General features: G+C 38.3%; 2 protein-coding genes across 8 annotated transcripts; both read left to right on the forward strand.

Annotated features, from left to right (window-relative positions):
* Nucleotides 1–541: 541 nt before the first annotated feature.
* atp2b4 (ATPase plasma membrane Ca2+ transporting 4) lies at nucleotides 542–120,984 on the forward strand. 6 transcript variants are annotated; one of them, XM_053674228.1, is made up of 22 exons: nucleotides 542–1,325; nucleotides 46,159–46,608; nucleotides 63,910–64,107; nucleotides 66,690–66,947; nucleotides 73,076–73,201; nucleotides 75,000–75,125; nucleotides 76,844–76,879; nucleotides 79,260–79,430; nucleotides 79,997–80,211; nucleotides 82,244–82,486; nucleotides 88,574–88,818; nucleotides 89,079–89,310; nucleotides 91,272–91,451; nucleotides 93,742–93,829; nucleotides 94,341–94,447; nucleotides 95,561–95,752; nucleotides 96,544–96,757; nucleotides 100,269–100,480; nucleotides 103,276–103,383; nucleotides 105,568–105,750; nucleotides 109,063–109,152; nucleotides 117,318–120,984. In XM_053674228.1, the coding sequence occupies exons 2-22, from the start codon at nucleotides 46,413–46,415 to the stop codon at nucleotides 117,579–117,581; spliced, it is 3,684 nt and encodes a 1,227-aa protein (XP_053530203.1). In that variant the 5' UTR covers nucleotides 542–1,325; nucleotides 46,159–46,412; the 3' UTR covers nucleotides 117,582–120,984. The 6 variants fall into 6 exon arrangements, with proteins under 6 accessions (XP_053530203.1, XP_047005444.1, XP_053530202.1 ...); XM_047149488.2 differs by having other exon boundaries at nucleotides 109,063–109,243; nucleotides 117,318–117,457; XM_017450368.3 differs by lacking the exon at nucleotides 109,063–109,152 and adding an exon at nucleotides 3,585–3,722 and having other exon boundaries at nucleotides 543–1,325.
* Nucleotides 120,985–127,925: 6,941 nt separating this feature from the next.
* Nucleotides 127,926–137,985, forward strand: mdm4 (MDM4 regulator of p53). 2 transcript variants are annotated; one of them, XM_017450720.3, is made up of 11 exons: nucleotides 127,926–128,084; nucleotides 128,609–128,693; nucleotides 128,782–128,856; nucleotides 130,185–130,318; nucleotides 130,772–130,821; nucleotides 131,256–131,320; nucleotides 133,039–133,138; nucleotides 134,758–134,918; nucleotides 135,336–135,524; nucleotides 135,617–135,685; nucleotides 136,037–137,985. In XM_017450720.3, exons 2-11 carry the CDS (start codon nucleotides 128,619–128,621, stop codon nucleotides 136,538–136,540), a joined length of 1,422 nt encoding a protein of 473 aa, XP_017306209.1. In that variant the 5' UTR covers nucleotides 127,926–128,084; nucleotides 128,609–128,618; the 3' UTR covers nucleotides 136,541–137,985. The 2 variants fall into 2 exon arrangements, with proteins under 2 accessions (XP_017306209.1, XP_017306210.1); XM_017450721.3 differs by having other exon boundaries at nucleotides 135,351–135,524.
* Nucleotides 137,986–138,672: the final 687 nt, after the last annotated feature.

The raw sequence follows: 138,672 nt of genomic DNA on the forward strand, positions 1-138,672 counted from the left end.
CAACTTTATTCCAGAACAACTACCCACTTCACCATTTTACAATTGGTTAGTGTTTGCTACAAATAGTTACCATATTGTACACCACTAGAGTTACAGTATATCTTAGTAAAACCATACCTACTTTAATTTTTATAAAGATGAAGATTACTTTAAAACAAAGAAGTTTGGTTAGCTTTATTTCCACCAAATTAATTGAGGCATGAAACAGAATTAGTTCACTTTTTCTAATGTGCTGGGAGTACATGAGAAACTAGAGCCGCCTCTGTAAATCTGCTTTGTTTAATGCTGCGTGAACATAAAGTAAACACGAATGTGTTTATTTGTGTCGCTTTTTTCAGGTCCTTTTTTGGTTCGACTTGCCTGTTGCTCTCCTAACTCCAAATCTCCGCCACCTTAAAATACAGGGCCATCTTAAAACTGACTCCAGATCGGTTTTTTAAAAAATCGGTGAACAGACGTTCAATGGTCAATACTCTGATCCTGGATCAGTTGTGTTTAATATGCAGGGCCCGATTCCCAAAACTAGTCCCTCCTTCTAACTCGCGCTTCCTCCCCCATCTCTCTCGGATCCCAGCACTGTCATTCACTCAGCTTTCAGTTTAACACCAAAAAGAACAACAGCCGAGCTTGTCTTTCTTCCTCACACTTTTCGCACCCTTTTGGTCGAAGGAGGTCCAAAACGAAGCGCCCACACAAGGCAAAGCGAATTATTTGCCAGGAAAGAAGTCGAAACTGTTGCGTTAGTGCTGAGCGTTAGCCTGCGCTGCTTACATTTCCTCTTCTCCTTCAGCTGCTGGATTGACGAAGAAGAAGCGTCCATAGCTTTCGACTTCATCGCTCGCGTGTGGGTGTTTGAGAGCGTCAATGTAGGACGTTTTCTGTTTTGTTTTGAGCTCGAGCTTTATGTGTGTAAACGCCTAGCTTGTTGACCGGTGGACTGAAGTTTAGTTTCCAGCGCACGCGCCCGAGTAGCTGCCACAGTGCTGCGTTGTGAGCGCGTGTTGCGCGTTGTAACATTACACGAAGACTCGTTTTTTTATTATCACTATCATTTTATTTACACGCTTACCTATTGCATGAGGTGCTTTTAGAGCAAAGCGGACTGCTTGTGTGTTCCTCGCGCCACCACCGTGCGGACAGAAGAGGCACATTACGCCTCTCGTGCACACTCGAGGAGGAGGAAAAGACTGCGAATTTTGACGGGATTTTAAAAAAGTCCGAGCCACTTTCATGTACTGAAAACACCTAGAGGAAGGTCAGGCCCAGGAGTGCTGCTTTAATTCTGCGGTTGCCCCCAACGAAACAAACACCCAGGCTATAAAAAGGTTGGTACATTTCGTTTTTTCCGTGTCTTTGTTAGTCCACAGGTGTGAGTGTTTACTGTGCGCGCGCGTGTGTGTTCATGCTGCATCTTCATGCACTATTCGTGTTGTTTTGTTTATTTCTAAATTATGATCTTCTAATGAAACTGTTTTCAAACATACTGGGCACGTTGTTTTCCTGTCAATCATATCCATCTTGTTTGTTGTGTTGAACTCGTAGGAACTATTGGTTGGTGATTTTGATTTTGATTTTTTTTTTTTGGCGCTGTATGTTCTTGTCTTCTTCAGAAGACAGATTGGATGCGGAAGTAGCCAAGTCATGGAGCTTCCATAACATCTGAGACCTTCCCTAATTTATCACACACTGACACACGCGGTGTTGTTTTCGTAATGCGTAAAAAGCAATTCCGTGCGTTATTTCACGCGCACGTCGCATCGTGTGATGAAAACAGCACGCGAGCTAAAGTGTTTTTGCGGAGAATATAATGCTCGCGAGTGCGCGTGCACGCCAAATCACTGTAATTAGCCACCGGTGGCTTTAATTAACCAGGCGACTCAGAAGGCCGGGTTTAAAACGCAGGGACGAACGGGAGATTTGTATTATTTTTTTCCGCTGCTTTAGGACTAAAAGGCTCAGCTAATTAATCAGGGCACGCAGTCGGCGGCGCTCGAGCCGTGTGACGTCATGGCGCTAGTGCGCTAAAGGGGGAAACCCTGCGGTTTGTTCTTCAGCAAGGAAGAGACCTAGACTGAACCCCAGGCGTCTCCTTACTGGACACATGGTGCATTACCTAGCGTGCTAAAGCTATTACTTGACACCCGACGCAGTGCACTTTTGTATGCAGTGTGGAGTATGTGAATGCACTGGGAATCGCGCCAGGACGAGGGTTATCACTCCTCCTCGGCATAACCCTATCCCATTTTATATTGTAAACTCTGTTGTAGTATAAACGCTACACATATTGTGATCTCTGATCATTTGTGCCATTTTGAAGTGCGTCAAAATTGCAGTTTCACATCCTTTTGTCCCTTTATGGACACCAGTACGATCTATAAAAAGAGCCTAAAATATGCCATCACACCTGAGCATCACGCCCAATATGTGGTTCTTCTGAAAGGATTGGAAGCACACAAACGTCTAGAAAGTCTTTCTATAATCTAGCATTAAGGTTTCCCATCACGAACTAAGATGCAGGGCTCCAGGAAAAAAAATTAAATAAATACAATTTAGGAGCCATTGGCGCCAAATCAAATTTTCAGGAGCCAAAATATAGTGATGTCATATGATATATGATAATATTGTTAAACTGCTACCTCACATTGCCTTTTCTTTCCCCTCTGTGCTCTCTGCCTTTGCTGACTCTGCCTCCCATAGTTTACACAATGTATTCTTTACATACACAATATTTGCAATGTTCAGTATATCATATTGTATCATATTACCTGCATCATTATCATATGTCTTTGATACATCCATACCATTCTTCATCAATAGAATTTGAGAGCTAAACTTTGTGAATGGTATTTCTTCCACTGCAATCATGTAGGCTGTATTGAATTTTATTTTCAATCCCCTCATCTATTTTTCTGCGACTTTATCACTAGCACGTTGCACTGCTTTCACAATTGGGGTGGCACGAGGGACAGACCTAGCAATGACACAATCCCTGGCGTTCTTATGGTTTTTTACTGTCACCATGCTTCTTCACGGTTTCTTTTTTTAAAATGACTCGAACCGGTAATGAACTCTGTTTTACCAGCAACATCTTGTCCTGCTTTAGCACAAAAGGTGCAGTACATTTTCCCATTGTCATAACGTAATCAGGCGAACTCTTGCAGCCAAGCTGATTTTAAACGGTCTTGTCGGGAAGGGAGTTGCAGGGACGGGAGAAGACGGCTCAACTCGCTGTGCTTGGTTATCATCATCTGTAAAAGATTGCACACCGATTGAAATGGGCTGGGATGACTCAAATGTCACTTGAGAACTTTCACTGGTCGAGTTGGTCTCAACATTGTCGGCATCCGATGTAGAGGGGGCAGGGAATGAGGAAAAAGTCTGATATTTTTCGTTTGCGCATTTTTGTTTTCTTGTCAGCTGGCTAACGTTAGTTAACTGTGCAGTTAGCTAGCCTACATATAACATAAAATTCAAATTCCAATGGACTAAACCACATCAAACTAAACACCTGTAATAAAGTTAACACTTCCAACTTTTTAACCCGATAAACCTGACGTTAAACCTGTTTCTGTTCATCTATACAGCCAATGCTTCAGCCACTGCAGGACAAAAGTGCAGAGTTTATTTTATTGGAAACCATAGAGGAGTGCACGTGATGGGGCAGGTAGACGCATGCGCAAGAGAAGATGAGAGTTCAGTAGCCTAACACAACCAGACGTATGGTAATTTCTATTTAATTTGTTTTAAAATTTTGTTTGTGGGTAACGTTGTCCACTGGCGACTGGCAAAAAAAACATGGTCGCAAAATTAAAAAGTTAGTCGCATTGGCGACCATTTTAGTCGCCATCTGGAGCCCTGAGATGCCTAAACATGTTACAGTATGACAATTGCACAAAGTGAGATTCATGAAGACATGGCTTGCCAAGGTTTGTGTGAAAATCTCGAATGGTCCGCACAGAACCATGACCTCAACCCCACTGAAAATCTCTGGGATGAATTGAGATAATGGCTGTGGACCAGGCATCAGTGCCCAACCTCTTGTGTTCTTGTGGCTGAATGAGCGCACTTCCCCACAGCCATGGTCCAAAATGTAATGGAAAGCCTTCCCAGAAGAGTGGAGGCTGTTACAGCAGCAAAGGGGGAACAACTCATCATTACGTGTTTTAGATTGGGCTGGTAAATACTCAGTAGTGCACATACTTTTGGTTAGACAGTGTGTATGTTCTGCCCCTGCTTTAATATAGCAGCAAACATAGTTTGATGGCACATTTTTTATTTTTATTTCGCTGTGTGTCTTCCTGCACACTATACCCATTTCCAACTATTCATTGGTGGAGAGGAAATGGTTAGATATTATTCATTTTGAAGAGGGTGGAATATGTGAAATTTGGCAGTTATATTGCAGGCACTTTTCTACCAATCTGGGGCTGTCCAGTGCTGGGTCAGACTGATTGAGAACATGATTCTGTCTTTATAGACCACCTGGGCTTCTCCATCAGTAGGAGTTATTAATATAATTTTTTATCAAATAGTGTAATATTTAGAATTATAAGTCTACTGTTGCTTTCTGGTGATGACCCTGTGACTCCTCAGCACTATCGGCACTGATGGTCGACCTTGGCAGGGTCGTTAGGTATGGCATAACTCCACAACCCACGGTATTTCATCATCTAAGATATCGTCCTAGTTGAATTTGACAGGATTGGGTGAGGGCAGTGGTATGAAATCCTCCACAGTTGAAAAAGGCTCTTAAACATTTTTCTATTCTCCATGTTTAGCTAGTTGATGTCAAATGAGTGACAAGTTTATCAGCAGGCGGTGTGGCGTATCCCAAACGCTGTTGGCTTGAGTGAAAATCGGTCAAGCACATCTTGCAAAAAGGAATATGTGAACATACAGGATCATATCATGGTTCTCATGCCATTTCATAGAGTCTTTAAGGCACCACAATACCATGGATGGTTATAAATTCATTTAATGCCATTTTCAGTAGAAAATCTATCATAAAATCAAAAATGATCACTATTTTGAGAAATGTCTCTGTAATATTCTTCTAAATAGATGATATGAATGCACATTCCAGGAAAACGGGTCATAGAGAAACAGATTTTTGTTCTAAACAATGAAAAAACACTTCTTTTTTTTTTTTTTTGTTCTTTTTTTTTTTTTTTGAAAAAGCAGTTAAACATAAATGGAATAATACTATTTTTGTGCTAGCAAGTGTGGTTTATAAAAGAAACTGACATCTTAATGAAACATAACTTGATATTTAGAGCACATAAATTTTTCAGGGATATTTGACATGATTGTACCAAGTGGGCAGAGGTGTGATTTTCTTAATATAGTTTAAGATTAGGCATGTTCTACATGCAATATATCCTTCCGATCAAAGAATGACAGTTCAGCTGATTAGATACTTATGTTTCATATGACATGGCAACAGAAGCTTGCAGAGAGTCGGCAATCAGTATGTCGATATCAGGTATATTATACTATAACTTGTTTCATAATATAATTTTGTTTAAATTATGGAAAAGAGGTTTTTGGGATTTCATTTTTAAACTACAAACATTTTCTCACATCATAAGCTTCCAGTGGGGTCGAATATATTAAATTAATGCATGTCCAGGTTTCCATGAGTAAGCCTGTCTAGTTTGTGAGCAGCTGGCTCAGAGCAGTCAGGCCATGGGTCACATTACATTCCCTTACACCGTGAAACAAATCTCCTCAGTAAATGGCGTGAGTTGTGTGGTCTGTACTAAAATGAATTGCAGGATCCCTTTTCCTGGCTGGTTGTTTATCATTACACACTCACAGATTCGTCTTGTGCAAGACCCTGCTTTTTTAGCATATTTACTCTTTATTGCAGCCAGGTTTGTCGACAGAGTGTACATAATTTCAGTAGTTGCATTAATGGTTGTATGAGAGGACATTGCAAGATATTTATAGGTACATTTTTGTGTGTTTGTTTGCTTTTGCCAGGTATTAATTATAATGATTGGGACCATACAAATCTTTTCCTGTGAGCTAATCAAAAGGAGCGAATTAACTGAATTCTGTCCAATGCGTCATCTAGCCAGTGATTATATATTTTTTTAAATATAGAAGTGTTATTATATTAGCTAGTTTCAGTTCCTTTTTGCTTTTAACGGTTATTCATTGTAAATATTCCAGTTTCAGCAATTGATTAAAGTAAATACTGATATAAAAGACACAGAGATGCAGAAATGTGTGTGTGTGTGTGTGTATATATATATATATATATATATATACACACACACTTTTATATTTTATATTTTATATTTTATAATATAAAAATAAAGTAACTTTTTTTGGTTAAGGAAATTCTGTAGTTCAGAGAAGTGACAACCCACTCAGAGCTTCCATTACAGAATGGAATTTTACATCACAAGACACTCATGCACAATCATCAGACACGTGTTGTTAAAATCGGACCTTTTCTGTTTTGAAAGCAGAATAATTGGGAACTTTCATGCCAGTTTTTGCATGCGCAGACATGCTCATCTGACTTCTGTTAGGGAAAAAGATTGTGTTGAACAGCAATCATTCTGTGCATGCTCAGTCATCTGAGTGATTAATAAAAGGAGTCTGAGAGTAAGTCTACTGTTTATGGCTGCAATTATTGTGAATTTACTGAATCAGCTACCACTTTGACTAATCAGTTAATTGGGTCATGAAACTAAGATGACAAAACCAACAAACAAAAAAACATGTGTGAACAACATTGTGTTTTATTATATTGAGCAAAGTTCTTGTAATTAGAACCTTCATGCTATGAACTGTATGTATGTAAAAGGTTTAACTTTATTTTTATATAAACCTTCAAAATAATCTAGCAAGTTCCAAAATGTCTCCAAATGATCTCTGTCCCTGTCTTTGTTAGACATGAAACCGTAGAATAGTTGGGATAAATTTCTAAAATACAATAAAAAATCAAATCTGTGATTTTTGAACCATACAGGTTCAAGAGAATGACCATTTCCAGTTTGGGAACTGGAAATGAGTTTGTAAATTATATTGCTTATTAAACTAAACAAACTAATGCAGGTCTAGTTTTTATTCCCAGTCATTATTCATTCATTTATCTTCAGTAAGTGCTTTATCCTGGTCTTGGTGGATCCAAAGACTGTCCCGGGAATGCTGGGTGTTGGACCTCAGCTGGGACGCCAGTAAATCTCAGAGCATAGTCATAGTTGGCTTTGATATTAAGTATGAATTCAAAAAAGCAAACAGCATATCAAAAAGTTATTTGTGCATAATTTCCGTGTCTGTTCTCCCCATGTCCACATTGGTTTCCTCTGTGTTCTCAATCTTCTGCCTCCCAAAAACATGCCAGTAGGTGGATTGGTTAAGATAAATTGCCTGTAGGTGTGAATGAACATATAAACGTGTGTGCAAGGTGCCCTGCAGTGTACTGGCGTCACATTTAGGGTGTATTCCTGCCAAAAGTGTACATGGGATAAGCTCCAGATCTACCACAACCCTGACCAGCATAAAGCAGTTGCTGAAACAAGTTAGTGGTTCAGTTTACTTTACTTTCATTCCCATAACACACCCATGGGAACACAATTCCACATTGTAGGGCATTGCCTTCCTGCACAATTCAAATAATTTGCCAATTAAACAAAGTCAAATAATTTGAGTAAGCAATACATTTGTAATACGGTAATACCTTGTTGGCAGCTAGTGTGTTCTACTATCTTAATTCCTGATCAGTGCTTGACGTGTCAAAATGACATCATCATGATTGTGTCTGTGTGCTATATTTCCTTGTGGTTGTCTCACAGTGTTGGGTACATAAAGATTTGTAACCACACATAATTGAGGACAGCCCAGAGGATGATCTGAATATTTTAGAGTTGGTGGCATGTGCAGAGAAGAATGTGTGACATGTTATCTAAGTAGTATGCCGACATGCAAAAATATTTCAAATCATGTGCATCATTGAAGGCTTCTCCTTTGCTCCCATCCATTTTGTAGCAATGTCTTTTGTCAATGACTGTTTTCCCCTTAGAGGTAGTAACATGCACAACAAGTTCTGCTAGTGCAGGATCCGCACCTTATGCAAACATTTTCTGATTTAAAAAAAAAAAAAGTAGATAAAGTAGGGAATTATCATTGAGCTACTTAAATGACTATAAAATGCTTTCTTTAAATATTGCAGGCACTCTATCCCCCTGGCCCAAGGTATATACTGAAATGATTAACTGACTTGGTGTTAGCAGTAAGCCCTGTTTCTGTTTCCCCCAGATTAAATAGTGGACATGAAAGGCTATAGCTAGATTAAGAACATTATTGTGTACAGTTTTACAAAAACTAATGTACAGATTTCACGAGTGTCATGGTTTTGTTCCTTGTTCTGAATAGGCTGTTGCCAGCTAGCATGTTAGGGAGCTTGGGGCTTGAATTTTTGGTGAGCATTATTGATCATTCTCAGCACATCAGCTACGGGCACATGGTAGCGATTAGTGAGTGCTGGTGGTGGTATGGCTGTAACAGTATTTTTTTTTTTTTTTTTTTAACACCTCAACCTCACCTAACTAAATAACGTTGTCAAGTTGATGGTAAGTAATTGTGTTCGTATGATGTGAAATATATGGCAGGTTTACCTAATAAATCCTTTAGGATAAAAGTTTAGTGTGAAGTTGTACTGTGAACAACCATAAATATTAGATTTCAGTATTCAGATGGCTCACGTAGCTTTCTAAAGGGTTATTTTTCATGTAGTGATATGGAAATATAAACCTTTGACTTATATCAATGTCTGTCTGATTTGAATTTAAATTTTGGATTCCATTTGTTTATAAAATAAACAAATTATGCAGGTTGAATCCATGATTCCCCCCTCATAGTGATTTCTTGATATGTAACCAATAGACCACGTAATGTGATGTATAATGTGATCATGCTACATTAGTGTGTACGTTGCATACTCGGAAATGGAACATGGTTTGACTAATACATCATCAACATTGCCATAATTATCAGCCAAGCCTAATGTACATCCAAAAAGTGGTGATTTCTAGCAATTTGCTGAGATGGCTCCCATTATTTCATATCATTAGTTTCTAGGAGTGGAATGTGATTAATGAAGCGCGTCATTAAAAGGGGGGGAAAAAATCACCATGAACTACTCCCATGTCAGTATTTTTCATCAATGTGTGATCTTCAATTATGCAAAAATTTTATATATATAAATTCTGAGTTGACCTTTTTTAATTGCATTTCGTTGACATATTGGTCTATTTTCTCTTTGCCAAATGGTTTCCTACATTACCCACAAAAGCACCCAAAATAAGGTTCCAAAACTTCACCGTTCATTCTAATAACGTCATCAGTTCCATTGTGCTTGTGACTTCGTTGCTCACTACCTAACTGTGCGTCGTATAACTGCATTGCATTCTGGAACCTCAGTCCATCAGTTTGCTGTCTATTCCACGTCTGCACAGGGTTTCTCATTAATATGACATTGGATGTCTCTGGAAAATGTTGCGTGAGAAATGAAGGACTTGGTCTTGGTGTTAGGAGCTAACAGTTAAACCTGACCGTGATGATAATATGAATAATAAGAATAGCTGTAATAAGAAGTGTTTGCTCTTGTTTTTAGGAAACCTGACTGTAAATACATCAACCAAGAAATTGGCACCTGAATCACGAAACGCATCACACAATATTATTGTGTATTTTGTGTATTTCAGGGTGGAGTTTTCCTACAAATTGCACTCAGTAGGTGCATTCTCATTTTCTCATTCTCAACGTTTGTATAAAAAACAATCTATTGGTCATACTTTCAATGTTTAATAGATCTGCAGTAAAAAAAAAATGTTTGCAGTAAGAATTTTTGTTTGTTCCACTGAGATATTAAGCTTATGGTGTAAACTAGGTCTGCAGCTTCTGTTAAATCAAAAAGCCTCTTCCAGCATGTGTGTGCATTAGTGTTGTACACTTTACATAATCCTGTGGGTGCGGATGTTGTGTGTGTACAAAGCATAACCAAGAAATTTTCTTTCTTAGTGCGAGCTCAAGCCGAGCACTACGGTTTATTGTCGAACATATTAAACTGCGTTCACTCGGCTAGCAACTGTTCTCTCTAATTAAGGGAGAGTGCTGTCTTCTGCTCCCTCCCCACCCAAAGTAAATGGAGTCCAGGAATGAGGAGGCTTGAGCCGTGTGAGCACGACTCTGTGCTGTGCCTGCAATCCATAAATGGTTCTGTGTCACACACAGAATGCGACCAGACGCATTTACGAGACTGCGCCGAATTTAATATTTCGTGGACCTTGAGGTGGCTAGAATACACATGGAGTGAAGTGGTTGAGAGATGCTTTTCAGCAGACTACATCAGAAGAAATGCAAATTATAGTTGTAATGGCTACATGCAAATTTTTGGTGTTCCTGTTGTTGGGACCTTTGGGGTCCCCCCCGAAGCATTTTCTTGGAGAAAACCTTGGAAAATGTGATCTCTTACACATTAGTAACTTAAACTTAATGTCCTGTAATCTTCCACAAAGCAGTTCAGAGAAGCGCATTCCCCACACGCTTATATTGGCACGTCAGCAGGTGTGTCGCACGCGTTTCGTCACCTCTGCCCTTTTGTGCATTCCAGTTTGCTGTTAGTGCGAATATTAGCACCTTTTGAAGAGGCCAACAGTTGTTTCCAAGTCAAGGATGACTGTGTAATGATTAATGAGTTCAGCTGATTCTCGGCGCACTCTCCTGCCTATTCTCTAATAATGCAACATGTTAGCTTATGCTAATTGAGCTCTGCAAAGAGTCCGGAGAGTGTAACGAGCTGAGAATGACCACACCTGGAGATAATCTCAACGTACGGAAATGCATTTGTAAGAAATTGTGTACTTTTTGTTCACTTTTGTGCTTTGTAACACATGGTGCATTTTCATTCGGGTGGAAAGGATCATTTGGAGGATTTTTGAGAGCATGGGGTCCACTGAGATGATGACAGCGACCTGCCTGTGACAGATGCTTCCACTCGTTGGTCTGAATTTATTATTTATGTGTTCCTTACACAGCAAGCTTTGACACTCATGCTGTTATCAGGTGTGTACGGGACAAATGGACTACGTTCTCCTCCTTTTCCATTACCCGTATTAGGGATGGAACCAGTATTGAGAATGAACACAGGTTTTATTTTGCCTATTGTCTGTAGTGTGCTCTAGTAGCCTGACCTAAACACTGCTTTACTAAGCTCCAAAATAAAAACCAAATTTCTGTATACTGCAAAATTAATATGCTTTTATTTATAGATCCTGTACTCCATATAGCTCACACAGACCATGCGCTGTGCACAGGGCAGCATATCTCTGCCTTTTGTTTTTATTCATCAATATTAAATAAGAATCTTCGCAGGAAGTCAGATAGGCATTATAGTGGAATACTTTGACAGCACTGCTTCCCAGCACCGTGGTGGAGTCTGCTTGTGTGTTGGCGAATTTTTCTGATCTTTCTGGAATGTAACAAATGAAAAAACTAAAGCAGGTCTGATTGAATATTATTAGGTTGTCAACTGGAAAGATGTTTTGAATGAAAAATTATTTATTTTTCCGGCAGGACTTTTTAAAATTATTATTATTTTTTTAAGGATAAGATGCCCATTTAATTGCGTCATGAGGTCTGAAATGGATCTTTTAAAAAAAATAAAAAAAAATCTTATCTACGCTTAAATTTTTTTGCATGAATTTAAAATCTCAGAATGACGTGTATTTGTAAGGATTGTGTGTTTTTATGTATGCAAGTACATAAGTGTGTGTGTGTGTTTGTGGGTGTATATGTGGGATCCCCTTGAGCCTTTAGGACAAGCTTCCAAGTCTTGCTTTGAATGTAATCAGAGCATAGCACATTGGCGTCTACTGAGAGGGTGGATAAGGGCGGGGTGAAAGTCACCCACTCACTGAGCCGAAATGTACTAAACACGGCAGTCTGCAGTGGCACAGGACTGATAATGTTTATAGACGCATGTCTTTAGAAAAATAATAACGGTAAAGATATTTTTGTAAAACACTTTCTGGTACGTGGAATGCATCTCGCAATAATTAATGTAGCATTTAAAGAAAGCACATCTGTAAAATAGTAGGATTTCATTATTTGTAAAAAGTGATTGTGCTAACTGAAATAAGTGAGTAAAAGCAAATTTAAAGTTAAAGAAAGGTTGTTAAAATAGTGATCAATAGAAAATTAGTTGTAACAAAACAGTGACACCTAAAATTTAAAGAAATGCCACACTTGGGTGGTTGGCAGCATGAGTGAAATTTACATCATGATACTTTAAGGCATTTCTATGATTCACAGTATATTTCATGACATTTAGACTTGCTTACAAGTTCCCATACGTAGTGAGTTATTTAAAACCGAAAAGCTGGGACACTGGAAAAAAAGCCTGTGCAAACGTTAATGTTCTACAATTTTTAAGTATTAAATTCTAATCAGCTGCTTCCAATTGGAGTAATTATTATAAACTATACTGACTACACTTGGAATATCTCAGGAAACTATATTTGTGACCTAAACCACTTAGGAATGTGCTGTTATAGGAAAATAGACTAGGTGCGGTGCTGTGGCTCGAGGTGGATTTATTTTCCTGTAACAGCACATGCTGATGTATTTTATTCCTCTTACACTACAGCAGTTTGCTAAGTTTTTTTTTTTTTTCAATTAAAGAATAACACGTTATGCTTTTTATCTCTTTGTTGTTACATTTAATGTTCCTTTTATCACTTGCGTTACAGCAGCTACAAACGTTTGTTTCCTCACTTCATTTCCTGAAGTTAAGGAAATGCAGCAACTCCTCTTTACTGAGAAACTGCCTGTGTTGGAAAGGTTAGTTACAGTTGTATCTGTTTAACTGTTGTGTCCCAAATGACGTACTATACACTATGCACTTAGACTATTCACTATGTACTCTACCATCTAGTGTATGAATTTTGAAGGGTAGTATCGTCTCTAATAGAACACTAAAGTTTTTTTTTACTAAACGGAAATATAAGCCTTTTCCCAGGCGATGTCACATGACGTCAAACGCATGTAATGCGACTCCTCTAACCTTGGCAGAATACCCAAAGTCAATGAAAACGAATTTCGCCATGTCACACTTTTTAAAAAAATGTTTTATTTACTATTTTATTTTGAGCAAATTTGAGCCAGTGTCAGCTCCTGGTAGCCCCTCCCCTCTTCCACTACGTAAGCAAAGCTACGATCGTGTACCAACATTCCACACTTTGTTTTATCGGTTGAATAAATGCATCATATGGGTACTTGAAGTGCACATCTTTGTTGGAATTTTCAGTGTGAGCACATTACTCTCACTATTTATTCTTGCAAAATGGCATAGAATACACATTTTGAATGCACTTTCTAACTGTTAGTGCTGATACTGGAGATAAATACTTCAAAATACCCGGGGTGGTGTCATGCAGCCCGATGCGAGTTACTGTTACTATACAAGTCCTTGTGTAAGTCGTTGCTATAGAAATGATAATGTCTTAGAACGAGTGCATTAATATAAACCGCATGATTTGCCTACTGTCAGAGTCATGCTGTTATAGAAAAGAAATCATAATTTTCTGACACTTCATATTTGAGAATTTAACACCGCTGTGGTCATTTGCCTCTTGCTATAATCTGCTCTTTTCTGACGGATCCGAGCCTTCTATTGGTTAAGGTTAGGATTTGAGGAAGACAACCTTCATAAAAGGACATGTTCTAGCCAGAGCTGCATGGGAACTTGATTTGAGTCATCATGCTGCTTGTCAGGCCCACGCAGCAATTACGCTTACATAATGATCACTGCTGCTCTCCAGCTGTTAGATGTTTGAGTCAATCGGCAGGTCCAATTTTTGATCTACAGGCGGAAGGGGTGAAGCAATGAAGGTGATCCTGAATGGGAAAGATTGCACAGAGCGGTTTTGCTCATCACATCAAGTAGAGCCAGTTCGCTTTGCAAGAGTAGTTTGGAGAATGAGAGTTGAGAGAGGGGAGGAATGTTGGAGGCAAGAAATCTTTCACTGAGAGCTTTTCAATCCTCTATGGAGAGCACTTGCTTGGAGAGGGCTTAGAGCTCATCATTCCCACACATGTGATGGGAAGGCTGAAGACTGCACTACTCAGCAATGGATGTCCCATTTAGTCAAGGAGTTCTCTTCAGATTTTCCTGCAATATCATTGCAGCATTTGTTTAAATGTAAAGTACTACAAATAATAGTTTTTTTTTTTTTTTAATTTCACAAATGCTATTTTTTAAATGAAGAATTACTCAATACACAGTGAATGAACAGTGAGTTCATTCAACAACAAAAAAACGCTTCTCAAAGAATTATTCTAATGGATTAAAATCATTTCACCTAATAATTCTCATGTACATTTGTGCTACAAATGTCAATCTTTGTTCTGTTGTGCATGTTGTTTGAGCCATTCACATACTCTATAGGCACTGATGTATTTTATTGAAAAGCTTTTGTTTATAAATGTTTTATTTTGTAGAATTTAAAATTGATTTTAGCATTAGCAGCAATTCCAAACCTTGCATCAAGAAAATGAATACATCACCAAACCTACTTCATTTAATTTATTAGCAATGTAAACATTATGGAACATTAATTTTTTAAAAATATAATAAATAAAATTTGTTGCTCTACTTCAGCCTGTATTGCAATGACATTTAAAGTTAATCTTTGGTTATTGTTTTTCATTAAAAATGGATTGATACTCCTTGGGGAGATTAAACTAAGGAGGGGAAAAAAAAGAAGGCATTTCTTTCTGCATTTTTAGCTTTGTTCATTAGAACATAAGCACTAATTGGAGTTTTCATGACTTCCAGAGGATAACTAGTCATTGTGAAGTTAATGCGCAAATTAAAACTAAAGCTAAGATCTCTGACTGTGGAAAAACATTGGAAACACACCCTCAACGTGGAATTCCTTCTCGGAAAGTCGGGTTCAGTCCCCTCAGCCCAAAGTTCAGCATGTGATGTCAAATCAAAATGGCTGCTCACGGCAACACCAGTAAACAAAATGGCACTTCTTAAATGTAAAATTTATTTAGAGTAATATTGTATGTATGATAATCTATATAATACTACTTTTTCCCCCCCTGTAGATCAACCAGAATACATATCAGCTTATTAAATCTATTGACTATACAGTTTGCTGAGGAGGTGAATATTTTGATGAGGTAAATATACATAACTCTTCAGTTAGCCTGCTAGAGTTCAAAAATGATTTAATTCCAACATCTCTCTTTTGAGTTAAATCCAGCGTAGTACTGAGTTTAATGTAGTATTCAAAACCTAAGTCCAATTCTACTCCGAACTTTCTTTCGTGAAAACTAGGCATCTCCTTAGTGGAGTAAGATTGGAGGAAGACTACTCTGTGTTCAGATAACTGAACTTTTTCTTTCTTTTTTTTTTTTTTTTTTTTTAAGGTTTATATTAATTTTACAGGTGCATTTTTGGGATTATTTTGCTAGAGCTACAGTTTGCAAGACGCATTTAATGTCTAATTCTCAAACATGATATTTACATTGTGTCTCTGTCCCCCACATGAGCTTAACAGTTTTTCCTTATATGGCATGCTTTCACATTAAATTTCTCACTCATTCTCCAGCTCTGGCTGGTAAAGACAACCAGAGCAAACAAAAAAAAAAACCCTCTTTTTGAAGCTTCACTGCTGTGGCATTGTTTTATTTTCCACGTGTCTTATAATGCTTTACATACTCCCTTAGTGATTAAAAAGACAACAGTGTGCTGTTTCTTACACGCCCTTTCCATATACAACCACTATGATTAATATGCTAGCACACATACACAGCCCCAAAAAGAATATACTGCCTCAATGAATAAGAGTTTCACTACTGGACACATCTTCTCACACAGCAGTAATTACAAATGCTGTAGGAGTAGATCGCTACAGGTATTTAGCCATTTTTGGTAGCATATGTGGACATGGCAACTAGCATATTCGAACAAAACAAAAAAACAACCAAGATGCCAAGTAGATCTCCATTTCAGAGGACGTGCTACTTTGCAACATTTTGGCTTAAAATATGTACACATGAGCAACAAATTAAAGAGAATATCTGTCCTCGAAGAGGGAAGAGTCATTGCAAATCAATACAAAGTTCTTATGTCTGATCACCTCTATCCTGTTATGAAACATTTAAATCCTGATGGGAATGGACTCTTCCAGGATGACCTCCCCCATCCACAGGGCACAAGGGCTCACTGAATTTTCTGATGAGTATGTAAGTGATATAAATCGTATGGGGTGACCTTCAGTCACCAGATCTCAAAACAGTTCAGTGCCTACAGGAGATTTTGTAGTGTCATGTTTGACAGTTCTCTCCACCACCATCATCATAATACATTCTGAGGCAATATTGTTTGAAAGAATGCTGTTCGTTTCCCCAGTACAGTTCCAGAGACTTGTAGAATCAATGCCATGGTCCAATGAAGCTGTTCATGGTTGCTCATGGTGGCCCAACACCTTACTAATGTGTGTTGATTCATACTTTAATTTGTCTACAATGTTTATCTTACTGGCTAGAGCGATTTGGAATGTATACTTAATTGGCCAAGAGCACAGATAAATCTTGTTTGTCTTTCTGTGTGGTATTCTTTTGCAAAAGCATAGTGTTTGTTTGTTTGTTTGTTTGTTTGTTTGTTTGTTTGTTTGTTTGTTTGTTTGTTTATTTATTTATTTATTTTACGTTTATTTATTTATTTTTTATTCTGCGACAGCATTTGTTTGTGAGAAGATAAGAAATTCCAAAGCCACGGCAGGTGGCTGTGTTAGTTTAGGGCGGTGGCCATCTGAGACCATGAGTCATGTGAATATTGATTTGCTCTGCGCATCCAGAGAGAGTCATTTCAAACAGGATGATGGAAAGGCATCTCAGAAATAAATGGGATGAGCACAAAGTATATCTGTGCCATCGTCTGTGGTCCTAATACATAAGAATCTGGTGACTTATATTTTTCCTACTTGGCTGAATAATAATTTTAACATTCATTATAATATTGAAAATATCAGTAAAATGTAATTATTTTTGTATACAGTTTCCTTCGATGATATTTGAACAACAAGGCCAAAGGGTGGCTGTGAATCAGGTGGTAGAGCGGGTTGTCCACTAATCGTAGTGTTGGCGGTTCAGTTCCCGGCCCACATGACTCCACATGCCAATGTGTCCTTGGGCATGACACTGAACCCCAAGTTGCTCTCAATGGCAAGCTAACACCTTGCATGGCGCTATATGCTACCATTGGGTGTGTGTGTGTGAGAACGGGTGAATGAAAAACAGTGTATAGCGCTTTGTTGAACCACTAAGGTTAAAAAAAAAAAAGCGCTATACAATCGAAATTGTATTGGCTATGCCCAATGCTTGTTCTCTGATCGATTTTCCCTCTTTTCTCATCTTCAAACAATTAAACAAATAACAATTATTGTGATGGTACATGGTAGACAGTAAAATGTAAAAGATACTGTGGCACATAAAGGATTAAGATGAAAGAACAGATTAAGTTTAATTTGAAATGGTTCAGCTGCTGATCAATTGTTGTAGTTTGAAGTATTAATCAATAGATATCCACTTAGAGTTTAGCTATAAAAGGCCCTCGGAGATGGTCAGAGAGTCATGTGGGACCTGCACATATTGATCAGCTATAGTGCAATCAACATACAAACTGATGGGCTGAACCAATTTCCCTACAAGGTTTCCTAACAACCCCAAGCCCCTCCCCACCCCGGCGATAGATAGATAGATAAATAAATAAATAAATAAATATAAAATATATTATGTGAGATATATATAATATATATTAATTATTAGGGATGTAACAGCTAATCGATATAACTGATAATTAAAATGATTGACAAGGAATTTCATTATGGATTAGTTGGGTTTGTGATGTCACTGTGGATAACCCTGTCAGTGACTTCACTTCACAATGATGAAAAACGCATTTTGATGAATAAAACACATCTGAGAAACAGCAGAGGTCACAGCGTAAGCCGCTGTGGGAAAATTTCACGATCCAGGTCATCCAAAACATGAGTGCTTTATATTAAGCTCTCCAAAAAAACTCGTAAGTATATTAACGTGGCTTGTCATGTCAGATGCTGCGACAGATGCGTGTACTGTTTGTGTTCCAGACATGTTTCAGACATTCCAGACAATCCACCTTCTCCATCCTGCACTGGTGCAGTATGATTAGGTGGTGCCAAACACCGATGTGTTGAGCGATGCCTTGAATTAGCTCAACTTAATCAGCCTCTTGCGCTGAGCAGAGATGCAATCTGCTTCCTTGAGCTGAGGGATGAAAGCCAGCAGGTGCCTTTGTGTGGAACTGATAGAGATGTGATTGAAAAGGTGGAGTTTAAGGGATTAGACATTGTGTCTGATACTGTCATATTGCTATTTAAGAATCCTGCAAAATTGAGTTAGCTTTTAATTACAGCTAATTTGGTCCTGCTTTTTTATCCTGAGCTTTGCTTATATCGCTTGCCGATGACTGCTTTTCCGCTGAATTGTACAGAAAACGGGTTTCGGCTCATTTTTTTTGTGGTAGTTAAAAGCCGCAGGGTGGAAATTTTAGTGGCTTCCTCATAATTAATGCTTTAAGTGCACTTTAAAAAAGCTGTGTAGCTTTCTGTTCTTCAAATCATCAGACCTATCTGACTAACTTTTTCCTTTCACATTTATTTCTCTTGTTTTCTGCCCACCAGTCTTGGCCAGTTGTGATCGTCTGTAACTTGAATGTGCCAGGCAGAAGCACGGTGCTAATTTAGCTGCTGGGAATGCCAATGCCTATTGGGAAACTCTTGGGTGCTATGCCTCCTGTTGGGGGCTATGCCTCCTGCACTCAATTCCTGGGCCTCATTTCCTGGGCTGCATTGTCAGTGAGGGTTGTGTGTACTCATCCAACGTATTCTGCCTCAGTTGGCTGAGGTGTTTGTCTGCATTCCAATCACATTTCAGGGATTGATGGCTGATTTGACTCTGGCTTCTCTGTGGATCCCATAAACCCCCCCCTTATGCTTCTAATATAAAACTTTGCACTCGGATACTCCGCACTCAGCTCTGCCTTGTCATCTGTTAGAAGATCTGAGCAAAAAACAAATGCATCAGACTTTAAAACACATTCCCTTTATATTACTCATAAACGGCACAAAGACAGTAGGCCCGGCCTTTTAGCTGATGCATTTTCCCTTCGGCAGGGTGTGGTGCTTACACATTGTTTGAGTGGTTGTGCTCATAGAAGACATTTTCCCCACAGGCCTCACGCTTAGAAATGCTTAGGATGTTATTTTTCTGCCTTCCAACAACTGAATTGGATTCAGCAGCTCCCCAAGCTGATATTTGTTTTGACACAGCCAATAAGGTATGGATTTTACACTTATCAGACCACATGGAAGTGCATCTTTTTCAGTTCTATTCACGAACATGGTTAGAGTGCTGCACCCATCTTTCTAAACATAACCTGCTGTTATCACACTGTCTTTGCACTGTTTTGCGGAAGTTACACCCAAAACTGTTCCTTTGTCACATGTGGAAATAACCATATCCTTTTTTTTTTTTTTCTTTTCCATTTCACACTCCTTGTACATTCTTGAGAGTAAGTCAAGTAGGTTGAAAATGTACATCACACCCAGACTCATTTTATAAGCCTGCACTTTCCCCACGAGTTGCTACAGATAAGAGCTCAGAGTCAGGGAGAGAGGCCATAAGCAAGACAGCAGCATGTGACTGCAGCTCAGTGCCAGAAAACAGTGCAAGAAGGGCTCTTTGTTGGAGACTCCCTCTCGCTGCTTTTTCCACTTCTGAATTAAGGCCAGCTGCAAATGTGGTTCTGCATGTGACATAACCACCGAGGGTAAATTGAGCTACAATATGCATAACACCAGAGAAGAATCGCTGCATTGAATACCACGAGTTGACTGAGAACTGTTTTAGAGAAATTCTGTTAGCCTGTTAGGTTAAAAGAGCACTGTTATGGTTCCCAAATGCTTTATGTTCCAAAAGCTTAAGTGGTTAAGTTTGTTTTCGCCACATCTGCAAGTGCCTTGTGACACTTGAGGAAAGAAGAAACATTTCAGCAACAGTCACCTGAATCCTAGTCAAACGTTTCCTTTTAGGCCGGCTGCGCCATAGCAAAGTTTCCACCGAGTTTGTGGAATTGTATCATGCTGTAATTCCACCACATATTAACATTTTTCTGTTCCTTACCCTACATTTATTTCCAGTGCAATAAAATGCCTCAATGCTAAGCTGTATTTATATTAGTAGAATGCTGAGGAAGAGCAGTCACTATTCCCTGGCAGGATCCCTTGTATGACTGAAGAAACAGTTGCTTTACCGCTTCCTGTGACTTACTTGAAGTATTAATGACACCAGAAGGGCCTGGTCATGATCATAAGGGTTCTACTCTTGATGTTGTCACACATGCCACAGACTTTTTCTTTTTTTCTCTCTCTCTCTCTCTCTCCAGGCGTCCAGACTGCAGTCCCTGTCAGTCAGATCTTTTTTTTGGCACACATTGAAATGAGACGTTCACCATTTCCTTTGAAGCCAGCTTTTAAATATAATGTTTGCAGAAGAACATTTTAATGCTTGGGACCAAATCTGTCCTCATTTGACTTAATTCTGTAGGTGATGATGTAACAGCTGAGATAGTGAGGATAACACATTTCTTGATTTTCTGCTTTGCACCATCAGAGCTGTTTAACACTTTTTTTTTCAACTAACACGTTGTGTGTCTCTCTGTATGGATATGTCGGGTTGTGGTAGGGAAAGGAGCACTACCATTAGGGTTGGAAGGAATAGTTCGGCATCTTTGGATGCTCTCTTTCTCTCTTTGGAGCCACCTGACCATTCTGCTGGTGTTGTGAAATTTGGTTTGAAAAGCTACAGTTGCCGTCTAATAAGCTGTTGTATAAAAGGCAGAGTTGGAGCTCCAGTTGCCCTTCAGCTCAAGGCTGTAACCCATGGACCCCTGTATGTTTGGACTGTCTGTTTTCCTCCAAATACCCTCAAGTAGACTGATGATAACAGAGGATGACATTTACGAAAGTTAGCATTGCAATATCCATTGTGGCTCTGGGTGATGGTAATTCAGATAAGGCAGCCAAAGCAACACTTTAGGACAAAGGGACAGAGAATAAGTGAGCTAAGCAATGCGAGTCTGGCTGACAATGTGAATTTGCATGGGCTCGTCTGACTGTTGTTAGGTTGCTGATAGAAGCTGAGACTACCTGAATAAATGTGCTGGACTAAGCTGCCAGTGTGAAATGTGAGGACCAGAGTTTTTAGCTTGTTAATAGATGGTAACATAAATATTTTACATAGTATTTGTTAGTGATGAACAAATAGTTTAGCAATAATTAGTAATCAAGTACTGAATATTTAAAATAAGCAGTGTAATATGCATGCCAAATTTAACATTTAATAGCATGACTACAGCATAATTTAATAAACATAATTATTTTATCCCCAAGTGATTAAATTAGACTGTAATGATGCACTGTATATGCGCTATATAATTCTATATTTTTTGTATGTATAGTAACTTACAGGCTTTTCAATTGAATTTGTTAAATTTGTTCATTTGCACCCTAGTATTTGTGTATTGTTTACTTGTATAAACGTAAGTAGTGAACTATATGCTTAACACATGGTTGAAGTTCTGCTGTTGCAAAAACACATCTATTAGACATGCTTTAATATCGCCTCCTGTATTCTTGCTTTTATTTTGTTCTATTTGGACATTATTGAGTGCAAAACTTTTCAGATATTCTCCCAAGGTTCATCAAGATGAAACTGATGGGACACTACATAATGTATTGGTACACTTTGTGTAAAGTATTGGTGTACATTATGTTAAAAGTATGATGACACTTTACATATTGGGGCACTTTGAGTAGAGAATTTGAACACTTTTTGTACATTTGGGCCATTAAAAGAAAGGTCTTTGTGAAATATTGGGACATGTTTGTGTAAAAATGTATTGGGGCACTTTGCCTAACAGATTTGGACACTGAGTAGAGTATTAGGACACATTGCATAAAGTTCTGGAACGATGTACGCAAAGTGTTGGGACACTTTTTGCATAATATATTTGGACACTTCTATACCAGATCAGGTGAAGACCTATATCCTTTGACCCAATTTTAAATCTCTACACATGTCTCTCTCTCATTGAATGAACATGGTGTCCTTCTGTGTCATTAGATGATTACATCTTTAGAGATTCCTTCTCTTTAGAAGCTTAAGAAAGACGGAGTTGCCTATCTGGGCTGAGTAAGGCAATAAAATGTCTTGATATACAAATATTTGCCAAAAGCAAGGCATGTTTGTATTGACTGACGCAACCTTCGAAGTCTGAGATTTGTTTACATAAAGTTCATTTTAGAAGAAGGCTTGGCTCTCTGCTGTGGTAATCACAGCTCTAATTTACTGATTAACTTGACCAGTTAATCAAAGATCCCACATCCCACGGTGAGTGGCTCCACTGCTCATTATCTCAATGCACTAATTGAAAATGCTGGACTCGTGAATATGCTCCCATACATCAGTGCAGATTGCTTTAAAGCTTCAGGAGGTGCCACACATGTGAGCATGGAGGATGCTTAGAAGAGTGAAAGACACTGGAATTTGGCTAATGTGCTACATTTTAGCATGTTTGTTGACTGGTGGGATTTGGAAGTGTCGGTCATTGCGATGGCCTTTTATTTGTGCTTTCCATTGAGTAATTAAAATTAAAGTTGGGTCTTGAATTGATGGTGTTTGTGGAATCCATACACCATGTCTGTTTTGCTGCTGGTTTGTGCCTTTATGTTGGTTTCTGGCCTTCCGGCTTTGTTTAATGAATCTAGATGTTAGACTGGATCACTTTTTTCTCCATGTGCTGGTTACCTATGTATATAATTATAACAATTGCTGGGTTTATTAACATTCATGCACCTATAGTTCAATATAACTAACTATCTAAGCTCATGTTCAGAGTTATAGTTAGTCTCATCTCTGCATGACAGTTTCTACATGGAATTTAAGGATGTGTGTGTGTGTGTGTGTGTGTGTGTGTGTGTGTATTACACACACCATCGGTGTTCTGCCTCTTTCTTGAGTGTACTCTGTCATTTAGCAGCCTACAGCATAGAGTAGTTTCTAAATGGAGTGACGACCCACACAGGCTTTTGGATGTGTCTGGGCACAAGGGAGGAGGGACAGAAATGGGGAGGAATGAAAGATCTAACTGGCGAGTGGAAAGTTTTCCAGTGTCGTCCCCCCCGACATGTTTCCTATATCCAGGCAGTCGGAGTGAGTCGTGTTACAGCAGTGTAACAGAAAAGGGGAGAATAAGCCTGTTAGTTAAAAATGAATGGTTCGTAGTGGTATTTCTCACTGTGCTTCACTTTGTCTAGGTCGGAATGCAATCTGGCAACATAAAAAAACAGTGGAATGCTTGGAATTGGGCTCTTGCATGCCTATTAGGTGAGGCTGCACTTGGTGAGAATACACACACATGCACATACACACTCATTCAAAGTTTTGTAGAACAGAATATGCCAAAACAGTGTACCATCATCTTTGACTACCTCAAACTAGTTTTTGAAGATGGCTACATTCCTGACTGAAACCTGGAAGCATTCCGGACCCTTCTGTTCTGACGGGGGGAAAAAATGTTTTTGCCCCAGAACATGGCCGCTTTTGCAACTGACTGTCAGGGTGGAAAGATTTAATGGTCTGTGAAGATTAAAAGACATGATGTGCTAATGGATCTAAAAACATTTTCATCTAAAAATTCTCTTTTTAATGCAACTCTAATCTGAGGCAGCGACGCCATTAAAGCTAGAGAGAAGTGAGCATTAATGCAGGGATTCCCCATAATATACCCACCAATGCTTTATTAATAGCCCATGGCTTGCCTCGGGATATCCCCCACTTCCTGCTAACTGCACAACAGCAGAAGCGCTCAGCTTCCCCCATCTAGCCTCTCAAGCAAGGTCGACGTTGCCCTTTAAAACATTTCACTGACTGAATTGATTTAGTAGATTTCAGCTCCAGCTCTTTGTTATAATTGTAGGGCTTTTTTATTATTTATTTATTTATATTTATATTTTATATTAAAAAATGTAATGGCCAGGTATTGTATTAGGGTTTCTAGAGTAACTGGTTTGGAGTTAAATTGAATAAACTAGCAGCTACTATGAAAGCTGAAATTTTTTTTTATAGTTTTGTACTTTTAGTAGTAGTAATTTCTGATGCAAGAACATAGATTATAAAATTATTAACCATCCTTAATTTCATAAGCTCAAGTTCCTGCTTACACAATTGCTCTTTGACTATATAGTTATAGAAGTGAAATGATTTATAATTACATGATCTGCTGTCACCCAGATGAGGAGGGGTTCCCAATTGAGTCTGTTTCCTTTCAAAGTTTCTTCCTCTTGTTGTCTCAGGGAGTTTTTCCTTGCCACAGTCACCTCTGGCTTGCTCATTAGGGAACATTGTTCATTTTTAATAAGTGCTATACAATTAAATTTGAATTGAATTAACTTTTGACTGATGTATTTTGTGACATTTTTGGAATAGAATAGATGCATAAAAACGTCCCATCTTCTTCCTACTGATGCTTTATATCTGTATCTTTTAGAAATATAGCCACCCTTCAAAATAGAACACATGCTTTTTTCAAGACATGTGAAGCCAGTCAAGCATGAATTGTTGCCCATTCTGCGTCACTTGGCAGCACAACAAATTCGAAAGAAATTGCTGTCTGCCCTTTTCCGCATACATGAGCTCAAAGATTCCCACGATTGGCTAGTGTCGCTGTGATTGACAGTTGAGAGAGTATGTCATCTTTCCCACTCAGAGACTGCTCTCTTGACTCCTGGCCACAGATGGGTGTGACCTCAAGGGAGCTGGACCGTATTCAAATTTTTTCATCCCATAAAATACCACTCCCCTCTAGTCCCGAAGAAATTTTCCTACTTCTGCAGTTAGTATTTTTGTGTACACTTGCCAGAGCAGCCATATCCCAAAATATGAACAAATTAGTAGTGATGTCCCTGTCCAGCAGAAAGCAGTTGCTGAAGATGAATGAACACTGTAAACAACTCACAAGCAGACTCGCAGCTCCCACAAGCTTCATATCTGACTGATGTCTGCATGAGAGTAATAACGGCTATTTGTTACAAAAGCAAAATTTGGGTGGTTGGATTTCGATAATTACAATGAATGTACAGTCATACAGAAAAAAAATACAAAATGTTTTGGAGGTTGTGCATAGCAGTGTGATAAATGGGAGTCTTATGATAAGCAGAAGATGGGTTGCAATCACAAGCAGTTATTAGAAACCTCAGGTTTTTGTAGGTAGACTGTTACTACAGTACATCTAGATCATGTAGGGTGTCTTGAGAGTTACAGAAACCGTAGCAGGATATGTGCATCAGGATATTGCAGTGAAATCATTTTGGGCAGCAGCCGATCATGGACAACATGATTACATGACAACATTTGTTATTGTATTAATGCAGGAACATTTTACTGTTGGCCTTTTAGATTGTACTGTTTTTGTGCAGTAATGTTATAAGATGTGTGTTTGCATCGCTGGTTTCATTTGTGTTCTTGGACTGATTTTTCCATTACGGTCTTCTGATCCCTTCCTTACCATACCACCCGAGTCTAAAATTGACATTGGATGAGCTTGAGATGGCTCTTTTCAACTATGGTTGAAATCTTAACCAGTGGTGTGATGGTGCGGAAAAAGAGCTCGATTGCTATTGACTAGGTGCCTGATAGCCTGCTATCAGAGTCTGCAGTAAGGCTTGGAGATGAGACATGTTTCAGGCTTGCATGCCCTGTATTGTGAGAGCATTCCACAGAGTGATTCGTAAGAGTGCATTTAGTTATGGGCAGTGCTCTCAGAAGGATAATTGGAAAATTATAATCAGGTTTTTTAGCAATCAAGTCTCACAATGCATCTCTAATTTATTGTAGATGCAAACCTACACCTGACTGTGACATTCCTGCAGTGGAAAATATTCCATTAAGGAGTCATTGAAAATGGCAGAGTCCAGACACACTCAGACAGTACTCAGGAAGAGCTGAGAAATGGCTGTCTTCTCTTTTTGCCTTTCAGAGATTAGTCTGCCTTCACACCCACTTTGCTTGTCATTACATGTCAAGGCAACAAATTGAACCAGTGGCACGTTGTGCTGAGATTCTCTCATCTTTGGTGTCTGAAATATTTATCGCAGTGCACTAGGACTGAAACAAATAATTGCTGAACTAACATTGATCAGAATAGAAAGAAATGTTTATTTTGGATGTCTTGGCTAGGTCACTTGATCAAGAGCTATAAAACATTCAAAATATGCCTGAGGCAGTGATAGTCTGAGAAATGTTTTGAACTCTGGAAGTCTTCTGAAGTTGATTTGCTTGTGTGAATGGCTATTAGCTTATAACTTCATAATAAGTATTTAATCCGAACTGTAGTAAGAGCGAAAGGTATTTTGGACTACTGACAACTACTGAGTTTTCTTGAACGTTATGCATGTGCTTGTGTGAAAATGATCCCAGTGCGTTTGAAGTAGAAGTTCTTTCATTTATTTTCTTTATACTGTTACGGGTAGGTCATGGTTGCAGATAGCGGATTAATTTTTAATTTCTTTTGAACTTTACATAAGACAAAGGCAGAAGGTTTTCTTCTTTTTTAAAAGTTTATCAAGAAATAATAGAGCTGCTGTTATAGAAAATAAAACTCTTTCTGACCAATCAGATTTGAGAATTCCATAGCACTGTGCTGTAATGAACATTAACATAGCTTTATCGTTTTGAGGGTTTTCAGAAGCTGAATGTCATTATTATAGGATAACAGGCCTTCAGTTCTCTGAAGCCCTTACCTTCGGCAGAGGATATTCCTTGTAGTCATTTGTGTTTTATCGGGATTTTAAGCTGGGACAATGAATGACGGCCTTAATATTTTCTTTGACCTATATTATATGTTAATGTATCAATCTGTCGTGAAGGATGTCTCACTTTGGTTCATCACTCAGTGGGATAAAACAATGCTGTGAAGTCTGGTATTGCATTTTTTTGGTGCTGAAAAAAGTAGTCCTGGCAATATTTTCATACAAAGTTTCTTCCCTGACTACCTGTGATGCAACATAAATACCTGGTTACTGATTTCAGTATTTCAACTGGCTTTCTGTCTGGAACAAGAGGTTTTCTTCAAAAAGTCCTGTACTGTAATTTCATTTTGACTGATCCATGGCAACCTGAATAATGACAAATTACACCTTCTGATTCTATCAACTGCTAGTTTCATGATGCTCTGTATAAGAGTTCTGTCTTGTTTCCATGATCAAACCACGATTTGACTATCATTATCATCTTCCCCACGGGCCATTGCATTGATTAATTAGCAGGGAGATAAAAATAATTCAGAGAGACTTAAGTTGCTGGTTGATGAGCCGAACTCAGCTCGAGAGCAAGTGCGAAATAATCTCATGTAGACTTGTCCTACAAAGAACCTGATGTATACATTTATTACAACCTTTTTTAATTGAGACTGCCTGAAGGGACCGTTGATAGGGCTCTGTAAATAGGGGATAAGGATGATTTATTCTTGGCGTGACTCAGAAGTGGAGTGGACTGGAGGGAAGGATGTGGAATAGATTAATTTTATTTTATTAATTGATAAGATCTGAAGCTTGGAGAATGGCTCTATCATGATAGTGGCCAGCCCTTGCAATTTATATCTAATTCATCATGTCCCTCAGTGCTTGATTTTTCACCTTTTAGATTGCAATTATCTTTGAGTTTGGTCTTGTGTCCTACATTCTTGCTTCTTTATTACTAGAAGGCTGCACGTGGAGAATGACATTTATATCAGCGTGATATATTAATGTTTCTATAGTTGCGAATGCAATGCTTAATTACACAATTTTAGATGAATGGCAAACATCAAATGAAATGTGCATGGGTCTAGAGTCTGGTCTGATGCCAAAATTGAATCATAAACTCAGTGTACATAACCATAACATTGCTCGTACCTGTTCTGGTTAGTATGAGCTAGGGATCAAACAGTTACCGGTTTCATGATGAATCACGATAAAATTCCCCAACGGTTAGTACTACTGTGTCACAATTAATCATCACTAAAACCGTGCACGATTATCATGATTTGTAAAACGCGCTGTAACCACACACCCAACATGAGTGATGCAGGCGCAGCATGTAGCATTGTTTTTTTGAGTGTGAAAACGGACGTTACAATTAATAACTGAACGCGTCTGCTCAATTCAGCATGAGCCAGATGAGTCGCAGGACAGATCAGCAGGAGTCAGATTTCATTCATCACATGACGAAAGTGAGGCGAGCTGACTCACAAAATGATGACAGAAGATTTGGTTTAATATAAGTGAGTTTGTCATTGTACTGTGTTGTTGTTTTTGTTGTGGTTTTTCATTAAGAATAATAATGAATCCACCATTAAAACAATTGTAGTCGTAAGGCTGTCCAAGGAAGGATGTATGGGATATGAGATTAGAAATGAGATTCCACAGTGAAAAACTGGACAGTAGATGTACAAAATGGGCTATGAAGTAGCCTCTAAGGGAAAGTAGGCAATGTACAAACTGGTACTAAGGTATTGTGTTCACCATTTTATGAAGTAGCACTTTTTTCTCTTTAAAAAAACAACAACAAAAAACAGTGACACAGTTTGAAACTTGAGCTGACCATCACAGAGTGCTGAACTTCGAGTGCCTTCTGTCAAATACTTAAACATTTTCCTGCTTTCTCCCCAGAGGCACTGTCCCATCATTAAGGCCTGTTTGTCCCCTCTTCAACCTAGAACTCCTGAGGGAGCTAGCTGTTCAGCTTCTATTATAACAATGGCACTTGAGGAAAAATAGGCACAGTAGCACCTTGTTTGCTGTTGTCTCAGACTGTATAAGCCAAGCCCTAATGCCCTCGTGTCATAGTCAAGGGTAATGCATTAGCTCTGGAGAGGTTCTTCTCAACCGCATTGTTTTCTCATAATGATTGCTCATTCCTCTGGCTGTACAGGAGCATGATAAGGCAGAGGAGTGGAGCAATAGCATAGAGAACACCATGGTGCATGTTGAGTAATGTCAGCTGTCTATAATTATTCCCTCTCTAATGTTCTCTCACCAGCTGGACTCCCTGCACTGAAGAATGCATTAGCTTTGAGAACACACCGCTAGCTTGTAGATCTGCAGATGCTGTTCAGTTCCTTAGTAAAAGTTAAGAATTCCCCAAAACCCTGCACTGATACGGTCATTGGGCGTTGTGTGTAAATGTTTTCATAAAGCTCCTGCCAAAAATTTCAGTAATGCAGATTTTCTTTAAATCGCATGCATGTGTTGAATTGCCAGTCAGTGGGAAATTACCAAGCGTGTTCATGGCACAGCTGATTTACATTCAGTGACGCACATAAAGACTGAAAACTGAGCACCTCGTACGTGTGGCACATGCTAAATTCTCCAGAAATGCAGCTCAGCCATTGCAGCAAATTAGCTAACACAGACCCATTTGTCAGTAATGTGAAGTGACAAGAGTTTAACAAAAAGTTCACTAAATGTTTGTGTGCATTTGAAATAAGTAAGCTATTTAAACCTGACAACATACTTGTGTGTAAAACTGCAAACTCATGCCGCACGAGGTTCAGCTTATTAAATATCCTTATACTTAAATTTACCCAACCCAGAAGATTTTGTAAGATGCAGATGTTTTTCCAAACTAGCTGTTTTTTTAATAGCATGTTCTAAAGCTCTATTTACAAATAAAATAATATAATGTATCCAGCTTGTTAAATTAGGCTTATTGTGAATTTATGGTCACTATAGCACTGCAGCCCTCCTGCAGGACAGATGACGTTAAGGCTCTTGGCACTCTTGGTTGATTCTGAAAAACAAGTGTGCTTTATGGCTTCTGGGACGAGCGCCTTGGGACCTTTTTTCATAGTGATGGTTTACTCTAGAGTGGTAGCATTCTGCTGTACTCTTTTTTTTTTTTTTTTAAAAAAGAGTAATTTGAGACCTTCAATTTTGTAATTTCCTATGTTCAGGTACTGAATGAGCTCAACATGTTATTTATAGGGAGGAAAAGAAAATGGAAATCAAGGTCGGCTCTGGTACTGCTGCTTTTGCTTTTCAGCATCACTTCTTATTCACACCTTTTTTCTTCAATGCCTTTCTAGTCACTTTTTTTTCTAACTCTCAACACTACACTTACCTTTTTTTTTTTTTTTACTATACCAAGGCCATAAAACTTACGCTGTCTTTTTCCTCAGCCCCCTCCCTTCCTTTTTCCTCTCATTCTTTTCCTTTTAACCTCCCCATTCTGTTTCCTAGATTTTTTTCCCCCCTGCCAGTCACGTGACTGGAGGGTGTGGGCTTTGCATTCTAGGCCACTATGAATGATTCAGTAATCCAGCATGAGCCAGGGATTGCACACACACACACACACACACACACACACACACACACACACACACACACACACACACACACACACACACACACACACACACACACACACACACACACATATATATATATATATATATATATATATATATATATATATATATATATATATACATATACATATACATATACATCAACTGTAAATACTTAGTCATAGAGACCTGCCAACCTTCACTTATTTTGTGTAATATCTTCACATTTTAACATCAGAGTACACTGGTATGTGTTCTCGCTCAAAAATATGCCAAATAAGTTTAAAAGTGATACTGAATGAAAATATAACGTTCAAAGCAAAATATTGCTGAACTTTATTACAAAAATAAACAGTACTGGCTGTACCATGAAAATGTACTCTACTTTAAAAAAATATATTAAATTAATGTTTATATATATTGGCTATTAATAAATATGAAAAAAATAAAAGATGTACATCCAAACTGAACCAAAAAGTAACATTCCAAATAACAAATAAAAAGACATCCAACATGAATTTAAAAAAACAACAACAACAAAAAAAAAACACTTCAAATAATACAACAAAATTTGTAGATTTAAATTCTGCCTTTAGAGGTCGCGCTCATACTGTATAATGACAGCGGACCCTTCTCAGCTGCTCCCGCAATGGATGCAACTGGGAACGATCAGTTTGGATAAGCAAAAGTTCCAGCAATCAGTTATCGGTGAAAATTAGTTTGAACAACAGTGAAAATCTCAGCCATGTGGAAGCATTTTGCGCTTTCCATGAGGGAAATTAAATAAGAGATTTGTAAAAGGACTGTATTGAAAATGTATTGTGTTGAGCTATGGTTGGACAACACATTATCCCTCTTCAGACTAGGTAGGTCTGCAGTTATTTTTTTAAAGTCTAGCTGTATAGTGGTCTGACACCGGACAGAATATTCTGTGAAAACCAGGATCAACAACATATAAGTTATACACAAATCCTCTGTGTAAACGGTCAAGTCTGCTCAGGGTGCAGCTGTTTTTCGAAATCACATTAATTTCAGTTTCACAGGAGTTGTGCTTTGGTCTGGACAGTCACTGGTTAGGTTAGTCTAATCTAATAATGGAAGTATGGGAAGGCTCCAGTTCTGTAATTGTCGTGCAGACTAGTGCAAACTAGAAGTGAGCCCTACGCACAAACACCTGGCTCAGTGCACTGTGACTCATTATGGAGGTATTACACAATCACTCAATGTCTCAGGGAGTTTCTCCTTTCCATGGCAAGCATGGGCGTTTGTGTAGGTGGGGTTGGTGCAGGGAGAGCAGCCGGGCTGCGGGCTCTGCATTCTGCCGCTTTAGTATGCAAGGCAGGTGTGGCTGCAGTCAGAAGGAGGCAGGGCGCAGGACGCCGCCCACACACACACACACACACACACACACACACTCTGCATATTGCACTATGGGCCAAGATGCATGACTCCTACTTACAAATCTGTCTGTTTCTCATCTTTCTTTCATCTTTTATTCCCTTGTTGCTCCCTCACTGTTCTCTCCTGTCTTTTTTCTCCTCTTTGTTACACACTTACACACTGCGTCTTCTCATTGTAGCTGCCACCCTGCTGAAAAAACATAGAGCATCCAGTCCTCTGCTTTGATCTAAACCCTCTTTTCTCTTTGCCATCCCTTTTTTGTTTTGTGCATGTTTGTCATCCTATTTGCTCGCTCTCTTGGTTTTCTGTTCCCTTGTCCGAGGCTCAGATGACTGGTGAATGCTAGACAACAGGTATGGGCTGTGATTCGCTGATTCCAAAAGCTCAGAACCTTAGAAAAAATAAACAACAATAAAAAAATTAAAAAAAAACCTGTCCAATACGTTACAGAACCTTGTGGCCTTCCCATATGTTAAAAAAACAAACAAACAAACAAACAAACAAACAAAAAAAAACAACGTACTAATCACTAGTTGTTTGCAAGACGACAGGGTTTGTTTTTCCTCTGTTTGCCACAGGGAATTCTTGATGGTCTGTTGCGCATCTGTGTTGCCTGAGCACTGGCTTGATACTCAAGCACTCCTTTTCTATGGATTTTACCACACACATTAGGGCTGCACGATTATGGACAAAATGATCATCATCATGATTATTTGGATCAATATTGAGATCACGATTATTTATCACAATTATTCAATGATTTTAGGGACAACATATTCTTATTGCACTTTCACATTTAAATAGAGGCCGCTGCTTCCACCTTCATGTTGTGTGCTACGTTCCTGCTAATGTACAAATCCTTGCATCAGATTAGACTGATCCTTAAAGTGCATCATCTCGTAGAAGCAAAATATCAATAAAATTGTACCCAAAATATAGGATAAGTATAAATAAAAATGACATCAACCAAATGAAAATGTGCATCAAATATAACAATATGCAACCAAATGAAAACAATTCAGGCGTATGCAGAATAGGCAATAACATTGTTTACAGGAGGACAGCCGCAGCCAAATCGCCCAATAGAGCGGTGACGCAGGGATGACGCCATTTTTGTACTGGAACCAGGAAGTTAGCATCACACCTGTTCCCTCGACAAAAATCCAATAGGATTTTCACATAGGCTTTTGGATTATTGCAAAAAAAAACAAAAGCTCTGTGATCAACAAAAGTTGACACTTCTAACAAGTTTTGTCCATCAAGATCATTTTCACAAATGAACACGACTTTTATGAAGTTTGAAGTCTAAATACAATATCCAGAAATAAACAGCTAACCGTATGCTATAAACTACACCACAGTCGCTCAACTTCAATGTTACCATCGCCAAGCTTCCGAGAACTTTTCCAAACTTTATTTAAAACATAATACGTATTTTCATAATACGTATTTACTCTGTGGATGAATCTTCATTTTTTTTTGTGGGGGGGTATTGCGCACAGCACACCTGAACCAGTTTATTTGCAAAGACTTTTCCTGTTCGGCTTGATGTCGTTTAATGTCCCCAACAATGTCTGTAGTCTCATTTAGAAACTTGTCATGATTTCCCCTCGCGCAAGTGCTTGAGCTCGTAGCGTGCTCTGAAACCCAAAGCGAAGCTGGCAGCGTGAGCACTAAAATGCTAACTTATTTCCAGGTTTTGGCATTACAAAATGACGCCATCTCTGCACCACTCTATGGTGATTGGCTGTAAGTTTAGGAAGCGCTTGATTTGAAGTGCAGCGGAGTTTTCTATGAGCGGAGGACGAACTTTAAACGTCAGTATCACAGTTGATATTCATGTAATCGTGGGCAGCCAAAATCGTAAAGGAGATCAATATTCGATTAATTGTGCAGCCCTAACACACACACACACACACACACACACACACACACACACACACCTGGCCTGAACCGCATTTGATAGAGGCCTTTCAGGGTCAATTCAATAGATGTCGAGCGCTGGCATCAATTATTGGAAGTGCATCAGCTCGTTTGATTTTTTTCTCTTTTTAAAAAAAAATTATTTAAATTTTTTTTTTTTTTTTTTTTTTACTGGTGCTTCCCTCTGTAAAAAATCACGGAAACATCAGGGACTATCTTGCATGATGGTGTAACGACCAGCTCAGGTTTAAAGTGAAATGTGATGCAGAACAACAAGCTTGATTTATGATATTTAAATACACTGGACATTTATTTATTTATTTTTTTGCACCACCTGCGTAGCGTCGCTGGGTATTTAGACACTTTCCCCTTTTTAGCGGTGCTGTTAGAGCCTGAAACATTTAAAGTCACCGATGTAGACGGATGAGTCATCTTGTAAAAGGAGAAAGAGCAAGACTGAGAGTGAAAAAGGAAGGGAGTGAGATGAAGGGAGGGAGAGGGAGCAGTAAGGCCTTTCTTTTGTGCCGCCCCAGCGATGTGGAGGTGGATCCAGAGCCTTAAGACCCACCATGGCATTGCCAGTGCATGGCTGCAGAGGAAACACATGGGCCGATGATTTACATCTACTGCCTACGAGCTCCAGCTCATGCTCTTTAATCTGAGAGCAGTGCCTCCTCTCGCTCATTCTCTTATTTTTACTCCCCCGTCCCTCATTCTGCCCCCACACTTCATTCTGTCTCGTTCAGTTCACGTTGCATTATTGGCATGACTGTTTCTTGTACAGTATTATATACTTGTTCTATCTGGATTAAGTCAACAAATATGTATAACATGTAAGCTACAGAAAGCCAATAACACCAATAGTATAATTTTTTTATTATTTATTTTACTTCTGTCTATCTTCATGCTTGGAACTAAGGAGTAGGAAAAAAATTGATTAGATGTATCTTGAATCTGCATAAATGCAATGATCTCCATAATCAGATTTTTTTTTTTCAAGCAACAAAGCAGTTCAAATACAATATGAAGCAAATCATATAGATAATAGATACTAAAAATATATTTTTAGCCATCACTCCAGACCAACTGGGTGGTGAAATTTAAAGGCACAGCCCAGCAAGTGTGCTATGTGTACATTACAAACTAGCTACGCTAGCTAGCCGATTTGAAGATGGCGAAACTCAGAGCTCCAATTTGAGAGTGACTATGCAACATTTGTGGCTTTTGTGAATTCAAAGGGCAAAAAAACTGGTCATGCAAGCCAGTTGCAAGCTCTCAGATACCAAGATGTATTATTTAATACAACACACCTCTGAAATCACAACACATGTTTCCACCCAGGCATGGAAGAAAAACCGATTTGAAAAACCGTTGCTGTTCCTGCTCAACAGAGAACCCTGGAGCAAGTGGCAAAAACATCCACTTAATCCAGAAACGGCAAAAGAAAATAAGACTGGGCGAGCTCAGCAGTCTTTTAAGATCATTACATGTCACTCTGTACAAGGAGATCGCAGTATTGCGATGGCCGGATTCTCTGACAGGCTATGAGCTAGACCTGTGATTAAAGAAAGTTTCTGCTTACGTTATCAATCAGCGCAGTCTGGGCTCAAGCAGAAAACAGTATCGTGTAAACAAACATTCTTCAATGTTAGCTTGAGGTATTTTTTTTTTTTTTTTTTTTAAATTATTACTTATTTATTTTCCCTGTTTGTTAGCAAGTTGCAACTCCCGTATCTGTAGCTATTCCATGCATTTTGCGTTCTCCTATGATGTCCTCCTCTTGGTGGATTTTAGACAAGCTTTATAGCACTGAGATTTGAGTCAGAAATTTCTGACACTGCCAAAACACGTCTGTGGTATTTGGTTGTAGTGGCTGTAAATCAGCAGCCAGTGAGCACGACACGATATGTTGATATGTCAATAACTCTCGAACAAAGAGTTCTTTTACTGTGAATCTTTTTCTAATCTTATCATGGCACCCAGAATCGAAATCCCATTGAATCATATGGAGCCTAAGCATTCCCACTCTTCCACAAACACCCCTTTCTCTCTCTTTGTCAGTCCACTGACCTTCACTTCACACAAACACCAACACCTGCAACTCCCCTCCACCTCCCTCCTGATACTCAACCTGCATTCAAGATCTGTGAAGAAGAGGTGTGCCATGTTTTTCGGAAACAAAAGACTAGGAAAGCTTCAGGCTCCGATGACGTCTCACCCGCGTGTCTCAGACTCTGTGCTAACCAGCTGGCCCCAATCTTCACACAAATCTTCAATAGATTACTGGAGCAGTGTGTAGTCCCATGCTCCTTCAAATGCTCAATAATCACCCCTGTCCCAAATATCCTAAAAACCACAGGATTTGACAATTGTAGACCTGTTGCCCTGACGTCTGTGGTCATGAAATCATTTGAGAGACTGGTGTCGACCCACCTGAAGGACATCACTGGACCCTTTCTAGATCCCCTTCAATTTGCTTATTGAGCAAACAGGTCTATGGAGGATGCAGTTAACATATGATTGCATCATATTCTGCAACATCTGGACAGACCTGGAACATATGCAGTGATTTTTTTTTTGTGGACTTCAGTTCAGCATTCAACACAATCTTCCCAGCTATACTCCAGACCAAGCTACACCAGCTGTCTGTTCCCATATCCATCTGTCAATGGATTACCAGCTTTCTGATCCAGTCAGTAGCTTGTGAGACTGGGGAAATTCACTTCCAGCACCTGTATAATCAGCACTGTTGTCCCCCAGAGATGCTCTCCCCCCACTTTCCTCCCAGCACTGGTGCCCCCCCCACTACTCTTCTTCCACTACACTAATGACTGCATCACCAAGGACCCCATCTGTCAAGCTCCTGAAGTTTGCAGACCACACCACTTTCATCAGCCTTGTCCGAGGTGATGATGAGTCTGCATATAGAAGGGAGGTTAAACAGCTGACTGTCTAGTGCAGTCAAAACAACCTTGAGCTGAACATGCTCAAAACGGTGGAGATGATTGTGGACTTTAGGAGGAACACCACAACACTGACTCCACTCACCATTCTAAACAGTACTGTGGCAGCAGTGAAGTTATTCAGGTTCCTGAGCACTGCCATGTCACAGGACCTGAAGTGGGAGACCCACATTGACTCCATTGTGAAAAAGGCCCAGCAGAGATTGTACTTCCTCGCCAGTTGAGGAAGTTCAACCTGGAACAGATGCTGTTGATGCATTTCTACTCAGCAGTCATTGAGTCTGTCCTCTGCACTTCAGTCACTGTCTGGTTTGGTTCAACTATGAAATCAGATATCAGAAGACTACAAAGGACAGTTCAGACTGCTGAAAGGATTGTTGGTTGCCCCCTGCCCTCCCTTCTAGAAGTGTACACTTCCAGAATGACGAAGAAGGCTGGAAAAATCACTCTGGATCCCACTCACCCTGCCCACTACCTTTTTGAACTGTTGCCTTCTGGCCGATGATTCAGAGCTCTGAGCACCAAAACCATCAAATTCAGGAACAGTTCCCCCAAGGCTATCCATCTCATGAACCGTTAAATTGCCCCATTGAGCAGTAATTATGTGCAATACACAGTTTAGTCTTTTTTATACTTATCCAACTTCCTCTGCCATTACATTACAATCCCTTGCACTATATATAACAGATTTATATCGGATTTGCACTACGTTACATATACACTTTATTGTCTGTTCTGCTGTTCTTGTTTATTATTATTATTATTATTATTATTATTATTTTATTAAAAAAATTTTGTCGGTCTTGTTGCTGTTTTGTACTGTTGTGCACTGAAAGCTCCTGTCATCAAGGCAAATTCCTTGTATGTGTAAGTATACTTGGCAATAAAGCTGATTCTGATTTCTCTCATTCCTAGGGCTGGGCAATATATCTATAATATTAATATCATCAATGGTTATGCAATACACCTTTTTGAAATATTGTTGGTATGGTGATGTGTTGATTTTTTATTTATTTTATTTATTTATTTATTTTTTTAATATTACAAATTAAATGGTACTGAATGGATGCCGTTGATTGCCATTGACAAAAAAAAACTTAATCTTTGTTTTTGTAGGCATTAAAGAAAAGTTTCGTCAAACTCAGTTGAACTGTTTTTTATTTGTTACTACTGTTTTGCGAACAGTTTGTTTGCTATATTATATATTGTGATGCACATTGTGCATTGTAGAAATTATCGTGATGATATTTTTCTCATATCGCCCAGACCTACTTATTCCCACTTCCATCATTACACATCAAGCGCACAGTAATCTAAGTAGCGCACAGTAATCTAAGTAATGCACACTGTCCACATACATCTGTCACTGCTGAGGGTGAAAACGACTCTTGAGGAGGAACTTTATCATGCAGCAAGACAACGATCCAAAACACACTGCCACCTCAACAAAGGACTTTATCAGGAGGTTTTAGATGGGCCAAAGTCAATCACGAGACCTTAACACATTTGAGAATTATTTCACTCCTGAAGAGGAGACTGAAGGGAGAAACCCACCGAAACAGACAACAACTGAAAGAGGCTGCGGTACAAGTCTGGAAAAGCATCATAAAAGGAAAAAAAAACAACAGTTTAGTGCCGCCTCAACATGGGTGCCATCTTTTGTTACACAGCATGTAACATTGTTTTGTGAGGGTGAAAATGGACAATACAGTTAAAAACAGAACGCGTCTACTCAATTCAGCATGAACCAAATAAGTCAGAGTCGCAGCAGAGATCAGCAGGAGTCAGATTTCATTTATCACGTGACGAAAGTGAGGCGAGCTGACTGACAAAATGATGGTGGAAGATTTGGTTTAATATAAGTGAGTTTGTCCTTGTACTGTTTTGTTGTTGTTGTGTTTTTCATTAAGAATAATAATGAACCCACCATTAAAACAATTGCCACCTCCAAATTGCAGCTAATTTGAAAGTGAAATCCGCACGGGCATTCATAAGAGATTTAAAAGCGGGAAATGCGCCAAAGAAGCGCCAAAGCCCCCTTTCACAGCAACTATTCTGGCAAGCTCTGCATGCAGGGTTACCATCTTCTATTAAGTTTCCCTCAGCATTTTCATAAAACCCAAAATACGACCACACTTCGGATTTGGTCCTCTTGGAAGGCTGGAAATTCTCCAGAGAGCCGTCATTGTCTTCTGCCGTATTGTCTAACTGAACTAAATGATCGCAGCAAGCTTAGTGACAACCGTCCATCTCTTTATAGTCAAATATAAAACCTGTTCAAATGATTTCAGTGCATCAGTACTTTTTGTACATTTTCAGCACATTTTAACAATACCTTGATGATATTGAAAACCGTGGTAGTTTTGGTCACGATATTAATGTTATAAATGTGATATTAAATTTTCATCCCGTTACATCTCTAGTCAGGCCGTATTCCAAATGCCTTTCCTGTTCACTGAACATGGACCCTATTAAGGATGTAAAATAATGGTGTTCTAGAACCTAATGTAGTGCCCTATATAACTAAGTTAGATTCAGCCACGACAGGAGTGACTTTAGTAAATGCCTGTTTGGAAATCGGTAACAAGCGAGATGTAGAAATCTAAGACAGAATCCTTTGTAGTAATTTTATCTGTAAAGAGATAAATGATACACAATTTTCAATTAATAGAATATTACCGTAAGCAAAGTTTAAATGACACGCATATATTCAGGCACAATAAGAACCACTCGTTAAGGAGAATCCATACAATACTGTACATCAGAAGGAAGTTTAGTATTGACTCTGCTTGCTTGGAACCTCGACTGAGGTGGTACTAAAAATAATGTACCAGGTAGCCAGTACTATCTCAGAAAGCCCCCAAAAAGCAAGTCAAGTCAAGCCTTACCATGCAGTGGAAAAGTGGCTTATATGTTTGAGTGTGCAGATGAGGATGTGAGACAGCTGGACAGAGAAAAGGACTAAAGTGCTGCTGCATCGCTTTCTTTAGGTAAAGCTGAAGCAAGGGCTATATGTCCTACTTGAGTCGAACGGCATTGTGGGTAATGGAGGAAACCATTAACCAAAGTGAAAATACCATCATATTGATGAAAGAAGTTTAAACTACAAAAGTCAAGAAATAATTTCATTGCAAAATGAATCTTGGATACCATTTTAAGATCATATTAATTAGCTATTAAGATTAATAGTCATTCAGGGTGGATTTTTCCTTTTTTCCTAAGCGATTGATGCTGATGGTTCAGGTGCACTATGACACTGCAATAAAAGGTCAGGTTTGATTACAGAGCGCCTTTAAATTGCATTTTAGTATGATCATATTTGTATCATATTTACCCATGTCTTGGGCAGTTTTTTTTTTTTAAATACGTGTTCCACTTTCTGAAAATGAATGATTTTTATTAAGCTTATGATATAAACTTTGACAAGACGTATTCAAATGAAAAGATAAAGAAATTCAGTTTTAACAAGTGCAGTGAATCCAGAACATTGCTATTGCTTTTTAATCGCTGCTCAGAGTATGATGTCAGGTTTGCGGAGGCTCAGCAGCTCAGATTGACACATGAATATGCATGAAGAACTTTACGTGGGCAGCTCAGGCACTTCCCTCCTTCCACTCCTCATCTGCCCTCAGAGCACCAGCTCTGACTCTCTGTGTGGGCTTTCCAGCATTGCTTTAATGCACGACTGGTGCCAAAAGTTCACAGACAAGCACGCAACTTGTTCCCCATGCATAAATAATACATCGTTAATTGAGAACATTGAAGCCGACTAAAGGCACCGAATCAAACAAATGTGTAATTAGAAAATTGACATATAAATGTTGTGTATGTTGATGGAGGATTTTTCACATTCACACATCAACATTTTTTAAAACTGGAAATATGCATGTTAGGCTTAACTTTGACTAAGCAAAATGCAACCTCCAACAACAAAAATGTAGCATGTTGTTAGCACATACAAGCACTTGTTTGCTTGTATTCATGGAATGAACAGTTGGTCTCACTGATTATTGATTTTTCTATATATATTTTTATTTACACAGAGAAGGGACATGCTAATCCAGGGAGACAGGTTTTTTTTTTTTTTTTTTTATTGCTTGGATTCTAGCTGCCTGTGGTGTTTGATTAGGTCCTGTAGGTTTGGGACCTGTAACACCCACACATTTAGTCTTTTTAGTGACCGAGACTCCAGTTTCATAAGCTGATGCCATCCAGTTTGGAAAGTCTCCATGGTTCCTCATAAGATTTTATCACCTTTTTGCACAGCATGCTTGTTCTCATCCTGACAACTTTCTTTGTAATTTCTTACACCTCATTCTTGTCACCTGTCTCCTCCTATTTTTTTATTGCTTACTTTTTTTTATTGCTTCTATTAAAGTGTCATATTATAACACAGATGGGGTGTGGACATCAAGTCACAGCAAGATGCCACTCCAGACCTCCAGGCCAAATGATTTCCCCCACTTTGCACTGTATAATTTGCCTCAACTTACTTAAATCACTTTTATTATATATAATATAACACACTCACATACTTCTAAAAGGTGCCATTATTTTCCATTTATAAAATGAACATTGAACCCTGAATCTCATCATACAGAATTCACACATGATGCTTAAAGGTGACATTCATTCATGCTGTAATTCAACTTGATTTACTGATAAAGATGATATAAACAAAATAGTCTGACTCAATTATTGTGAAATTCCTACTGAAATATGAACCTACACATTACGGGTTGCACAGTCTCGTTGACTAGTCTAACTTTGTTAATCAGACTAGATGAAGCCAATTCTGCACACAACTTTACATGTTGGGGAAATGTATTATTTTGAATTTTCTCTTGCTTTAATGACCAGTTAACACTTTCTTCATATCATTTTGTATGAAATGGAGAGGTGTGCACGAGATCTCAATCCCCAACTCTGTTCACTTCCAAAGGAGTTCCTCCCACAGTTAATATTTGTTGTCCATTAATGTTACATAAAATCCATTGTGCCCAGTGCTCTGTGAAAGAGCGCTTTAAGTTGCGGGTTGCATATCACTATCCAATCTCACACCTCTAGATTAGAGTCAGATCAGCGCTGCATGCTAGCTCAAAGACACCAATCCTGATGATTTAGTATTGGGTCTACTGAAGCCTGAGTAGAAAAACCGTGGTTGAAAAAACAGTAGTCTACACTGCTATAGACATCACAGCCTCCATCCATCATTAAGCTATAAGGAGCTTCTGTGTCTCGATTATTTTGAACATTTATTGCAATGATTTGTTTACAGTGTAGCCTAAAAAAGCATTGAAGCTGGGAATTTAATTTGTGCATTATGGTGTGTTCTTTGCTGCACAATAAAACAACCTAATAATAGCAAAAATGTCCTGAACCTTTTTTTTTGTTGTTGTTGTTTTGCTTTAACTATGAACAAAAGATGATTAATCTTCTACTTTTTTAGTTACTGTTCAACTAGTAAAAATTAGTCCTGCAACTATTACTACTTTTGCTCACCCTGGGCCATCCATTTATTCTTGCACAAAAGCACCTGGGAAGTTCTGCTAGAACCTGGTCTGTTTTTCCCTTTTCCTCTGGCAGCTTGTGACATTTTATATGGACAATGCTATTTTGTTCGTGGTATCTGACATTTTCATTACCCACGATTTACACACATCTGTTACATCAGAGTAATGTGTGAGTTAAACCCAATCTGATGTCCTCTGGCTGGCTCCATGCATCACGTACACACAAACACACCCATTTGTTTTAATTTGCAGGGAGATATATTGAGCTGTAACGATAGCTTCTTCAAAAAACCTTGATGGTGGTGTATTCCTTGTGTTTTGATGTCATGGGTCATACAGAGGTCAGCGAATGCAATTTTGTTGGTAGTTCATCATCGTTTATACTGGACCGTTATGGATTCAGGTCATCCCCCTGTGCTGCACTATTTTATTGTTGGTCCTAAATTAGTTCTAAAGAAATAACACACAAATATAATGCATTTTAGAGGCATTCTAACATTTTACACGAAGCATCCAATATATTAGCACATGAAGGGGCCAGATCTTAAGCGATAAGAATAGAAATACCCCCCCACCCTTTTTTTTGTGTCTTGTTCTAAAATTCAGTCTATGAACATTGCTGGGTTGTTAAAATATACTCATAATACAGTTGTTTGGCAGCCTGTGATGCCACTTTTTCCATTTTCAATACAGCACTGCTCTAGGTATCTGAGATTGAGACTGAAGTGATACTAAGTAATCCATCTCTGCAAGTTTCTTTTGCCACGTTAAAATAATTTTTGAGACTTGCTCCAGCATGCCTTAAGACACTTTGTGTCCTGTGCAAGATGTGTGTTATGTCAGTCAACACACATTCATGGTATAAAATACACAAGTAGAAAATCTCATACCAAACGATTGTTCATTCATGTTTCATATCCAGCCCTCTCTAAAGATTGTGTGGTGTCCTGTCTGATGACTGTTGAGGTGAGTTGGTAGAGATTTTTGTACTGTATAAATAGGTTTGGGAATTGATGTCAGGTTGTGCTGTATTAGGGGATCGTTCAGCTATTTTGAAAGCGTTAGTTCCTAATTTACAGCCTAAAAAACATTCACACAATGAGTGCTCAGAGATTTATTGTTTTATTGTGGTTTTTAGGACCTCATGCTTAAACTTCCAGAGGGATACCAATAATAAAGTGAAGTAAATTAGTCTTATGGAGTGGTTATGTGTATATGCTGATGATCTACCTCCTCTTACATTTCCAGACATCTTTTCTTGTCTGGTGGATGGTAAACACATTTGTCACTCGAAGCCCATGTAGAGTTTATGCATGAATTGGTTACAGGACCTGCAGGATTACTAGAAGAATGTAATAACACAGTCGTTGAAAACACTGTATGCAGGTCATGTTACAGGTACATGTCCTTTTTGTTATCCTAGTCCAAACCCATTTCCTGCTAATAAAACAATGAAATTAAAAATTACTCTTGCTGGGCATGTATTAAATACAACATTCTGTTATGAGTATTTGTTCCTTTTATTAGTGATTTGCTATAAAATCTTAGACATCAAATTATGCATGCAGAGCATTAGAGACGTTAATGATGGGGGGGGGGGGGGGGGGGCTAACTAGGTGTTTATAACGGCATACATGCAGAATGCTTAACTACACTGTAAGAAAAAAACTTATTAAACAGTGTTTTTACATGGAGAACTACTGGTGAAAATTCTATCAATCAAAATGCATTTTGGTTGCTAGGTAGATTTCACACAACCTAACCAAATATCACAGTCTGTATGAAATCGGGTATTCCCGTAATATCCACCTAAAGCTGGAAAATGTCAGTATACTATACAGAGCAACATTCTTCTGAAATGCGTAATATGTCATTTTTACAGTCTGTTATAGAATTTTTAAACCATAGCCATCATGGGTATACCATAATGGCCCACTTAATGAAAAGTTGTCAACTGGCTAGGCTTGCTGTCTAACAAGATGACTGATAAACTCTGCCAAAATGGCAAGATGATTACATCACATTCCCAAGCAAGATGTGATGAGCAAAGTAATGAAGTCCTGAGTTGAGCTTTAACTCACACAAGATTACTGTCTACTCCTCCACCATAACCCTGCTATTTAGACTAGTATTTAAGATTATTTGTACAAGTGTTCATCTCGGATGAGAATCGATGCTTAGCACCAGAGTTAGCTATGTTGCATTTGCAGTCCCTGGGTAGGTAAATAGCAATAAAACTACTAGATGTCCAAAAAGTACACAACAACCCGAATTCCAACCCTAAGAATGTCTAACCTTGACATCACTAGCCCCAGCAAACCACCATAAATACAGAGCGTGCACGTGTGCGCACACACACACAGTCATTCACAAAGGAAGTAAAATCATAGGATATAAATATTATTGATAAATGGATAGGAGGGGATACATATGATTATTATGTCAAATATATGGTTTAATACATGATTGATTATTTAAAGTCCTTTTTTTTTAAACTTCTAATCATAATGAGGATATGTGCAACATCATCAGTGTGTTTATTATCGCCACTTTGTAGTATATAACTTCATGACGGTTAACATAGGAATTGATTTTTGGATTTTGCTCATTGGTCAATATGGTCACATTCTGATTCCTTCTTCAGATAGTGTGCTATCTGCATTCTTCTGCATACACGAGCTCAGAGATGCCCATGATGGTCTAGTGTCACTGTGATTGACAGGAGAGACAGAGTATGCAATCCCTCCCACCCAGAGAGCATGACCAGTTTTGCTTTCTACAATCCCAGCCATGAATGGTTGTGTTATCTTTGGGAATGGAATGGTCGCATGATCTCCAGACTAAAAGGCGAATGCTTTTCTGTTGTACTCCTCTAAAGAACTACATAGGAATTTTTAATAGCTTGATACAGGCCTGAAAATGTTAACACCTCAAAAGAAAGTTCATTGTTAGAAAATGCTTACCATTGTTTATTTATTTATTTTCATTAATCCCAAGTGAGAACTTTCATCATTCCCAGCTGGTTTTTAATCATTCCCCAGCTGCTAATTTAGTAGTATTTAAGTATTTTTTTAATTATTATTATTTTTTTATTTAAGTGGACCCGAATGGAGCTGGACCGCTATCTCACATGAACACAGAGCTTTTATCTCGACCACTAGCAGAACTCATATTGCCAGCTTAATTGAAGACCAAAACCCTACGTACCCTCGCTCTGTCTTTCTCTTATTCTTCTTTCTTTGTCTTATTCTCATTCTCATTTTTTTTGGCTCACTTCACTCACTCAAATGCACCCCACGCATGCAAAACAAACTGGGTTGAGTGGTGGTGAAAACAGTGAAGCAAACGACTCTTTCTACATGCCACAACTGAAGATTACAAAGAGATTCATCATTTATGTATGACCAGAGCAAAATACAACTTAAAATGCCATGGAACATGCAAGTGTTTTTTTTTGTTTGTTTGTTTTTTGGTCAAAACCCCCCCCCCCCCCCCCCCCCCCCCCCCCACACACACACACACACACACACAACGCAGGCTTTCTGAAATCTTTTTTTTGTTCTATGATGGAAAATCATTTATTCTTTATAAAAGAAATTCTGAGTGATAGAACTTTGTGAAAGAGACTCGATGTTGAAATGCTGTAGGTTTTTATTTTATAATGGATTTTGTCAGTTCAAGAAACAACCTCATTCTGGGGCTCAATGGTGTCAGCGTTTCCTTTTAAATCACTTGCATACTTTTCATTACACTTTTGGCAAGGAGGGCATTGTTGACTTGCTTCACAGTCCAATTTTGTTTCCTCAAATGTTTTTTTATTTATATATATTTTTTTTTTTGGCAGATACTCTAAGCTGAAGTGAACCTGCATTTAAAAGATGTGGTAACATGCTCGCCGTGGACAGACGTTCTCTTCAGAGATCCTTCCTCTAATGGTTCTCTTCCATTGTCCTGCAAGACGTCAGCAGTGTTCTTCCTTCAGAACTTGAAAACTCGTCAGAAAGCTGCCAATTGTTTAAAGCATTCCTGTTAAGTGAAGTCTTACATTTTTCAACTGGTCTACTCAAAGTGTCAGAACGCCAGCCAGAGACAGAAAACATGGCTAACAACACTGCAGACCACCCACCTGGGAACTCTGTGGCTGAAGGCAATCATGATGGGGACTTTGGCTGCACGTTGATGGATCTCCGGGAACTAATGGAGCTCAGGAGCGCAGAGGCGGTCAACAAGATCAGAGACTCTTATGGAGATGTGCAGGGGATCTGTCACAGGCTGAAAACTTCTCCTATTGAAGGTGAGATTATGCACACACACACAACTACATTTAAGCAAGTAATTGGAAGTAGATAAAGGAATTTTTCCATCCAAATATTGTGCAAATTTAAATGGAAATTCCAAAATGGAGACTCTTGCGTGAATATTCCGAAGAATATGCAATACCCATACTCTTTAAAAGTCTATAACTACTAAGAATATGAATGCAGATGAAGCCCCAGAAGCAACAGTGCACTCATGTCACATTACAAAATCTGCATGATGCATTTCATTTTATTGCAGTTGCAGCTCTCTCCTGAAGCTATGTTTCAGTCAGTGGTTCAGTAAATACAACGTCCTGACATATCTGTATTGACAGTTAAATGTAAACATATATCAAAAAAGGGATTGCATAAAGTTTGTTAATCCAATTAGAGTTTCACTCCTAAACTCGGGAGGCAGTTAGGACCGATGCCAGAACATGCGCTGTTACATTAGAGCTACAGGCTGAAATATTGAGCTGACATTCAGTAAAGCTTTTGCTGTGCGTCTAATGTTTCTGTTATTTATTTCACTATATTACATCTCTCAAACACACACACATACACTCTACCGCCGACAGGAGCAAAGTTTCATTGCTGTGGAAAAATGATACTAATATCCTATAATATGGATACATTTCCTTTGTTTTGGCCTTTGGGCCCAACTGAAACTGCATTTTTGACCTGTTTTTTTTTTTTTTAAACCCTAGATGTCTAGCAACAGATACATTTAACATGTGTTGTAAGTGTGGATCGGTGAAGGGGGGGGTATTTGAAAATAATATTAATTCTGATTGTTTTGTAATGCATCTGCACCAAATGTAGAACAGAGAGCGAGCTAATTTACCTCCTGCAGGTGCCATTTTGGTCACTCTTTTACAACTGGACAGAGCTGTATACAGCAGAAATGCCACATTCCTACGTGAACGGGGAAGTAGTTTTATGACCAACCTCTGTATGTTCAATGCCATATCTCTGTATGCTCAATCTTTGTTGCCATAGATCATACAAAAAACAGTGCATAGGTGGCATGTGTTCATACCCAGTACCCTGAATTTGGTCACCTGCCAATTCACACCCCCCAGCCTGCTCTGTTATGTTAACATTTTTGGAATAATTAGTTTCCATAATTTGGCATTAGCCATTAGCTTTCTTTGTATTATTACCTTCATTTGTTGCTGGGTGGTACCCTCTTTTATACCTTTTTTGTACCTAGAATATACACTGTATGTGGGCCTTCCCCAAACTTTTCATGCAAAGTTGGAGGCACATGATTATCTGGAATGTATTTGTATGCTCTAGCATTACAGTTTCCCTTTATTGGGACTAAGAAACCTAGTCCAAGCATGTTCCAGCATGACAAGAGGTCCATAAAGACATGGTTTGTCAAGGTTGGTTTGGAAGCACTCAAGTGACCTGCACACAGCCCTGACCTCAACCCCACTGAACACTGTGAATTGGAGCACGGACGTCACGGCAGTGCTCCTTTCCCGACATCAGTGCTTAACCTTACTCATGCTATTATGGCTGAATGGGCTGAAATCCCCACAGCTACATTCCAACATGTAGTGAACAGCCTTCCCAGATGAGTGGAAGCTGTTATAGTAACGGGGGGGCAACTCCATATTAATGCCCTGCTTTTGGAAGAGGATGTTCAACAAGCATACATGGGTGTCATGATCAGGTGTCCACACACTTTTGGCCATATAGTGTGTCTTCATTTCCAGGTGAAAGTTAGATTTAAGGTACAAAGGTCTACCCTTGAGGGTACCACCTGAGCAACAAGGAAAGGTATAGTTTAGTACGGTAAAGCAAACTTTAATGATATTTAATTAGATTTTTTCACCTATAGAATTGTCATACTAGATTTCTTATGTGAAAATTCAGAATTTACATAAAAACAAATTGATGGAATCCACATGCGCCAACACAAGTAGTAATCCCCTGCTCAAGCAAGTGGCAGCTGGGGCATCTTCTGCATCGGTCCCCAATGCTAATGGGTAGATACTTATAGAAAGGAGCATTGCTGTAGCAACTAATGGGCTGAACTAGAGAAAGTATCCAATTATTGAGCTCAGTGACTTAATCTAGTACAGTAAGTCACATTTGATGGCTTGATGATTTTGCTCAGAGTATGGTTTCTTGCTATTTGCTGCTCTAGCTTCAGCCCAAATGGAATATTATGGATGGGAATTAGTTGTCTTGCTTAATGTAGGAGGTCTTGAAGGTTCTTTGCCGATATCTACAGTATTGTTTGAGGTGCTGGTAGAACTAGTAGCAAAGCTTCAAGTGCTGATGGTCCAATGTAATGGAGTTTCAAAGGATTTATCCTGATGTCCTTAAAGAGCCAGAAGCAAGAATCTTTCAATGCAGCCACATGTGAACATCATACTCGCCTTTTTCTGCATTGATATTTCTGACCCAATTCTCTTTGATAACCTTTGGAGTGTTCTTCAACAAAAAGGTAATGGCATTATTTTTGAGAACAGTACAACTCCTCACTATTTCAACATATGGCCTCAATAGTGCATTCCAGCACTGAAATTTGTTCCATGACATCTTCCTAATTACTTCATAGATCATTGCTTTTGTTCCATTTAGTAATCAAGGGACAGCTGTACTGATGCTTTGCACACAAGATATTACTCATTTTAATGAAGGCACCATAATTATGTTTTTTATTCCACCCTTAGGGGGGTGGGTGGAAAATGCAATGTTTGATCCAAATTAGATAAGTGTTTAGATTCTCAGGTCGATCTTGGAGAATCTTTGCCCTGCAGTATTTTGCGCTACTTCTTATGCGGATGATATACTGGTGCTGGTTGTTTGTGCACATATTGATACTAATGAGAATTTTTTTTGATGGGTTATTAAGAGGTTTGGGTGTAGTAGGTGGGAATCATTAGATCTTATAGTGGTGCTTTGTTTGCTTGACTGAACCATAGCTGTGTTAGTTTCCATTGCACTGTTGGCTGGTGGGAAAAATCTATTTCTTCATCTTTGTATCATGATATCTGCACCCTATTGCTCTATTGCCCAACCTTATTGCAAAATATGCTTAGTGCCTGGTTCTCACTGCGAAGTCCAGGGTAAAACTGATTGGTCATATTTGTTAGAACATTCCAGATGATGTCATCGACGTGACCACTTGGTCTCATACAAGACCAGTAGATGAAATGGAATTCTGAAAATCTGTAAGTACATGGGGGAAGAAAGCAGTTGATTTAAAAGATTTTGCACAAGATCCCTTGATCATGTTCCACACTGCTTCATAAACTATTGATGCAAGTTTTTGTAAGTATTAAGGTAATTATACATAACCGTACCATTATATGGGTAAGTGATGAGACGAAAAAAAAAAAAAACATGACCTTTCTACATTACACAATATTGGTTTAATGACAGCAAAATTGTAATGTTACATATTTAAAAACTGGGATACCTTTTTTTTTTTTTTTGAAATTCTGTAAAAATGAACTATTCAATACTGAAATTAGGGAACATTCCGTTTTACAAAATTTTGTATGCTTCCAGAGTATGTAATTGTTTTTAGAAAATACTAGCACTCCTACAATATCAAGTGTAAGAAAGTATATTTTGACATAATTTATTGCGATATTGATATTGTCCAGCCCGACTTCACTGCATATTTTCCTGAAACGTTTCATGGTTTTCTAATGTTGTTGGAAATGGGCAAATGTGTGACAGCTTGCACATAGTCAGGGAATTTTGCACCTAAAACAGGTGGCTCTATAAATAGAGATTAAGTATGATTTACGAGCCATCATTACGGCTGTCATGAGCAGCATAAAGGCAATTTGATTGCAGTTGCAGAAGGCATTTTTATTGTAGAGTAAAGAATAACAATTTCAAGCTAAATGGAGATATTTTTCATTTTTATAGTGCATCACCTTGATATTCTAGTCACCATCTGTAAATGTCACAGTTGGTAGTATGCAACTTTACCATTGTGTCATTGGAAAACTGCTTTCACATTGGGAAAAAAGAACCAACATCTGACTGTCAATGATAGTAGGACACAGTCACCCCCTAACACCCCCCCCCCCCCCCCCCCCCCCGATATTATGTATCTCAATGTTCTCAGATTTATAACAGATGCTTATTTAGTGTGCTGTTTTGTCTGGCAAAAAGGGGAAATGGGCTGTGATGAAGCATGTTTTGTTGCCTTCATTTCATTCCTCCACTGAGCTGATGGGACTATTAAGACAAAGTGAGGGTAGATCGAACAAGAGAGGAAGCAGTGCTTTGGATAGATGGAGCCTCTACTCTGTCATACTACATGTGCAGTAATATAGTCCTCTTTGGGCTAGGATTGATGATCACACATGATACAATCTATGCTTTTATCTGCAAAATTTTAAAGAAATGGCTCAGTCAAAAATCCTGTTTTATTTGTTAGTGTGTGTTACCATTATGCAGACGAGCAGAAGCTTTAAATGAAAAAAAAACAATCTAAAATGCCTAGCCTTTAATAACGCCAGAGATAGCATACTAATTGGTGCAATTATTAGCTTCTATTTAGTTTTCACCATCTTAACATTATCACAGGGGTGGGCAAATAATACATTCTTTACCTTGCCCTCTGAGCAAGTAAGTTGCACCATAAGTGCCACCATGTTGCTCAGTCCCATTAGTTAGCATAATGTAATGTTGTGCTAGGAAGCTAGTTAAGCGCATTAATATAGACTAAGGTAGACTGAAAGGATAACTCTGTGTAACTATATAATTTTCCTTTTCTAAGCATGTATCTAATGTAGCACATCAAAAAGTCAGCAAGTTGTTGTCCAATATTTCAGTTAACACATTCTGTCCGAGCATCACACACAAAAGATATAATTCGAGACTGGCTAGCACCTTTATTTTCTTTCCATATGTTTGGATTAGTGGTCACTGCACAGAGAGTGTTATATAGCAGCTTTGAGCTGCACTGTTTTTGACTGATTCTTCCTGTCACTGTTATAGTATGTGTAGTAAAATCATTCCTGGTAACTGGCAACCAGTTAGCGCATCACTTGATTTGTGCAGTGCAGCAGGCTTACAAGTACCACCTGATCCATAGCTGCATACCAAATGGTATCACAAAAACTTGTACTCACTTGACATGTCTACTTTTTATCCAGAGCAAATTACGGCGCAACAATACAAAGCATCTAGAGAATCTGCAATGATTCATAACTTGAGACACGAGAAAAAAAATGTTGGTTTGTTCAAGTACTGCAGTCACCTGGGTGCTGACAAAAAGATAATTTTAAACCCAAGTGCATAAACAATAATAAGTTCAGGAGACAGAGAAGTAATACTACTGTTAATGAAAAGGGCAATTTCTTCTCCCCAGCTTGGGTGTATAAATAATAGAAATGCCCGGTGGCTTGAAATTGAAGACCCGATTTATAAAGGTGAGTTTTGAATTAGAAGCCAATAGAGTGACCCCAATAGGAGACTTACAGTAGGTTGAAATCCTTTTAAGAATACCCACAGACACACACACTCGCACAAAGCTCTGAGTGAATGAGTGAGTATGTAGGACAGAAATGCTGTATTATGTGTTGGATCAAAATAGAACATTTCTTCCAAAGACAGGTCAGTGAGGAGCTTTCTCTCCATCTTCAGCTGTGAAATCTGATTGCTGAGGGCTGTGTATGTATGTTGATATGTGTTTTTATATTGTGTATGTATGAGACCTTTATGTTGACTTGAAGGCTAAGCACATCAGTCTCCTCAGATAAGCTGAGGCAGCATGGCTCCAGTAAAGGGTTAGGCTTGGGCAAGGCCATGGCCAGCCCGAAGATCTATACTGTCATAGTGATTTGTGTGTGTTTTGTATGTAAATACGATCATTGTTCAAAGTTGAATGAGTCTTTTCTAAGCTTCTTCAATGAGAGTTCTCATATGTGTGACCAGAGGCTTTCTTTCTTGCTTGCTTTAAAAAAAAAAATCTAATAGACCACATTTTTCTGGAAATATCTTTCCTTTTGTTTACCTGAATTTTCCCCCCATGGCTTATTTTCACAGTGTAATGGCCAGTTACCACCCCCAATAAAAGGATAGCTAAAAATATTCGCACAAAAAGGACTCCTTGAGCGGTTTCTATTCCCAGACTTTCTAAAAGTCGGCATGGTCCATATGTTGTTCTCATCTCCTCATAGTCCAGACAGGACAACCATATTTGGAATTCTCAAACCTCATTGACATCCAACAGGAGCTGCTTGTTTGTGCATTTTTGTATTTGTTGTGAAACAGGATGAGGTGGAAGGATGTTCTGTAAAAAGGCTTCCGAACCAGTAGTAAGGGTAGTGCATCTTCTAGTTGCATAAAATTGCTTGCTTACTTACCAAGGTCAGGATAATGATTTCCCAAACATCAAAGTTTGTTCCACAGTTTTAAATATTGTATTACTGAATAAAATATATTGTTGCACTGTTACAAATGATTACTTTAATGTGTCCAAGTTTACATGCTATAAAGAAAGTAGGCTTGTGCCATATAACGATTTAATCAGTACACAGTTTTTACACTGCCATGATATCCAATTGTATTTTATTATCAGACCTGACAACCTTTACATATTTTGTGTAGGAGCTCTGTAATTTAACATCGGCATACTCTGGTACGAGTTACTACTCAAAAATATGCCAAAAGTGCAGTCTTTTTCTCCCCAGTAAAACGGGAAATGACATGTGAATCTGGAATGCTCTGCGCAGTTGTTTTGAACTCTTCAATGTTAACTGACAGCACCTGGAATCCCTGAAAGTATTTTTATAAAGGTTATTGGTACTGGATGATTAAATTATTTATCACAGTTGGTTTAAATGGTAATCAGTAGCTCAAGCCTAAATGAAACATATAATTCATTCTGTATGTAGAGCTTATGGACTTTTTGAGCACTAGGTTGAATTGAGCAGTAAGATTAGCCTGAGTGAACCAACCTAACAGTTACTACCTTTCAATCCAAACACTGATTAATTTATTGATTTGGTCATTACTACTTGGACACGCATTAACTTTCCATGACTGTTACTTCCTTTGACAAGCCATATGTCAGGCTTGTGTTTGAATGTTTGTATCTTTTGGCATATATTCTATGAATTATTATAATTGCAGAAAAGATCTGAGCGTGCAAAGACATGCATATCATAATTTGCTCTAAGCTGTTTGGTTTGCTGGCAAGCCAAGGTACTCTCTTTCCACTGCAGATTTGTCATTAAAGAGAATTGAGAACTTTTTTGTGTAATTCTGGGTCTTCCAACTGCCGGTGTACGTTAACAAGTTGTGCACTGAAATGACTGCTCAGGAAAAGTAATGTTGTGATGGAAAGATTGATAAGCTGTGATGAGGCACAAACTCAAACACACACTCGATTGGATAGTGCAATGGCTGCCCTCCAAAGAGCTGCAGCCCTTGTGCTGTCCATGTTTTCACGAACCCAATCACTGCTCTTAGCCAGGTTAGAACAGAAAAACACGAAGGATGATTGTGAGCTGTGTAAATTTGACACATTGCTGCATTACCTATTAATCAAGTAAAATATATTTTTTTTATTGTCCCTTTATGGTGCCTCCAACATTCTGGTGCATCAGACAAGGCAATATACACAATAACGTGTGCTAATAGAGGTGCCTAAAATGCAGTGTATGTTATGAAGTGCTGATCTAGGTGACCTGATGATTCATTGTGAAGAGCTTCATGCCTTGAAGTAGTGCACAACCCAAAGTAAGGCCAGCCCTCAAGGGCTCTGACTTTTTTTGTGAAGACGAGCTGGTTTCTGCCGCTTCTCTCTTTCTCTCTACTCCACTCACTCTCCTCAACTCACTTGGGTCCTGCCTGTTGAAACTCAGCCTGTTGTGCTTGGCCGTCCTCCCAGCCTGTGTGACCGCTGCAGCCCCTATTAACAGTTCTGCTCCATTGCAGGTACTGTGCTCTCTCTCTCTCTCTCATATACACACACATGCACGTATATATGCAGCCTTCTCTGTCAATCACCTTCACACCCGCAGCTCCTGAGATGACTAAGGCAATCGGTGACTTCTTGGCTCTTGTGATTCTCAGGAGTATCAGCACACACATAATGTTTTGTTATGGTTATTCTATTAAATTAGCTGTTTTCTGGACTATTGCAAGTAATCAGCTTCACAATATATCATGATTAGGTGTGTTGCCGTTAACATGGAAATTTTACAGTATCACTATATTAAGCACACAAATGGGTAGAGAGCATTAAAGGGAAATGTAAAATATAACCTAACACATTTTAGCTAGCATCATCATTAAGCAGTATATTTCTTTCACTTTTGAACATAAAAACTAAACAGTGTGAAAACTTTTTGAAGAGATTTTAATTGATGAAAGTGCAAAGCACATTATGGGGGGAACCCAAATCTGAAGAACTGAAATATCGCAACACCAGAACCAAAAAAGCAACAGCAGAGTTGAAAGATTGCAACAGCAGAACCGAAAACACAACAGCAAAATCAGAAACACATCAGTAGTAATTAGGGATGTCACGAAAACTGATACTTTGGAAACAAATTGGTACCAACATTCTTAAAACATGATGGTACTTGTTGTTCTGGAGTAGCATTGGTACCATTAGTAATGAAGATACCAAGGTTGCAATTCTTCTGGAACTGAAGGGGACAACAAATAAGCATAAGTGTTTGTCAGTCCACAAGTGGTAAAGAAGAAGAATGCCTACAAGCACATGGGAAAATCTACAGAAGATGGCCACAAGTTTACCTCCGCCCCAACTCGATGAGAGGAAAGATGGTAAGAGTCAAATATGGAAATACGTTGCATTCGAGGTGGATGACAACAAACATATAACATATTGATGCTCTGAAGCCAGTGTGCAACCGATGCTATCGTTCATTTCAAACAAAGCGAGGAAACACCTGGAATTTGGCGAAGCACCTGAAAGACGATCCTATATTATGTTTGTTTGAGGCAGCTGGCATTGTGGCACTGAAACCAGCTGACTTTATGCTCCATGTAATGTTTGCTATAACCATTTATTTCTTAACGATGCTAACTCATTGTAATGTTATAAACTACCTCCTAATTGGCCACCATGCATCGCCATTCAGCCCTGTCAGCGAAATGTAGCCAAATGTTACTAATCATTTTTCAAATGTTAATGGTTTTAATAAATCTTATTGGCCTGCCACCATATCACTGAATTTAAACTAATGCTTGCATTCAGAGTATAAGGGGTGTGTGTGTGTGTGTGTGTGTGTGTGTGTGTGTGTGTGTGTGTGTGTGTGTGTGTGTTTAGTAGTGCTTCTATGAGATGATGCACTTTAAGGATCACTCAAATTTGATGCAAAAATTTGTACTTTAACAGGAATGTAGTACAATATGGAGGTGAAAGCAGTGGTCTGTTTATTTAAATGTGAAAGTGCAATAAAAATATGTTGTCCCTAAAATCAATGAATAATCATGAAAAATAATCCTGATCTCAATATTGATCAAAATAATCGTGATTATCATTTTGGCCGTAATCGTGCAGCCCTTCACTGCTTCCCTCGACAAAAAAACAATAGGATTTTCACATAGGCTTTTGGATTATTGCAAAAAAAAAAAAAAAAAAAAGCTTCGTGATCAACACAAGTTTACAATACTAACACGTTTTGTCCATCAAGATAATTTTCACAAATTAACACAACTTTTGACATTTGAAGCCTAAATACAGTCACTAGAAATAAAAAGCTAACCGTATGCTATAGACGAACTACACCACAGTCGCTCACCTTCAACGTCACCATCACCAAGCTTCCGAGAACTTTTCCAAATTTGATTTAAAACATTTTCCATGATATGGATTTACTCTGTGAATGAATCTTCATCCACGTTTTTTTGGGATTTGTGCACAACAAACTTGAACCAGTTTATCTACAAAGTTTTTTCCTGTTCAGCTTGATGTCATTTAATGTCCCCGACAACGTCTGTACTCCCATTTAGAAACTTATTGTCATGATTCCCCAAGTTCTGGTGCATGCAGCGCGCTCTGAAACCCGAAGCGAAGCTCGCAGCACAAGTGCTAAAATGCTAACTCGTTTCCGGGTTTTGACATACAAAATGACGTCATCCCTGCACCACTCTAGGAAGCGCTTGACTTGATATGCAGTGGAATTTTCTATGAGTGGAGGACGAACTTTAAACGTCAATATCACAGTCAATATTCATCTAATGGTTGGCAGCCAAAATCGTAATCGAGATCAATATTCGATTAATTGTGCAGCCCTAATTCTTGGTGAACACCACATGCATGTTAGTCAGGGAGATTATGGAAATGCAAAGCTAGAGGATGTTTTAAAGAAAGATGAAGTATTGGCCCAAATCTTGTGCTTCATTTTATCAGCGTTCACATGATGTTATTTTAGATAAGCTGTCAGCTTTGCATGGCCTTGATATGAGTATATGAAAACTTACCTAGTTTCCTAGAAGGAAGGCAGTTATTAAGAAGCAAAAATTAATCTCCTGCTTGTTATAACACGAGTAACTTAGCATTAAATCATTTTTGTTAGGCTAACGAGATAACAGACTGAAAAAATTCCCTCGTTATTTTCCCTAGTGTCGGCAGCAAGCTGATGTTCAATAATGAACTGCCCTTTCTGTTTTTAGTTAATTGTGATGCGTTTCTGATTTAGCTGTTACATCTTTAGTTTTGCTGTTGTGTCTCTGATCTTGTTGCTGTTTTTATTGTATTTTTTTTATTGTATTGTTTTATTAATGTGTTTTGAAGTTAAGCATGCCTCAATGTGAAAATCAAAAAGCAAATAAGACATTTTTAGAATCCCTACCATGTTAAATTGTGCTTCACAAAGGAGCCGCTGTGGTGCAAAAATGTGAGCATGTTGACATTTTACTTGAAAATTCTGCACTGATGAAAAGTAAAGATGGTGTGAGCGATAGGGGTAAAGGAGTCTAAATCGGCATGAATTTTAACATTAGAATCTTTAACATTAGCATCTTTCCAAAATATATGTGTGATCTCTCTTGAGGGAGACAGACAGTTTTCATCGTGGTCACCAGACTTCATTTTTCTACCATTAGACTAACATTATTATCACAAGAAGGGTGAAAGCACTTCAAGGGTTGTTTTAATGAATGGCAAAAAGTCTTTTAAATATGGAGGAATAATAATCTGCTTAAAGGTAACTGACTTATTCTTCTAAATTCCTGGTCAGAAAAAGGTATATGGGTCCTTAAATGTCAATGTAAATGGAATTCATTACTCATTTTTTTCACTCATTTAAAAAGCACCCAGTAGTTCAGTGGATTACTCATGCTTCTAAAAGTAGCTCTGAGCAACATGTTGAAATGATAACATCATGATGCACTTTTCTAAGTATCATCATCAGGTGTTTGTGCTTTTTATAATGTAACTCACAGTAACAAGTAACTGACTGGACATTAAGAATTAATTTTCTACCAATTTTTCATTTTTGCATTATTTATTCTGCATATTTTCTTCATAAAATACTTTTTTTTTTTTTTTGGATAAATTATGAACAAAAATCACTGCATTCAGATTGTGTAGTACTGTCTTCACAGTATGATTGATAGATATATCAAATGTTTAGACACACACCTTCTTTATTTTATTTACCCCCCCCCCCCCCCCCCCCCATGCATTTTAGAATAATAGACATGGACAAAATGCTGGATTAACACAAATGGAACTATGGGAATTATGTTGTGATTTAAAAATAAAAAAAAAACAAAATAAATCAGAATAATTTAATATTTTAGCATCTTCAAAGTAAACACCCCTTTTGCCGAGAATTTTCAGAAATGTACTCTTGGTATTTTCTCAACCGATTTCTTGAGGAAGCCCCCTGAGATGCTTTCTAAACAGTATTAAAGAGTTCCCTCCTATGCTGGGCACTTATTGGCTGCTTTTCGGAATCTTTCGCTCAGAGTCATCCATTTAAAAAAAAATTTTTTGTAAATAAAATGTTAGTTTTCTAATGAAAGAAATTAATATGTTGGCACAGTTATATTTTTGTCTACAACAAAACATTTAATCATACACCTTCAGATCAAAAGGTTTTTAGGATCATGAGAAACATTTCAGTCAAGTGTCTCCAAACATTTCATCTTAAGAGTTGACCAGTAGTGTATATCTGATCAAAGATAATGCAACCAAGCCATATGTCATTGGGGAGGATTGATTGGGAAACCTTGAGGGGGATGTTTTGGGAGAAATGGTCTGTGAGTAATGTTTGCACGTTGGACCTTCCAAGCTAATTAATGACCTTCCAAGCTAATTAAAGGTGGAATGTGTGTAGGCCGTTCAGTATGTGAGAGAGATCACATTTAATTCCTACTAACTAATGGTGTAACAACTGCTAATTGGCCAAATTGGTGCTGCAACTTTGGTGTTCTGAAATAAAGGTTTACCACCTTTAAAGAAAACTACTAAACTAACTATGAGCAAACAAGAGTGGACAAATCAGTACCTCAAGCAGATTTCATGTCAAGGCTAGTAGTTTTAAAAAAATAAAATAAATAAAAATTATTCATAGTTGCCCAGCAGAGAGGTAGATTCAACAACCACAGAAGGAAAATAAACCCCACTTCATATAGACTTTGACCAAAGCACCTCAATACTACAGCTTCCAAATCTTACTGCCTGCTGCACTACACACATCGGTCGAGGTGCGATCTTGCTGAAAGACGATCTTTTGAGAATCAGGAATATGTGGAAACTGAGCAAAATAATCCAGTGCAAGGCATTCACATAACTACTATACTACCACAACCTCACCTCATGGTTAAATTTATTGGTTTGAGCCAGACAGCTGAACCATTCACCAACGACTTGGTGAGTTTTTGTTTGTGCTACATTAAGGAGATCGAGGAGAAGATTAGGATGATGTCGACACAGTTGCCCATCCCTGTGAATTCATATACTTGTTCACTTTCCTTAGTCTGTATTATTGTACTTAACTAATTCACTAGCCACTACATGTAATACCTTGTCAGTTAGCCTAGTCAGTTAGGTTTCCTTGCAACCAACACATGGGACTGGGCAAGCACACTAGAGTTTCCACTTGCCTAATGGACTAGCTAATGAATCTATGATTTGTCCATCTCTGAATAAATAATAGCTACAATAGTAACATATTGGTCAAAGATATTCAAAGGCTTACCAAGATTTTCAGCGTGCACTTTATTACAGTGCACACTTCAGTATCCTAACACTGCTTCTGTGTTGCATTATGGAGACTGCTGCCTCATTTTTACATAATCGTTGGGCTGCAGAAATAAAAACCATCCCGTTCAGAAGGCAATGTAAGGACAGCTGTTGTTTTCAGCCAAGTTTGAGAGCAACATTGTATTCCTTCAGGGCAGAGACAATAGCATAATTGTCTTTAGACAAGTGGAAAAGTTGACAAACATGGCTGACACAACTGTTACTCCAACTACAGAATATAGAATATACAGAATTCAATCAAAAGCTGAAAACTGTCATGCCATGTCTTCTTGCTCTGAGCTTATCTGCATTCAGCACTGAGTTGGGACTGGGACAGAGGTGTTCGCATGGCCAGCGGTCTGATTTTATATGACTGTCGTTTCTCCTCAGAAGTGTGATACCTCTGTTTGACGGGGACAGATACAGATCCTGCAGAATTTTTGAGCATGGCATGTGTCAGTCATTTTCTGGCTGCACTATGGTCATTTTGCCGATGTTAACCTGATATTATTGCTCACTGCCATTCATTCTTTTATACAGACGGACTGTCAATGGGGCTTTTTTCTTTCTAAAGCAGTGCGTAGGCGCAGAAGAAAAGCTCATGGAGGAGCTACAGGAATCCATTGTCATTAAAATGCTGCCTTCAACTCCGCTATTCCTCCAGGACGTCCTTGATGCTTTCGCCTTACTTCCCAATCTCATAAAAAAATGCCAGTGCACATACAAATTATCCCACTGCAGTTAGTCACCATCGCCTACATCACTAATGTGCAAGAGTGAGAAAGAGGAAATGGTGGAAATTACTTCTGACCTTATGCCCCTCTAGTTAACTTGCAGAACCTGGCAAAAATAAAGATTACTCAATTAGTGGGGAGTTGTCTGTTGTCTTAGTAAAGAGCTCAGCAGTGAGAATAGACAGCCAAATTGTGCATGAAGAAGTACTGCATCAACAAGAGTGATGGATAAACAGTTTAAACCCAAAAAATGAACTCACCTTGAGTCCTCTGTATGTGGCCCTGAGTTGACTGAGCATGTGGGGATCATCAGAGAGAGGGAGGTAGTGGAGAATTGAAGGGCGCTTTTTTTCCCCTAGACCATATTTGCTCCTTCCTGATTCCTTTATCCCTTTGTTTATCACTGTTCTTAGTAATAGTGGACGGAGCTTTATCTTTTCTAGCATACTCTTGATTAAATGCTATAATACCCACCTTAATCTAGAGTAGTAATAATATTTATTTAATAATAATAATAATAATAATTATTATTATTATTATTATTATTATTATTATTATTAGCGGAGTCTTGAACAGTGACCTTTATTTATGTGAAAGAGGCCTGTAGGTCCTTTTGATGTTGTCCTTGGCTCTTTTGTGACTTGCTGGATGTGTAGTTGTTTAGTAATGTATAATTTCTTCTTGTTGTTCTTCTTCTTCTTCTAATAAACAATGATTTAGGCAGTGGTCCAAAAAAAGAAAATAATATAAATAATTATAAAATCATTAATGAAATAATATAAATAATAAAATGAGTTCCCTCTCACATTGCAGTAAGAGAAGCTTTACCTCGAAGTGGGCATTGTGTGATGGCATTCTGTCTTGCGCGCACACATGTATGCTTACACGCACATGACCCCAGCTTATTCATGGCTTTGTCTGCAGGCCATGCAATAAGCTACCAGGTCAGAGGAGAGCTGGAGATTGGTTTTCTCTGACTTCACTTCCACACACACCCACACACTCCTACTCGCAGCGACCACCTGGTCCTGTGCTTTTTCTTTGTCTGGAATGGAGATAAACAGTTGCTTGTCCACCTAGCTTCTCCAGAGATCTGAGCAAAAGGGAGAAGAGAGACCTTGAGAAATTTTGGTACAATTATAGATTGATAACATGCTCCCAGTGATCAAATGTCAGAGTTAATTAAAGGGGGATGGGTGGGTAGAGGGGTCATAAAAGGAAACACTTGGGACACTAAACAGATGCCTCTAGTGGTCTGTTTCTCTCTTTCATACACTCTGCATACTTAACAACCCAGCTGGCACAGTTGTAGAGTGGAATTGATGTAGCTGTTTTGGAAGGAAGCATATGGGCTAAAAAAAAAAAGTGCATTCAGTAGACACGTACATGTGCACAGACACCAAACATGCCCACTAGCAGTGGCGTGATTTAGATAGTGTTATGGATCAAATGAAAATAATATGTGCAGATAAAGATTTGTTTCCCCAAAATTTGCCCAGCACTTCCTCTTTTAATGTTGTAAAGCTCTTTTGTGTACTTCAAATGCTGCTTGTAATGGTAACTGATCTCAACTTTACAGCTATTTTATTTATTTTTCGGGAGATGATTATTGGTATTGGGTAACACAGTGGTACCGCGAGTAGCCTTGCCGCATTGCTGGGTTCTCCCCCACCTCACGGTTTGACATGGTGAGTGTTCTGGGATGCTTTTCTGCTCACCATGCATGTAAAGAGTGATTATTTGAGTTACTATAGATTTTCTGTCAGTTTAATCCAGCCTGGTCGTTCTCCTCTGACCTCTCTCAACAACAAGGCTTTTCTGCCTACAAAACAGCTGCTCATTAGATCAGCAGTTTCTGAAATACTCAAACCATCATATCTGGCACCAACAAGCATGCCACAGTCAAAGCCACGAAGATCACGTATGATTCCCTGTTCCGAAGTTTGATCTGAACATTAACTGAAGCTCTTGACCTGTAGCTACATGATTTTATGCACTCTGTTGATGCCACATGATTTGCTGATAATTGCATAAATGAGTAGGTGTACAGGTGGTAATGATATACCATGATAAAGAAATCTGATTTCTTTAGCCAATTTTATTAATCTGAAAGCATGCATCTTTTTTATTATTTGTAAAAAAAAAAAAAAAAAAAAAAAAAGTAATGGATAAGGGACATCTTGTTAGAGAAGGCTCCAGCAGTGACCCTGACCAAATAATTTAATCCAGTGTGGAAAATTGTTTAATGGCCTTTTCTTTGAAAATACGAAGTGGAATATAAAGTTGAAAGTGTGATGCCTGATAAATCAAAACCCTAATAGAGTGTTGTGCTGTGAATTCAATTTTATTTGTATAATTTTAACAATGGACTATAGACTTACAACCATGTATATGAGAATATTCAGATGCATGTATGCATATAAACATCATTTTTGGAATATGGCTGCAACTCTAATATAGACCTTAAATGGAATGTGTAGAAATACAAATGTGGATTTAGATCCTCAGTGAGCAAGAACAGCAGTGGAAAAACTCCCTGAGATGATGGATCATTCTGTGAATTTTCCTTCCAACACACATTTTCTTACACCTGTAGTCATTTCTCTCCGTATGTCTTGACGTTATCAACAGAAACCGTGATTGAATGCAATATGAAATGAAATCCAACTGCAGCTCCAGAGCATGATGCACCCACTTGGACTGTATCTCTGGAACAGGGTGTGTTTGGGTTGGGCTTTACCTGCAACTTTTTTTGCTGTTAATGCATTATGTTCACTTGTGCTTACATCAACATAAATGGAAACTCCAGTGGATGTTGTCATTTGCGGTCTCTCAGTATTGTGCAAATTGAGGACGGGAGTTTTCTTTGCACAACAAGGGCTAGGCTGTTGACCAAATACAGCTTCCCCTTTAAGGAAACACCGACTAATTTCCATCCATGCCAAATGGTTCACAGGGTTGACTAGAGTTCATTCATTCGATGATTGTCATTGAAAATTCCACAATTTGGTGAATACATGTATCGTAACTGAAATTATTAAATTATTTACATTTCCACAGATTAAAAAAAAAAAATTGCAAGGTTTATTCTGTTACTTGTGTCATAATCTGAAATATTTTTGTTTTTAATATCTTTTTCAAAATTGGGTTGGAATATGTGTACTTTTGTCTGATAAGGACTATTATATGCCAGGAAAAAATTCCCATGAAATATTATATTACGCTCTGTCGTAGTGCTGTGTTAATGGAAAATGATAGCCATTTTATTCCAAGCTTTTGTGCTGTTGGTGTATAATTAGCATTGTTTTGCACAAAGCATTCACAGAATTCCATTTGTTGTTGATCTTCAGGCCTCTCTGGAAACCCGGCAGACTTGGAAAAGCGCCACACGGCCTTCGGACGAAACTTCATCCCTCCTAAAAAGCCCAAGACCTTCTTGCAGCTGGTGTGGGAGGCATTGCAGGACGTCACACTCATCATCTTGGAGATAGCTGCCATCATTTCTTTGGGCCTGTCCTTCTACCACCCACAAGGCGATGACAGTTCTGGTGAGAAAGACTGCTACATTTCAGACTTTTCAACAATTGCATTGTACTGAGTTTGGGGACAATTGGATTTGCATTTATTGATTTGGAGGAAGCTTTTATCCAAAGAGATAAGAGGCAGAATCCAATCCAAGCTGTTAAAAGAATCTGACCATAATATAAGAGCCTCTAAGTTTCCAGAAGTTTGAACACTAATAAATGTGAGGAGTACTAATAGAAGTACTAATATTCCTGATTTCTGTGAACATTAGTCACAAAGTTGTCAGTCAAACAACCTTACCATAGAAATGAAAAGAAATAAGGGTCACCAGTAACATTCACAAGTTAGAAATGAGTCTCTATTTATAAATATTTAATTATTTGGGTCTTTTAGGCATTTATTCTCAGAGTTTTAGCTACATTATACTCTACTGCCCCCATTATTTATTTTGGTACTCCACCATGTGCCCCCATCACAGTATTAACGTTCGAATGAACGCAGGATATGCGCATCGGCCATCTTGTGCATATGCGTAGTTAAAAGCAAGAATAAACCCAGCCTAACAAATCACTGTGCAGTATCCTGGGTCTAGTGTGATGATAAAAGTTTAAATGATTCAGTGCTGGTATAATAAATAAAGAGAATTATTTTGTCCATGCCTATACAAACTTGTTGCCACATCTCCTACAGCAGTTCTACATCAGTTTTTGACTTTTGAAAGGTAGGCAGCAGGTCAAATTTGAGTTTTATAAAGCAGTGTACTTTATGCCATCACGATCACTGTGCATTCACAAATACTGCAGTGTCTAAAACGCTTAATGCTGAATGAATTCATGCATGCATGTCCGGTGTGCATGCAGCAGTTCAAATATCTGAATATTATTTGAACAATGCCTTGAAACATTTTCCTGCCCATACCTACTACTGGTAACAATAGAACTAGGGGCTCATTTATTTATTTATTCATTCATTCATCTTTAGTAAGTGCTTTGTCCTGTCAGAGCTGTGGGGGATCTGGAACCTTTCCTGGGAACACTGGGTGTCAGGTGGGAATACACCCTGGATGGGACTCCAAACTACTCCAACATTTGTAAAACAGATGGGATGGAATTCTGAATGCTGAAATGACCAAGCTAAATGCTAGATTGTAGACATTCAGATTTCCTAACTCTGATATATACTAACTACTATATAAGGATTCACCATAAAGCTGGAAAGTATTTCTGTATTCTAAGTAAGTTAGAAATTGTATACAAAACAGTTCACTGTACTGAGGTTCACTAGTTTTAGCTTGTTGGTAACATGAAATTGATTTCAACCCTTGCAAATTTCCAGGAATTAGCATTTATCATAGCAGGGTTTATCGGAGTAGGAGTTGAATACAGTTGATTCCAAGTAATGACTTCTTAGCATAAATATACTCAGTCAGATATTTTTTTGTGATTTTTTTGACAGAGGGATTAACTTGGGACTGTAGCAGAGTATTCCGTTCCAGTAACAGCAATGGGACAAAACTTTAAATAGAGTATATCAGTAGGGGTGAAATGCCATTTTTGAGACAGTAAAAACATTATGTAAAATAAAAAAATGTCAGGTGCAATAATAACTATATAACTAATAATAACATAAACCAAAGTGACACATGTCTTTAATATTTAAACAGTCAGATTTAACAGCCACACATATGAAAATGGACAATCTTAGTTTTCTCCAGAGGAATTTGGTGTCTTGAAAATATGTATTTGGGTTTTTTTCCCCCTTGTTTTGTTTAGTTTTTTGCTACAATGTGCCCATGGCACTCATATCTGCACAATGTTCTAATGCAGCTTACTGCTTTTAGAGTTGTATTTTGTTACCACATTAGACACTTTTGGCCTCTCTTTTACACAGAAGGTTTGATGTAGCCAGTGCAGAGTTATGAGTTTCTCCATATGGTTCACAATGCAAGCGTGACCTTAAAGTGAGGTCAGTGACGTTTAATCCAATGTGGTAAATAATTATTGTGGTCAGTGAGTTCCTTTCCCCTCAGAGAATATGCATAATGTACTGCTGTGTACGTTTGAAGTCAGAGCATGCGATTTTTTCAACCTGTGTGTGTGCGCTTCCGGTGTGTGCCTAGGTCAATTATGTTTTCCTGGTGGTCTGGAAATGTTATATATGTTTTTAAGGGCTTTGTAGTGGCTTTCAAGGATTCATTTTTTTAATTAATTTTTTTTATAGATGTCTGTTAACTTTAGCAACAAAAGAGCTTTAATTGAAGCCACCAAAAATTATAAGAAAATGTGTGTGCAGAATGTTGTTGAGGATTATTGAAAAGTCTTTTTGCCCAAATAGAGCTCACTTTTGTCTTTTCCAGTTTATTAGGTAACCTTATTGGCCATTTCATTAAGTACATACTAAGTTAGTTAGTGTGGCTTGTTTCTATGCACGTACTGGCCTCCCCATGCTGTTCATTGACTGTTTAATGACTGAAGTGATTTTACCTTTGTGTAATGCTTTTTTATGTTTGTGATTAAAAAAAATATGATTTAAGGAAATGTATCCATTACAGAGTCTGTATTCATTATGATGTGGTATTTTGTTGTTGCTGCTGTTTCTCTTCCAGCTTGTGGCCAGGCTGCTGGTGGTGTGGAGGATGAAGGTGAAGCCCAGGCGGGTTGGATTGAGGGCGCTGCTATCTTGTTTTCGGTGATCATTGTGGTGTTGGTGACGGCATTTAATGACTGGAGCAAAGAGAAGCAGTTCCGTGGGCTGCAGAGTCGTATCGAACAGGAGCAGAAGTTCACAGTCATCCGCAAGGGTCAAGTAATCCAGATCCCTGTGGCTGAGATCGTGGTGGGAGATATCGCGCAGATCAAATACGGTATGATGAGTTCACCAAGTACATGAGCTGATGTAAAGTGTTAAATGCAAGAGTTATAGGAAAATAATGAAGGATGGGATGGTGTGATGCGACCCTGCGCAAAGCAGAGACTTACTGTTACCACCTCGAGGTTGATTATTTTACAATAACAGCACACCATGTTTGATGATTGTTTTATTCCTCTTATGCCACAATGTGACATTTGCAAACTTTAAAAATGTATTTGTCATTACAGAACCATGGCATGTCTTACTTTTTAGCGGTGCATAGTTATTTTTTTTTCTAATGGTGTGCAATGTCCACCAAGCCAGTTAGTGCCTGTTAGAAATTGTTGTAACACTTAAGGCTCTGGCATACTTCGTTTTTTCACGCGTACACATAGCCTTTCAAAATATACTCCATTTGACATGTACGTGTACACAAGCGGTCGTCGATGCGCATTATGACAACTTGCACTATGTACAAATCCTTATACTTTTTAAGGCTTGACTTGTACAAATGCAGATTCTTTATAACCTGCACTTCCGTCTCTTACATTTATTCCGTTTTTTTCTTCAACTACCTTGACAATCAACGGCCCTGGGTCACTGGTGCCACCTTGTGGAATAACTAAATAGTGCAAAAGAATTAAATGCACTTGTGCGACCACGATTAGAAAAATCGGTATGCGTACAGTACGCGCACACTCTGCTGATGATGGAATTTGCGGCATGCATACAGTACGTAGTTCCTAACATACATGTAAAAAGTGAAGCATACTTTCTACTTTAGAGACACATTCTCTCACTCTTTTGTCTCTCTATCAAAGTTAATAAGACTTTTTTGTTTAAACACACACCCACACACTCCCCAAGTTACAGAGAAACCAGAAAGAGCATAGTTCTCCTGAAGACTCTCCAGTGGTTAATAACATCCTGACTGTTATAAAATACTGACACGGAGACTTACATAAATATTAAATAAATGTCTTATACAGAAAGCTTCACCATATCAATTAAAAATTCATGAACATTGTCTGAACAATCTGAAAAGATGTGAGAATTCTATGATTTTATTTTGTATAATTTTATTTATACATATTACTTCATATTTAAGGTCACTTCATAATGGAAAGTAAAAAGAAAGTTTGAAAGGTGGGAGGAAAAGGTGATAGTGTAGTTAATTCAAGTGGTTTTTATTGCCATTTCTCTATATATTGGAATGAAATTACATTTCTTCAGGACCATGATGCAACACAGAACAGTACTCAAGACTACATAAAGTGCAAATACACAACAGTGTGCAAAACAATAAATACATAGAATAAAATAATAAATACACAGGACAATAGATACACAGATCATGGTCTGTAAACTGTAAAACTGTTGTGGGGGAGGCTTTGTGTGTGAGCTGAGTGTGGTAATACGCTGACACTTTGTGATACAATGGGAGGACATGTGCAGTGCTTAAATATAAGGTAGCAGCGAGCACATGGCATAACTTTAGAAGAGACAGACAGCTGGGGTTGAAGTGCGGCTACAATGTGTTCCTAATCGTAATCATACATTCAGGTGTACTATTACATTTATGTATTTGGCAGATGTGGTCATATAAACAGATTTATAAATGAGGCAGAATACATTACAGGCTAGACATAATGCCACTTGAACTCACAACCTTCTGGTCATTGAGCTACCTGCTCTGTAATAGGTTATACAGGTGTATCTCAAAAAATTTGAATATCGTGGAAAAGTAAATTTTTTTCACATAATTTAATTCAAAAAGTGGAAATTTCATATGTTCTAGATTCATTACACAACATAAAGTGAAATATTTCAAACCTTTTTTTGTCATGGAAATAAAAAATACTAGAATAAAGAATTTATAATATAGAAATGTTGACCTGAGAAGAGCTCTAATCAGCTAATTAACTCAAAACACTGGCAAAGGTTTCCTGAGGCATTAATCTCTCAGTCTGGTTCAGCACACACAACCTCAATCATGGGGAGGATGAAAGTAAATTTTGCATTTCATTTGGAAATCAAGGTCCCAGAGTCTGGTGGAAGAGTGAAGAGGCACAGAATCCAAGTTGCTTGAAGTCCAGTGTGAAGTTTCCACAGTGAGTGATGACTTGAGAAAACGCAGTGGACCAACACCAGCAGATGACATGGGACCTCAAATCAACAGTCAATGTATCCATCTACCAAGAGATTTTAGAGCACTTCATGCTTTATACTTCATCTACAGACAAGCTTTATTTAGATGCTGATTTCCTTTTCCAGCCGGATTTGCACCTGCCCACAGGGCCAAAACTACTAGTAACTGGTTTGCTGACCATGGTATTACTGTGCTTGACTGGCCAGCCAACTCGCATGACCTGAACCCCATAGAGAATCTATGAGCGAGACACCAGACAAGCTGAAGGCTGCTATCAAAGCAATCTGGGCTTCCATAACACCTCAGCAGTGCCACAGGCTGATTGCCTCCATGCCACACAGTGATGATGCAGTAATTCATGCAAAAGGAGCCCTGACCAAGATTAAAACAACCAAAAAAAAAGGCTTGAAATATTTCACTTTGTATAATGAATCTAGAATATATGAAAGTTCCACTTTTTGAATTTATGGTAATGACATCTTGGAAATTACGGGGGGGGAAATGCACTTTTCCACAATATTCAATTTTTTTTTTTATGCACCTGTATAGCAGCTGTGAAAGTGGTGTTAGGAAGTAGCATTCCCTCTTTATCTACATGAGCAGTATAACATTTCCAAATCATACTTGGTTCAGAGTCATATGCATCTCTTCATTACTCTAGTTTATTTCTATCTTAGAAATAAGCTTTAGGCTGTATAGCCGCAATAGTAACAGATTACAGTGGGGGGGAAAAAAGTATTTGATCCCCTGCTGATTTTGTACGTTTGCCCACTGACCAAGAAATGATCCGTCTATAATTTTAATGGTAGATTTATTTGAACAGTGAGAGACAGAATAACAACAAAAAAATCCAGAAAAACGCATGTCAAAAATTTTATAAATTGATTTGCATTTTAATGAGGGAAATAAGTATTTGACCCCTCTGCAAAACATGTAGTACTTAGTACTTGGTTTAAAAACCCTTGATGGCAATCACAGAGGTCAGACGTTTCTTGTAGTTGGCCACCAGGTTTGCACACATCTCAGGAGGGATTTTGTCCCACTCCTCTTTGCAGATCTTCTCCAAATCATTAAGGTTTCGAGGCTGACGTTTGGCAACTCGAACCTTCAGCTCTCTCCACAGATTTTCTATGCGATTAAGGTCTGGAGACTGCCTAGGTCACTCCAGGACCTTAATGTGCTTCTTCTTGAGCCACTCCTTTGTTGCCTTGGCCCTGTGTTTTGGGTCATTGTCATGCTGGAATATCCATCCACGACCCATTTTCAATGCCCTGTCTGAGGGAAGGAGGTTTTCACCCAAGATTTGACAGTACATGGCCCCGTCCATCGTCCCTTTGATGCGGTGAAGTTGTCCTGTCCCCTTAGCAGAGAAACACCCCCAAAGCATAATGTTTCCACCTCCATGTTTGACGGTGGAGATGGTGTTCCAGGGGTCATAGGCAGCATTCCTCCTCCTCCAAACACGGCGAGTTGAGTTGATGCCAAAGAGCTCCATTTTGGTCTCATCTGACCTCAACACTTTCACCCAGTTGTCCTCTGAATCATTCAGATGTTCATTGGCAAACGTCAGACGGGCATGTATATGTGCTTTCTTGAGCAGCGGACCTTGCGCGCGCTGCAGGATTTCAGTCCTTCACGGCGTAGTGTGTTACCAATTGTTTTCTTGGTGACTATGGTCCCAGCTGCCTTGAGATCTTTGACAAGATCCTCCCGTGTAGTTCTGGGCTGATTCCTCACTGTTCTCATGATCATTGCAACTCCACGAGGTGAGATCTTGCATAGAGCCCCAGGCCGAGGGAGATTGACAGTTCTTTTGTGCTGCTTCCATTTGCGAATAATCGCACCAACTGTTGTCCCCTTCTCACCAAGCTGCTTGGCAATGGTCTTGTAGCCCATTCCAGACTTGTGTAGGTCTACAGTCTTGTCCCTGACATCCTTGGAGACCTCTTTGGTCTTGGCCATGGTGGAGAGTTTGGAATCTGATTGATTGATTGCTTCTGTGAACAGGTGTCTTTTATACAGGTAACAAACTGATATTAGGAGCACTCCCTTTAAGAGTGTGCTCCTAATCTCAGCTCGTTACCTGTATAAAAGACACCTGGGAGCCAGAAATCTTTCTGATTGAGAGGGGGTCAAATACTTTTTTCCCTCATTAAAATGCAAATTAATTTATAAAATTTTTGACATGCGTTTTTCTGGATTTTTTTGTTGTTATTCTGTCTCTCACTGTTCAAATACAACTACCATTAAAATTATAGACTGATCATTTCTTTGTCAGTGGGCAAACGTACAAAATCAAATCAAATACTTTTTTCCCCTCACTGTATATATGCCTGGAGGTCCAAGGATCTTGTTTCAGCCCTAGTGCAGTTATGACTCATGCTAGCAGCCATAAGTGAGTCACAAGAGATCCACAGGAGAGCTCCGTCTCCATGGTGGCCAAACGCAACCAGCCTTGCTCTCACTGCATCTCTGTCAATCTAATATGGCTTGTGTTTCCTGAATCACTTTATATGTTTGAGATTTGCTCCCACGTTTTCCCACCTTCACTCTCATTCTTTAACTGTTATGTTGTTTGATTCAGTATTGCCCATAATGTAATGTACATGAAAAAACAAACATATTCAGCAGTGTGTGTGTGTGTGTGTGTGTGTGTGTGTGTATATATATATATGTGTATGTATATATAAGGACAAGGAACCATGTCATAATTTTTTAAACAGTGTCTATTAAAGAATTTGATATACTTGAACAAAACCACAAGGAACATTTAGTTTTTTCATCATTTATTCAACAGAAATGTCAATAGATGTGATATTCTTCTGTGGAAAAAGTAAGTACACCCTTGGCCTCAGAAGCTAGTATTGCCCCCTTTAGCAGAAATTACTTCATGTAGGCGTTTTACATACTTGTCCACCAGGCTTGCTGGAATTTTTTACCACTCTTCCATGCAATATATTTTCAGTTGTAAGACATTTTGAAGGTTTTCTAGCATGTACTGCCCAGTTCCAATCACTAAACAACATATCAATGGGATTAAAATCCAGGCCTTGTCTAGGCCATTCCATAACCCTTTCTTCTATTTGAGCCATTCCTTAGTGGATTTTCTAGTGTGCTTAGGATCATTATCCTGTTGAAAGGGTCCACTTTTGGTTCAACTTCTACTCTTGTCTGGTCCCTGAGGCAGCGAAGCAACACCAAACCATAACATTTCCACCACAGTGCTTCACAGTTGGTATGAGGTGCTTCTCCTGAAAAGCTGTCTTTGTTCTGTGCCAAACATGTCTGCCATTACTGTTTCCAAACAACTCTGTCTTCGATTTGTCTGTCCAGAGCACATTATTCCAAAAGGCCTGTTCTTTGCCTATATGCTCACTGGCAAACTGTAGTCGTGCAAAGGCTTTTTCCTGGCACGTCTCCCATGCAGGTCAATTTTGTGCAATCCCTTTCTGATTGTGGAAGCATGCACTTTGACACCAATAGTTGCAAGGCTTACTAGCAGATCCTGTGATTAAATTTTGTGGTTCTTGGAGACTTCTTTTTGCATCAGATGGTCTGCTCTTCAGCTGAATTAACTGTGACTGCCAAAATGGCAGTTGTCTGAAATCTGCACCATTTGTAGGTTATTTTCCTTACAGTGGAGTGATGCATTTCAGATAATTTGGAGATCTTTTAAAATCCCTTGCCAGACATTTGTTTATATATATGTTTATATATATGTTTATATATATATATATATATATATATATATATATATATATATATATATATATATATATATATATATATAAATATAAATAATGAGCGAGAGAGAGAGAGATAGAAATAGATGTGAGGATTTCAAAGCAGAAGAAAAACAAGATATTTTTGATATTTTAAAATCTTCCCATTTTGTAGCTAGAAAATTAAAGAATTTATTTGCATGGGTCAGTTGAACATTCATTGCTCAACAATAAAGAGAATACATGGCTCATCATTCACTGTGTTCTCAGGTGACCTCCTTCCTGCGGATGGGATTCTGATCCAAGGCAATGACCTGAAGATTGATGAGAGCTCCCTGACTGGGGAGTCAGATCAAGTAAAGAAGTCTCTTGAGAAAGACCCAATGCTGTTGTCTGGTGAGTACCTGTTAGTTTAGTACTTTTTAGTCTACATTAGGGATGGAACAGTATGAAATATTTATAGTGCAATAATCATCCAAACCATTATTCTAGTTTCTGGTATGTCACAGTATCTGCTTTAAACTCCACAATTTTATATAGCATTTCTTTAAAAAAAAAAAAAAAAAAAAAACACATCTAACACTACAGTGGCATTGCAAATACTAAATTATTGAATTGTGGAAAATAATTAAATATATTTTTAATGTACTTTGTAAAAAATGTATGGAGAAAAAAGTATGATTATGTTAATGAAACAATCTACAATCCCTAATGAATCCTTCATGAATCCATAGAAATTACTGCAAATCATGAAGATGACATTTAATGAGATAAAAGACCTAAAAACGATGAATAGGCTAGGTTAACCAAGCATGTTGCTAATCTTCATATTAATGAAATACAGAGCACGATTCCACAGTTTTGGGGTGATATAAGAAAGTGTCTTTGACCACTTGAGCTGGTCAAATCTGCTTCAAGAGTGAAGTGCCAGGGATGGTCTATTCAAAGTGAATACTGTTGCAATCAAAATTATTCGACCCCCATTGCAAATCAGGTTTATTGTCAGAATTTACAGACTTTCAGCTGTTTGCAATGAACAAAACAAAAAAAGAAATTGAAATAGTTCAACACAACGAATGCTTCAAGTGGTTTCTCCAAATTCAACTGAAAATTATTCCTCCATTTTCAAAATTATTCAACCCCCTGAATAGAATCAAATATAAAGTATCGAAATATTGATATTTTTAGAGATTTAAAGTATCAAATATCTTAACCAGGACTTTGTAGTCAATGTCCAACTGCAGCAGACGTATACCTAACATCAGTATTTTTTTAAAAACAGAATTTAGGTGAAAGAAATTTCTATTCATCCAAACTTTTATGTCTTCAGTAAGGTCTTCCATTATATGTAGCTGTGATGCTGGAATAGTACAGCTCTAGCAGAACTTGTAAGTATAATTGGATATAAAGGGAGAATAATGGGGGCCTTAAATAGAACCTTGTGGGACACCGTATTCCACCACTTTGGGTTCTGATGAATCTCTATTTTTCAAGTAAGAACTGGACTGTGTAGCCTAACCATGCTTCCAAGCATGTCTACTAAAATATAATGGCCAATATTGGTTCAACAGAAATGTTTGCACAGTCCAAGGCAACAATTTGTCATTGACTACTTTAGCCAATGCTGATTCTGTATCCTGTTGCTTTATGTGCTAGTTATGTCTATTTAAAAAAAAAAAAAAAAAAAAAAAAAAAAAAGATCTTCTGTACAGTTGAATACATTGAAAGATGTGTTGGAAAATTTGGAGACATGACTCAAACTGAATAACCACTGCAATCATTGATAATCCAGCTATCTGGTATCCCCCAGAAAAGGATGAGTTATCTTTTGGGTCCGGTTGCTTTAAAGGTTTCTTCCTCATGCCTTCTCAGGGTGTTTTTTTTTTTTTTTTTTTGCCACTGTCACCTCTGACTTGTTTGTTATGGATGTAAATTTACATCCAGACTTCTATAATGATGCTTTTTCACAGTGTTTATTATTGAAAGTGATATACAATTTTGAATTGAATAAGCCCACCCCTAGTTTACATATCACAGTAGACTCATGGGCATAGATTATAGCTAGTTTATAACACTCGAATCTACTGTGTATGCTTGTATTTTTGACCATTGAAGCTGACCATAGTTTCTTCAGGTCTTCACACAGTCTACTAATTTTAAGATTTGATGTACTCTTAACCTTGACCTTCATCAGGAACTCATGTCATGGAGGGATCTGGGAGGATGGTTGTTACTGCCATTGGCTTGAACTCCCAGACCGGAATCATTTTCACTCTACTTGGAGCTGGCGATGAAGTGGAGGAGAAGAAGGTCAAGAAAGGTAAGTCGGCACGTAGTTCATTATCTTTGTATTAGTAGAAATCAGCCAAATCACCCCAACTTTCCCTTCAAATACCCATGGGCAATAGCCTTCTCATCTTAAACCCTCAGAGGTAAGAGGCATTTGAGTGATATATCATTCAGTTTACTTTTTGCCCATCCGAGAACTCGTTGTACTAACCTACTACTAGGATCAAGCATCACAAGAGATGCTTGAAGAAAAGATCAAGACGAAGAATGTGTCAGTGGAGATCAGTAACTCCCCACATTGGTTTAATTCACATTAAACTAATCCCTTATCTTGAATTTTTTTTGTTGTTGATGTTGTTGTTTGTTTTCTTTGTCATTTCTTTTTTTGTGTACGTTTATTTAACTTAACTGGTTTTCTTGGTCAGATTTACATTCCTCATCTTTGCTGGGCCGAACGTGTCATTTCTAAGGCAATGTGCTTGGGAAGCCAGTTGTTCCAAAATGTACTGTTTAATCAGACCAAAACAGAACCCACTTGTTGATTCCTGAAGAAATGAATGTAGATGTAGAAATACAGTCACACATCCATTTAACTGATATTTCAAATCCTTGCTCAGCTACACCTACAGTCAGCACAGCGCACACACACTGTCCGAACACACAGATGTAACCAACTGCTGGCATCACTCCATGCCCTCTGGATTTGATTTCCACTGGGTGTATGGGTTTTGACTCCCATGTTTGGCTCTATATTGTCCTACTTTAAATGTAAATCCAGTGTTAAATAGGGCTTTTGTTTAGAGTTTCCAACATTCAGTTTCAGTTTATGCCATGTTTGTTTTTTGTAGCAGTGTAACTTCAGCTTAGTGTCAAGTTAGAAACATATCGAGACATATGCAGAGGTGCCAACATCTGAGGTTTAGCTGTAACCTCTTGCTATGCTGATATAGGAGACACCTGAAAGCTACACTTTTCTGCTTTTTACATTCAGTAATCAGAACAATCACAACTAAAATTCACTTGGCAGAAATTCACTTAAAGTATAAAGACAGGGAACATAAAAACAAGCATTTACCTCTGGTAGTGGTGATTTTGCGTCACGCTGACTTTATCCGGGTGAAATTCCTTAACGTTGCTTTTAAAAATTGCTGTCATGTCCACTGATATATGCTAGGGTTTTGTGGTAAAATTCCCCCCGACCATGACTGCTAGGAGTTTCTTGTTAGCAATGTTGGCACCTTTTGCATATGGGAAAAAAATCCATTAAATCATTTAAAAAAACAGCTTTCTCAAGTCCCATCTTTATCACATCAAATATTGCACTGATGGAATGATGTATTGTAGCAACACGTCCCTGAAGTATTGCTCAGTTTGAACACCTTGACAGTTTTGTCAGCTTCATACATTTTTATCCCATTCAGCATTAGAAATTATACATTTCCTCTCAACAGTAATGGCCTGATTACTGACTGATGTATCCAGAGCAAGACATCAGTGGCAGTTAAACTTACAGTCCAATAAATGAACAGAGGCAATATGTTTTATATTTTCTATAATCAAAAATGAAAAGCATTGACTGTTGTTTCTTGAGATGACACATTTTAGCCCACACTCACACGTGTGAAGTTGTATTAATTTATTTATATCCTGTTTTTGAACCCTTGTTTTCTTTTTGATTTGTGTCTGGTTCATTTACTTTAATCCATGTTATATATCAGTCCTCCGCCCTCTCTCTCTCGTTCTGAACAGGTAAAAAACAAGGAGCCCCTGAAAATCGCAACAAAGGTAACCCCCCCCCCCCTTTCCCTTCCCATTCAGCGACAAGTCTTGGAGTCTCGTGTTAATCTCACTCACTCACCTCTCTCTCTCTCTCTCGCTTTCTCCCACGCTGTCGCTTTGACTCTCTTCCTGCTGAACCTATGGGAGCTTCTTCCCGTCTTGCTTTACCTGTGAAAGAGTGCAACTCTCATCTGCTGCAGAGCTGAGCCTTATCCTATACTACACCTTAACCACTAAATTAACCCCAGCATCACAGATATTTCAATATCAATGCATTTAACATGATTCAGAGTTGACTTTTCTATTGAAGGCCTATTTTCTGACAGAAATGTCCATGTGAAAGTACCCATGTCATTGGAAAATGATGAGTGAGAAAAGACACTCTTGCTCTTTTGTTTTAGGTGCTAACAATGAAGCCTGACCATGATCTCATATGGTTTAGATTGTGAGATTGTATTCCCCCCTGATGTCAGCATGTTAAAGAACCACTAACTACTTACAGGAATAACAAAAATACAGCATCAACCAAGCAATATTCACCAAATGCGCTTCAGGATGGAGTTTTTCTTTAAGTGTACAGCAGACATATGATGTGTGCACAGCTGCTCTTAGCTCAGGTGTGTGGAGTGTGTGTCAAGGATTATTCAGTGTTAATGAGTGTATACACCGTGCACAGGCTCTGCCTGCAGTTGTGGACAGAGCATCTGCTTCAGGACCCACATGGCAGAGAATCAGACAAGTTGTATAGAGTTATTCCTCTCATAGTTCTTAGGCTTGCATTCTTGTGCAGTTTTTTATTTAAGTTAGTGTTAAGACTGCATTCATTGTATATCCTGAATCAAAGCTCTGGGGTTGGCCGAGTGCGAGTTGCACCCTTTGCCAAATTGGTGGGCTGTAATTCGTTCTTTTTTTCCCCATCTATTTCTTGGTTTTTTTTTTTTTTGTTGTTGTGGTGTGTCTCACTGTTGCCTCCTTCCAGGGTGTGCTCAGGAACCCATGCTGTCTCGTAACACTGTATTCCACAGTCACTGTGTGATTTTACTCTCTCTCTCTCTCTCTCACTCTCTCTCTCTCTCTCTCTTTCTTTTTCCCCCTTTCTCTGCATCAGTTTTAAAAAAAAAAAAGAATAAAACAATCTCCAGATTTTCAGCTGCTTCTTCCTCTTGGTTGTCATTTTGTGCTTATTGTATATCTGTTTTTTTCTTTGTTTTTTTTCCCTGATTTAATTTTTATTTCTTTATTTTTTTTGTTGTTATTTATTGAGTCTGGATTTGTCAAGTCTGTAACACACTCGCCCCCTTCCCTCCTCGTCATGCGTACTGTCAGTCCCGTCAGTCTCAGCCTTCAGGGTGCCTTGTATTACTTTTAAGTGCCTTGTTTTACTTGGGGTCTCATTAATTTTCCTATGATGCCATTTCAGTATTTGAAATGACGTTCCAGGATAATTATACACTGTACTGGGGCTGTGGGTTTTCCAACAGTCCTCACGGCAGAGATAGGCAGGAAATTGGTGGGCGGGATCAATGTTTGACCATAGCAAAAAGCCTGAATTGGATCTTAGATCCCATTATGCTTCTATTCTGGTCATACATCCAGTAATGCAATAGGTCTGTCTGAGGAATAATTGAATTATGCCAGTTGAACTCTCAAGATACAGCGATAAGTGTTCTTGTGAAAGGGGTTTTACCCTGATCATATCTGTCTTTTGTTCAGTGCCTGGTCCCCAATATCAGTCTAGAAAATGAATAATTCGGTTAGGTTAAATGAAGCAGCACTGAGTCACCAAATAGTGTAAGAGTAGAATTGTGGAAAGTCATTCCACAGTGAATAGATAAGATGTTAACAACACCATCTCCTGAGCAGACTAAAATGTAAAATGAAGTTAGACTTCAGTTAAAATGTGCCCATTTTCAAAAGTTCTCGCTCAGATTACTATTTGAGTTTCATAGAATGTGTACAGATTTGAAAGTCTAAATACTGTGTATGTATATTCCGTATGCTTGGTCTGCAAAGATAGTCTCACAGGCCATGTCATTGATCAGTAGTGTTATAAATACAAAGCAACATTAATAGGAATGTTTAGTATTGAGCTTTGCATTTATGACTTTACCTTTCTTTAATATTATATTCATGTATGGAAGTAACTTGGTTTAATAACAGCTTGTTCTAAGCCAGATCTGAGTCATTCCATTAATATCCACTAATGTAAAAAAACATGAAAGTGTTTCTGGCTCTCTTTGACTTTCAGCCATCACTGAACTGCCTACTCTTTCCCCTCTGCCCTCCATCCCTTCTCCTTTATCTGTTTTTTTTGTTTGTTTGTTTGTTTGTTTTGTTTTTTTTGTTTTGCATGCTTTTCCTTCATTCCCATTTCTTTCTCCTCCAGCCAAGACCCAGGATGGCGTCGCTCTGGAGATCCAACCTCTGAAGAGTGAGGAGGGAGCTGAATGCGAGGAGAAAGAGGAGAAAGAAGTGAAGAAGGTCAATGTCACCAAGAAGGAGAAGTCCGTACTGCAGGGCAAGCTGACCAGATTGGCTGTGCAGATTGGAAAAGCAGGTCCGGGAATTTAAACCAAACAGATTTGTAATCAATCGAATGTAATTATGTTATTCAGATATGTTCCAGTTGGATTTTTGATGACGTAAATTAACAGTGTGGATAGAAGTGGCCGTTCATCAGAGTAGAATTACATTTAACATAATAATCGCTTCCCAGCATGACACAAGTTGGCCAAAATTAAAGCTCTTCTGCTATTTTGTACTACACAGAATATTTATATTAATTAGTTGCTGGGATGTTTGACATGAACCGACTGCTTGTTTGCATTATCATGAACACACAAACTCAGTAAATGAGTTCATTTATCATACTCTCTCCTGGTTCAGTGCATTTATTTAACTTACTGTGTAAAGAAACAGTGTCAGCGAGCATGAAAACAGACCCGTGCTTGTGGGCCATGCTCCACATAATTCTCACTTTCTACAGCATGTCTTAATAAAATCAGATTCAGATGGTGCACAGCTGTTAATATTGAGGCTTATAAGAAGTCAGTGAACACATTTTCCTGCTCATTCCCTTCTTCTAGGGCTGTACTGTCCTTTAACTGGTTTTCTTGTCTGCAGGTCTCATCATGTCTTCCGTGACAGTCATCATCCTCATCTTATACTTTGTGATCGATACATTCGGGGTGCAGGGGCGAGAGTGGAAAGCCGAGTGCACACCCATCTACATTCAATACTTTGTCAAGTTCTTCATCATTGGCGTGACTGTCCTGGTAGTCGCTGTTCCTGAAGGGCTTCCGCTTGCTGTAACCATTTCACTCGCCTACTCAGTCAAGGTGGGCCAAATAAAAGTTATGCATAGATATCATTTTGGGGTTTTTTTCTTCCCAGAATTCTTCCACTCATAATGAATTATGGGGACCACTAACAGTCAACAAATTCCTTTTGAACTCACATTTAGGTGTTGGAGCCTAATAGTGTGTTCAGGTCACATGAGCCTAATTTATCGAAGGTTTAGTAAATGTTTTTGTAGGCCAATCTGATTGAAAGAACAGTTGTCTTCATATTCACATGCCAATGTCATCCATTAAAATGCAACACACGACAAAGAAAGATACTAAACTGTGTAAGAGTGCCTCCTAAGCATGGAGTGTGCAAAATCTTCCATTAATGCAGCCCAGACATTGCAGCGCGTCGGCTAACACAGACACACACTAACTCAACTCTTTCTTTTATACTCTGACACATTTCTTTTATCCTAATTACTCTTATTTGGATTTTTTTTTATATTTAGTTTCATAAAATGAGCTTCACAAATTTTCATTAAACTCCTGTGTGTATTTGACAGAGTAATCCAGATATAAAATTCCAGTAACTCACCAGTTATATGATTTGAAGCATATCAGTCACAGTCTCATATATAAATTTACACAAATCCAGGGGCTCTCATAGGATACGTAACTAATCGGATTTTCATGGATAAAATATTGTTTGTGTTAATACTCCTGCAAGCGATTTTAAATTAGTTCCTATCAGCTTGACTAAATTAGTTCCTATCAGCTTGATAAATCGTGCCCATTTTCAGTGGGACAAAATGTGGAAAGGTCCATCTCGCTATTAAAGTGATTAGGAGTAGAATGTCTGGATTTGGCTTAATGCATGATTCTCAGACATTTCTTGCATAATAAATAGTGTCGTGTAACTTTCTATTTGACTTAAAGGTTGCATAAGGTTTCCATAGAAGTTACTCATTTCCTAGTCCAAGGACATGATCAGCTCTGTAGAATATCTTAGCCTTCCTATTTTAATTACCCCGATTCTGACGTTACATAAACATGACATAAAGCATGTGCTGTGGTGGTGTAACATTTGCAAGAACAGTAAAGGAAAAGGGCTATATTTGTATAAAACTTTATTTCAAAACTACTAGGTTCCGTTGCTTAACAACTATATATTTAAAGCAGAAATTCAAAATGTATACATGTGAATCAAATTTGGATAATTTCTTAATTTATTAGCATGGAAGCAGTAATTTAGCCACTGCCATGGTAAACTACTCTTACAGTAGTTCTAATGTGGATGCTGCTGGTGTAGCAGCTTTGTTTTTTCCCCAAGGACATTCTAAAAATTTTGCCCTCTCAAAGCAACTGTCTATGAAAATGTAGAAATAATCAAAGAAACTGTAAAACTCAGCTGTAAATCAGGTTTAAGGCTGAACAAAAACCCAACAACTGTTATGAGTCAGGTGGGCAGTCATTCTCCAGGTTCTCTAAATAATTAATCATCTGCACTGAGCACATAAAATCTGAGACACATCAGAAAAACAGGAAAAGAGGGAAATGACCTCTGCTCATCCAAACCTAAATGCAGTTAACAATTTCATTTAAGCTTGGTTTAATTTTATTTGGAATAGCAATGCATTCTGTGATAATATGAATCTGTGTTGTTTTTGGAACTTTTTATTATAATATTTCTGTAAGAAAAGTGGAGGGTAAATTCCAAAATATCTGAACAATATAAAATTTAAAAAAAAACAGAAAATAAGGGAAATAAAATGGATTCCAGAGGACCCAACTGCTGTCTGAATATTTTTTTGTAGGATTCAACAAAATCCTGTAAACCAAACATATTGATATCATACAATGTAATGTGCATTAACTTCAGAAAATGTGGATATCTAGTTGGCTAGCTACTAATTTAAACTGTATGTGGTATAAACACACTTGAAAAATAAGCAGAGCTCTTAACCATATGAAGCGTGTTTCTTGACTAACTCATTGACACACTCATAACATGGAATTGAACTTGCTGCCAAGGGGCATCACTCTGCTCAAATTGTGTCACGCTCTGTTTTTTTCCCCTCAACAGAAAATGATGAAAGACAACAACCTGGTGAGGCACCTGGATGCCTGCGAGACCATGGGCAATGCCACAGCCATCTGTTCTGACAAGACTGGCACACTTACCATGAACCGCATGACCGTGGTGCAGGCCTACATAGGTGACACGCACTACAAGAAGGTTCCAGAACCTGAGGCTATCAAACCTGAGACTCTGGAGCTCATGGTTAACAGCATCTCCATCAACTCAGCCTACACCACCAAGATCCTGGTGAGAAAACTAGTTTTTAAAATGTCCTTCTTTTATTGTAGACTTTCGTGCTTTCAGATAATCTGTTTAATCTAATCTAGAGATCACAGTTCTGACTCTCAAATCATTGACGCTCCAATTCCATAAGGAATAAAATGTATATTTGTAAACGTATTTACATTGCATCAGACCAGCCTCGTTACTGTAGCAGAGAGTGGTAACTACAGCACATTTTCCTAGTGGTTATTTGTGAATGATTGCTCGTCTGCATTTTGAATGACCAAATAACCAAATTGGTGGCACATTTGTATGCCAATGCTCGATATTATGAGCAAAAACAACTGTGATCAAGTCTGTAAAGAATAAAACACAAAAGGATGTGCTGTTATAAGAAAAGAAGTTGCTATTACCTAGTCAAAGTTACTTATGTTCCAACAGCATGTACCTCTTATGTTTCATTTCTCTTATACCATGACAATTTGCTTTACTTTTTATTTATTTATTTATTTATTTATTTATTAATGAACATGTCATCTTTTTAACAGTTTAAATGGTTATAGGTATCTTAAGCTATAGTGGGCTCATTGCAACTGGACAGTTGAAGACAGGAAAAAGACCAGGAAACAGTTTTCCAATCTTCAGCAGTCCAGTTTCAGAGAGTCTGTGCCCACCGTAGCTTCAGATTCCTGTTTTTTTGTTGACGTGATTAGAATCCGACATGCTCTGCTGTTGTAGCTCATCCTTCTTCAAAGTTTGGTGTGTATGCTTTTCTGCTCAACATGGTTGTAAAGAGTGCTTATTTGAGACACAGTAGTGTTCCTGTCAGATCAAACTAGTCTGGCCATTCTCCTTTGACCTCTCTAAACAATGTGTTTCTGCCTGCAGAACCGCCACCCACTGGATGTTTTTTTTATTTTTTATTTTTCCACACTTTTCTGTTTGAGCAGGTATACAGGTGTTCCTAATAAAATCGATAGTGAGTGTAGTTACATTCAGTATTGTGGAATGTCCATGAAATGTCATTGTAGCGTCTATAAACCTCACCTGCCTTCCTGAAGTTAATAAGATGCAGCTTGCCATGTTGAAGAGACACTAGAAAGTCCTTTAACCTGTACAAAGGGCTGACACTAAGACATCTCCTTACAGAAATCTTCACCAAATGACACAATGTTTTACTTTGTTACTAGAACTATTTTTAATCTTTTTCTTATAAGCGTTAAATTATTGTGAAGTAACTGCTGTACAAGTTCCTGTAAATGAATTGTTACTATTAAAACCAGTATTAGAATGAACATATCAATATAAACCTGTGATTTGATTTACAGAGCTGTTGTATAGAAAATTATCTTAACTTCTGACAAATTCTGAGTCCAGAATTCAACAATGCTCTGTTATTTAAAATAAATAAATAAATAAGTCTCCTCTCAAAGTTTAAAGGAAACTCTCACCACAGGACCCTAGCAGTATTAATGGCTGGTTAAATAATTAGTCATGGCAATGTTTCTGACGAGGATAATAAGCCACTCGTGGGTGAAAATCGCTCTTGATAAACACTCTCAGTGCACACTGAGTTAAGAGTGAGGCAGTGAGTGCAGCCATGACTTACCCCATATATGTGCTTTCTTTGTTTAGTAATTGGAAATTTATTGTTCAGAACATATTATTAAATATTTGCTAATTAGTTTGTGTTAGAATTTACTTATGCCTTTGTTTCTCTCCTTTTCTTTCTGAAGATAATTGAGGTCAGCCGCATGAAATAATGCAAATGCAGTTATGCAGAATGTAGACTTTTCATGCATCAAATTACACTGAGAAACAAATCTCATATGATTTTAATCATAATGCATTTTTTTGTGTAGCTCTTAACGTTTAATTTTTTTTCCCGTTTATATCCTTGAGGAGCTTTTACTCAGTTCTGTTGCACAAATTTGATCCTTTTTAAGCTTGCTCTCCTTCTTTGGCTAGAGAGCTGTAAAAATGTAGCATGTTTATGGGGTAACCTTGAAGAGGTTCAGCTCATGAAGTGTTTTTGGCAATATGTCAGCTTTTAACATCTTAATGAGAACTGTGGCCTTGAGGAAGACACTTGAGTGAATGTTTTCAGTTCACGCCAACTTTTTGCCTCTACTTTCTTGTGTTCTGTGTAACTAATTGATTATTTCGTCCTTTTGTCCTTTTCATCATCTTGAGAGCAGCCATGACTTACTCACCCCATTTTTATGTTTTCACTTTCCTTTGACCACTTAGCCAATCTTATAAACTTTTGAGTTTTTCTGTGTGGTCAGTGTAAACATTTGCAGTTACCTGCAACATATGAATAGACTTCTGTGGTCATGTATATGTACTTAATACTGATCTTGTTTATACAAGAGTTGAAACATGGCACATGTATGAATTTGTAGCCTGGACTCCATAGCAAATTTCATGTTTGGGCAATTGGAAAACAAAAGATAAAAAGCCTTACTCTTCACCAAACAAGTTTTCATTTGGCATGTATCTAACTCACGCCATGACTCATCTCGATACTGTAACTATAGCACAAGCTAATCTTTTATAATCCCACCACCTGCTGCACTACACCCATCAACTGAGATGCAAGGAGAGAGAATCAGGAGACCAGTTTTTATTAGAGGTAAATAACATGCATGGGTGACAGATGACTTTTCACAAACATGAAGCATGAAGGTATGTGGAAACACTGACCAAGAAAAATAAAGTTTGCCACATCGTTAAAACACTGTGAGAACATAAAGGTGCTAGCCAGACAGATTGATATCTTTTATGTGCAATGTAGAAATGGAACGCATCTCGTACTGTTTTTTATGCATTCACCTTTTGTTGCAAACAGAATGTGCTACATCAGAAATGTTGTTAGAAGAGTAAAATCATATACTTGTTTGTTACTCTTAGTCAGTATTAATTGAGTTATCTATCTCACCATATGTTTGAAGTGATATCTTTATTTTTATTTATTTAAACTTTTTACCCTAATCAGTTTAGGTTTCCAGGCAATCAAGACATAGGAGTGGGCAAGTACACTGGAACCTTAACTCGCCTGTGGGGATAGTTAATGAATATATGATTTCTCCTCTTCACTTTATTGTCAGTGATCGCAGAAGTCATTTTGCCTGCTGAGTCACACTGCTGTCTTCTGATTATATTTTAGAAAAAAAAATACCCAATGACAATAACTCTGTAAATTACCAGGACCTTGTTGGTGAGTCCAGAATTTTACTGTAGTTTTAGCATAAATCATAAAGTTAAGCAGTCATTTTTCATCATTGCATAGTTCAAATGTACATGGTGCAACCGTTCATGTTAAGATAATATGCTATTAAACCTGGTAGATGAAGAGAAAAAACACATGCTCTATTTATGTGTTTGTGTGAAATTTAAAGCCCTTGTTACAAACAATGGATATGAAACAAGATGGATACGAATGTATTTATTCATAAATGATTCATGGGAGCATTTACACACAAAATTTGGTATTTGTGAAAATCCTGTAATTTCGGAAAAAATGTTTGTTCCCTACTTGTGTGTGGGGAATTTACACATAAGAAGACTAATTTAATGTAAATCTCAATTGATCAGCTTTAGATCATATAACTTTCATGGATTACTGCACTTTTATGTATGGATTATACTGTATACATTCACATTGTTTATTTATTCACATTTACAGCATATAGCAGACACCCTTATCCAGAGCAACTTATAGAAGTTCTTTGAAGTCTCTATCAAAAACAGACATTCATACTAATTCTGTGCTGGGCTAAGCCGTAAACAAATGCCTCAGCTGATAGAAGGTTTAGAATTGCATGCCATGCTTATGAATGAATGGATGTTTAAAGAACAGTATGAAAGCTGGCTTGTTAATCAATTCCATTTTCCCCAGCATCATCTTTTATTGCCGTGCAAAACTTTAGGTCTAGAATGTGAGCAGTTTCCTTTGTGATGTACTGTGTTTCCATGATCATCTGGGTACAGTGTACATCTTTTTCCCTCCCTTTATTTTGACCTTTTCAGGTGCTCTGTCGCTGCCAATTTATTATTTTTTTGGCATAGAAGTGAGTCAAAATAACTCCCACTAGTCGTTATTCTGTGTTTCCAGCCTTCTGTAGCTTTACCTTTTATGGAGTTTTGTGGGTGTCACTAAATACAAATGAGCTGTGTCAGGAATGTGCTTTGTGCTTGTCAAGTAAGAAGAAAATCAGCGTTTCTGAAACTTTTGTAAATCTGGTGGAAATGTTTAGTTCAGTTTGGGTTATTCAAACATTTACAGTGCATCCGGAAAGTATTCACAGTACTTCACTCTTTCCACATTTTGTTACGTTACAGCCTTATTCCAAAATGGATTAAATTAATTATTTTCCTCAAAATTCTACAAACAATACCCCATAGTGACAATGTGAAAGAAGTTTGTTTGAAATCTTTGGAAATTTATTAAAAATAAAAAACAAAAAAGCACATGCGCATAAGTATTCACAGCCTTTGCCATGACACTCAAAATTGAGCTCAGGTGCATCCTGTTTCCACTGATCATCCTTTCCAGTTTCATTTTTATTGAGCATTTCTGCTGAAAATTTCTGCTGAACATTTCTACTGAACATTTCTGTTGAACATTTCTGCTGAATCCACTGATCATCCTTGAGATGTTTCTACAACTTGATTGGAATCCACCTGTGGTAAATTCAGTTGATTGGACATGATTTGGAAAGGCACACACCTATCTATATGAAGTCCCAAAGTTAACAATGCATGTCAGAGCACAAACCAAGCCATGAAGTCCAAGGAATTGTTTGTAGACCTCCAAGACAGGATGGTATCGAGGCACAGATCTGGGGAAGGGTATAGAAACATTTCTGCAGCATTGAATGTCCCAATCAGCACAGTGGCCTTCATCATCCGTAAATGGAAGAAGTTTGGAGCCACCAGGACTACTCTTAGAGCTGGCTGCCCGGCCAAACTGAGCGATCGGGGGAGAAGGGCCTTAGTCAGGGAGGTGACCAAAAACCCGACGGTCACTCTGAAAGAGCTCCAGCGTGTCTCTGTGGAGAGAGGAGAACCTTCCAGAAGAACAACCATCTCTGCAGCACTCCACCAATCAGGCCTGTATGGTAGAGTGGCCAGACAGAAGCCACTCCTCAGTAAAAGGCACATGACAGCATGCCTGGTGTTTGCCAAAAGGCACCTGAAGGACTCTCGGACCAAGACCAAGAAAAAGCTTGAACTCTTTGGCCTGAATGGCAAGCGTCATGTCTGGAGGAAACCAGGCACCAGTCATCACCTGGCCAATACCATCCCTACAGTGAAGCATGGTGGTGGCAGCATCACACTGTGGGGATGTTTTTCAGTGGCAGGAACTGGGAGATTAGTCAGGATCGAGGGAAAGATGAGTGCAGCAATGTACAGAGACATCCTGGATGAAAACCTGCTCCAGAGCGCCCTGGACCTCAGACTGGGGTGAAGGTTCATCTTCCAACAGGACAAGGACCCTAAGCACACAGCCAATATAACAAAGGAGTGGCTACAGGGCAACACTGTGAATGTGCTTGAGTGTCCCAGCCAGAGCCCAGACTTAAACCCGATTGAACATCTCTGGAGAGATCTGAAAATGGCTGTGCACCGACGCTCCCCATCCAACCTGATGGAGCTTGAGCGGTCCTGCAAAGAAGAATGGAAAAAACTGCAGAAAAATAGATGTGCCAAGCTTGTAGCATCATACTCAAAATGACTTGAGGCTGTAATTGGTGCCAAAGGTGCTTCAACAAAGTATTAAGCAAAGGCTTTGAATACTCATGTACATGTGCTTTTTTGTGTGTTTTATTTTGAATAAATTTGCAAAGATTTCAAACAAACTTCTTTCACGTTGTCATTACGGGGTATTGTTTGTAGAATTTTGAGGAAAATAATGAATTTAATCCATTTTGGAATAAGGCTGTAACATAACAAAATGTGGAAAAAGTGAAGTGCTGTGAATACTTGCCGGATGCACTGTACATACAATTTTAGTGAAGATTAATAAATGTGAAAAAATTGTTTTTCTTTTTGTCAAATTTATTTATTTATTATTAAATGTTACATTTTATTTATTTATTTTTGCAGTCACCAGAGCAGGAAGGTGGTCTACCAAGGCACGTGGGTAATAAGACTGAATGCGCCCTCCTGGGACTGGTTCTGGAGCTGAAGAGAGATTACCAGCCCATCCGCGACGAGATTCCTGAGGAGAACCTCTACAAGGTCTACACCTTCAATTCGTCTCGCAAAAGCATGAGCACCGTACTGAAAAATGCAGACGGCTCAGGATTCCGCATGTACAGCAAAGGCGCCTCTGAGATCATCCTCCGCAAGTACACAGATTTCATTTCTTATCTTCCAGATCTTTCTTTGTCTAGAGCCTGCCTGTTCTGTTTTTACGCTGCATCAGGTCATTTAATAATCTCCACTACTAATGGACCCAAGCGATATTGATTTTCTATCCTCTGTTCTGTGCACCATATGTGTTAATCTCTGTTTTGTACTGGATAGCAGCCACTGTTTGTTTTGAGCATCTGTTTTGAGCACTTAATGCAGTGTAATATTAAACTCTCTTTGTCGGGGTCCGTGCCAGGTGTGCCTACATTCTGGATGCTGCAGGTCAGCCTCGGGTCTTCAAGCCCAAGGACCGGGATGAGATGGTGCGGAAAGTGATCGAACCCATGGCCTGTGAAGGCTTGAGGACCATTTGCATAGCTACAAGGGAATTCACGGGCGAGGAGCCGAACTGGGACAACGAGGCTGATATTCTGTCAGACCTTACCTGCATCTGTGTGGTGGGCATCGAAGACCCTGTCCGTCATGAGGTGAGAGTTTTATTGACTTGTCAAGATACCGGCATTGATATTTGCTTTCCTGTCATTTTCAAAGCCAGGATTTGACCCTGCTGCGCTTGCACAATTATCGTTTAACTTTGATGAACATCTTTACCTCCAAAGCCGCTGAAGCATCTCGAGTGAGGAATCCCAGTTAAGCTTGCTCTTCAAAGCAGCTTCTTCACCATCATTATGCAAGCATTGCTCCGCAGAGCCTAACCTGTTAGTTGCTAACAGTTCATAATGGAGGTGTAATTGTGGACTGATGGGCTACGCCCCAGTCCTGTTATAATGGATTCAGTCTATTTTAATCCCACATCTTTTATCAGATGTAACCGGAAACAGGTCTAGGTATACAAATCAAAAGCTGTGTAATTGCTAAGATGCACAGATCACGGTGTGGATTAGGGGTTGCATAGACTCGTTGACTACCCTAGCACTGTGGAATAGTGAATTTAAATTTATTGAAAGGATAGCCCTTTTGAGATGTAACATTTCATTTTCAAGGGGGTGCAAAAACTCAAAAGTACAAACTTATAGAAAACATATAAACAAACAAAAAAGCATAACTTAACATATAAAGACTCAGCAAATACATTGGTTACATTAGCATAAAGCCAGTTGAATCAATTTATCTTCAGATTATTCGTGATACAAATAAACTAAAGAAAATGATGCCTAAATTAAGAACATAAACAGGTTGTTTTAAGATGAGAAAGTAAAGATGTCCTAAAACAACAGAAAGAGGTAGTAGAGCTCAAAAAAATAGATTATTCCAATCAGAAGGAGCTTTGTACTGAAATGACCTCTGACCGACTTGGACAACCATACAGTTCCCTCCACTAATATTGGCACTCCTGGTAAATATGAGCAAATAAGGCAGTGACAATCGTCTTTGTTTAACCTTTTGACCTTTTGTAATAAATAAATAAATAAATCACAAAAATACTCTGCTCTCTTGGATGTCAAACCTGTGTTTCAAAACAAAACACAGGTTTATAAAAAATATATATTTAACAAAGTTTTTTCTTTAACTATAGAAAAGACACAAGTAAAAATAAATAGAGTGCATAGGACTAGAATAAGACACAATCAATTATTTTAGAGGTGCTAATCAGAGCAGAGCTTTACATGTCAGCTGTGCTCAAGTGTGCTATGTGTAACTGTATAATGGCAGGTAACAGAAAGAGTCAGGGTCATTTTTTTACTCACCATTTTTTTTTTCCTGGAATGAAACTAAGTTGACCGTTGGTCATAAATGGGCATGTCCTTGAATTTGCAGCCACTATAATGAACTTGTATGAACTCATAATACAGTATAGCCAAGGCCTTCTTTGGCATTAATTGGTTTTGTAGACTACATATGACATCGCTGTGAACATGCTGTGAGCTTTTTAATTATCTATAAATAAATGAGCTTATTGGTTCTAATAAGGGGTATGGTGTGATTCATCACAAGATTGAGCTCAGATAATTACAGAGGGCTGCACCACGCCTCATGTGTACACACACACACACACACACACACACACACACACACACACACACACACACATATATATGCACACACCACCCTTTGCCCTCTCCATGTGTTGGCAGCCCTATGGCTGAGTGAGCAGCGCAGACTGGCATGGCGACACACAGTGCAACTAAAATACCCTAACCACCTACCATTTAGAGACATGCACTCATACCCAAGACGCCACACAGAACTAGACAACAGACTGATCTGAGACCAGTCAATAACTTTGGAGCCCTGCTGCTCCTTAGCTTATCGTAATAACCCTTTTCATTCTTTATGTCAGCCTGGAGTTTGCGTGTCTTCATGGAGGCAAATCGGTTTGTCCCAGACTTGTGATACACCGCTTGTGAATATAGATTCATACAGCATTTATTTCTAATCCTTTTAATCCTTCTATTTACTCCATTAGTCATTCCCTCTTTCTCTATAGGTTCCCGAGGCCATTTCTAAGTGCCAGAGAGCAGGCATTACCGTGCGCATGGTTACTGGTGACAATATCAACACTGCCCGTGCCATTGCTACCAAATGTGGCATCCTACAGCCTGGAGAAGACTTTCTGTGCCTGGAAGGCAAAGAGTTTAACCAAGAAATCCGCAACGAAAAGGGAGAGGTGAGGAAGCCTAATGAAAACCAAAATCAGTGAAAGATATAAACAGAAATTGGCCCATTAGACCTTTGTCAGATGTAGTCAAATTAAGAAATTGACACTTAAAGTCTATTGTTTTATACAGTGCCTTGGTATTTATCCCCTTGATCTTTTCCACATTTTATAGTGTTGCAGCCTGGAATTAAAACGGACTTAGTTGGTGTTGTACAGTATGTCATGATTCATGGGGTAGGGGGACAATGTAGTGTGCAAAATCATTTACACATACAAAATCTTGACATTGTGGTTGCATAAGTATTCATCTCCATTGCTTTAAAACCCCTAAATTATTTCTGGTGCACACAGTTTCTATTAGTTGTCACATAATTAGTTGAATGGAGTTGACCTGTGTGTCACATGATTTCTGTCACATGATTTCAATATAAATACACCTGCTCCTGGAAGGTACCTGCATTTTCTAGCGAACAAACCTAAACAAACTGCATCATGAAGACCAAGGAGCTATCAAAACAAATCTAGGACAAAGTTCTGGAGAAATATCAATTAGGGTTGGTGAGATCAGCACTCCATGAAACTGGGCTTTGTTAAAGAGTGGTGAACCATATATAATCCCATTTGGAGTTTACCTAAAGACATGTTGGAGTCTTAGGCAATATGTGGCAAAAAGTACTCTGGTCTGATAAGATCAAAATTGAGCTTTTTGGACAGAAAACTAAGTGCTCATCAACCTGAGAACACCATCCTCACTGCGTAGCATGGTGGTGGTAACATCATGTTGATCGTTATGGGGTGTCTGTTGCTTTTTTGACTAATGCCCTCCTTACCCAGTCACTCTTCTAGGCAGACTCACAGTTGTATGCCACATTCTTTCCATTTTTTTTTTTTTAAGTAATGGATTTAATGTTGATTTTTTTTTAATAACCATTCACTGGTTAATACATTTACAGAAATTTGTCCTGGATTTGTTTTGATAGCTCCTTGGTCTTTATAATGCTGTATATTTACGTTTAACCTTCCAGGAGTAGGTGTGAGATCATGTGACACTTTAATTGCAGAAAGGTGGACTCCCTTTAACTAATTATGTGACTTCTGAGAGCACCTGCTTGCACCAAAAATAATTTAGGGATTTATTATCAACAGGAGTGAATACTTATGCAATGATTAATTCAGTGGGTTTCACAACTTTGTCCCCTGCAATCTGTAGAACGTCAGTGACTGCACAGGTGCATCATGGATAATTTTAACAGCTGGTAGACTGTTTAGACTATTAGGCTTATGGTTGATTAGCTATGGCATGTAACCAACAACTTGATCAAACCATAATGTTCACTTTGTAACATAAGCATACTTGGCTCTCAGGTTAGCAGTTGAGTTACCTTTTTAGGAGACTGAATTTTTGCAGGCCAATGTAGTTATTTATCCAGTCTAATTTAGTAGAAATCCTAGGCAACTTGTACATTGTTTGGGGGAACTCTACAGCATAAAACTCAAAACTTTGCGGATACCTTTGTGGACCATCGTACGCACATGTGGGTCTTCCTCAAACAGTTTCCACAAAGTTGGTGAAACACAACTGTATAGGATGTCTTTATATGCTGTAGCATAGTTTCCCTTCACTAGAACACACACTCCAATGTAGTGGAAAGCCTTCCTACAGCTGTGGCAATTATTATAACAGCAAAGAGTGGACTAAATCTGGAATGGAATGTTCAAAATGTACATATGGTTGTTATTATCAGGTTGCCACAAACTTTTGGCCATATAGTGTATTTGATGTCTTAAAGAATAGGTGTTAAATTATGTGACAGGCAAAAAAGTAACTGCTTTGCTATTTTTCTTAGAATTTGGCCACAGCAGCATCCACCTTTCCAATTTTCTCAGAGTGCCACTCATATAAAGTGTGTTTCAGACTTCAGACTGTGATTTAGGTGGTTAAATTAATAAATTTTGTTAAATACTTTTACCAGTTTGCCCTGGTTTCCAATAAGTATTGATCCAAATAGACATCATAGATTCCTATAAACTTATCTAGGCATTATCAGTATGTTCATGGACACCGTTAAAAGTATAAACTGTCATGCAACACATTAATTCTTCTTTAGTTGAGGATTGATTTAGCAAAGTAGATGAATAAATTTGAGCATCTAAATGTGGTTAATCTTTTTTGACTGCTAATTTATTCACAAGATTTGTGTCAGTATTGTACCTTCATTTTTGTGAAATCCCAGATTGTGACCTTTTTCTTTGTGTTTAGAAGTTTGATTATTTATTTCTTGGTCCTCTGGGCCCCTAGGTGGAGCAAGATCGCCTCGATAAAGTCTGGCCCAAACTACGTGTACTTGCCCGTTCTTCTCCAACAGACAAGCACACTCTGGTCAAAGGTAGTCAAAGTCTCACAAAAAACTTTGTGTTTTATTTGCAATTCAAAAATTTGGTATAGGACTATTTTAGGTGAAAGGGTACTTTTTTTAAAGCTACTTTTAAAAGGATAATATCTATGTCTTTCCTTCCTTTTCACCAAATGTTTTCCAATGCCTTTCGGCCTTTGCAAAGTTTTTGAAACCCAAATCAGGCTTTTGACTTATGCAGCTCTCTGTTTTAAATATGGCACTGACGTGGCATTCAAATCTGCACAAAAGGAATTTCCAAGAACCTCATTAGCCAAACTATATCTGAAGCTTCCTTTAAGAACAGCTTTGTGCACTCCATAGTGCCCATACATATGTATCTGACAGTGATTATGCTGTATGTCTGCTCAGTGCCTCCACATTTGAATGGAAGTTCAGTGATCCTCATGCCAGTAATGATTGCCAATTGCTGCTTTTTTGGGTCTTTGAACATATCAACTTTTGATTCATTTTGTGGAGGTATGACTGAATGCTTTTTTTTCAGGCATCATTGACAGCACAGTGGGAGGAACCAGACAGGTGGTGGCAGTGACGGGTGACGGAACCAATGATGGACCTGCTCTCAAAAAGGCTGATGTCGGCTTTGCTATGGTAACTGTTGTGTGGTTTTATACTGCAGTTCTTAAGGACTTTTCTTTATATCAAATTTAGTTGATTGCCCATTTTCCCCATAAAGGTTCGTTCCTCAAAACACACCGCATTGCCACATTAAAAATCACTCAGCATGCTTATTGTGTGATTAAATCTCAAATGTTAGGTACTTTGTTATAATAAACCTATTTGTCGTAGTTGACGGTTGCTATGTTGAAGTCACTGTGTGGTTTATTTGATGAGAGTTAAGTTTGGCACTAGGTTTCTATGCTCCTGGTGGTTGCCTGGCTTAGCACAGCTCTGTTCTCATTCTCAGCCAATATCAGCAGCACTCCTGCAGGGACAACCCTGCAGGTTCCAAGGTGCTGTAAGAATAAATTGGTACCCGGAGAAACGTGTTTATCTTGAAGAAGACACTGTCATTTCCCTAGAAGACACTTACAAACTGAGTAAACCATATGGAGTCAGAAAGCTTATAGTTTTATGTGGCGGCAACAATATGAACAAGATCAGCCATTTATTATGTTTAGCATCTGAGAAAATTGTATGATCTTGGTAATACATTCTTTTTTGACAAATTGCTTGATTGAATGTACTACCGTTGTACAAAATATATTAAGTTCGACCCTTTTTCAATATAATGGGACCAACAAATGCAAAATACTATGTTGTAAAATACATGTGATATACAGTCAATCTTCAGAAAAAGTGATACTATCTATTTTGTGTTCATTTTGGTGTTTTTAAATTTCTTTTACCAAATTATTTGCTTACTTGCTTGTTTATTGTTATTCTGAAATTCTGATATGCTTTTCTGCTCACCCCAGTTGTCGAGAGTGGTTATTTGAGTTACTTACTGTCATCTCAAACCAGTCTGGTCATTCTCCTCTGACCTCTCTAATCAACAAAGCATTTCTGCACACAGAATTGCCTCTCACTTTGGGTTTTTTTTTTCTTTTTTTTTCTTTCTTTTTTCCTCCAACCATTCTGTATAAACTCTTAGAGATGAGTAGTTTCTGAGAACATTTATTTAAAAAAATTTCAGATTTAGTCACAAGTCCCATTTGATCACATTGTTGTATCAGCTGTTTTGTTTGCACTTCCTCGCCTCAGGGTATTGCTGGAACTGACGTTGCTAAGGAAGCTTCCGACATCATCCTGACTGATGACAACTTCACCAGCATCGTAAAGGCTGTGATGTGGGGCCGTAATGTCTATGACAGCATTTCCAAGTTCCTGCAGTTTCAGCTTACGGTCAACGTAGTGGCTGTCATCGTGGCTTTCACAGGCGCCTGCATTACACAGGTGAAACCTCAACCTTCTCACCCGAACAGCACTCGGATTTTGTGATAGTAGTTTTGCTATGACATGAGAGCCATTGTTGTGGGTCTTAATTGACCCTTGTGAGCTAATTAGATGCCACAGTGAAAACATGGCTCAGCATCTGGAAGACTAGAGTGCAGAGAATGCCAAGTGCTTCATCTGATTTGTTTCAGAAACACTTGGTGTCCCTGTAGCTTTGATACCAAACTAATTATAATAAATATAATAATTAAATTAAACACATTTAACATAAAGTATGTGTTCAAATGCAAATCATGGTATGGCAAATGTGTATTTATATTTGCCATGCCATGATTTGCATTTGAACACATACTTTACGTTAAATGTGTTTAATTTAATTATTTTTATAAAGAAATGAATATGTTGGCACAATTCTATTTTTGTCTACAACACCAATTTCAAACATTGGATCATACATGTTCAGATCAAATGATTTATAAGATCATGAGAAACATTTCAGTGAAGTGTCTCCATACTTTTGTAGTGTAGTAGTGTATATAAAACATTTTATTTTGGTTTTAAAACAAAACCAAAGAAAAGCTGAAGCAAAAAAAAAAAAAAGGGATGTTGTTAATAATGCTGTGCTGCATTTTTTGTCTCTGTATGTATGATAATCTGGTTAGATTGATGATGATGATAATGGACTAATGGAATCGGAAGACTGTCGGACAGTCTGCCTTCCCTGGTCTGTGTCCTTTTCTGTTTTCTGTTATGTAGAATCTGGTTTGTTAATGTGTGTGTGTGTGTCATAGGACTCTCCACTAAAAGCAGTGCAGATGCTCTGGGTCAATCTGATCATGGACACACTGGCCTCTCTGGCTCTGGCCACTGAACCGCCCACCGAGGCCCTGCTGCTGCGCAGACCCTATGGCCGAAACAAGCCACTCATCTCCAGAACCATGATGAAGAACATTCTGGGCCATGCCGTCTACCAGCTGTCTGTCACCTTCACCTTGCTCTTTGCTGGTAAGGATTCAGGGAACAATGAATGCATGGCTCTTTAGGCTGCTCATGGATGGTACTGGCACCATAATGTGCTCTCTCAACTTTGACACTACCGGTATTCTTAAAAATGAGGTAGAATACAACAGAAATACATTTAATAGTAATCAAATACAATAGAAATACAATAATTTGTAATCAAAATAATAAATCATTAGGGGGTGGGGTGGACATTAATGTACTTTTTTTTTTTCTTTTTTTTTAACTCTCATATTGTCTCACCCATAACAAGTTAAAATTAAGTTTATTTAAAACACAGAAATCACCTATACACCTTCAAAAGGACATTTTTCTTTCAGTTTTCTAGGTTCCTAACAAATGTATAGCCTACAAAAACTGTATGTACTTGATAAACAGTTTATAAGCTAATAAAAGACAAAAAGCCAATGCAGCCAGTCTTCATCAAAGATCCACAATGCATTTATTACATGTGAACATTTACATCTGTTATTCCATCCATCACTATTATTGCCATAAACCAAATGATACCGAATTACAAATAAGGAAACCTAAATCATTATTAAACCAACCTGCTCGCACGATAATCTAATGAAACTCTGAACGAGTGCGTTTTTAAAAGGATGGTAAGTCGGTGAAACCCATAGATACAATGCTCACAAAAGAGGGTCGCATTGTTCTTGAAAACATCCTGTATTTGGTGTGATGGTGATATTTTTGGCTTTTTTGATTAGATCTACTTTGTACTTTGAGTATTTGAAATAGTCATTTAAACAAATGTGCTATAATAAATGATGTTCCAGTCCTTTAAGTGGCAGTGGATATAAATAAAATTTAGCTCTTATCCCATGGGAATTGGCGGTAATCATTATGTCCGGAGATGCCTGAATAGTACTATCCTATTATATTTATTAGCTTATCAGTCAGTGTAAATAAAGCTGTGCCATGTTGAGGTTGACATTAGTCATAAATACATTACCTGAACTGAATTTTGTGACATGAATTTTATGAATGCTGCTGCTGTCGATGTTTCTTTTTCTATTCATTTTATAAAACATGGTGAGAAATATTACTTTTATACTTCTAATATTTATTCTCTTTTTATTTTTCTTTTCTGACTTTAATCAACTTTTTAATGTGTCTTTCATGATTCAAAATATTATACTGAATAGGGTTTCTGAATAGGTTTTAATTAGGATTTTTTTTTTTTAATCTGTTCACATACAAGTTCTGATGAATTTGTATGTGTTTATACCAGCAGTTTTTATAAAGATGATGAATCTTGCTAATGAAGCATTTATCTGCTTAATGGATTTATGTCTTCACAATAAAATACTTAATAAAAGACAGTCAGATGTTGCAAATAAAATGTTAGAAGTGGCAATTAAGGCTTTAGATTTTTAAAAATTAAATGATTGATCCAGTCTTATTGTGAATGTGCATTAAACTAGTTTCATTTATGATTTATGCAATCATGTAATTTTTTCTTCAGAAACATCAGTTGCCAACTTCAAATAAAAAAAAGATTTTCATGTAATTTGCTAAGTAAATGTGCTACTGTTACATTGCCTACAGTGTTCCTCCAGCTGAGAGAACCTTTTGTGTCATAAACATAAACAACTTTATTTTCCGACTTTTGAAATTGCTCAATATTATGAAGCCGAACAAATGAATACACACTTGTAATGTGAAATTTTTCCTCACTCAGTCTGTTGACATGACTGACCTCACATGGTCATAATGTTCCTCTGGTGGCTCAATGCAGTGGAAGCCAACCAGTTAGCATTCTGTACTACTGAACAAAAGTTGTGAATTCAGATCCCATGACAGCCAGAGAGCCAGTGTTGAGCCCTTTAGTGAGGGCTAAAGCTTCAACGCCTTACTTATGTTCTTGGACTGGATTCTGCATCGGTTGTATGTTGTTTTGGATAAAAGCTTCTGCCAGGATTAATTAATGCAAATTTCATGCAGTTCGATGAGCCTTTGAAAAACACTACAGCTGAGGTTCACACGCTTTATGTACTTCTGCTAGCTGATCACACATGCCTAAGGGTGTCTCAGGCTTAGTGTTGGTGAGCTCATTGAGATAACAGTGCCTTTTCACTTTAGGGAGGAGTATTACGCCAAATGCAGAACAAATTGGCATGCAATTCAGTGCTTGTATCACACCACACCTGTGTGTAGTTGGAACCTTTGGGAATTTGGGGTTCTCCCTCATGAGTACTCGGGTTACATTACCTATATACATTGTTTAAGAAATGTTGATTCTTCTTCTAATCTTTCCAAATATTCAGTTTGAGCTACCAATCCAATTAAGTGTAATGATAATAAATTAGCAATATATATTTGTAAGATATGTAAAATAAATAAAAATAAATAAATTATATATGTATAATGCTTTTACAACAAACAGTCAAGGGACAAAATTCACCCTGAATGACTTGCGTATGCATCTTGATATTCACTGAAGTCCAAGACTTATTCTATACTGAATTCCGAGTTTTTTTTGCTTTGGTTTATTTTCAGTTTGATTTCCTATATTATTCACAATGCTGTTCAACTACCCGCTGATTTTGGTGCCAGTGGGATTTAACTCCTGCATCGTACATCAGCACTTTAGTCCTTTAGTCTGTAAAACTCTCTCACCTTCTCATCTGTTCACTCTGCTCAAACAGGTAAAGTTCCAAAGATTCAACATTCATGCTAATACTGCCTTTTTATACCATCACACTCGCCATCTTGTAGAACACTTACTAGCTGAGCCAAGTCTCTGCCGTAAGCCAGCGCAATTGCGTCATATTGCTTCATTGCATTCTGGAACTTTGAGTTTAGCATTTGCTGTCTTTTACTAATTCTACAGGTTGTCCCTGTCAGTTGTGCCTTCGTCAGTGGATGTTCATGGATTTCCACTTCTCGGTTGGTCTGCAAAACTTCCAGTCTTCTTGAATTTGTTGAACGAACCCTGACTATGAAGACTTGTTGGCCCTAACATGCAATAATTACCCTCTCCTACTAAAACACGTTGTTCGAATCACATGAAATATGTTCATTACTTTAAAATTCCTTAATATTTAATACATATTTTAACCTACGGAGGCCGTCATTACGTGATATGCGCAGTGAACTCTGAGTCGAAGACATAAAACGGTTGAACTTGAGCACTCGAAAGAATTCGCTACTAGCCCCCACAGCAGGAAAAGAATGCCACACTGTGCTGCTTTTGGATGTAATTTTCTAGTTCTTGTGTGCTGTGATACAGGGGATATCTGTAAATATAATCAAACCCATAAGCATCTTGTTAGTGTTTTTTCTGAATATTCTCATAACGTAAAACTCCTATAAAATTTGCCTAAAATGCCTACCCAAGGAATACCCAATGTAAAATAAAAGCTGTTCTTGAACCATATGAAGCACATGCATGTCATTTCAATGTCATTGTAGCCGAGCTAGCGAAGTTCTTCTGTGACTGCAGAAAATTAAAAAGAAAATTGACTGAAATTAAATGCTCTTTTCATAGGAGAGAAGTTCTTCAACATTGACAGTGGTCGCAATTCCCCCCTCCACGCACCCCCATCTGAACACTACACCATCATCTTCAACGTCTTCGTCATGATGCAGCTCTTCAATGAGATTAATGCTCGCAAGATCCACGGAGAGAGGAACGTCTTCGAAGGTATCCACAGGAACCCCATCTTCTGCAGTGTCGTCCTGGGAACCTTCGTTTTGCAGGCAAGACACAGGATTACCATCCTAAAACTTTTGCGTATTTACAAACCCATTATTATTGTGTTTTAAGGGCTCTTAAACTAGTTGGGGATTAGCAAAGTGATTTTTAAGCTCATTGTAATTTGTGTTCTAATAATTATACAACCCCTGGCAAAAATTATGGAATCACCACACTTGGAGGATGTTCACCCGGATTTTTTTTACTTTGTAGAAAATAAACAAATCACAGATATGACACAAAACAATTTTTGTTTATAGGTGAACATTCTTGCTTTGTGAAACATACCTCAAACAAGTTAAATGAAATTATTTCAATTAATGGGATATTTTCCCCCCCAGATGAAGTAGGGGAAAAATTATGGAATCATTTTATGATTTGCATTTCTAAAAGAAATACCAGCACAAGTCAAAAAATGCTAATTAGTCTGCAGTTAAAAGAGAGTGCTTATAGACCTTTAATCTTGGACTTTTGAAAGGAAACATGGCCCCCACGAGAGAGTTGTCAATTGAAACAATGGAAAGGATTATAAAACTATAGTATAAACAAAATGGGAAGGTTATAAAAGGAAAACATACGGGTAGACCAAGGATAGAAAACTCAAAGCAGTATGCCTTGAAAATAGAAAATTCACAACAAAGCAAAGGAAGAAGTAAATTTGAGGAAACGGGAGTCATTTTTTGTGACAGAAATCGGCTGAATGAAATGGGATTCACGTATAGAAAAGCCAAACAAAAACCAGCACAAACACCTAAACAGAAGAGAACAAGGTTACAGTGGACTAAAGAGAACCAATCATGGAGTGTGGATGATTGGATGAAAGTGATATTCAGTGATGAATCACAAAGCTGCATTGGCCAAGGAGAAGATGCTGGAACTTTGTCTGGTATGGTTCTAATGAAACACAAAGATGACTGCCTGAAGAAAACAATCCCCACTCATTTATGATATGGGGTTGCATGTCAGGTGAATGACCAGAGGGGAGACCTCAACAGTCAGTGCACAGGTGTACATTGAAATTTTGGAAAGTTTTCTCATTCAATTGATAGAAAATAGGTTTGGTGATGTTGAAGTCATTTTTCAGGATGATAATGAATCTTGCCACAGAGCAAAGAGTGTTCAAGTTTTTCTTCAGGAAAAGCATATCAACTCAATTACATGGCCAGAAAACAGTCCGGATCTCAGTCTTATTGAAAATTTATGTCGGAAATTTAAAATAATTGGTCCTGTTGTGGATAAAAATGACATGAAATAAACATAAGGGAGACCTAGGATGAGTAATATGTAATTTTATTGAAAATTCACAGGACTGGTGGGTGCGTAATCTTGAGGAGAGCGGTAGGGGTAAGAAAATGGGGTGCGTCCTGGGGACATGGGATAGCCAGCAAGGGTGAAATAAGGAGAACACTGAGAGTACGGCGGACTGACAGGTGAGAAGAGGGAAGAATGGTCAAAGCCCAGATCAGAGAAGGTGACATCATCCTCAGACTGAAAGCTGGACGGAGGGTCAGGCGGAGGGTCTGTCTGTGTAGAGGCGTCAATACACATTCACGGGGTGGATTCTGTATCTGCGGGGGGGACACCCCGCATTTAAATGTCCAGGGGGGTGCTGCGAAGAACGTTAAGTAGCACCATGATGTCAGCAGTGAGATGCGCGAGCTGATGGTGAGTGTTCAGATCCAAATCCAGCCCCTCCAGTAAAGGAGAGAAGGAAAAATGACGACGGGCACCTAGACACACAGAAGCGGTATTAGGCGGATATTGACGAATTGGATTCACACTTTAAGATCTTTTAAGAGTAACACACTATGGTTTATTAGTCACAGAGAAGTATAAGAGCTGAGGAGTGCAAACACACACACTCTCTCTGTGTCTCTCTCTCTCTCTCTCTCTCACACACACACACACACACACACACACACACATAACATTATAACTTTATAAGAATAATAAAAAGGAGTATTAAGATATTATAAGGGTAATATAAAGAGTAGTAGGATATGTAGAATATTAGAAGGGTAATATAATGATATTATGAAGTAGGAAGTACAGTAAACCATTTGCAAGCAGTATAACTATATATAAAGTAGAGATATAGAGCAAATATGAAAGTAAATTATAAACCAGAAATACAGAAAAATGTAAAAGAAACTTACTCATAATTCAGATGGTGAAGATTCTTGTCTCGCAAGGAAGGCCTTAATTTTAAGAGAAAACCATGAGTTGAATGGAAAAAAATATGCCATTAATTAAAACAGTTTAATTTAGTTTGTTTGTGGTATGTTCACGAAGCCAAAATGTTCAGTTTTGTGTCAAAACTGTTTTGTGTCATATCTGTGATTTGTTTATTTGCTACAAAGTTAAAAAGCCAGGTGAGTATCCTCTAAGTGTGGTGATTCCATAATTTTTGCCAGGGGTTGTGAACAGTATTTAATGCAAATGCTGCATAATACATAATTATTTGGATGCATGCATGGCAACGCACTCAGTGAGGAACCAGATGTTCCACATTTCTCAGGGGTTCTACATTTCCAGTGTTACTCGTTTCTCATTGGTGTCATGAACCACACTTACAAACTAGCATTATGCAGCCTGGTCCATAAGTTGATTCAAATCTAGAACTAAATAATGCCAGTGTAAATAAACCATTCACAGCATTTGATGTGATGGTTCATATCAACAGATGATTTGCACAGTGTTGTCAGCAATTCAGTGTTGCTTTGTTTTTGTTGTCATTTTTATTTTATCAAAGCTGGACTTCTTTAGTGCTCATTTAGTTATTCTTGTCTGTCTTTTTTAGATCATCATTGTGCAACTCGGAGGGAAGCCTTTCTCATGCACAGCTCTCACCCTGGATCAGTGGCTCTGGTGTATTTTCATTGGTGTGGGTGAACTGCTTTGGGGCCAGGTACTGCAAATTCCCATGGTTTTTAATAGACAAGAAAGCTTTTTATTTGCATGGTGCACTGTTCCATCTCTTCCAAACAGGATTCTAAAAGGCTCCGCTCGTTTGAATAAATCTTGTAGGTGTTTTTTTTTATTATTTTTTATTTATTTTTTATTTTTTTCTTCATTGAAAGGCTCCATCTGCACATGACAAAGTGTGAAAGAACAGTGTGAGAGAGGGGGAGAGGGAGACAGGGGGAGAGAGAGAGAGAGAGATGCCGTACTGCTCTCAGCATGACGGTGTAATGAAAACATCATGGCATAGTGCTCAGACGTAGGTGACGTTCAGCAGCTCGCACCTGATAGGAGTGTGTGTGTGTGTGTGTGTGTGTGTGTGTGTGTATTTTGGTGAGTGAAACTGCATGTAATCCAGGTCTGTGGGAGGGAGAGAAGAAGGCATGAGGAGGAGGGTGGATGGTGGATGAGGTGATGGCACATCGCACAGCATTGCTTGTGAACTGTTGCCGATCCAACACCCCCCCCCCCCCCCCCCCCCCAAAAAAAAAAAAAAAATATCGCACATCCCAAAGAAGACACACTGCATGGCAGTATAATGAGACATGAAAAGTTTATAGCCCACAATTACACACCATCACAGGGGAATGGAAACTGAGCATGGTACAACCCACTGTGTCCCCCTTGTCTCTCACACATGCATGCACACACACACGCACACACACACACACACACACACACAACAACCACCCTGCATTCATCTGAGAATGTATGTAGGTACTGCATTTAGTAGGGTAAGTGCATCATTAACCCATTAACCCTCTTACCCCTTAGTTCCCACAGTATTATGTCCCATAACCCTATATTCCCCAGAGAAACAGCACGCCAACCCTGAGTTCCCAGGCCAAAATTGGCCCCAAAATCAACATTTTAATTTTAACATTTTTAGGCCTTGGAACAACTTATAATAATGTATTTGTGTAATATTACTTTGAAAATGAAGCAGTTCAGTGTTTTTACTCCACTTAGAGCACAGTTCTTAACTAGAGAAATTACGAAAAATGCTCGCTAAAATCCTTATATTCATTTAGAAGTACCATACGAGCATCAGCGTGGTCAATGCCTTTGAATAAATTCAAGTAAATAATAAATAAATAAATAAATAAATGCATTTTAGCGCCAAAAGTCAACTTTCTGGTGATAATCAGACCAGCAGGTAGTGTTTTCACGAATGCACAGAGATGGTCAGGTTATGACTCCAGACCCCTGCAGTGTCAGTCGCACTGGTTGATGCTGAAGATGAAGACGGATCAGGGTCTGAATCAGGAGAGTTTGCATCACTATCAGTTTCGGTTTCAACATCGCCTGAACTTTCACTGCTGTCACTATCTAGAATCTTCGCTCTCGCCTGTGTAACTGTGAATGTTTTCTTTTTTTTCACTGTTTTAGATGTACCTGTGTTCACTGGAGTTGTAACTTTAGCTGGAACACAATTAGATTTTCGCATTGGCATTTTTAGTTCACTTCTACTATTACACCAATATTCACGCTTGGATCTTCATCGTAATGCCGGCGTAATAGGTTTCCATGTGTCCTGGAAAACCTGGAAATTTAAAGACTTGGTTTCAATGGAGAGTGGACACTAGGCCATAAGAAAGCACCATGTTTGGCTATCAAGCTGCAGAGTTCAGCATAAGAATAAGAGAAATTATTTTGCAGCTATAATTTTAGCCACATATGCCCCGTTTGATGGTCCTCTGATTGTCCTTACTAGTGTCCTTGTGACCTAGGCGTAAGGATCTGAGTGACTTTTTGACAAGGGCCAAATTGTAATGGCTAGGCGACTGGGTCAGAGCATCTCTAAAACAAAAACAGCAGGTTTCTGGGGTGTTCCCAGAATGCGGTGGCTAGTACCTGCCAAAAGTGGTCAGAGAGAGGGTCATGGGCTCCCAAGGATCACTGATGATTATGGGGAGCAAAGGCAAGCTCGTCTGCTCCGATCCCACAGAAGAGCTACTATAGCACATATTGCTGAAAAAGTTCATGCTAGCTATGATAGAAAGGTGTGTATGGGGTGTAGATTCTGAACACCTGAAACAAGTTGTAGGTCATTCTACATATGTATTTTTGTATATAATATATCATTTTAAAGTAGAACTGCTAATCTGACATTCCTCTCCTTCCTCCTCAGTTCATCTCCGCCATCCCCACACACCGGCTCAAGTTCCTGATGACGGTTGGTCACGGCAGCACCAAGGAGGAGATGCAGAAGGAGGAGCAGAAAGAGGACGTGGATGAGATAGACCACGCTGAGATGGAGTTGCGCCGCGGTCAGATCCTCTGGTTCCGAGGGCTGAACCGCATCCAGACTCAGGTACTCCCACAATGCCTCTCACTTGCCACTGTAGCCTTCTCTTCTAGCCACGACCACAGCTGCAGGAGCGAGGAACATGAAGTCGTTGCATTTTTAAAATTTTTATAAGTAGATCTCAATCCTTCATGAACATGCAAATTTGTACATCCTTGTTTATACATACTTTTCCTGTGGTTGTCTCATAGTAGTGTGTGATATTAGATTTTCTATAACATTGTAATGCTGATACTTTAGGCTGCTCCACCCTAAATAGGTTTACATTGAAGTATTTTTAATGTGATTAATGATTCTGGTGCTAATTTATTTCCTGATGCTGTGTTAAGTTAGCATTTTTCTGCCACGATGACATCACAGGGGGACATTTGTTATTAATAGCGAATAAGGAATAATGAGCTCGTTTCAAGTTTTGTTAGCTCTTAAGAGCATCTTTTCTCACAATTTTTCATCATTGACAAATTTCTGGACCAGAATGCAAAGCAGTTATTCAAAAAAAACAAACAACAGATTTACCACAAAGACTCTGCTCGGCTAATTCGTGATCTCTGAGATGAGCAGCATGATGGCTATTAGAAAGTTGAGGCTTTGTACGCTGATCTGTGTGAGCAGAGTGTACAGGTGTGGAGATGAGACAGCTGGACAGACTAAAGGAGTAAAGCACTGCTGCACCGCTCTCTTTAGGTAGAAATGATGTGAGGGCTGAATCCTACAGCCGCTACTACATTCCACTGAATGACATTCTTGGTAATGTAGGAAACTTTTAAAGCCGATGAAAGAAGTTAATATAAAAAATTTCATTACAAAATTAATCTTACACACCATTGAAAATCACATGTATATTATAAAGCTTAATATGCAATGGTGGATTTTTCCTTTAAGGCACAGTGAAACACTATTATTTGCACTATAGTCACAATTGCTTTCCAGGCAGACATAACATTGAAACATATAGCCATAATCTCAATAAGAGTCTGAAGCTGTATTGTTCAATTTAACCTTTTCAATCTAACCTATCGCCTGGAGTTCTTTTAGCAAGGCAATATTTAACATTTCATCATAGCTAGCTCAGCAATATCTGCCCTTATTGAGTTTAAGTGTTGTGTCCTACATCTCTGTTTGCGAGCTGATCAGCTTCTTTTCTACCTTTCTCAACGTCGATGTGAATTGCTGAAATACTGCACCTGTTCAGCCGCAATTAGCCGGTGCAAGGTCATATCAGACATGCTGTTTTGTTACATACCATGATTTCTTAATCTGTTTATCATTAGGCTTAGAGCATCTGCCTTAAAAGTCAGTGTGATTGAGTTGTTGCTATAGAAATGATGACGTATAACATGAGATCAAGTGCATTAATATAAACCTCACAGCCGAAATTATAGAACTTCACAGAACTAAGAGCTGTGGTATAATGTAAAAGTAAACAGCAGTTGGTTAAACAAAAAACTCAATGATGGAAAAACGTACCAAAAAATGTAAATGTTAATGAAGGGCAGTCATTTTTTTTCCTCCTGTGAGCCCATTCATGCAAATTCACAAACTCCCTTAAGACGCTGAGCTGAGCAGTGGTGTTTGTCACATCCCAGTACTCCATGGTAAAGGACAAGACACTATGGGAGGTAACACATTTCCCTCATGGGTATAAAACTGATCTACAGCTTACTAGAAACCCAGAGAGACTGTATCTCTAGAGACCAAAATCCTGGGTGCAACACACTAGATGGCTCGAGGTTTGACCTGCCCAAGCTGCTTCTAATAAAAAGCCTTTATTGGAGAATCTACTTCAGTATGGAGACTTTTATACAGTTTCTACTAAAGGATTCCCAGCATGAATAGGTTCATGGGTTTGCACATAGTTGTTTATCTTGTAGGATTGTCTGTTTTTTTTTTGTTGTTGTTGTTTGTTTGTTTGTTTGTTTGTTTGTTTTGGGGTTTTTTTGTGGGTGTGGATTGGCTGAAGGACTACTGAGCATGATGGAGAATTCTTTATGGAATGCCGAGGCAGGGGCGTGATGCCTCCTACTGAGCTCCGGTGTACGTTCCATATGAATGTCCACAGGCAACATGTTTCTCCCGTTGGGCTTCATTAAGTTTTCTCTCCGCCTCTGAAAATGGAAAGATTAACACTGATCATATTTTTGTTGTGTTTTGGTGCTGAAATGTAATTTTGTTTACAGTAGCGAAACAGATCACGAGGCATTCAGGCCATCAGTCTTTGTCTGTCTTTTGCACTTTCCCTTTGTGGTGCAGAAACACATTGAATTAAAAGAGCTATATAGGCAAATAAACTATTTATTTGTTGTAATTGATTGTGAAAATAATACCTAAAATCATTCTGATTGTCTCCTTTTATTGTATTAATATTTCCTGCTTGTGAGGTTGCAAAATTAGTGAAATGCATTACTTGAAGATTATGCTTTGCTCATCTCATATCTAGTTTTATCCAGTCTTTTTTTGTATCATGCTTTTCCTTGTTATCCTGCTGAAATGTAATTGTTAGGTAAAACTTTTTGATTGATGCCTCTTATATCTTATGTGTATTTTATCTTATCTTCTCTTATATACCTCTATGTATTTTATGTCCCGTGTTCTGCATATGAATGTGCACTGTGATGACTGATTTGTGTTTAACTGGAGCAGACAGTGATATCAGGGGACAAATGGGAAGTTTTGTCGTGCGTGTCATCTGCCCTGGATTTTGTCCCAAATCCATTTCCCTGTCCTTGAATTCCAGACTGTCTCTTCCCTCTTTGCCTTCAAGCTCCGAGATAGACAAGGTTGAATGTTCCCTTTCCGTCTCCCCATTTGGCAGCAAAAAAACTGCTGCTCTACTAATTAGCTCCTTATCGCCTTTCCTGTCCCACCAACATAATTTCTAATCCTCCTGGATTTCTATTTTTTATCAGTCATGCATGGTTAGTGGTACACAATGGAGGAATTAATTGGCACATACACGATTCGCAGAGAACTCATCAATGCCTGTCTTGTAGAACCACTTTTGTCACCTCTTTGTGGTCCTAATTTCCCTTTTTTCTTTTCATTAGGAGCCTCCTCTTAGTCCTAATAACTGAAAAACTTTCCCCTACAAAAAGAAAAAGTTTTACTCACTTAAAAAAAAAAAAGTCTCCTTTAATCCCTCCTCTTCCTCAGCTGCCTCAAACCTAATTATATTGGGGTTTTCATTGTCTGTTTTTCAATAACATATGTCTGCTATAACCACTGATTGCTTTGTACATCTTGGTGTCCTTCTGTCTTCCTTTCCCTCTCTCTTCTTCTTTCTCTCTTTTCTTCATCCGGGCCTCTCCCTCTCCTTTCCAGATGGACGTGGTTTATACATTCCAGACAAGCCAAACGGCAGTGCCCGGTGCGCTGCGGCGCCAGCCTTCGGTGGTCAGCCAGCACAACGACGCAAAAACAGTTTCTAGCCCCACGCATGTAGGGCTTTCCCCTTCCACTGCCATGGCGCTGCCTGCTCCTGCTTCCTCCTCTACTGCAGGCAGTGAGTGGCTCTTAACACACAAGCCAAACTGCTTCTGCACGAGCAACCAAAGCACTATAACCACCTTCTTTCTCACCTCTCTTTCCAACTGTCTGTCATTGTCTCTGAGTCTCAGATCACCAAATGCGTGCGCTCGCTCTCTCTCTCTCTGATGTGAGCTTTTGGATTTCTGTGGTACTCTAGAATGAAGGCTTATCTGTGGAATTTGGCTCTGTCCATAGATTATGCACTCAAGTTTGGGTGAAGGGATTTTAGTCAAATTCCTTTCCCATTCCTCAATTTCATGCCTGGGTGGAACACACTTTTGTGACAAAGCACATTTCAGATACTCATTCTCCTGTTTAACACAGTGAAGAAGTCTGTTTTAGATGTTTAATTTAAAGAGGCTCTGTAAAACTCTACCAATATTATAGGTAGCACGTTTGCAGGATGTAAGGTAAACGTAAATCTAATCTCATTGCTCAACATGACCGGTCCTAGTATATGTTCTTGAAGAACCCCACAGTAAAAACTTCCAAAAATTCATAAAGAATGTTAAAAACATTTTCTACATTTATTCATTTATATGTTATATGCCGAAAACAAGTATCTAGCACAATTCCCAAAGTTGTTTTGTCAAGCGAGCGCAAATTTATATTATGGATTTGCTTTGACCTCAAGCCTTGGTATTTTGGTTTCTCCTCATTATTTACCATCATGTCGTTTTCTTCAATCTCGTGACATTGTCAAGGAACTAGCAGAGGTAGATAAATGGAGAAATTTTTATTGCTGAACTCTTATGCTAGTGCAGCATGTCAGGATAGTAACAAAGACTAAAATTGACTCTTAATTGAAATGTAGCTTGTTTCTTCATAGAGCAACATTTATAGTATTCATTAGTAAAACTAAATAAATGAAACAAATAGATTGTGAATTTCTCTCACAAGCCCATGTGTAAATCAAGCAATTCCATATGGGGTCCCCTGGTGTGGGAAGTCAACATAATATTCTATAATATAATATTATCAGCCTGTTTTTAGATGCTTTTATTTTCTTAATACATTTTGAGCTTTACATTTTTCCTCTGATGCTATTGGCAGATCATTTTGCTTTTTTCTAGAAGTAAATGCTTAAAATTAGCAAAATTATGTGTGAATGGAACTCTTTTAAGCTTGAAATTAGTAAACAATGACTACATTTACATGGACAGCAGTAATCTAATTATTTGCCTTATTCTGAATAAAACAATATTGGGATTAAGTTGTTTACATGAGTCGTGTTTAGAATACTCCTTTCATGTTCCCGTTTTACATGTTATTGAACGTAGATCGATTAACAGCACACGTCATTACGTTGCCACGCCGTCCGAAGTTCCCACCAGAATTTCACATATCAACATACAGTACATCTTCGTTATGGTACCGTATACAGTTTTGGGTGTTTTTATTTTAAATTTTCTTAATCGCACTTGAAGCGTTCGTAAATTATTTGTCATGTTATGCGTGCAAATAGACGACTGCGTGAAGCCGTGGGCTGCGTCCGTAACCGTGTACTTACCTACTATATAGTAGCCAAGATGCATGTATTTTGTCTACTACAGGCCTATAGTAGGTAAGTATGTGGTTTTAGGCGCAGCTGTGTTCTCTTGTGTGCCGTAAAACGGTTGAGCACTGCTGTGTGTGATTGTGTCCTGTCACAAAATGCGGTGAAAACTCTCGCACGAGGTTAATGTGATTAAGGTGTGTACATATCTGTAATACACGTCGATAATGCGACTAAAACAGGAAGACTCCACATGTCTTAATTCGATTTGTGTTTGCTTCAAGTATGACTTTAATCGGATTAAGGTAATTAAAAATTTCTGTTCACCTGGTAGTTTCTTAATCAGAGTATTGTCTTAATCGGGTTAATAGTGGATTATTGTTGTCCATGTAAACGTACTGACTGTCTACAAACAAGATTAATAATCATATATTTGTTAATTTTAATACTTGTATATATGTTTACTACAATCTTGTAATAGGAAATACTAGATAGATTTGAGTCCAAATATTTTAACAAACATTGGAATGGGGGGCTAGTACTAGAGTCTTTATCTGAAATCCAGCTGTATGTGATATTATAAATAATTTTACAGAGCCATTTGCGATTTGATTTAGTAAATTGCTCCTGAAATTAAGACAAATATGAGTGCATTATAAATTAAATCAATCACATGGAGTGCAAATGTCACTTTCCATTCAGGCTGAGGAAATATTCAGGCTGAGGAAAGGCCCACCCACTTCAACCAGAATACATGAGACGACAAATGTAAAATATATACAATATCTACTTACTTCTGTCTTATTCGATCACTCTTGTCATTTGGCCCTCTGGTTATACCAGTGCACAGTGTTTGACAGGTATATAAATGGCTCTGCCACTGTCTGCATGCATTATGCCTTGTGAGATAAAATGGATGGAGCCAATGAATGAAAGCCTGCTTTTATATGAGTTCCGAGGTGTTCAGAATGTGAATGCTGACTTGCTGCTGATCTGCTTTTCTTCTTTCACTTGCTCCTTACTTTTTGATTAAGAAAGTTAGGAGCAGATTAACCTCTAATCCCTGAGGGGATCAGAGTTATTCTAAGTGTTATCTAATTACGGGGTTTCACAAAGGTTAATAGCTGAGCATCTAGTGCATTAAAAAAATAAAATAAACAAACACAAGAGTATACAGTATGTGCATGAACATCTCCATTTGTGCATGTCTATCTGAATGTACATGCATGTGTGTTTTTTCTAAATTTTTTGTATTAATACATAACATTTACAGCTTCTTTGATCATTTTCTCCAAGAAAACTTCTCTCTTCACAATTGGTGAGCTGAAATGGAGAAGCAGTAGAATTGTAGGCTGATGGACAAATCAGTAGCCCTAGGTGCCCAGAACAAGCAGATTTCCTATTTAGCATTTTAGTTTTTTCATTCTTGGTAGGTTCAACAACCAGCAAAAGAAAAAAAAAAAAAAAAAAACACTCCTTTAGAACTTTAGGAAAACAAATGTTTTTACAGCTCGATGCTGTAACTATAGTGCGCACTGCTCTTTCCCATCTCCTGCTGCACTGCACACATCCCACATTTTGCTGCAAAAAACCAAATGAAAATATCTTGAATATAGTCAACTTTATCTAGTCTTTCCAGTTAGTTATAAGATTTCAATACACCAAATATATGATTATTAATCCTATTTCTTTAAATTAGTTTCTTTAAACCAATTTAAAGCTTAAAATCGTGTGGTTCTATTGGCAAATATTCTAAACAGAAGCAAAATTATCTGCCAGTAGAATACGAAAATGCGTAAAAGCATCTAACAAACAGTCTAAAAATATTATTACTCACTCACTATTAGATTAAATTGAATACACTGGATAACTTCACTTTGATACTATAGACTTAAAGTTAAAATGCTGATATTTTTTTTATATATATATATATATATATATATATATATATATATATATATATATATATATATATATATATATATATATATATATATATATATATATATATATTTATTTATTTATTATATGTTTCGCAACAATAAGGTTGCAAAGGTCTTGGGAGAACTTTTTGCCATTTACCCATCATGAGATGTTTCTTTTGTGACACCTTGGTAATGAAAAACCTTTTTATAGAGCATCAATTTACTAACCCAACTGATATTAATTTGCACAGATAGGTGGTATAATTACTTTCTAACTACTTGGATTTCAGCTGGTTCGTTGCTTTACCTTGCCTTGGAGAACTTTTTCTTAGCGTCTTTGATACTTTTTTCCTGTCTCATTCCACTTTATTACACAACTTTATTTATGGACTTTAATGTTGTGAATTCTTTATATTTGTGGATTTCTTGAGGTAATACTGATGTCTGGTGAAAATTTCATGTGAATAACCTCATTGGAAATATATTTACTAAAAGAAATGTTGATGCGGTGACATTCCATTCAACACACATAGCAAAGGCTGACTTTATAGTATACAGCTGTGAATTTGTAATGACTCCTCACACCATCAGTGTCACCCAGAAGACGATGGGTTTGAGTCTGGATTCTCTCAAGGTTTCTTCCACATGAGTTATTCTTTGCCACCATTGCCTCTGGCTTGGACATTAGGGACAAATTTAAATCTATATCCATGTCCATTTTTAAGAGCGCTATATATAGAAAATCAAATTGAATTAAATGTGCCCATATTCAAGATATGTCACATGCAAATTTTTTGCAGTGTTGCTGTTGCAACAAAAAACAGTAGAACGTTTTTACTAGGCAGATTATTTATTGTGCAAGGATGACAATACAATGTTCATAGAATCAGGAACATGCAGGTATGCGGAAAAACTGACGAAAACCGAGCAATATAACGTGCAGCCCAAAACCGTCATTTATAACTGTCCTGCTAGCACAACACAGTCACCTCACGGATAAACATATCGAGAGAAAATGCTAGCCAGGCTCAAATAAGTAGTTTTATGTGCAATGCAAGGACAGACACTGCACTTTTTGTCAATTTTTTTTGTCCATGGGAATATACCTGTTCATTTTCCTTGGTCGATTTTAATGCTAACTAGTTCATTATGTTAGCTAGGTTTTTTAATTAAGTTTCCTGGCAACCAAAACATGGCACTGGGCAGCTCATTGAAGCTTTTATTCACCCTGTGTGCTAGCTAATGAATTTATGATTTTTCTACCCCTAATAATGTGTCTGGTCAGAATCCTCTCTAAAAGGAGAATGAAGGGATGAAATAGGAAGTGATAAAAGCCTGATGGAATGCAGTGTAATTGGCCCATGACCTTGAGTTATCATGAGAGAACAAGGTGTCTCCAAGGTGATGGGTCGGCACATCCTGTGCCTCCTGTTCACTGTCTGCCTAGCAACAGAAACGAGAGAGAGAGAGAGACGGAAATGTGCAGATGCTTACCCTTCTAGCTCTCTCTCTCTCTCTCTCTCTCTCTCTCTCTCTCTCTCTCTCTCTCTCTCTCTCGTATCTCACTTTCTCGCCACTGATGAGAGATGGCAGACTGTACATCTCGCAGACATTTCTCCTCCCCCTTCGCTCATTCCTTCTCACACACCCTCCCATCTCTTTTTCTCTCACCCTCTCACACTTCACACCCTCTTTTTTTCCTCTCTATCCACCTTCTAGGCTCTTTTTTTTTTCCGGCCCCACCCTCGTTCCCTCTCTCTCCAGATCTCCGACATGACACGCACCATGCTTCACTCATCCCTCCCACTCTGTATTGCAGGAGGAAATGCGAGTCATGACTCTTCTGCCCCCTTGATCTCGGTTACCTAGGCGGAAACATTTCCACGGCATCCCTTTAACTTTCAGTAGAGAAAACTGTCAGCTTGTATTTGTGACATGCGTTTATCAAAGCAGTCTGATTTTCCGCTGAGAAATGATTTATAAATGACAATTCTTCTCAGAGGGGAAAATATAAAAGCATATCTCCTGTTATGGGTAGTTAAATGATTGATGTTTGCCCATTTTTGGAAATCCCTTTGTCTTGTGTGTTACTCTTTTGTGTCTTCCTGAGCAGTTTTCATGTGGGATCATTTCTGTGAGGTTAAACTTTAATGAGTAAACCCAAAGGGATGACAGACATGTCGAGTGAAGGGCCACTTTTCTCTGAAGCCACGATATAGAGCAGCTTATGAGATTTATTAGAAATTTGACCATATGACAAAATGCTATTTTGGGAATATAAACTGTCATCATAGTTAAGCGGATTATCAATATTTATAGTGTCTCGGTTTCTTCAAGGTTATATGAGTTGATTGGTTTAATAGCAGCACAGAAAAACCTGAAAACGTGCCTCATTTCAGGCATAAGCAAGGTGCAGCACTGGCAGTCACAGCGTTAAGGATGTGATCAAGTCAGGGTGCAAATGCACATGTTTAAGATCTGCAAAATATCTCCTGGATATTTCCTGGTTCTGAAGAGGAAATGTCTTTCCTATTACATCAGGCCCTGCGAACAAAACCTGAGTAGCTGCATGATAAAGAAACGCAAAGCCTCAAGAACAAACACATGCACTTGGCAGAGTAAAAGACTGCTGATCAGACAAAGTGGCAAGAGTTCTCAATATGCGTTAAAATGGAACTGCACCATGTAAATTGGAGCAGCTTTCTGCTGCTAAAAGATTGACGCATCGGAGCTCATCTTTCTTTTACTCCAGTTGATCCTTTCTACACTCCAGCAAGCACCTGACAAAAATGTGTGTGTGTGTGTGTGTGTGTGTGTGTTCTTACCCTGACATATGGTGGTTTCATGCTTGTGTGTCTGCCAGGATTTCAGCAGAGAGACTTCCAGATCTTAAGTCTAGTATAGGACCTTAACCTGCATGCACTATTCACAACTTAGCAAAGGATGTCTCCTTCACCTGGAGTGTCTTTTTAACTTTATAGCAGTACAATTGGAAAATGTACTCAACAATTTTTACAGTGGATAAACATTTTAACCAGAACTGAGTGCTGTTTTTCATAGAAAGAAAACATGTACCCGATTTGAAGAATAATCATCATTCTAAACAGGTTAATCATCATCTTTTGAACACACCTTGACAACTTGGTATGTGTATTTAAAAATGAATGCTCCCAAGCTCTGGAAAGGCAAAAATGATAGTAAAATATGCACGCCACTTAGTGTCAAGAGGATGAAGATCATAATACTTATGCATGATTTATTAATTTATCAAATTCAGAATCTATAAAATTGATTCTGGTTGATTTGTGGTCTAAATATAATGTTTGGTTTAATGGTAGATCTTCAGTCTCCTCTAAGTATCTCATAAGAATAATAATTTAGAAAAAATTTTAGTGCAGTTGATATTCATCTTACTGTATTTCCATGGGAGTCAAGGACCATGTGTCAAAATGTCTTTCTAGGGCAATTGTATAATTTCGATATTGTGATAAATGTTTTCACAGTATGCTTTTATTTTAACTTTAAAAAAAAAAAAATACATATAATTACAATTTTTTTTTTTAAAAAAAAAGCTTTAGTTACTGGAGATAAAAATAATTGTGATACATGTCTTGTATCATAGAAACACATTCGAGATTTTTTTTTAGTATCTATCCTAAGACTTCTGAACTCCACTTACATAAACCGAGCAGTAACATGGTTGTCCAGTTAAATAATGGGCACTTCTGCTTTTGACGAGTAAACCAAATGTTTCAGTCGAGAACCAACCCCCCCCACACACACCCCCCCACACACACACACACACACACAAATATCATGCATCCCTACATTTTTTTTCTCTCTCTCTCTCTCTCTTTTCTCTTTTCTTCCATTGGCTTTGGACATACGTGTCACGGCATGGTGCACACATTATTGATATGAAACGCCTCTAAATGCATGATTGCATGATCCAGACATTGTTAGATTAAATGCACCTACTCTTGAGCAGACTTCTTGCCTATGTAACAAGTCACATAAGAGCTTCAAATCCAAGATCGTCAAATAGTAATCATGTCAAAGAGTGTTCCCGCTGATGCTCTGAGAACCTTTGTCCTGTAGTGTTTCTGGGAATTTCAGCCCAGATTACTGTGTGTATATCACTGTATCTCTTCCTTTTTAAAAAAAAATCTCATCTTTTCCATTTCTCTCCTCAACGCCTCCTGTCTAAAAGAATAATAATAAGCCGTTTGTTCAGTACAGTGTGCACGTGTTTGGGTGCTGCCTGTTTGTGGGTTGCATGTCTAGTGTTTGTTATTTTTACTGCCTGTGATGTGTTTGATGTGATGTGCTTGAAGTTCATGCCTTGTGTCCCTTGTTCAGTTGGGAAGGGTTTCTTTTTTGCAATTTAATGTTTGTGGTATGCTCTATTTGTTGTTTGGTATAATTTCACATGCAGCTTCCCTTTCGAGATGGTGTCATTCTTCACGTACTCACGTTTTATAATGCAGATTCAATGCACATACCATATACACCCCAACACACACACCTGTCTATCTATTTATAGATAGATAGATACACACACGTTCATACAGTGTGTGTAATCTCTCTAATCCTTCTTTCTCTCTGCATTTGTTTCTCAAAAACCCTAGATTAAGGTGGTGAACGCTTTCCGCAGCTCACTGTACTCGGGCCTCGAGTCCAACAGCTCCATCCACAGCTTCATGGTCCACCCTGAGTTCATGCCGCGTGCCGAGGAGGAGGAGCATGTGCCCACGATAGAGGAGAACAGCACCGAGATCGAGCCGCTGCCTTCCTCCTCCGCGTCCTCCTCCTCCGCCTCCCCCAGGAAAAGTGGAGGTGGAGGCGGAGAACCCCCGGACAGCTCCATCCACGGCCGCAAGTCCTCCATTTGACCATCTTTTCCACCCTGCATCAGTCCCAATCCTGTCCTCCTGCAAGATCCTCCCTGAAAAACACCTCATCCATCATGCAGCATCCTCCTATGGAGCCATTTTCTCCCTGGGCTTCTCCTCCACTCTCGGCGTGGCGTCTGCGCTCTGACAGCACGCATGGCACAGTCTAACTCGCCCACACGAGGGCAGCTCGGAGGCTGCAGCCTTTCCTTCACTAACACTGTATCCTTGTTTCTTCTTTTTTCCGCTGTCTGATTTGAACGTCATGTTTCCTAGGACTTTTTTTTTTTCACCAATTCAGTGACTTTTACCCTTTCAGATTTACAACTTGAAATGTGCATTTATGTTCCTACATGGTTTTATTCCTTTTTTGCATTTTATGGTGATTTGAAACACAAGCGATGTACATCACTGTCTGTAGTCTTTTTTTTTTTTTTTTTTTTTTTTTTAATTTTCGTTTTGTCCATTTTATTCCCCAAAACTGCTGTCTATCAATGTCTTCAGGAGTCCACACACACTACATTTTCTTTTTCCAAATACATTGACTGTTTGAATTAAGGTCATCCTTGGTTGTCTTTGTTTATTTGATCATGTTTTGGGTTCTGTATGCACAGACCTAAGGCTGCTATGCTGAAAGTAGAGTGAAAGAAAGCGTGTGTGATTTCACCAAGATGGGACGAGTGGGCCATGCAACTCATCATGTCAGTCTCATAAGTCAGATTTTTAAAAAATTAAATAAAAATCCCCAAATTAGCAGAATCACTTCTTTACTCAAGTTAGAGGATGTAAAATGGAACTTTCTCCACTTTGTGTTTAACATGACTCATGATTGAGAGTTTGTTTGGTGATCACCCGTTTGTGTGCGTGAGCGCAGGTTTCTGCAGTTAGAGTCGATTTTCATCTTAGATTCGGGTCTTCTTTTTGCCGTTCCATGTTAGACTCTACCCAATATTGTGCTGATCAGTTGCAGAAGACATTATGAGGGTCCGAGCAGTTCCAACGCTCCACCTCCAAAGGGAAAACAAATAATAAAACAGCATAAAATGAATGCATAATAACTACGTGTATTATGCAACCCGAAGCCTCTGTTCGAGCCCTATGAACGGCCTGTTAGCTGTGCAGAAAATCCTGCCAACTTCTGGCCATGTGCTTCTAAATCCCAAATCATAGTACTGCCATATTTTTCATCCTGACTTCATACCTAGCTAGGTTAGACAGGATCCTCAATATCCTTTTTCTACTTGCTAAGAGCCATATTTTATAGGTTGTTCTTTTATAATCCCATTTTTGCTTTCCTTCTTTGCTTTTAAAATCAGTCACTGCCTAAAAGAGAGACGACGGACCACTTTAATATTACATGAACAAACTCTACAGTTTAGTCAAAGCCGTACTTCCCCCTACTGGCAATTATTTTAAAAAATTAAAAAATTTTTGCTTATTTCCCAAAGTGATGTATTACTACAGTGAAATGTGTAAATTTCATATAAACGTTGATGTTCTGTTCTGTTTTTTACAACTGTTCTGTATTTTTATATTAAGTACTTTTTAATATTTTGGAAATCTATAAATTAAAAGTGTATAGGCTTGGAGCATTTGGTGACGTAACAAATTAAGCAAAGCAGGCAGTAGAGTACATTGTTTTGCAGATATACTTATGCCACGTTTAATAGGAAATGCTTTGGCCAAGGAGAGAAGAGAGCATGACGTGTTTACTTTTAATCTAGCGAGATTCAGTTTAAATGCCGTTGGGTGTAGGTGCATTGGGAAAACTAAAGCCTGTAGTTTATCTAACATATTGGCTACTATAAATGTTACACGGACATTTGCATTGACGTTACTAGTTCTAAAAGGAATTTTCTGTTAATTAAATATGAATTGAAATGCATATGCATATTTTCATCATGTACAACCACACTATGTTCATTGGCATGGTATTATGGCATAATTTATTTTATTATTATTATTTTTTAATATACTGTGTCACCATGGGCTGTTTTGTTTCATGGTTTCGTGACAGTAAACTCATGTGTGTGCCCAGATATAACTTGTCTAAAGGACATTTTTTGCTCAATTCATGAACATCTAGTGCACCCTGTACTGCGTTCAGTGTAGTGTTGAAATCAAAAGCTTGTTCTACAGTCAAAGAAAGTTCTGCCAAAGTGTTGTTTTGTACAATCATTACTTATTATTATTCAAGTCCCGACATAAATGTGATATGTTGTTGAAATGACACTACTTTGTTTCCGCACATCTGTCCTAAAGATGTCCTGAATGAATATTTGTGAACCTAACTTTGTCCTTTTATCCATCTCATTACATCATCTTATCCCTGGACATTTTGCTGTACATGGATGTTAATCAACAGCAGTTTCAATTTCGACATTTTCAACCGATTTTGCTCTCCAGGACAATTTGTTATTGCACCGGTCTGTCATTTTTGCTGAAGTGCAAAAAATAAGATGGCATGCAGTAGCTGATTCGACTGCGTGGCTAGTCTACTGAGATTCTCTGATGGCTCTTCTTTTGGGTTTGAGGTTTAGGAGTGATACACCACAGCTGTAAATAAAAGATTGCAATTTTAACCTGGAATTAGTCACAACCGCCTATTTTCCATAACTTGGACAACTGAGATCCTGAGTTCACTCAAAAGTGTATTCGATTGTGAAAAGGCTTAAAAAAAAAAAAAAAAAAAGGAAAGAAAGAAACCAATTTCTTTAATTCATATGAATACGATAATAAGCACTGGTGTTATTTTTGTATAAACCTAATATCATCTATGTGGCATGCATGACTTATAAACAAATTGGTGGTTCAAAGCAATATGTACAACCTGGTGTGAGTGGTATTTCTAGTGTCCTGTGTTGCTTAAAAGAAAACTCTTAACTGTTCAATATATGTGTTCAGTGTTTCTGCATGATTAAGAATGGAATGAGACATCCCCAAAACCTGTACTCGTCCTCCAGCTGAATGCTGCACGTGGCACGCACGCGCACACCTCACTTTAATTAACATAGCAGAAGAAACACACACTGACATGATGCTGTCTTAGGAAAAATTGACATTGATCGCTCTGTTTTTAGACAATATGATTATATATGTGTGATTCAGGTTTGGAAGTTTGTCCACTTTAAAAACCCTCAAGTGCTCATCCCTAGGCTTGGATTGTACTTTTATCAGTTGGGTAAAATGGGCTACTGAATAAAATGTAATTCCACAATCACTAATAATATGAGCTGTGGAATGGACTTTTTATGCCAAGCATGATCACTTTTACGCCACATTCTGCTCTATAAATCACTTTTGTGTCATTTCCATTACTGTCATGCAGTTAGTCATCCATGCTTTACAGCTTTGACTTCATGTCACCTACTTGTAAAAGAAGCAGCTTTTCTCCACTGCATGAGTCATCAAAGAAAAAAATCATGGAGCATTAAGGCTGTTTGAGTCTTTTTGCTATTAAAAGTGGAGACTGAATATGAAGGTAAGCATCGAGTTTTCCCATCTTCACTACTTTTTTTTTTTTTTTTTTTTTTTTTGCACATTTTGCAATCTTTCAGCAGCTCGAGCGAGCACTTCATTTCATCAAAAGCAAAATAAGAGCAATGGTTTTCATCAATGGCTTGGGAATGTGTGCTTCTCTATATTTGGTGGACAATTCCACAGATAGGAAAAAGCAAAAATTATTGGATTGATGCTATTTCCAGTGACCGGCAATTACTGTGACTGGCTGTGGTCACTTACAAATAATCTCACATTGACCGATCCATCTGTTTGTGTTTTCGCTTCTGTAATTTACTTTTGTTTTTGTTTTTTTATCAGAGCCAAATTCTATCAGAGCCATGTTTTAAGCATTACCCCTACAAAACTTTTTGTATTTTGTATAAAGGGCAAATATTTCTATTTGATTAGTCAATGAAATTCAACTTTAAGAGTCAGAAAATAGCTGGAAAATTATAAAAACCTAAGTACACAAAATGTTTAAGGTGGAAAAATAGCCATTTAGATATGTTTTCTTTTTACTGAAAAAGTGCTGAAACATACTTCTTTTTTTTTTTTACTTCTTATTTTCCTAGACTCTGAATATGACTATAATTATTGAAGATTTGGGCTAGGATTAGTTTACTTATAAATCTTTTCTTACTATTTTCAATAGAGTGTGTGTCTGAGAGGTAACCATACTCTCATGTCTGAGGTTGTTTACATTCATTAACAAGGAGGCTTTGTTGTGTGTAATGGAGCACGTTAAAAAAAAAATTATGGCATGCCATCTTCTTAATCACAGAAGTGCCATTCAGCAGCATTGAGTCAAACATACCACTGTGTTAATTATCTGAAAAGCTTTGCTTGTCAGAGAAAGATGTCTGTGGTTTTAGATTTTGAAATTGTCACCTTGAAAAGGTCCATTTGAAATCAGCATTCTGACTAAAAGGAGGAGTAAAGCTGAACTATTTCAAATGATATGAAACGTATAAAGTTTTATTGCTGATTGTTAGTGGGTTTTGTTTTGTTTTTTAAAAAATGTGCCAGTTGGGAACTTGCAGATGTTTTTGCCCCAGTCTGTGTTTACACTCCAGCTACATCTGCCCAGTTTTGTCCAAATAATATAGTATAGCACTTTAAGGGCACTTCAAGGGCTAAAAGGTGATGGCAGGTTACCAGTGAACAAATTCTGAACGTCTGATCAACAGAGAATTCACAACACTACATAATGGAACAGGAGAAAAAGCATGCAGTTGTCATTTTGACTCATCATTAGTCATTTTCTTCATAATCAGACATTGGGAGAAAGCGCTTCATTAGAGATCTGGGTTACGGTATCAGAAGATGGTTACCACTTGGTTTTATTAGCCATTTTGGATAGGCCGTACAGTTCAAGGTGTTCTGAAATCTTTTGAGCAAGTGATTGATGATCGTAAACAGCATCTGTTATCGGTGTGTGTTTCAGCTGACAAAAATCTGGCATTAGATTAACCCTCTCCATAACACTTTCCCTTTTTGTAAATATAACTTATCATGCCAAAATGTCAGTCCTGTTTGCTTCCAACTATGCAACAGATTGGTTGATTTTAGAATGTGATAAATTATTTATCCTGATTCTCCTCTTTCTCTCTTGCTGTCTATGCTTTTTCCTTTTCTGTCTCAGTGAACGCAGCCATGCCCATTTCTCATTACTTTATACTAACAAAAACGCAAGTGTATTATGTACGTACGTATGTATGTATGCGTGTGATGTGCACACCTTTAAATTTTATTTACTCTTTTGTAATATATGATCATGTGGAATGCCTTGTTCTTTATGTCCTGTCATTGGAAATTAACAGAACAAACAAAAAATGATAACCGAGCAACTGAGGTGAAAGTTATTATATACAACTATATATAAAAATATATATAATATATATAAATAAATAAATAAAGCCATTAGGATTTGAAATACATTAAGACTCCTTTTTCCCTTTATTTGTTGAATAAGCATTGGTGTAACCAGGTCCTTTTATTCCACTTGTGTTTTCAAAATACACTTAAAACCTTCCACTCATGACTCAGAAGTAAGTAACCGTGATGTTATATGAGAGGTCACTTGCAGCACAGCAGGAAGAAAGTGAATGTAGTGAGGAACACACTCAAAAAAAAAAAAAAAAAAAAAAAAAAAGATTATGAAATGGTGATTTCCTTTGAACTATGCACAGGTATGTCATAAAAATTGTTTGACAAGTTAGTTACCTCACAGTTTATATTCATAAATATCCAAGATTTCCTCTTTTGATATGACAATTTCTTGTACAATTGTAATGTGGAATATTGGCTTAATCCCACAGACCTCCAAGACCATATATAACAAACTTTACCTGAGCTAATGAGGTTTTGGAAGAGTTTGTTTCCCTATTCACAGAGTAAATACATACAGTACATACTGATGTGTGGAAAATTAGTGGTGATACGATGTTAAAATCACACCATGTTACACGTTTTGTTGTGTTGTCAGTACTTTTTAACACTAACCAACTAATTAGACTTCTCTCTCTCACACTTTCTCAATGTTGATTCATATATACAATGTGGGGAAGGGTCCTTTATGTGGGGTCCTTATTAAACGAAATTGCTTAGAAAAGTGTTCAGATTTGTGCAGCCTTAAGACAAAGACGGATGTGTTTGATTCATGAAACTGACCTACGACATCATAAATGTGTGGTAATTTGGGCACAAATGATGAATCATTAAATCTCTCAATCAGAGATAACATTGGGGGGGGGGACTAAAGGATGGATAGCATGACAAGATAAAACCAAACAACATAGGAGAAATAAGCAGGAGAAACCAAACAATAAGGAGAACATGTTACATATCGCCATGTGAATTTAGATGCAAATTAATTGGAATAGCAGTGTGTGACCAGCGGATCAAACTGCATGGGGTATAGTGATGAATGTCAACAGTATATTGTGATGCAAGCCCATGGATGGCCTTGAAGTTTGTTATAAGATCTTTGTAGAGAGTATGGAATGCAGTGTATATGGAATGAGTAAAATGTAGGAAAAAAAAAATTTGTGTGTCAGTGAGGAGCTTAGCAGGAAGACCAATGTCAATCATCTGATGAAGTCATGAATTAATGTCCTGTATCATTGCTACTACATTATATTGATACAGAAAATCAATCAATACATTCTGACTAATCTGACTTGAGAAGTCAACAATGCTGTGGTATGAACAATATTGTTACATATATTTAAAATTGGGGGAAAATGGGAAATATAAACTTGATAGTGAATTTCAGCTGAATTAAAAGTGGAACTGTAACATCTACAAAAAGCTCGTTATATTATCCTTGAATATGATTATAGCTTGAATACAGTAAATATACACAAATACACATATACCAAAGGAACTAATTACAGGTATACTGTAAATATCAATTACAGATGTGGCCGGCATAAGCATTCTGATCAGCCTTAGTAACACCCCATACTATAGAGACACCCCAGACAAAACTGGGCAAGAAGATTTAGGATATCTGTCGTCTGAGACAGAGAAGTCCACATTTTGACTGAATCGATCGTCACAACGATGAACGTGATGGACTGCAGGGGAGACAGAGAGCTCTTTGCCCTGTCCACCAAAAGACCCAACTTGGAAACGTGGTCCAGTAGCAGTTTGGTATCGTGCACATCCTAGTCCCTTGTCTGAGCACAAAGCAACCAGTTGTCTTGATATGATAGAACCTGGGATGACAGGGGTGATGGGACAGCCCTCATGCACGTCGTAAACACTCGAGGGGCTAGGGAATGATTAAAAGGTAGAACCCTGAACTGATAAGTCTGGTTCCTGAATATGAAGTGTAGAAACTTCCTGTGATGCACAGCAATAGGAACAAGAAAATATGCATCTGTTAGGTCGACACTTGTGAACCAATCTTCCTCCGTGGAGGTGGGGGATGTCACAGACCCCCTGGGGCATGGTGGGGGTAAGGCTACCATGTGGGTAATGCACATGGACATCATCATGCCCAGGGCCTGGGAACGGTTAGAGGGCATATGACGAAAGTGCGGCTGCACCGGCTCATAACTTCAGAGAGCAGTTGCTGTTGGGACAGAAGGATCCACTTCTACAGACACCAAAGACTTAGAAGCAGCCAAAATCAATTGGTAGATGGTGTTCTCGGTCCGAGTAACATAGGCAACCGACTCGTATGCTTCCTTCAGAAGGAAATCTGTGCAGCCACACTGAGCACTAGGACATCGAACATTCCCCCAGAGTGCCTCATCTGGTGACACCACCAGTGTGGCAACCGTCTGTTCAATCTCTGGTACGTTCCGCACTCCAATGGACACTGCTTCTGCCATGTTAGCTAAGGTGCAAAGTGGTCTTGGAACGCCTCTTAACCATCCTTGGTCCTTTGAGGGCACTTTAAAATGCCACTATAAAGTCCTTACACACAGGCATAGCAAATTAATCATTAGGTGAAGGCCTGCAAAAAATCACACTGGACTGAACAAGATATGCAGGGCATTCATCAAGGCAAAGATAGGCCTCTGCCACCCAAAGCGCCTCCAATGTGTCATCTACCTGAGATGGGGTAGTCCCTGAAGAGTGGAGTGAGCCATTAGCAGAGACCCTGGCTAAGGTGGACCCCGCTGGCTTGTCCTGAAGCTCAGCAAGAAAATGGTCCTGAAAATGTGTCAGAAGCACATGTAGACATAGCATCATTGTGGGGACCAGGATGAGTGTAAGGTGGACCCGCTGGCTTGTCCTGAAGCTCAGAAAGAAAATGGTCCTGAAAATGTGTCAGAAGCACATGTAGACATATCTTCATTGTGGGGAATAGGATGAGTGTAAGGTGTAAGGTTCCTCACTAGAAGAGTGTGAGCGAGTGTCCCCGGTGAGAGCCTTAGAAGCAACAGGAACTAAGTCTGCTGGCTGGAGACTTCATGGCTTCATCTCTGCCATGTCTGAAGAAAAGCCAGCCACCTTCTTTAATAAAAGATACCCTGCCAAATGATTTCTCCTAGAGCGAGATTTCCTTCCAGCTGAGGGAACAGTAGCCGCTAAGGCATGCCATTCCTGAGCTATCTGCCTCAAACCCAAACTTGCTTTTAAAACCTTAGTGTCCCTGTTGTGGTCCAATACAGCCCGACACAGATGTCTCTCTGACATCGGCAGCAAGCTACAATTTGAATATGGCTCCGTAAGTGCTTCCTTTCTTGAACACCCAGGCATGACGATCAGTGATCAGGCTTGTTGTCAGGAAGAAGCTCATTAGGACAGAGCTTACAATTCAAGGGATAGACAGAAGAAATGGAGCTGAAATCCATAGAACCGTGAAAGTGAAGAGCCTCTGGATACAACCACAAGAACAACTATAATTCTTAGCTTTATATGAAATCAGAAGTAGTAAATAGTAGTCACCACTGTGTATCAAAAGTTCAACAATTTATTGCCATTGCTGTTGACTTGGAATGTCTGGTGGTCTTCCATGGTCTAACCCCTTTTCCCAGGAACACCAAACGTAAGGTGTGAATACACGCTGCATAGGCACCATGCACATACACATTCACACATAGATGGATGAAAGTGATATTCAGTGATGAATCACAAAGCTGCATTGGCCAAGGAGATGTTGCTGGAACTTTTGTCTGATGCCATTCTAATGAAATGCATAAAGATCGCATTTATGATAAGTTGCATGTCAGGAAAAGGACTAGGGGAGAAGTCAACACTCAATGCACAGGTGTACATTGAAATTTTGGAAAGTTTTCTCATTCCATAGATAGAGAATAGGTTTGGTGATGATGAAGTCATTTTTCAGGATGATAATTAATCTTGCCACAGAGCAAAGAGTGTTCAAGTTTTTCTTCAGGAAAAGCATATCAACTCAATTACATGGCCAGCAAATAGTCCGGATCTCAATCCCATTGAAAATGTACGGTAGACATTAAAAGAAATTGGTCCATGACAAGGCTCCTTCTTGCAAATCTGATCTGTCAACTGCTATTCAAGAGAGTTGGAACCAGTTTGATGGAGAATATTGTTTTTAATTAGTGAAGTCCATGCTTCAAATAATTCAGGCCATCATAAAAGACTGAGGAGGTGCAGCAAAATACTTCAAAGTACTAATTGCGATAATTTTTTTTGTTGATTATTCCATAATTGTTTTCCTCAACATTGAGTGATTCCATAATATTTTTCCTCTACTTGATCTGGGCAAAAATATGCCATAAATTAAAACTATTTAATTTCACTTGTTTGAGGTATGTTTCACGGAGCCATAACGTTCAGCTATTAAACAAAAAAATTTCTGTCATATCTGTTATTTGTTTATTTGCTGCAAAGTAAAAAATCTGGGTGAGCATCCTCTAAGTATAGTGATTCCATAATTTTTGACAGGGGTTGTAAACCACCTCAGCTGGCTTATCTCAATTCGGAGGAGTAGGGGCTCTTCTCTGAGGCGCTCTGTCTCTTTTGTAATGTTCCTCACTATATCACAGAGAGTAACCCTATGGAGGCACCTCATTTCTTTTGACTGTACTTGAGACATTATTCAGTTGTTTCACTACCCACAAGTAAGGACAGGTGCAAGGACAGAATATGTCTCAGAATGTGACTGCTGCTACAAGGCTCATCTAAAAGCCACCAACAGAAGCACAGACTATTTAACACAAAACTAAAATGTAATAAATAAATAAATAAATAAATGAAACATGATAATTTATAGAAAATTATCATGATTACTTCAAGCTCACTAGGAAGACTGTTTCTGCTTATGCGACCACGATATCTGGGCAAGCCTGGGCTTTTCTTTAGATACCCTTATTTTGACAAGACGGTGTTTCGAGCTTTTTTTGAACTTGCTGAACGGTTTCTCAGACACGCACCACGTCAGTTGTAGGCGGCTAAATTTCCTACGCCTGTTAGCTAAAAGCATACAAAAACATTATTGTGTTACTGTTTAGAAACGCGGACCTGATGTGAAAAGCGCCAACAATGTAACCCTTTAGTCATTTTAAGGTGAGATTATTATTATTATTTTTTACTTCGTCGGCGTATTTGTTGTTTGTATATGCTTCAAGCTGTAAACATAGTTAGATATATAGCTAGCGCGCTAACTAGCAGAGTTTGTTGCTAGCTAGTATTGTTCCTGAGGAAGGTTTGCTAGCGAGAGCTTAGTTAGCGTGTTCGTTAGCTATATTGAAACCTTATTTTTAAGGGGCTAATTTAGTCTTCTGACCACAACAGGAATGTTTTTAAAATATTTAGGCATCTATAATTATATCTGGGATAAGTGTTAATTTTAGGAAGTGACTCGCATAGAATGGAGCAAATAGCTAGCTTGGGTGACAGGTGGATAATCAGCTCCTGTGAATGCTTAACTAAGGTACTGTAACACAAATAGGCAAGTAAATTGTATGGAGAGCTAGCGACTACCCTGTTTTCAATGTAATATAATGCGTATGGTCATTTTGTGCTTTTTCAGGCAAGAAGTAGTATTGTTAGGATTTAAAATAACATGATGTCTTCTTATGCTTTTACAGCCTGCTAATTATGAACTCCATGTCATCAGCCCTGCACTCGGCTTCAAGCCCATCATGCAGAGCTCTGCCCGGGGAGGGAAGTCAGGTAACCTTGACAGATGTATATTTGCAAGCAGAACGCTCATACATAGATAATCATCGTGCAGCATACTGAATAATTCTTGGTAATGCAGGTCCAGCCCAAGGCTCCCCTCCTGCAGATTCTTCGGGTAGCTGGAGCTCAGGAGGAGATTTTCACTCTGAAGGAGGTTGGTACTGCATGCTGTCAGCATAACAGTGTGAGAAATACACTAGTGTGACCGGTTATGTACGCCTGCTATGTAGGTACACTCACTGCCCCACTGATTTTATCAGCTACACCTACATATAGGCCACTTCTGTTGCTATGCACAGCATGTCACCTCCTGTCTATCATCCATCTTTGAAAATGGAGCATCACTGACAGATCATATTTGGATAGTGGGTCATTCTCAGCCATGACATGATGTGCATCACGTGCTGGAGCATTGCTGGAGGCTTTTTTATTATTTTTTTTATTATTTTTTTTTTAAATACATACCTTATTGTCCTTGCTTGGTTCAATAATGAGGTCTGAGTTTACCAAAAATATCCAGCCAAGAGCAGTTCTATAATTAGACAGTAACACCAGTGACAGGTTAGAGGATATTAACTGTAGGTGTTTCTACTAAGGTAGGCACAACATAACTCCAGTTTCATTTAACATATGTTTAGAAGACACTCTTACACAGTGAAGGAAAAAATCACAAGACCGGTTGTACTTGATCAACAGATTACAGTTCTAGGCAGTCAGTTTTTCCGTTTGTAGCTGCTTGGTGAACAAGTTCAGCTGGCTGATCACCAGTATTTTTCTTTTCTTCACTCTTCCAACAACCAAACCAAAACCTACTCCCTATTGATTTTCACAAAACCTTTAATTTGATATGGTCTTTTTTTCTTTTGTTTTCTTTTTTTATGTAACCTGTTCCCTGGTTCATATATTTCTTGGTTGTGCAAACTGTTGTGGTGCGCATCTTTTTCGAATCTCTGCCGCCTACCACACTATTCACATGAACCCAGGACACAGTCAGGCCATAAAAAGAAAAGTGTTTTTACTATACGAATGCATTAGCATCCATGGATGTTGGGCAGTCTTTTCAGAATCACAATTTGAAGGGATGTGGAAACAGTAACAGCTGAGCAACATACAGTACAGTGTGCAGACTTCACTAGTGTCTTTAAATACCACTGTATGGACAAAAGTATTTGGAAACTTGACCCCAATCCCCCCCCCGCTTCTGTTACAGCCTTCTCTCTTCTGGAAAGGTTTTCCTTTACATTTTGGAATGTAGCTTTGGGGATTTGCTCATTCATCCCCCTTACATATTTAATACTTGATTATAGTTTTTCTATAGTTTGTATTAATGCTAGCTAGGTAATTTATGATTTGTCTATCCCTGAGTAAGTGAAAGGAGCAGACTGGTCTGTAATCTTGAAGATGTTTAGCCAGTCATCAGAGGGACTTCATCAGAGACATAGAAAATCTTCATAGATGTACCCCACCACTTTGTAATTTCAGGTAATGCATTACCTTGGCCAGTACATCATTGTGAAGGAATTGTATGACAAACAGAGGCAGCACATAGTCCATTGTCAAGATGATCCACTTGGGGAGTTGCTGGAAGTGGAAAGCTTTTCTGTCAAAAGCCCCAGGTGAGTTTATGCTTATGCTTACCATGACATTGAGAAGTTAAAGCTCTCATTGACGTTTGCAGTGCAAATTTTGACTGAAAATATTGGTTAATTTTTGTTAGTTCTTTTATCTACAGGTTATTAGGTCTAGTATTTGTCCCTTTCTAATTCACACACAGATAAAGTAGTGCGATTTTACACTTATTTGAATGAATTATTGTAAATAGTTATTATCGAGAGAGAATGGGAGATTTTGCGTATGTGAATTACCTGCATCTTTGTCGTGTCTCTACTAATAATGAAGCTGAGTTTATCTACTGTATGCAACTACCTGTGGTATATACGATTTTAACACACACACACCTTCCAGCCCATCAGAATCAAGTATTTGTTCAGGCCAAGGTATAAAATAGTGCAATGGCTTAGAAATTGTACAGTGGTTCCTTCATTAACAGGAAATTGTCTGTTTCACAGCCCTGTGTATGAGATGCTGAAGAGGAACTTGCTCATTTTGAATGGCTCGGGTATGTTACCTACACCTGTTAGTCAGTGTGTTTTGTTTATTTGAAGATATTTATCTAAACATCTTAAACTGTATATATCTGAGACATGTTATTTTTTGCACTGTCTTGTGAACGTAGACCTCAGTTTATTTTCCACCTTGCTCTGCAGTTTCAGTTTTTTTTTTTTCTTGTGTGAGAGATTGAGTGAGTATGCACGTGGGGCATATTGTAGTTTTAAGCATTTTTCTATCTTTAGGTCTTTATATTTATAAATTTGTTTGTCAGATATGGGTCCATGTGTGCCATTACATTTATTTTATGCCCACACAAATCTGGTTAATGGCATGATGTTTCTCTCAAACCTAAGAATGAATGGTGTGTGCTTGTTTAATAAAGGGCAGGTTTTTTTTTTCTTTTTTTTTTTTGTATGTTACTATGTCTCGTTTGAAATGCAGACGCGGCAAAGAATGTTTCAGTCGGCAAGGATTCTAATCAGTCTCCATGTGAAGATCCCGGGCAGGTAAAGCGACAGCATGGTGCACAGGAGAAGCGTTGCTCATCTGCCCCTTTCATGGCAACAACTTTCATGTGGACGGATATTATAAATTCTATTCATGATAGTAGAGTTTGACTCTCTCTTTAAGGATGGGTTGACTTAAATATTCAATGCTTAGGAGCTTCTTTGGAAAGTGCTTGGAAAATTCATGTGCCTTTGGCAGCAATGAACATAGCCTGCTCAGGGTTGTTCAGATTTATCCACAACTACAAACTAAAGCATTATTGATGATGGATTAGTTTTACCAAAGGAGGTTCAGTTTTGTAATCTGTAAGGGATTTGGCCAGTTCAGGAAAATGTCTGTAATTTGATCAGATTAACAAGCCATAGCCTGAATGTACATGTCTGGTTTAGTTCTTACATTATAGTAAAGTCCATACAAAAAGGGTTACTATTACTGAGGAAGCTCTGTGTTTGGAGAGTTACAGGCATTTGCTCGTGAATTATTACTTTTGAGTCTTTTAGAATCTACAGACATTGCCTATTTGTACTGGATTAAAATCCTAGATCTCGATCACTTAATATTACCCCCCCAGGTAAAACTAATCCATCTTATATAGGGCTTTTAACAATTGTTTCAACCTCTGCTTTTGTACTATTTATTTATACTAATCCCCATTAAGATTTATAATAATCAGGTAGATCATTTACTTAAAGTTTCTTCCTAAATTTGAGGTAGTGTTGCAGATTTTGTTAGATGCCTAAATCTTTACAGTTTTAGTCCAAAGACAGTTTTGCTGAGTTTTTGTAGTTAGCTGGTAAGATGAAATGCTGTTTGCCATGAGAGGGTTTGAAGAGCAGCTGCCTCCAACAGTCATGTGTGTACAGAGTGGCACCGTCTCTGTACATCCCCAAGGCCGGCTTCGCCTGGTGGTTTTAGTTTGGGGGGGAAAAGCCACCAGTGTGGGCACGGCTAATGGGGAAACAGAGTCCCTGTCTCTGTTTGTCACTCAGAGTTTTCTTCTCTGCTCCGCCGCTTATTCTGGCATAATAGCAGCTCTGTTTGCTCCACACACTGGCCTTCTCCACCCTCTATCCTATACTCTTACAAGCATTAACACGTTAGGCAATTTGTCACAGATTTACACACAGGAGAATCTGACTTGGGTGATGAGAGAGTTTGGTGTGAAGAGCCTGGCATTTTGTAAAAAATTATTATTTATTTATTTATTTTTTTTAAATAAATGTGTGTCACTTGCTTGTGGTGGCTACACCTTTAGGGTGGGCATGTTTAATACGTTTTTTTTTTTTTTTTTTTTTTTTTTTTTTTTTTTTTTTTTTTTAAAGGCAAAGCAATTTATTAAATAATATTTGATATTGAAAGGTATGGCCACCTTTGAATTGCATATTGCATTTATTTATATCCTGCTCTTGATTCAGGATTAACAATATATATTTTTAACATCTTAAGATTAGCTTGACAATCATTTTATTCTTTTTATTTGCTTTTAATTTCTTCTTTTTAAAAGTAAAGCTATATTGATTTTCTAGGGTTTTTGTAATGCCATTATGAAATCCACAAGAATAGATCCATTTCTCCCTTTTCCTTTCCCTCTGTCCCGGTGTGTGTTTGTGGCTCTCTGCAGCCACATAAACAAGGTCCCTGCTGTGGAGGAGCTGCTATTCTGCCTGTTATCACATCATAGCATCTGGCAATAATGCAGCTCTCCTCCACCATGTAGGTGTCCAGCAAGATGTGCAGTTCTGGAACCTCGTTCAGCGATGCCAGTGCCTGTTCTATGCAGAATTCCTCTCAGCGAAGACCACGAGATGAAGATGATGGTATGCATGTTTTTATTTATACATTTCTATATTTATTTCTTAAGAGACACCACTATATAAATCTTGGAAAAACTCCAACTGTGAGGCCCTCAGCTTGGGGATGGTGAACATGGGGGAATCACCTGTGGGAATGCCAGAGTAGGAAAGACATCACTGCCTCATCAAGAACTTTGGTACCAGAGCCCATACTGTGTGTGGATGTAAAGCCAACTTTATCCAGTCCATAACTTTTCTTCTCATGCCTAGAACCTTGGAACAGAAACTAGCTTTGGGAATGTGGACTGTTACTTTGCTGGTAGGGAAAACGCTTGAGTTGGTTTTTTCCCAACTCAGGCTTTTTCCCTACCAGCAAAGTAACAGTCCACATTCCCAAAGCCAGTTTCTGTTCCAAGGTTCTAGGCAATCTTGAACCTGACCCCACCCTTCATCTTGGTGTGCCCACTAGATGGCTCCACTTCTGTGGGTGACCTGGTCACCAGACACTTGCCTGTGGACACTACCCCCAGGCCTGACTCCAGGGTTCCAGTAATTTAATTTAACAATATTAACATGAAGGGTAAGTTGGTTGAAACATGCATATTTATAACACATTCTGCTTATTTAAGCTATATTTGAACATTAAAAAATATGATTGTAGCTACCTAGCAACATTGGCCAAACAGTGCCTGCATCATTCCAGCATCTTAACACAATAATGGTGAGTATATTGTAGGTTGATTAATGAGAGGGAAAACCTGCTGTTAAAATTTGAGGAAAGTCACAAGGTTTTGTATAATCAGCTGTGTTCTTGTCTATTTGAGAACAGCAGGCATTATAGCATAAGTATTTGTATTAACAGCTCTATATTATAGTTAATAACTATATAATAAACTATATTCCAGGGTTTTTACAAGGTGCTTGAAGTGCTTGAGCATCTGTTCAAACCCTGATACTCTTAGAACACCAAAAATAGTGTACACGATATGGCCAAAAGTTTGTGGATACCTGACCATCACACCCATATTGCTTTTTGAACATCCCAATCCACATGTAGTCCCCCCTTTTCTTTTATAATAACCTACACTCTTATGGGAAGGATTTACACTAGATTTTGAAGCATACCTGTGGGGATTTCTGCCCATTCAGCCACAATTAGTTACGTCAGGCTCTGATGTTGACTAGGAGGCTTGAGATGGAGTAAATATTTCAATTCATCCCAAAGGTGTAAAGTTGGCTTGAGGTCAGGGCTCTGTGCAGGCTGCTCATGTCTTCTTGGATCTTGCATTGTGCACAGGCTCATTGTCATGCTGGAACAGGTTTGGACCTTTTCGTTCCAATAAAGGGAAATCTTAATGTTACTGCATGCATAGACATTCTGTACAATTGTGTGCTTCCACCTTTGTGGCAACAGTTTTTGGAAGACACTCTTATGGAAGTCAGACTTGCCACAATTAAGATGGAATTATGCAATTTTACTAGACTAACTTCAGGAAGTGTTTCAGGAAGATTAATGGAAGTCAAGATGTGTTTCTAAAACAAGTCTTATATATTAATACTATACAAATGAAAGTGTGTCAGTTAAGAATCTTTTAAGAAACAACAAATGACAAATGGTTTGTGTCTCTTGAAATTGTTTACAGACTCATTAGATGGGATGCCCAGATCAGCCTGTAAGCGGCCAAAGCTGGATGTGAGTCTTGACGAATGGGACCTGTCTGGCTTGCCTTGGTGGTTTCTGGGTAACCTGCGCAGTAATTACACACGCAGGAGCAATGGCTCCACAGACATCCACACAAATCAAGTAAGACAACCAACTTGACACAACAGTTTATTAATATTTATATTAAATATATTTGTACTCTGTACAGTATATTTCTTCTCTCTCTCTTTCTCTCTCTCTCTCTCTCTCTCTCTCTCTCTCTCTCTCTCTCTCTCTCTCTCTATATATATATATATATATATATATATATATATATATAAAAATATATAAATAAATATATTTCAATATATTTCTTCTATATACATGGGGAAAGTATTAGGAAACCTGAATAATTATTTGATTATTATTTAAATGGGAGCATTCATTATTTAAATAGAAATATTTGTACAGTAAAATGTTATTGCTTCATTACATTTTCGTCATTATTGCATGTGAACCTTGTAATAGGAATATTCTATAGATGAACACTGTGTTTTCAACTACTTGATTGAGAAGTAGCTCTTTTGTGGACAGGAGGAGGACACTGCTGTTGTGTCAGACACCACGGATGACCTGTGGTTTCTGAATGAGGCAGAGAGTGAGCAGGTTAGTGTGGAGATGAAGGAGGCAGCACTTGAACAGGGCAGTGACTCCGAGTCTCCTCAGGAGGAAGAGGAGCAAGGGAGGGACAGCAAAGAGGACAAGGAGGTAAAAGCTGCTACTTCACCACCCCTCTATCATTGGTGTATTAGTATAAAACTGAGATGGATTATTTATCTTTATATTCATATCATTCTTAGATGCAGGAGGAGCTGGATGATGACTCTCAGTGTCTCAGTGATGATACAGACACCGAGATTTCGTCGCAGGTACCTTTTTATGGATACCTGTAAAGTTGCATACAGTGTTGTGAAAATGTTTCATAGGGCATTTTTTATGGTGAAAATATTTGATTCTATGTCAATGCACCAATTCTAATAATTATGAAAATAATGTGAAAAGTTTTAGAATTGTAAAATTGGAGTAGTATCCCATTTTAAAATTGGAAATACATTTAGCATAATATTTTTCATGTTTCTAAAAGCAGCCTGAATCAAAAGACAACCTCATTTAATGTACAGAAGATATTTTAAAAGGGGGACAAAAATAGTAATGTCTAAATGAAAAGTTTTCAACTTTTATGTGTACCTTTTTATAGGCCACTTATTTTTTTGCTACAGGATGCCTGGCAGTGCTCAGAGTGCCGCAAGTTTAACTCGGCCACACAACGCTACTGCATGCGTTGCTGGGCACTGCGCAAGGATTGGTACAAGGACTGTACACGCCTAGCACACTCTGTCTCAGTCCCCAACCTCCCAGATCCCAAAGATGAAGATGAGGATGATGGTATTGATGTGCCTGACTGCCCAAGAACTGTTTCAGACCCTGTCATCCTGCCCTCACATTGGGCATCTCGTGATTTACCTGCCTTGCCTGCATCTGCCAAGGGCAAAGCCCCACGCCGGGTGCTTCAGAGTTCCCAGGAGAGCCAAGAAGGGCGTGAAGTCATGCTGGAACCCTGCAGGCTGTGCCGTGTGCGTCCACGCGACGGCAACATCATTCATGGACGCACAGCGCACATGCTCACCTGCTTTCCCTGTGCACGTAAGCTACACAGGTGCCATGCTCCATGCCCTGGCTGTGGCCAGATCATCCAGAAAGTCATCAAGATGTTTGTAGCCTGAAAGCTGAAGAAATTATTTAAAATAAGCACATGCATAAAGTCTACAGAGGGCTCCATATCCTAACAACTAAATAGCAGGTTGCATGTAAAAATGTACATTGAAACAAAAACAAAAGCATATGGTATACAGAGTTCTTCATATCTAACATGGAATTAATGGTTTGCATGTAAAATATACATATTTAAGTTGTACAGAACACTTCATCTAAATGTTGAAGGTGTAAAATAATGGGCATGAATGATGTAGAATTTGTAAATAGTTTATTCCTTGCAAAATGCATTGAGTGTATATAATGTACAGAACTTAGTTGCTTCTGTCGTACACATTCTTTTGTGAAGCTGGTATTTTCCATGCATTATGGAAGGAGATGTACATATTTCTATTCAGCTGAAGGAGGTGGAAAGATACACATGGCATGGTACTTCCTGTGACACTTGTGAATTTAGCACAGTACACCAAGGAAAACAATTCCTGCATTTAAAAGAAACCAAAAAGACTTTTACAAGTAATACATTTGCACAGAAGCTCACCCTTGCCACTATGGTGTAAGATAATAGTTCACCAGGTGTTGCGTTTTAAAATGAGAATTGTATAAATTATTTATTTATTAGCATAATCTCCCCATTTCATGGGGTTGTCTTGTTTGGTGTCCGATTAGACCAGCTTTGCATGTGAATTGTGATTGAACCACAATTCTATTCGCTTTACTTGTACTTATTTTTCTTTTAATGGTGGATATTTTGCAATGAAAGTCTGACCTTTCTGGCTCACACAGAGTAGCACTTTGTACAGATTTCTATAAATATGCTAAATGTCTAAATACTGCTATTATATGTGTGCAAATATATAACAGTCTATTGTCCTGCGATGAATAGCCTGCAAAGCTTGATGTTTCCTCAAAGTTTAGATTTTTAGATCAAACAGGCCAAGAGGTTTCAGTTCTGCTCCAGTGCTTGGTGAAAAATCAATTCCTTTTTGTCATCACCCCTCATCTCAAGTTGGAGTTTGTCTAAGTTTGAGCATCACTGAACTGTGAACATTGAGGAACAGAGGATCTCTAGAGTGCCATTAAGGCTTTCTTTTTCCTATTTATGCTGTGCCTTCATGCTTGCTTTCTAGTTCACTCTCTCTTGTAGCCTGTGCAGTATGGTAAAAGAAAAAGCCAATGAGGAGGAGGAAACTGGTTGACTGGGATCTAAATGATACTTGTTACAGATTTTTTTCTTTAGAGAATCGAGTTTTACAATTTAGTTGTTGCTGTTTTCTTATATAAAAAAAAGTAATGTTTTAGCACTTCTTTTCATTGACTTGCCAGAGCGCTTCTTCCTTTTCACAGATGAGCAGTTCCTAAATGGTTTGTGCTGTTGATTATTTATCTTTCCCTCGCTTGACTTTGCTCTCTTATTTGCAGTAAATAGGAATAAAAGCATAATTTATGTGCTCTGCCTGTTGAGAACGCTTGATTTGATTGCTTTCATACAAGACTGCTAGAGAATTTTTGCAGTTTTTAGTTTATCTTGCCACTAGAGGGCGATCATTATTATAATTTTGTATACATGTAACTGAACAGAATGCTCCTTTCTTGTGGCTGTACAAGCACATTTCCATTAAGAATCCTTGCACATGAGAGAATGCTGTATTTTAGTCATTATGCCACATGGTATTCAAGGTAAAATGTATTTGAGCTGAAGTCACTGCCATAATTATTGAAGTTTATGTTTATACATTGTTTTGTTTGTCTCCAAACATAAGTCCTGTTTCTGAACATATTACCTGTTTATGAGCAGTTTTATGTTTTAATTTGAATAAATAGTGCAACTAATAAACTCTAATCAAAAGATCTCCCTCTTTTCTTTTAGTTGGGTTACATTTTTGTTAAAATATGTAAAACATATTTCCTTAAAGTATTTGTTACATTTTTTTTCTTTTAAATCATTGATAAAGTTTGTCCGTTTCCCAAGAGCATTCTCCCAAACATCACGTGCCTTCTTGCCTCTGGTTTTCAGCTACTCAGTGCACTTTTTATGTGAACCACTAGAGGGCAGTCAGGGTCTATGGTATTGCAGAAGACGAGGGATGTGGTTGTACTGAATACAGGTATTGTGTATGCAGTTAAATAATTTATTTTAGAA

This window comes from Ictalurus punctatus, chromosome 21, assembly GCF_001660625.3.
Source record: "Ictalurus punctatus breed USDA103 chromosome 21, Coco_2.0, whole genome shotgun sequence".
Taxonomy (NCBI): Eukaryota; Metazoa; Chordata; class Actinopteri; order Siluriformes; family Ictaluridae; genus Ictalurus; species Ictalurus punctatus.

What these genes read in the sequence shown, in the direction of transcription:
- atp2b4 (XM_053674228.1), top strand. Translation starts at nt 46,413, where the DNA reads ATGGCTAACAACACTGCAGACCACCCACCTGGGAACTCTGTGGCTGAA. An exon ending in CCTACACCACCAAGATCCTG is followed by an intron (nt 82,487 to 88,573) that starts GTGAGAAAACTA and finishes TTATTTTTGCAG; the next exon opens with TCACCAGAGCAGGAAGGTGG. An exon ending in CAGGCGCCTGCATTACACAG is followed by an intron (nt 95,753 to 96,543) that starts GTGAAACCTCAA and finishes TGTGTGTCATAG; the next exon opens with GACTCTCCACTAAAAGCAGT.
- mdm4 (XM_017450720.3), top strand. Translation starts at nt 128,619, where the DNA reads ATGAACTCCATGTCATCAGCCCTGCACTCGGCTTCAAGCCCATCATGC. An exon ending in GCTCATTTTGAATGGCTCGG is followed by an intron (nt 130,822 to 131,255) that starts GTATGTTACCTA and finishes TTTGAAATGCAG; the next exon opens with ACGCGGCAAAGAATGTTTCA. An exon ending in CAGACATCCACACAAATCAA is followed by an intron (nt 134,919 to 135,335) that starts GTAAGACAACCA and finishes ATTGAGAAGTAG; the next exon opens with CTCTTTTGTGGACAGGAGGA.